Source organism: Crassostrea angulata, chromosome 1 (genome assembly GCF_025612915.1).
Source record: "Crassostrea angulata isolate pt1a10 chromosome 1, ASM2561291v2, whole genome shotgun sequence".
Classification (NCBI taxonomy): domain Eukaryota; kingdom Metazoa; phylum Mollusca; class Bivalvia; order Ostreida; family Ostreidae; genus Magallana; species Magallana angulata.
The window spans coordinates 44,004,850-44,120,884 of NC_069111.1; the positions used below are offsets into that span (position 1 = coordinate 44,004,850).

Consider the following 116,035-nt stretch of genomic DNA (forward strand, 5'->3'; position numbering starts at 1 on the left):
ATATGGCATTATTTCTGACATCATTAGAAATTTAACCCAAGGTCAGCTTACTTGTTAAGGACACTGGCAGAGGATTTCCGACGATGTATATCGTGTTTTCATCGATCTTTTACATGTACCAATGTCTGGAAGATCAAAGACAAATTAATAAGCTATATAATATCTTTTTCACATGCGAGTACATGTATCTAAAATAGGTAGGAGGGGGAGGGGTAGAGATAACTTTTTTTTGCCGTGCAGGGGAGGGGGTATTCAAGGCCTATTTTCGTCAAATTTATTATGACCTTCTTTAGATGTGCACATGTTAGTGAACTACAAAAATGTTTTAGCTGGTTAGTAATTCTGGAAGCCACTGCGGTTAAAAATCTCTATGTATTTTAATAAACGCTGACTTGAATCAGGAGCAAACAATATCTTTTTTGGTGCTGAAAATTGAAAAAATTTCAAGCGGGCATTTTATTTACAACAATTAATTGGTTAAAGCCAATGACAGGGAAAAAGGAACGTTAAATTTGTTATTTACAAATGAACATCACATGCATTTTTTCTGCAACACTGCATAATGTCTTTGTCGGGCCGATAGACCTACAGTAAAAGTTTGAAAAAAAATACAAAGTGACCTCGTTTGTTCCATGTTAGAAACTGAACCGATTTTTACCGAACAATGGCAACAATTCAACATAGTTTGAATGTTAAATTAACAAACACCGTGTATGTGCGATACAAATATGAAAAAGTGATTTTATTTTTGTTTTGAAATATCGGACAGTTTTTAATGATTTTAAGTGCAAAATTCATGATATTTTTTCTTCTAACAGTCTGATAGATTTGGTACTTTGTCTCTTAATGATATTGTACAAGCCATCAATAAAATATATTAAGTCATTTGAGATTGTTCAATCATCCTCCTTTGCACATTGAATACCTTTATCCTCTCTTGAATAATTCATATAATTTTATCTTTTACGGAATGAAAGTGAAAACCTTAAACGTCACTAAATTTTGTTTTACGGAAAAGGTCCCCAAGATAATATTTCAAGGCTCTTCGGTATCTCTTGTGGAAACGCTCCTTTAAAACACACCATGACATTTCCTGGTTAACAGATATTTGTAAATATCTATACCAAACTTTAAGAAGATTGTTTGTAGAATGAAATAAAAATCGAACCTGGAGATCGCTTTATAACGTTGTTGTGAAAGCAATGCCACTGAGAGCGGCTTCAAACTGTAATTGATCACAGAGAGGCTCATTTGATCTCTATATCAATTTAATAGTTTCTTTTGAATGGAAAATACATTTTATGAGTTCTTTTTGCAATGAGAGCTTGCACAAACAACAAACCAATGTTTCAACCGAAGTTCTATGAAGCTTGTACATGTTTATGGTCCCCTATGCAGGTAAAGTTCGGGTTATATAATTCTATGATTATATAAAATATTGCAATTTTATTCGAGTCAGAGGCATTTTCATTGTACCCATTTGGTGATCCGAACCAGGAACGCGTTCCTTGATCGATTGCATGTAATGTCTATTCGTTCGGGCTGTCTCAGCGTTGGAATAGATAAACATTAATTTCCCTTTTCTAGTCATATTTCCTTCAATTTATTACATATAAGTTTCTTTGTCATTACATGCACCTTGCTATTTACATGCATATTAATTCTAAGATAATGTGGTTAGATCATTTTTTAAAGTTAATTTGAGTGATTTATACATGTATACATTTATTTAGAGATTCGTGAAAATCCAAAGGTTTTTTCTTGAACTTTTCGTCATTTTTTTTCTAAAAAGCCTTTATCTACAGATATCGTATCGGTTTAGCGCTACATGTACGTCGGTGCGTCTATGTACACACAAATGGTCCTAAAGATTATGAAAATATTAATTTTACACGACTCGTTTTTATTACTAATCAGATTTGTCCTTCATAAACAAATTACCAAACTTTTTCTAGACCTATTGAATAAATTTCAAAATTGGAGGGAGGTGGCTACCAGTGGGGGAAATGTTTAACGAATGCAATACTCTAAGAATGCTTTTCAAAAGACATTCAAATGAAAGCGCGAAATTAACTTGCTGCAGATATGTAGCTCCAGGGGAAATTCGGGTTGACGGACTGTGGAGCCACAGTTCCATCCACACAAGAATCTGTTAATTTTTTGCGCGATTTTTGACTTATTTAACTAATTTGAGATATATTCTATAAATATTTTCCTAATAAAGAATTTCTTTGATATATTTTTAAACTTCTGATTCTCCGCTATAATTGCCTCAAACGTTTTACTAAACACCCTAACCGACCACGAAAAGTGTTAATTTCTTGTCAGGATCAAGAGTCGTCATTTTAACCTAAAAGATTTGAAAAATGTGAATGGACAGGTGAATAATGACTTGAAATTAAGCGTACGTTTTTCCCTTCTGCTACACAAACCACACCGTATTTATAGGGCGGGTGGGGTGTTTATAAGATATTCATGTTGGCAAGAAAAATATCTTAGGACATTTTTTTCAATTAAAACGTTTATAGAAAACATTTCCTAAATAAGCTTAACAAGCTTAAAACAGTGCGCAACTTTTTGTGCGCAATAAATACAAAATTTTAGATGAAGTTGTAGCGCCGTGGACCGCATTTTCCGTGGAGCTAAGTTTTGCAGCTAACAATTCACCAGATCAACAGTGTTTTAAAAGAATACATGTAGGGGCGATCTCTACTCTACCTGTCGTATCTATTATAGTCGTTTTTACGATATGATAAGCTCTTGATTTATTCCGGTTATTTCCGGTTACTTCATATTAAAAGAATTAACATTTATCAGGCATATTGATGAAGTCAGTATTGTATATTTTTCAGATTTGCTTATTTGCCGTCAACGAAGTACTTTTATCATTACATAAAAATACTTATCATTTTCACAACTGATAGTCAAATCAATTTGAACTTTTAAATTGTATTTATGAAATATTATCTAACTATTTAAACATGATAAATATTTTTTGGGTGTGGGGGATGAGGTGGGCTCTGTCAACATGTGCTCTTTTCTAAGTGAAGAATGCAGTTTTAAGTGTAACGATTAAAACGGTGAAATCCAAATAACACGAGGTCGTGAGTTTCCTACTTCTCCTTTATTTGTTTGTTGAAAACTCCGTTTTAAAATTGCAGGTTTTTGAGCAATGAATATGCGATTGACAATGGAGCCCTATTTTGATTTTTTTTAAAATTACGATGGGTATAACTATTAAACAGACGTACATTTGCCACAGCTACCGGCAAGTCTTTATCAATAACACGCAAGGCAAACATGACTAGTACTTAAATAAAAATCTCTCGTTTTGCATGTTCTTAGATTGTCTTATTGACCCCAAATTTTATTTATTTTAAACCATGTATCATAAATATTTTTCTTAGTATTAATATTCTGATAGCATATTCCCTTGATTTATGACGTAATGTTTTGTCATAATTTGTTGTCCAGGTGTGATGGACGGAGTGGGTTATTATGTCACATATTAATAACCTGTATATCTATTTAAAAATTTTATCTGTCATGCATAAAACCTAAAACCGTCATTTCTTTAAGAATAAGAACAGTTTATATCAAACGCTTTTGCCTAAGAAATTAAACTTAGCTAGAAGCAATCGGAATTTAAAAAGTTCAAAATACCTGTGTCTTTGATAATCCACAACCGTTCAACTGACGCGCTCATAAACGACAACCGTATGACACTGAGCCCCTCCTCTTTGAGCGCATGAAACTTCAAGGAAGGTATGTCGAGATAGGCCTTATCATTGGGGGTCACCCCCACACCCCCTTGTCAAAAACAAAATGTATCAATAGATACTAAATACAGTACCCAATGACTCTAAACTGTTTTAGCCAATATACAGTCAGGGTTTGCATTAATACAGCTGTAATTATGACATCAAAGTACTAAAGTACTGACGGGTGTTGATTTTATCGATTATCATTTATTTTAAAATCACGATATGTGATTTTGCATGGCAGGTAGTATCAATAATCGAAATATTTCTGAGAAATGGTATGAACCCAGGCAAGATTGAACTCATGTCTTGTTCATCCAAATGATCGGCTGTCTCCGTTTATCTCCGACAAGCAAGAGAGACTCTATGTTTCGTCGTATATTAACGGAGACAGCCGAGCGTCTGTAGGTTGAACGAGACTACATTGAACTCTAGCGGAGGAATACATACGACATCAAAAAATATATAAACTGTTTGTGCCATTTCAAATCTCACAAGGTTTAAAAAAGTTTTCCTGAAAAACAATGTTTCAGAATACCTTGCATCGAATTTATCGATTATTTTGAAGAACTAAGTGTTGTCAGCGGTATTGATTTGTGCTTAGGTCCAAACACTATTTCACTTTCGGTTTGCTCGAGTAAATGCATAGGATAGTTGATTAAAATCAACTCCCCCAAAAAAGTTTATGTAGATGAGAAAATGGTTGCTTTTTTAAATTTCAAAAACACATAGAGTATTTTTCCCTTTGAGCATAAATTCTGCACTTAGTCAAATGTATACAAGTATATGTACACATGTATACATGTGTCGTGTTTACATGTATATGTTTTCGAAATATTTTTTATAGGTTAGGGTTGAATAATTCGATACACAGACTAGAAACTATAAAACCAATTGATAAACATTATGCTTAAAAAAAAATTCTAGGTAAGATTTGTCGACTATTCAAATTATGAATAATTTAAATTTGACCAGTTTTTATCATCAGAAAGAACAATGATAAGATACTTTTATAATTACTTGAATTTTGTCATAAAAAATTTAGCTGATTAAGCTTAAGTTTTTTTTGTACTAAGGTAAGATAAAGAGAAAAAAAATACAAATGCCCAATAGAGGCCAGGTCTTGAAACGTTTTACTTTCGGAACAATTTCCTTGAAAATAAGGTTATCTTTCCAAATTTATTTACTTTCCTTAAGCCTATGTCTAAACACGTTGGCTTCCGTTTCGGTTTTTCAATTTCAGGAAATCTTAACTCGTAATCTAAAATTATATTATAGTTGTCACATTTTGCTATTCAAACTGTCGTCAAAATACTGTAACAGAACTTACATGTATATAATCAATTTTGTGATGGTTAAAAAATATATATATTGATGTTTTATATTTATATACAGTATACTGTCTGTACGGTTTAGGTTTTTGTGATAATGCAACGGTTGAATAGGACATTCATTCATTGTAAAAGTTAATAATTTCGATATTCACTTCAAAATTGAAATACATGTATATCTTATTACACATTTAAAATATTTTGATAGCGTACATATTTTCAGTATACATATTAACGTATATATGTAGATGTAGACCTCTAATACAGCGATTTAGATGACCTTAAGGCAGGTCTAATCCATTCATCCACCTTAAGGTGTCTTTCGTTGATCGTTGAGTTTAACTGAATGGCATAGTTGTATCCGATGTTATCTTTATCATTGATAGAAGGTTGATTCAAGTAAATATCACACGTGCAGCATGTACGTACATCTGTATGTATTATGCATGTCACTGACTATTACAGAGTAAACATGGGCACTCAGCTTTTTATCGTTGATCAAGTGTTTCATGTATTTTTTCTAGTTTTCAGCCTATCATTATGATGCTTGAATGTGAATGATAGTTTTTGAAGAGACGCGTTCAACATACATCAAAATTCGATCTACAAAGATGTATAAAACAAATACTTATCGTCTATAAATTCAATTATGTTCACACAATTAATTAACCAATCAATTGATGCATTTGGCGATATGTTACATCTAATTAACGTATTGTTTATTTTTGTTTCTTTACCTCGTCATAACTTTTTTTTTATTTTCGTCTTACGTTAATGATAAGGAACCAATTTTCTTATCCACAACTGCAGTTTATTGTGTAAACACAAGAGCAAATAATCGTAATGTTCCTGTCTTACGGGAAGAAATGTCCCGCGGTTTTCATTTCCCTCGCCGAAATTTCAAACATGATAAGAAATATCAATTTTTTTGTACATGGCTATCAACCTGATAATACACAGAGAATTTTTTAAAATTTATATTTTTGACTCATGGTATTTCAAGGTCGATGACCACCTGTTAAAGTCAAATGTTTTTACTGTGATTTAATCAGATGAAAAAAAATTAAATAAAAAAAATAATTTAATGATGAAACAGTTTGGCTGTGAATTGTACACTGTGGTTTGCAAGGCAAGTAAAATGAAATCATGACTGTATAGTTTAGTATTCATGAACAACATTGCAGCATTGGGATTTGCGATGTCTCTAAACTACGTGTTTCATCATTTTGAAACTTGTTCCTTCCTTTTTTTCGCTATTTTTAAGGTTTCTTACGTAATAGAAACAGCGGTGATGGCATGGGGCATTTTCGATTGAAACGATCACTGTTCATTGGACACAGATCTCATATAAGTAAAAATAGCTTAAAACAGCAAATAAACCACTCAAGTACCCCGCCTCCCCCCAAAAAAAGAAAAAAAAAAGAAGAAGACCCCTCCCCCCTATAATAACAAATCATTAGGAAACCACAGACGCTATGGTCAATGATGTAGCAAGTGTTCATATGGTTACATAATTATGTAACAATGTAGAACATTCGAGTCCTCATGCATTGTTTTATCACTCTCGATATTCAGTCCCTTTTATTACTAGTAATTTTATGTTTTATAAAGATTCACAACATGAGATATTACCACTGAACTCTAAATTGACCACGTTTTTAATTATTTTTTTTACCGCTGATGTAATCATAGGCGCTTTGGTTAAGGATAAAACAGCTGTTCATATAGTATTTAATCAGGGAAATTCGAGCCCAGTACCTTTTTTATAATGTTGATTTTATAAACCTTCTTTTTAAAATTTAATGTTTACATAATTTCTCGACATTAAGTATTACTTTTTTTAGAAAACTTTTTTGACCATGTTTCACAAGAAAAAAAAACCAACTGTCTTATTTTAGCATGAGAAAATCATACAGAAAAGATAAAAAGAATAATCTTGAATTCACGTATTAGATAATGTAAAATCTTGAACATTTCGTATCTGATATGTTCTCCCGTCAATGGCACAGATAAGATAAAACAATACCGTTACCCGTGACAAAACGTCAAGACATTCAAATGGTATTTTTTCTGTGCATGCTTAATATAATTGGCAATTTTTGTGATTGATATTAGTCTTTGGTGATAGCTTAGAAAGAAAACCACTTAACATGACCAAAAATGATCATTGTGAGCACAGCCAGAGCCGTTGGAATATTGGTGTCTGCACTGTTTGTACAAAAATTGTTCTCACTTTAAATTTGTTGTTTCCTTTTCTAAATATTAGGCAATCCGAAGAAAACTTTATTTTGATATATTTTTTCTATTTCATAAGTTTACATCATTGTCATCGGCAACTTAAGACAACGAAATTCAACCGTTTGTAATATTGAGCAAAAGTCAAGGTCTCGAGTTGCAACCTGAGGTCAAGGTTAATGCATAGTTTGTATTAATTTGAAAGTTAAGTAAAAATAAGATACCCCGACGGCAAGACAAATACACGTTCTTATCTCATAGGAATTACATTATTATGTACATGTACCTTATACACTAAGAAGTTTTGTTGAGTGTACATTATACTGGATTGAACACTTAAAAGTTTTGTCGAGTATATATATATATATATATATATATATATATATATATATATATATATATAAGCACAAACATTGCAATAACTCTCGAATTGACATGTACCTGCCCATAGTGAATGATATAGATATATATAAAGCACAGAGAAATTCACTAGTGAATTTCTCTGTGCTATATATATATATATATATATATATATATATATATATATATATATATATATATATATATATATATATATATATATATATATCTCCACTTATCATTACGTTTCAAATAAATCCTTCGTGGTGGTTATCTGTGACAGTGAAAATAAACTTTTAGTGTCAGAATAGTATAAACTAAGCAATTCGTTATGAGCATACCTTCAATAAATCAATTGAATGTATTACTGTGATGGGACATTTCTATGCAACAAATACCAGTTTTCTCTTCTTTTACTGCACAACAATGCAATTCAAAACAGCAAGGAACATACTTAGATCAGTGCTGTCTGAGTGTAGAAACAATCCTATTCTGGGTTGTCACTTTAACGTGATTGATTTTTTTTTTAACCTAGAGCTTTTTTTGTTGTTCGCCTATTCCGGAAACAAGATCTTTTAATTATTTCTCGAAGTACTTCTCTGTAGTACTACTTTGCCGATATCACAGCTTTGGAGAATTCCAACTCAGTATTCTGTAGCAAAAGGACCAAACTATATTTGATATGTAAAAAATCACAATGAACAAAGTTTAGTCCTTTGGAAAGCGTCATCTGCCACATTACAGTATATGCATAAATGCATTAAATTAAAGGTCTTAAGCGTGTAAACCCAACAACTTTAACATTTGCAAAAACAAATAATCATAAATAATTTAGCGAACAGTATGATACCACTGACGCAATCCTTATATTCAATTCGCGTGTTGTTGTTTTTGTTATTAAAATTTCCATTGCCTTTGTACAAATACCAGCTGATTTTCTTGAGCTTTATATTTAGGTTGGGTTCAAAGGAAACTCGCAGAAAAATGTTACATATGTGACCACTAATGATTACTGTAAAACAGAAGAATGTTAGAAAATAATCATGGTATAAATTATGTCATTCTATTGTACTTAAGATTTAATATGTTTTATACGAATGTGCATGATTAAGATATTATGTACATGTATAAGACAAGTAACTATCAACAACAATAAATCAGACATATTCTCAACAAAAACATGATAAAATGGTGCTGCAATTTACATATATCTTTAAAAAATATGAGCAAATTACAAAAAGAACTAAAAATATATTTTGCAATAAATTAAGACATTGAGAGAATGGAGGTCTTTAGCTCACTTGGGATGATCTTACCAGGAAAAAATGCATTGTCTCTTAAAAGTGGTCTTTTTATGACGCAAATTTGTTACCGTCAATTTATTTTAATTCACTTAACAACCAATTAAAACATCTACACATTGATTCAATTTCCAAAGGTTTGATAAATATGAAGAGTTGAAACAAATTGAAAAGAAGTTTTCAATTTCATGTTCATGGTATTTGACGTAAATCTTTTGGTATAAAATACATATGTAATGTTCAGCTGACGCTGCATGGCTGGTCATGTAACAATAATCCCGCAAATGATATTACAAGAGGATGACAATTTGTTCAAACATTTTTTTTTATTTATCTCGCTCTCATAATAAATTTTCTTAAAATACCTAAAGAAAAAAGGAGTTTGACAATTTTTTTTTTAAAATCTCCAATTAAAACACAACTTTTTGATAATGTACATCACTTGATTAAATTTTCTGCATTTTTATATAGTTTATGACATTTTCATGATATAATCTCTTGTTGTACACATCTTGTGTCATATTAAGATTACAAGCACGTTTTCTTGACATTTCGAGTATAGAAAGTACGAATTATATGTAGTTACAATGTATCTCATCTAACGTTTTTCATCTGACCTTCTTCAGAAAGATATGTATACGTCAGATTGCTTTATGAACCCGGATGAAACATCACGACCTATATTTTAAGTAGACGAGACCAGGTTATCTTCAGATAAGTACATGTATTTGCACCATATATGTACCTTTGATCGATTACGCCAGATTTTGCATTAAAAACGTCACGCCCTGATGTTTTCAGAAAATATTTTCACATACCATTCAACACTCCTGATTGATATGTACATACTTAAATATTTAAAACTTTTTATTCCTTTAGTAGATACATACAAGATAACTGAAATTCGTTTATGTCACAATTTTTTAAAAATCTTTTAACCCTGTATTTTCAAAAACAAAAACAAATAGTAAGCAGTTTTAAAGTGTAATCAACGAATATGTAATACTTTAAAATTATATTGAATTCAAAATTTTCACCAAATACAACTTAATAACGTATACAAAGTCTTGTACAATTTATGCATATTATTTATTTACGTAGGATACAGAATAGTACAATATACCATTCAAAATAAGAGAGGATACATCTCTAATATGAAACATATACGTGACCGTATGTGAAAAAATATGATAATATTAACATGATTGAATACACCATCTAAATATATAAATTGATACAATCTCTGTAATTTATTGCCTTAATAAAATATCTATTTCAATAGTTTGCGTCTTACCATTTGTAGCATTTACATTGACATTACATTTCTTCGTACCCACATTCCTTTGTTTAAAATTTTCCATTGATACTAGTACTCAATACTTTTAAATATGATGATATATATTAGATATTTTTTTTTCATTCATTTTATTACAAATGAAGTTCTTGCACAAATGTTTGTGAGTACAATCAGTAAAAATATTACACCTGAGATTGATACAACACAGAGAAAAATACGATGTAAGAATATATTTTGATCGTTGAGAGTCTGATTGAACAGTTCATATGTTGCTAATGGCAACATGAAGTCACCGAGCACAGTAAATACTTTCTCATCAATATCACTGCAAAAAAAAAAGATTGAAAGGATGCCTCTTATTATTTTTACCAATTATCAATATCAATCAGCAGTATATGAGTGAAAAAGCGATCTACATGTACATGTATTAATCCGTAATTATAAAAAAGATTTTAAAATGAATTTCTTTAAACCACCTTTTTCAAATTTCGAAATAGTGTTTTTACATGTTTCTTCTAATAACTGATTTAGAAGAGTTTCAGATGCCAAAAAATATTTTTGAGGTTATTAGTGATAGTAGAAAATAAAGCTTTGCATAAAAATAAAACAAACATCAATTTACCTTCTCATTTGGTGACTAACGTAATGCTTAATCAATGGAATTCCGTGAACCCCTGTCGTAAACTGCAAATACGAAATTAAACCATGCAAAACATTCATCTGAATATTTGTCGGGGACGGCGAAAATGAATATTTGCCCATTTTCATCATATATTAACAAAATTTCAATTGAATATCTTGAAGTCAAATCTGTCACTCAATAAATGATGAAAACTAGAAATTCTAAAAATGACAAGTCTGTTATCACTCGTGTTATTTTGAGCATCATACTGTTAAAAAAATGTAATTCTGAAGGATGCTTATTTAAGTAATAAAATTATGTATTAGTTAAAAAATATTTTTTATTGGTGAAATTAAAATTTTCATAAAGAGTATAAGAAATTCCCGCTGATTTTACGTTAAGTGGGCTTTACTATTTGATTTAATGAAGCTAGATGGTCAGCATGTTAACTTTCACATCTACCTGAATATACAAGCTTTTGTCGAAACAGACAATCATTAAGTAAAGAAACTACCCTTATGTATATTCTTTTAAGTTTGAATATTGTCTTACATCTTTATATAATACTATCTTTTAAATAATGTTTAAAGAGTCTAAAATGACCAGAACCATCCAGCGATCTTAAACATATATAATAGTAATCAAATTTTTTTTACAAGTTTCTCTTGTACCTTCAGCGTCATCGAACCTTTCCCTTCTTCTTTTTCCTTCCCGACCTTCCCCGTGATGGGGAGGGTATTGGACCCAATATCGACCCCAGCCCTCAATTCTTCTCGGCAATCCCGGGAAAAAATACATTCCTTGATCTAAATATGGCTCTCTGTCGGAGAGAAAGGATACAAATGAGGAATATATATATATATATATATATATATATATATATATATATATATATATATATATATATATATATATATATATATATAATCCAAAATGAGTGAAAGGTGATATCACACAGTTTAAATAATCAAAAAAAGAAAATGAACAGTTCCGACGTTTCTATTCACTAGCGCTTTATGGATTTACATCCTTCTTCAGGTGAGTGTACATAAGTTATGAAATTCATTAATCAATTTCATAACTTATGTACATTCACCTGAAGAAGGATGTAAATCCAGAAAGCGCCAGTGAATAGAAACTTCGGAATTGTTCGTTTTCTTTTTCGATTATATATATATATATATATTTGTTTGCTTACCTAAAATCATCATTAGAAGACAACGGTTTTTTTGAATGGCGCTTTCTTCTAACGCAGCAAATGATGATGATTCCAATAACAAATGCAAGGGCTAAGAGTGATATTCCGACGACAAGTCCAATAATTAGCTGAAAACTGTCCCCGCCTGAAATGCAAGTAACAAATTAATATCCGGATAAAAAGTTAAGTCTATAAACGTTTAAAATAATACAAATATAAATAGGTAAGAATATGAATGATTAATAAATATTTTTTAAAAGCAATTATTAATGATATGTATACAATGTTTATGTGTTCGACCCGTTCGAAATCGAGTAAAACATTAGTCAAAAGCAACATTTAATGAAACAAATGTGCATGTACATGTATTTACACTTTATAAAGACACAAATGGGAGACCTACTCGAATTTTTTGATCATTCTCGGTTTTTTTCCTAATTCATGATTGATTTTTTACCTTCTATGTTTAAGGCGCTTTTCTTTTTTGCAAAAAAAAAAAAATTAAATATGAGACTATACATACATCAAATAAACTTTCAATAAAAAAATTAAACCAGCAGGCGGGAATCTCAACTTTTTGAAGTTTCAAAACTAGCTGGTCTTGGCCCGTTATCAAATGAGGGGCAGGGGGACTTATGGATAATTAAACCAAAAACCAATGGCTTAAAACATACACTGTAATTATTTTCATCGCAGAATTAATGTATCTATAATTAGTTTTAAGTAAATATCTCTACCATTAAAAAATAAAAATAAAATTAATTGATTCTTAAGAATCTCAAGGATATAAAAGAGTTTTTTCTTCAGTTTATGAACTGCATATGCATGTATAGTGGAATGCCCTGTCATAGAATAAAAAGACCCATTGGTTATACCATTTGATTCACAAATTTGGTGAAAGGCCCCTGCTCAATACTATTATATGTATTTACCCAGTTTGTCTGCAACACTTAGATAATTTATGGTTTCGTTATTTACTGGCTGTATTGTTTCCCCTATTTTACACGATTTTTGAGGATCCTGGGGAAGATTGTTATAAATATATGTTCAGATTTTCTTTTAAATGTTTCATTACGAATTCATTTAAGATTAGTAGTATTTTTTAATATATATAAATGGTTTCTTTTTTAAATAATCGAGAACGGAGAGACGACGAACAAGGACCAGTTTAAAAATGAAAAAAAAAACCCGCTTGAATATTTTATGTTGCATTATGCAATAACGAGAAAATACTTACTCGAATCTTTTTTCCTTCTAAAAATAAAGAAAACAAAAGATGTTTCGGCATGACATGAACGTCGCTTCCACATTTAAGTTTGCAATATGACATGCACGTACCAAACCATTGTGTATTAAATTATAGACATTATATGTATTCAGATATAGACGAAGTATTATATTGGTTCTTTTATTTTGTTGAATGCTAGTATGTTGTGTTTGAATAAAAAACTATTGCATTAATATGTACAAATGCTAAATTTTAATTTATAAAAAAAGAATACTAATTACATGTATCTAACCCCTCAGTCTTACATAAAGTGTTCTTAACTTCGCGGAAATATACACATTATAAAAGTTCTAACTTTTATTTCTGAAATGTTCTTGGTTACAATTTCTAAAAGTAAAAATAGAAATGGTAACGTCTACGAGGTCATTAGTTCTAACTTTTATTTCTGAAATGTTCTTGGTTACAATTTCTAAAAGTAAAAATAGAAATGGTAGCGTATACGAGGTCATTAGTATGTATACGTCTCGTATGTGCAATATTATGCAATTATTATGAAAAATAGATCACTCAACGTATTGACGAAAAAACAAATAATATCGCTGCATGACACATTCAAAATTGATGACACTGAATGAACCGCTCATTTTATGACTGGTTAGGCAGATACCATCCATACGTTACAGTTATTAATACATTTTCTATTAACATACTGTGTAAAAAGAATGATATTTTGAATGAGAACAAACATACGTGCAGTAAGCTCTGCTACTGTATTCTATACACTTCTCGTTTTCCTCACACAAATTGCCGACTGCAAACACATCGCATTTGGAAGACGTATTTTTGATAGCTGTAAAACAAAATCAAACTATTTAGTTCATTTCAAATTGGTTTTGAAATTAATCTGAAATACTACTCATATTGGAACAATAGAAAAATTATTTAATTTGCAATCAAATTGGTATAATTGTGTATTGTTTATACACAATATTAAGACAACGGTATTTCAGTGTTTGATTATGACAACGAATTTTAATGGATAATACAATTGATTTACATGTATGCCTGGGTTTTGTATACTTCTGTGTTTTACACCACAATGTCTTACAATATGAATTTGCATGACGTTTTAATTTAGTTCTATTGATTTGCTTTAAACACATACTACTGAAATTATTCGTACTCTATTAAATTTTAGTACCTACTCATAAAACTCAAATTATAGGGGAAGGGGTAAGATTAAACCTTAAAACGAACGATAACTGGTTTACACGAAATTTATGAATCGCCGTCTATTGGAAAGTAAAGAAGAGAGACACACTTTTAATGTTGTTATGTGCTCTGACTGCGCGAGATAGAATTATGTTTTTTAACTTGCATATAATCTTTTAGTGCTTTCAGTATTGGTTAACCGTTTGCTCACCGTGCGTAAATCGTTCACAATATTGCGCTCTCCGCTTCTCTCCGTTTGCGCTCACCGTTCACAAAGCAGCGTTCAGCATTCGCTCAGTTTGCGTTCAATAAGCAATTAGCAATCGTTTATCACTCGTCACAATTTATTTCTTTATCTTTATTTTTTATAAGTGTCACTTAAAACTGCCTCGTTAGCAATTTATAGTTAAAATGATAATCGACGCTATTCTTCAAACGTTGTACAGTACACAAATTATTTAAGCTACCGAATATAGGAAGTTAAAACTTAACAGTTACTAGTATATTGCTATTAGTTAAATAAAAGAACACACCAAGTATAAATGATTAGATTTACATTTTTGTCTACGAAGACCAGCTAAAATTTTGCAAGAACTGAAAGTAAATGCTATATCTATTCGTTTTAATTTCGCAACAGCACTGCCGATCAACGAAAGATGAGCATCTTATATCACACGTAAAACAAAATTAAATTAAGTGGTTAGACACCGTTCACCCACTATTAATTCAGCATTCACTGACCGTTCACTCTCAACGTTAGCTCACCGTTCATGTGAGAAAGTATAGCGTTATAGAGAATGTAATTTGTCATAGCTACTTTATATGAATTTAGAGATGAACTTAATTCATAAGAGAGTAATTCGTAGGACAGTTTCAATTTCAGGCCGTTTATTATATATAAAACGTAAACTGTTAATGCCTGGTTAACATTCTAGTTAATCTTATTGCTAAAATTAACTGAATTTTAAATGTTTGTTCGCATACATTACCAATCAAACGATTACAAAGGTCAACGATTGAAAGCGTATTGGCGCCTTTATTTCTCTAAAAAAAATTCTAGTCTAAAAAAACTATTGTGACGTCAATTCTATTCAGTTTAGCAAAAAGAAATAAAAGAAAAGAAATACTTTTAACATAAACATGTACATATCATGTATTTAAGGTACTTCGATTTTCAATGCAAACCTCGTTCCTCTCCAGTAGCATCAATCACTGATACAGATGAAGGTGTTATCAATTCATTAGCATACAATATGTTGCCTTCTCCTTTAGATAAACTTATTATTGATGAAACAATATCTTGTTTTGCTTCTTCTTTCTTGTCGGTTATAACTTCGAATTCAACGATTGTACTTCCTTTCCTGAAAATAAAATGCATCTTTGATTATTGTTTTTGATCAATTTTGTTGGAATAATTATCAAACTTATTTCTGCTTTTGTTAATTAGACATATTCGTCAGGTATCTTATGACAGCACTGACTATACCAAAAACATACCTTATGACCAGAATAAGTACTTTCAGGAATCCAGCGATCCGGCTTTTGTAGAAATTAGTTAACTGTAAAAGAATAGAAATATATATAATTAGAGAAAGTTTTTTTTTTGTGAAACTCAAATCGAACAACAAAGCATTCATTATAATGAAATTATTATACAGATGTTTCCATGTTTTTCACGACATTAGCATAGTCATCAGCAAGTGGTATGTTCTTTGCGAAGGTCACAACAATTCCAAGTTTAGCCTCTGTAGTTTCTGATAACAAAAAAATGATAAAGATATCAACGTTACACGTGTAATAATCTTACACAAATTAAACAGATGATTTTTTTCCTTACACTGTGTCAAAAATACTCACTTGGTTTATATGCTGCTACTCTCTCTATTCAAAAAAGCAACATAATGTACATGTATTAATAAACTCATATCACACCAGATAAAATTATGCAAACACAGAAACAAATTAATTTCCTTTTTGTATGTATAGACAATTACATTTTATTTAATTTTAACACTATGACTCAAATCTTTCAATTAAAGTACGTAATCTAAATAAATTACCATCGATAAATCAATACGTCATCATAAATATCTTTTTAGCATCATTGAGCAGCAGGTTTTAAAGATGAAGTTAGGTATTAGTACTTGACTTAACACACTTAATTGTATAAAGTTCACGACACCACATCTTCAACGACCGTTTAGGCGGTAATTTTGGGCCATGAAGTATGTTCTCTTTTACCATAGATTACATTAACATCAATTACATGTATTTATATCTTGTTATATCAAGCCCCATAATATAAACAACTATGTTTACTGTAATAATGTTTTATCTTATATAGAATTAAAATAAAAATGAAGTACAAACCTGCGCAAAAATGACCGTCGCCACTATATCCCGGTTTGCAAGTGCATGTGAAATTTCCTACTTTATTAGTACAGTTGGCATTGATGTCACAATTATTTAAGTCAAGTGAACATTCGTCAGTATCTAAAGAAAAATATATCTGAATGAAAAATAATAAGACAAAAAAGTACCGGTATTCAAAACACATCTAGGTAAAATACAGATGTCTGAGTTAAATGAAAGCTATGTTTCTCAGACTGCATAAACTTAAGCCCATGCGCCTTATAAGTCATATGATACATGTTACAATTTAGAGTATGAAAATCATTCACAAATATAATGTATTCTTATTCTTAATTATTAATACGGCCCTCCCACCATCAATGATTAAAAACAAACTGTTAACTTCAAACATTAAATACAGATTGATAATTAGCATATTGAAAAGATTTCAAGAGGACTAATGACGGAACACAAAATGAAAACTATTGAATATTTGCTTTTACACCAGTGTCAGTTTCACAGAGAAACTTTCTTTTTTCAATTTTTGCTTAAGCCGTATGATCATTCTAACCAGGAAACCAATTTGTTTTTTGTATCACCAGTAGTAGATACGAACTTAATAAAAATACATATTGAAAATGAAACTTAATCCAAATATTTTAACATCTACACAATCCAAGATTTCAATTGAGAATACATGTAAATAAAATTTTATGCATACACTCACCGATACAAAACCCAGAACCATCCTTCTGGAATCCAACGTCACAATAACAAACATAAGATCCGTTTGTCTCTAAACATTTAGTGTTTGGACCACAGATGGTCGTGTTAGCACACTCTAGAACGTCTTCTGTACAATCAGCACCTTGCCATCCCTCTTTACAGTAACAAGTACCATTTTTCTTGTCACATGACTGTGTGTTGGTGAAATCACACGAACATTGACTTGAACAATTTTTTCCAAAGGTGTTTAAAGTACATTCTGAAAATTCAAAATAGAAATAAAATATATGTGATTAAGTGTAATTGTTAAATAGAACAAACATTTTTTGTTGAGTTGCATGTATTAACCTTTACAGCTTCCAGTTGGTGTTCGTTCGTATCCACCTTTACAATCACATCTAAAAGACCCTTCAAAATTAATGCATTCTTCATAGGTGATCTTACATGGACTTTCAGTGTTATTGCATTCATTAATGTCCGTATCACAAAATGTTCCTGTCCAACCAGATTTACACACACATCCACTTATATGGTCACACCTTTCAGAACCTGGGCCACATTTACATTGTTCTTTACAATTTTCTCCGTACAATCCATCAACACATTCTGTAACACAAAGTTATTTTATTTAATATATTTAGTCTAAAACATCCGGTATTAATTTGAGAGCAGATACTTTTCCTGTCGTGTGCATTAAAATCAATTGTTTCATGGAGCTAAAAATAAAAACAATACCCACTCACATTGAACATATACTTTAACGACAATGATTTCTACGTTTTTCTTGGTTTTTTTTTATTACACATGCCATTTACATTATATGTACTACTGTATTTGATCTTTGGGAGATGAAGAAAGAATACAGACACCTAAAATATTAATTCAAAAGAAAATGTAAATATAATTTCAATGTTTTCTTTTATAGTTGAAATAGGTTATGATGAAAACCTATCATTGCAGAATATAAGGCAACGATTTTATTTTATACTTAGAACTTTCATTATTTACAAATGAATTTTTTGTTTCTAAAAAATACTTAAACCAGATTTGCCATGATTTTACATGTTTAAGTATGTATTACTTTTCTGGTATCGAGTAGAACGATATCGATTAATTATTCACATTGTCAAAAGACATATACGATCGATGTATTACTTGTGCATGATTTTCGATCATTTTCCAAAACGTGTCCAGTGGAACAAGAACATTCAAACGATCCTTCTCTGTTTGTACAATTCTGTTGACATGTACTTGAATCTTCGCATTCATTAATATCTAGAAAGATAGAATGTTTCATTAGAAACACGATGTAAAAGATCTTGTACATATGTAAATAATGACGTAAAAACGGGGATATCCTCATATTTGGATCATATACACATCCATTTAAATATTTCGCTTTCTGAAAAATTTAAACTGGAATTTAATCATATAAATAAACATTCTAAATTGCAAATACATTAAATCATGATAGGACGCATGTGTAAACAAGTATACATTTGCAAACGCATGTTTTCACCATCATTTATTATCACTTACCTTCGCAAGAGCTATTATCGAAGTCAAGCCTAAACCCTGATTCACAAAAACAATATCCTATATTTAAATTGGATCTTTTTTCGAGCCGACATCCATAGCTGCAGTTTAATTCAGGGAACAGGGCACATACATTGACGACTAAAATTCCAAAAAAAGTTTATTGCTTAATTATTTTCCAACACAGGTTTCTTTAAAAAAAAACTATATTAACGTGTTAATCAACATATTTATGTAACATGATGTTGATTTGATACAGATACATACCCTTTTCACATGTTTTTCTGTCGATGTCATGTAAGGCATATCCAAATTCACATTCACAATTAAATCCCCCGACATTGTTAATGCAGATGTGTTGACAATCAGATGTACCGCTCAAACATTCATCTACATCTACAAAATGAGTAAATCTCAAAACAATTTCATGCTTTGATATTGACAAAAGAAAAAACGTTTACGCTATCCTATAGGCTTATATAAGGGAGCATATTTGCAAATATATAAATTATGAATGTTAACTAGTTGCATACCCTCACATTTGGAATCATTTTTTTGAAATCCTGACTTGCAATTACAAGTGTAGTTTCCATGAAGATTTTGACAATCAGTATCATCAGGACATTCGTTTAATGTTAAATCTGAACATTCATCGATATCTGCAAAAGCAAATTCAAGATGTCACATGAAATACATGTTGTAAATAGCATACTAATTATTAGCATTTTATGATATCACATTTAAAAGAAAAGTGTAAATTAAACCGAAAAAGAATGTTAAGGTCATAAGTTATAATGAAACGGTAATGAACAAACGAATGATATATATCACCTTCACAAATATCTCCATTCATTTTAAAACCGACTCTACACTTGCACAAGTAAGACCCTTCAAGGTTTTTGCAGACCTTTTCATTTCCACATATGGTTTCATTGTCACACTCATCGATATCGACAGAACAATTCGTCCCTGTCCAGCCTGGTTTACAGACACAGCCAGTCTTGGGGTCACAACGATCCATACCTTGTCCACATTTGCATATTTGACCGCAATTTTCACCGAAATTTGGTTCTTTACATTCTGTGTTAAAAAGAATAAAAATAAAAGTAACCATTTTGAAGAATCTGTACATAGCATTTTCATTTTATGAAAATGTAATGTTTATCATATGTCAGTAGTAGATATAATTTTTGTAGACCATGTTTTAACATGATTTTAGTTTTTTCGGCCAAAGAAACGGAACAGTTCGATTTTATGTAAATCTTTGGTTTTGATGAGGGACACTATTTTGGAGGGAAAAAAGTTTATGTAAAAGTGTCAAACAATATCTTTTGATAAATAAATATATAAGCTTATTTGATAAAGAATCTAATAAAAAAAAGGATATATATACATGTATATACCTGTACATGAAACTTTATCCTTATCTATTGTGTACCCAGGACGACAGTAACATTGGAATGAACCATTGGTGTTTGTGCATTCCTGTAGACATGGTGAAGGTTTGACAACACACTCATTTACATCTAAAATAGCAATGATATTCAATATCAACATTTTACCTCATAATATTGAATGAAAAAAATGTAAAAAAAAAAAAAAAAAAAAAAAGTACATTGTTTACGGTTAACGTTTGCATGTATTATACTGGTTGTTACCTATACAATTCTCTCCGTCTTCAGCTAGTTGATAACTAATTGGACAGAGACATTTTTGTTCAGTCGGATCACAAGTGTACTCACAAGTCTTGTTGAAGCTCTCACAAGGGTTTTCGTCTGAACAACATATGGTTTGAAAGATAGAATTGTATAAAACAAAAAAAAGTTTGAGCCAAACAGTATAGGATATACATTTACATATACTTTTAAGTTTAAAAATAAATATATCAGTTTTGAATTACTTTTCTCAATACAAACCTAATTTAGAACATGAAGTTTTATCACGTTTCAAGAAAAACCCTGGGAAGCACTGACACTCAAATGAACCAGGTGTATTATTGCAGAGCTGTTCGCACCCTGAAGTCAGTTCTAAGCACTCGTCGATATCTGTATCAAAATTGGTTGAAAAAATGTTTACAATAAGGTTAAAAGCATGGATTGCCGTCGACGTATTGGATAACAAATCCCAAAAATAGACCAGGAGAGTAGTAATTACCTTCACAAACAGTGTTGCTTTTTCTAAATCCTGGTAAACAATTGCACTTGTAACTTCCTTCAGTATTTTCACAAATCTCTGACTGAATGTTGCAAATGTTCGTCCCACTTGCTTGGCATTCATTAATATCTGCATGTTAAGAATAGTTTGAAAAAGTGGATGATCCTTTAATTAGGAAATAGTAACATATTAGGAATTCTATTTTTTTTTTTTTATATTTTTACCTTCGTAATCAGTCTTTTAATTGGAAATCATATTTAAATTCTTTATTACCTTCACATTTATTATTCATATCATTGTATCCTTTTGGACAACCAGAACAGTTATAACCCCAACCCAAACGATTTTCTTCTCCCGGTGTAAGGTCAGTACAATTTCTACGTAACGAACATGGTTCGTTAATGCAGGCATTCGTATCTAGTTCACAGTTCAAACCTATCAATTTGTAAATATAGCCAAACTTAATTGACAAAGCAAAATACTGACAACGGCAAATCTATTGAGTATTCAATTCCATGCTTTTTCTGGTCAGTTTCAAAACACGTTCTCATACCGGAATAGCCCTTTTCACATGAACACACTGCTAAACTGTAGCGGGCATTATCAGTGGGTATAACGTCGTCATAGTCGCAGCGTCCGTGACTTCCGCATCCACCACATAGAATAATGGTTACGTCCAGGGATGGTGATTCAGCTCCAATACTATCTATCACACTGATGCTAATACAAGTATATTACAAATAATTTAACATGATTCCTTGCAATGTATATATCATTTAATTATCATATATCTTATTTGAAGAAAGGCCTTATCCTACTTGTCGTACTACTATGAATTTAATAGACCCAAAATAAAGAAAAAAAGTAGCCAATCAGGGGTCAATTTCTATTGTTCAGATATACAGAATGTTTTTCTTCTGAATGAAATAAGAAACAAAAATACCACAAAAATTACAATTTCAAAACATATTATGTTCAATTCAATAAAGTTTTGTTTGACAGAACTAGATTTTATGATTTTTATCGCTTTTTGGTCTATTCAAGTTTTTCTATTTAATAATGAAAACATTACAAATAATATTTAAATTCTAAACTCCAAAATACAAGTAGTATCACTTATGAGGTTATGAGATTCTTGCGCTATTTTGCAAGAAACCTGACAGGTAACAGGAACTGTTTTTATTACCACAATTTTCATTTTGCTTTTTCTACTAATACAAGTACATTAAAGATGCATGGTCACGATTTTGGTCAATTTCTATTTTTCTGTTTTCATAATTAATAATGCTTTAGAAATGCGTTTCTAATGATCAAATAAATTTTGAGAGTCAGTTGAAGAGTTGTAAGCAAGATACAGGGCTCACAATTCTTTGTCATGTAAACAAGGCACGTGCCCTGTTTTTGATTACAAAGGTTCAATATACCAGTAAAAAAGCTTTTTCCAGCTAAATTGTCTATAATTTTATCTATTTTAAGCATAGATAAACAATTCCTACCGTTTTACACATTTGTTTTAGGTTTAAAATTGAAATTTTTGCTTCAACGTTCAAAATGTAAACAAACACTTTGTTTACATATCGAAGAATTTCATGTTCTATAACTCGCTTATAACTCAACAAATGACACTCAAATTTCTGTTGCCTTTTAAAAATGCCTTTCTGAAGAATAGTAATATTAAAATCGAAAATTATTTTCTGACCAAAATCGTGATCATGCCCCTTTAAATTATCTAAATTTTATCTAAACAGTGAATGCGAAGTTACCTCATCCTTGAGACATAAAGCAAAGAAAGTACACTAAAAATTACCTAATTTCTGATACATTTGTATTCTTTGGTGTCCACGTGGCTAAACCCGTGGTATTGTTTAATTTAAAACCATCTGGGTATTTGAGAATTCTATATTCAGGCTTTATCGTGCTGTCATCAGAAGCGTTGAACTGCATATACACAGTCTTATTCATTTCTACATTGATTGAAGTATTTCCTGCTATGGTAGGTGATTCGTTTTCTTAAAAAAAAATGAATAGTGTAAATCATATGTTTTTAGACCTTAAATAGAATTCACAACAAATTCTATAAGGATACTTTCACCAACTTAAAAACCTAACATGTTTGCGGTATTTAGTTGGTTGGCAAAATGCCGTGAAAAAAAAATTTACAGAAAAAAACCCCGATCTACAGTCCTTGACGGTCACCTGAGTACAATCTAGATTGACCTCTTAAGAGTCTCATTGTTTGTATTTTAAGATTCAATTGATGTGCATAGTGACAGTGCACTTTAGTTTATCTTATTGTGTATTAACTGAAGAAAACCCTACGCAAGAGTCCTGAACCCTAGGGGTATGAATTTCACAATATAGGTATAGGGGAGTCATGGATATAACAACCATGTATTCGGTTTATCCCCCGTTTGCTATGAACACATGATTCACAATTAAGAAGAAGGGTTCATAAATGTTCTTACCATGCAATTAGTTTTTTTTTTAAACTGTAGAAGGGACTGGAGTGGAATATTTTTTTTTTTTTAGATTTTTTTTAACACTTTCACTATTTGTCCTTCCCGCCTTGAGCCTATATGCCTTACCAAAGGGTCATACATTTTTTAATTTTTGGTAGAAGGCTTCAAATAACATCAGTGCGATTATCGTTATACATGTACTATTTGCTTAAATTAAAAAATTGTTTGGAGTCTAGATACCATGTTTGATACGAAAACAACTATAAAATTGACTATTCAGCCAGATTATTTTTATCACCAAGAAACATTGGTTTAATTAATCAATATTAAATAATTAAGATTAATATTATAGCATGTTGAAGTATTTGTTATGTCGTAATATGATGTAAACCTGACCAGCTTACCTACTATCCTCTTATCGGACTGTGCTGATGCTTCCGAAGTTCCTGATGATTCTGCAAGAGCTATGTCTCCAGTCGCCAGGTAATCGAAGATGCAGGCTTGTGACGGATTTGGACCGCATTTCATATTAGCGTCCTCAATTTGATTTTTATCCACTTCGTCTAAGAATATTGGCTCAAAGTCAAGATGAGTGTAATTGTGATACGTTAATCCCTTGTCATAGTGAAAAAGAGACTTTTCATTTACAAGCCCTGGAAAAATTGAAATGGATAATCTCAAACCAATTTAATGTTTATTGATGTGGAATAGAAGGAAGCAGAATTTAAATAACTATAACATTATAGCAAATCATATCCTCACATTTTTGACCGAAGTTGTTGTAGATATTTCTTTCTGTTCCAGTTGCATTATCATCCAAAATTGTCCCATTTGGAAGTACAAATTCATTTGCAGCATTCCCATCAAAATTCCCCATTAATCCTTTCGCATGACTTTTGTATTCATTGTCAACAACCACCTCAGATATAAGAAATCGCACTCCCAGGCTGACTTTAAGAAGAACAGCTTCAACAGAAACATACAATTTGAATGTCAACAGAAAAAAGAGAGAATTTTCATAGGTCTTCTGGTTATCTAATGCAAATGACTAGAGGGTTATCTTAGTGTTAGAGCATCAAGTTGTTGAAAATGCCTTATTTTTTGTCAATGATCAAATTAAAAATGTAACTTCATGTACACTTTTTATTTGCAAGACTTTATTCAGAAGCAAATTCAATACTAACTATATGCTTTTATGTTTTCTGAGAATGCACTTCATTGTGATATTTTTGTTATGTTCTTGTAAATTTTACATAGACATCTTTTAGAACAACAGAAAAGCCAATTGAGTATTTTATAATTACATGTAGATATCTAAAGCCTTGTTTTTTGTTTAAGATTTAATTCACAATGGTTATAGAGATCTATAATATAATTATACTCACATGTTTGCAAAAATGAAGCCGATAACGTTTGATTTTCCCATTGAACAGACATGTTTTGATTCAAGAAAACAAAAGAAGAATTTTCAAATTCTTTTGTCATGTCCTTTTCATTGACTCTTACAAGCATTCCTAAAATAAAAAGGAACAGGAAACATAACCATGCCGGCAGATTTGATGAAATTGGAATTCACTTGATTTTGAATCATGGAACATTACAAGCCCTGACTTTACTTTTTTTGTCCCGAGACATATCAATCTGCAGTTTTGATCCAGTTTGATCTTGGGCCACAAACGCACTGAATATGGTGGCATTTATAGTCGTGCCGTTAGCTGTTGTTGCCAGGTCTGTCCTTGCCTGGAAGTCAAACTGTATTGGTTTCTTTGATATGTTCAACATTGTGTACTCTCCGTACCCATTAAAGGTGTAGTTTAACCCATCAAGTGTCACAATATGTGGATCTCCAAAGTTCAAAGCTATTTAAAAAATATAGAAATCATTTCTAGATAAAGCATCAACAATAAGCATGTACCAATGCTAAATTATATGAATAGTTAAACAGCAATTCGGAAAAAGAGGATGATTTGTACTTTAAACAATATTTTTATTAACTCATGCTTCCGGGTTCAGAAGGTAGCGAAACCCAATTGCAAACTCCTTTATAAAAGCATTCTACCTTTATTGAAAAAATTAATATCTATTAAGCATGATCTCTCTATTGTAATATAATTGTTTGTTGCATAAAAATATGAAACAGTACCAAAATCTACACGGTTCAGTCTGAACCAGTTTATCGATTGGTCGAACATTTTTTAACCTCACGTCCAAGGTGTGCTCTGCGTCCTGAATACATGCACAACAGGTTTTTTTCTTTTAAAATTAATGAAAAATATATTCATACTAAAAATAACGAGTAAAGGAAATATTTCGTTTCAAAAGTATATTTTGATTAACCTAAATTTTTTATCCTATTATATGATTTATTACACAACAGTTTATTTTGAGTTATTAAAAAAAGTAAATACCGGGATTAAATGGAGACCTCAGATAACACCTGGGAATAGGGCGGACCGCATAAAACCACTTGCAGTGTTTCGTTTTTATGCAGCATGTTTCTCTTGGTTTAAGGTCTTCCATTAAATGTTTTCGTTGTTCGAAAAACGGATTATATTGCAAAAGAGTTCCAGCGGATGGTAAAGACCGTTCAAGAGCACCCAAATTGTTGATCGACCCATGCATTTTATAGCAACATTCCTTCAATATGAAAAAGAACATGTTTATATTCTTCATTAGATTAATTAAATTCATTCGAAAAATCTCTTACTCTTCAACTTGCAACTGACCGTATTTCTCCCAATTGTCCTGGAAGCGTAGCACAGTACTCTATTGATCCTGTCAAATCTGCTTATTGCATACCGGGGGTCAAATCTTAGAAGTATACTGGTACAGGGACATCTAATTTGACCTCGAACAAAGGACAATTGGTTGAATGTGTTTTGTTCCTTATTTCGGATGTACCAATCAAAACATTCCCTTTCGTCGTTATTTAATAAAACACCTGTGGTCAGTTTGTATATCCAAAACCCATTTACTCCTAACAAAAATAGAAATAAGAATCATTGAGACACCTACATGCACTGAAAAATAAAAATGTACCCATTATTTTTTTTAAGTTGAGTATGATCTTTAAAACAAATATGATATCATATATATCACATTTTTAATGTGATTGCTTTACAAGTAAAACATGTAAATGTTATACCTCTGTTTCCCGGAACTGCACTCATGTTGAATGCCGCCGTTGTATACGAAAAAGGGTTTTTCTCGAACACATTCCCATATTGGTAGCCAATAGTTATCTTTCTATTTTCAATTGCTAGTAAATCAACATCTATATAATTGAAGACAGTGAACGTACTTTGACCATCCGTAATCAGAAGACACTGGAAGGTTATGTTCTGAAAGCAAGATTAATTTGATTTAGTTTCCCTATCTACCTCTTCTTACATTAACAATAATGTTAACTAGAATTATAAATGTTAGCAATTAAAAAGGTTTTACAAAGTGCATATCTTTGATATAATGTTTTTATTAATTACGTGTTGATCTAATTGTAATTAATACCCTGAAAATTCTTACCTTCGACGTAATCCCTTCAAAGGTCATGTTATTCCAGGTGACTTTAAGAAGCCAAGATGCATTAAACTCGGTAAAGTCACCAAATTGACGGCGCACAATGGCATTTGCGTTTTCCAGAAAAGAATTGCTTTCTGTGCCATTTCCCCTTTAAAATATATAGTATATTAAAAGCTGATAGAAGATATGGTGAAATGAACGTTAATTAAGTTGTTTCACTAGAATTCAGTTGCATATTTTCACTCAAATTACTAGCAAAAATGATACAAAAATAAACGTCAGTGTGTGAAATACATTACTTTATCATTTCTCAATCTAAACGTTTTGTTTTTTAACCAACCTCTGATAAGTCTGGTAGTAAACGGTGCCATTACTGTTCGATGTCGACAGGTCTGTCCAAAATGGACAAATGATGCGCTTACCCTGTACCGTCTCCGTATTAATATCATATATTGTAGGACTGTTAAACCCTTCTCCGAGTCCAATAACACCATTTGAGCCAATCTTTGAATTAGGAAGATGTCAATAGAATAACACAACATTCAGAACTTATTTTATCAAAAATATGTCGTAATTGTTCACTTTCTATTGAATAGCACAATTTGAATACTACTGGTTTATGAATTGTGTGGATTCTATGTATGGAATAATTATGCCACTAGAAATTGTCTGGTCATTGATAATTTATGTTTGTTGCTATGTGTTCTACTATGAGTATTAGTATCTAAAAGCTCCATAATTTACATTTTATCAATAATGACTTTCATGAATAATTTCCATGTTGTTCATAATGTATTCACGTTCATGCATTATATGTTCCATGCGACCTTTTTATAAGTAGGGCTGCTGGCTTGGTTGCATGCTTTTGATAAGCAGATTTTTTACTTTTATGCAGCAGGCTATCACGTTTATTCCTGTTTGATAATTGACATTTATGTTGAAAAAATTACCTATTTCATTTTTTAAGGCGCACTTTGAAAACAAAGAAACTAACATGAACAAAGTTAAAACCTTCCTCTGAACCGTCCCCTGCGAAGACTGATGTAGGAGAGTAAAGCTTGGGACTTTCGACGTCATCTCCTCTGAGTATTTCGTCTAGGTTTCCAAAATCCAAATGCAAATAGCCTTCTGGATCACCTTTGGTATCAATCAGATATAGTTTTATCAACATTTAATCTCATGAATTATAAATTAAGTATTGTAAATTGATAAATAGGAATAAATTTAACCAACACTTATGCGTACAATATATACTCAACTTACTTTTATCAATTGTTATCGTCTCTATATGGGGATTACTTTCTGCAATTCCAATCAATGGACCGCTGAAGATACCGCCATAACTTACTGTTGTAATTGTTACGTTGTAAGAAGTTCCAGGCGTTAGTTTTTTATTCCAGTGAATCTCTGGAATATTACCGAGTGTCTGCTGCTGATGTCCATCAACTACTATTTTATAGTAATTGAGTGTTAAATTTCCATCCGGTGGATTCCACTTTAAAAACAAATGAGTCGCGGAAAAATTGCTCAACGCAAGATCAAGTCTTCCAGGAGGCAGTGGTTCTGTATATATGAAAAAAAAAAACAACTAATAACTAAATGACATAATTATACAGTTTTGATTGACCAATCCACTAGAAATTCGATGCATTTATTTAACATCCAAAGCGTAGACCTATGCTTCATCATATTCACATGTTTTTTTTAACAAGTTCTTATAATATCGGTATAATTCAATGCTTAATCCTCAGTCATGGCTCCTCGTGAACCACTGTGCACCCTCAGCATTACCTTATACAGTTTCAGATTGTTGGAAAAAGAAGACACTGACATACATTATGTATCTACATGTAAATGCATCACCGCACATGTAAAATTGACCTTCAGCACGATCCCTTTATTTTTTAGACTTAATTGTATATCAGCTTTTCGTGGTATTTTCATCAATAAGATTATTTTCAGAAAATGATTTTCATGTCTGCAAGAAATGTTTGGGATTTTTTTAAATTAAATTTTAGTCATGCGTACGCAGTTTAATCATTTCATGACGTTACATGTACTTTAAAAAAATGACTTCAGTCTTACATTTTGTTCTTCAAAATAAGGTGCAATATTGTGAACTCCGTTCATATAAAAGTATGATAGATACCGAAAAAAGAAAAACAGTTATAAAAACATAAAAAGTCTACAATACCTTTGATCAAAATATGATGATTTTTAAATAAGGCAATTTTTGATGGTTCGTGGCTCTAGCTCTTTTATATAATACATTTCTTTTGTTCATGTAATTTAAATAGAATACGAGAGCCATACAATGTAGTCATTCTTACCCATTATTATTGTACGAGATATACCGGGATCAACCAAAAATGTTTCATCTGGATCAGTGAGTGATACTTGCTGACGAATTAAAAATCTGTAGAGACGTCCTGGTTGCAAAGTACAGTTTGTACTATATTGCGTGACTGTCCCTACAGAGACCGTTTGTTCAAAAAACCACGAGTTACTGCCGTTCAAAATTTGCCTCTCTATGATGTAATCAGTGATGAGCTGGAAGTCGACTGTTGGATGATTCCATCTTAGAACTGCGTCACACGTGCTTTTGACAATGTCCAAGTTGTTAATTTGCAACAAGTACCCTGTAATTTTAACGTCATTTTTTCATTATTGATGAATGCAGAAATTAATTAATAAAATTTATCCAGGCGTTAAGAAATGAATTGCTGTGTTCAGTTTACATTGCATAAAAGGACTGAGATTTCAAAGAATCTAATTGCTTAAATAACCATTTTTATAAAGATAATGATATTAATTTTTTTTTCATTATATTACGTGATAGTTGCGTCAGAAAAAAATAATATTGCAAGGTTCTATACATAAGTCATAAAACTTACTGGGATAACATGCATGGTATTTGTGGTAATATGACGTATAGCAGAGGCATTTGTTTTGTCGACACGTCAATTGTTCTCCTGAGACGCATTCTTCACTCCGTGTACACGTCTCTAAAAACTTGCGGCCTATTGAAGCGAATACTAGATACTAGTCGTTAAGTAACTATAAACAGTGTGATAGGTGCGAAAAAACAAAATAGTTACCATTTATTCTGCTGGTGGTAAATAGTAAATTAAGATATGATTTTAATAAAACAATTATTGCAAAGCAAATCAGACATAGTGTTCGTACTCCCTTCCAAGTACAATCTTGTACTTCCGCTGGTCCACGATCCTTCGGAATTGGTTGCTATACAACGGTAGTTAGCCCTATGGTCATTGTCAAAATCCACCTTGTTGATGACCAACTTCGGAGCAACTAAATCCTCTGTACTTCCATTGTATCTGGTGTCATTGATATTGATATCTTGACCGTTTCTTTGCCATTTTGTTGAAGTCGTAGGGGGGAAATCGGAGAAGCTTTCAACCGATGCCACCATTTCAAAGTCTGATTGAACCGGTATGTTATATGATGAGCGAGGAAGGGTAACATAAGGAACCCCTGATATTTAAAAGTAAAACTGCTATATTTATATAACTAAGACCATTTAGGAATTATAAAAATAAGGAAATATGACAATGGTTGTAAAACAAATTACTTACGGAGCGTCTGGATTATAGAACTATAGGCAGGACTCCGTGTCCCATAATTGGTAACTGCCACTATTTGAACCGTATAGTACCTGCCTGGTTCAAGTTCTCTCCACGGGGATAATGAGGTCGAAGATGAAACGTATGAGTGCCCGGCTATTGTAACTCGATACTCATAATATACATTAGAGCTGTACTGAGATCTTGACCAGCTCAGACGAAGTGTCTGCGGATGAAAATTGCTTGCAGTTGGGTCAATAGGTCCTGGGGGTTGTGGATCTATTGTAAATAAATAAGTATGTCAAATATTATCAATAACACATTTCATCATTTTTTTTAAACTGCTATTATTGCAACTTTTTGAATTTGGAAAAATAATGAATACAAGGGACACATACGCAATTGATCATTAATTAAATTATTAACACAATAGATAGATAGATAGAAACATTAATGAATGTCTTACCAACAATTACATGTAAGGTGATGGGATCAGTTTTCACGCTAAACGTCTCCTCGGGGTCGCTTAGCAAAATATTGGATGTGATTTCGAGATAATAGTCAAAGCTTGGGATAAAAGAGGAGTAAAAGGTGTACATGTAACTAGTTTGTAAATGTACGGATGCACTATCATAATAGTTCGAGTCTTGGTGACCTCGTAGTGAAACGCTGTATGATTGCACAAGGTTCGGGTCCAGGTAAGGAGGAGTCCACCGCACTGTTATAAAGGAAGTCGTTATTTCGGAGGAATCGTACACAGCTCTTAAGTTGGACCCTGGAATAAAGGAATTCCATATTTGGTAAAAAAAAAAAAAAGAGGAAGTAACTGTTGTTGCTTAAAAAAATAATATCAGGGTATTTACATGCATGTACATTTATAATTGTAAAATTTCAATTCTTGCACGTAATATAATAATACATTTTTAAAGATATTATACGAGTATTGTTAAATAATTACATCAAAACGGCGACGTACAGCCATCAATAGTAGAATTTACTTACTAGGATAACAAACTCGATATCGATGGTAAGAGTTACTGTTGCATATGCAGCTATTGTGTACTGATGAACAAACCAAGTCTTTGCGTTGGTCACACTCCTTTGTAGCATTGCAAGAATCGTTAAACTGCAAAACTTGTCAAAAAGAGTACAACTATCAAAACAATTGCTTTAGGATGACATTTACTCAGAATGAAAAAAAATCCACTGATGATGATGAAAACCAACTTCTGTGTGTTATAGACCTTACATGGTAGTGTTATTCTTCACTTTCAAAAAAGTAAGTCAATGACCTACTTTTTGAGTCTATGGCCATTGAATTTTTTTTGAAAATTTAAGAAAAATCCATAAAAATTTTACACTATGATTGAGATTTTCTTAAGTGTGAAAATAATACAAATTGCTTAACTCTTCTTTGAAATCAGTTTTCAAATTACAACCCATTTTTGATTCAATATGACAAAAAACTGAATGATGATAATGCTAAAACATTTCTAGTATTAAACTAAGTGTATTGACTTTCTCTGCTGGCATAGAATTTAAATGAGTTCAATGATCAAAATTTTGAGATGTGGAGTCTTTTTATCATTTTTAAGCATTTTTAAAAATATTTTTGTAGTGTGTGCCATACGATTATCTAAACGAAAAAAAAAAGATAAAACCAACAGAAAATATGCAAAATTAATTGACTAACAAATAAAATCTTAACTTTAAATATTATTGTTCTACCAGAAATATTTCGGTGGAAAACAAAATCTCAAAAATTAAGTTCGAATTTCCTCTGTTTTGCTAAAAGTCAAACTTTGTCATAGCCTTATTCCATAATTTAGTAAAATATCGATTGTTTTGTCAATAATAATTCATTTCATAAATACTTTTTGTATTTAAAACAAATTTTACTCATGAAATTAAACTTTTTGAACAATCCGGATTTGAGAACTCAAACCCTGACGAAACAACGCCCTTAATATCAACATATCATAAATGTATTATATCTATATTTTCTATTGATATCATTATTTAAAGGACACACTAGTCATATATTAGATATTGTCCAATATAAGTGGTTTTACATTGTGGAGTCATATGTTATATCAATTTTCAAAATAGAAATAAAGTACAAGTTATTTTCTATAATTCAGTTTAGTGAGTAACAGCGTATCTTCTACTGTGACGAGAGATAGCTTAATATAAGTTGCCTTGCAAACGCTCAACGTTCGCAATTGAGTGCTATCTAACCGTTCACTCATTTTGTGTATATTTATCCTCATCGTTTAGCGCCCAGTGCCAGCTCACCGTTTATAAAACGTTTGATGTGTACATCTACACACGTTACATGTACGTGTACGAATAGTTACATGTAGATGTCAATTTTTTTCAACTTCTTTCCACCCCTCTTGTTGTTTAGAGTGGTACTTAAAACACCATGTTGGATAATAATGCCAGCGCAAAGATAAATTTTTTGGATCCGTCTAAGGTGCTTGTATCAACAAATTCAAAATGTCATTTAATAGACCATGGCTTGAAGAGTTTTAACCATTTTTGTTATATATGGGTCTCACCTGTTAGATGAGTTATTTACATTTGAAAAATAAATTCCTTCACAAAAATATTTCTTTCTACGTGAAAGAACTTTCTATTGGAATTCATATTGATAGAATTTGAACAAAACTTTTATAGGATTTTAAAATTCCATGGAAATCTTATTATCTTTATGAAAATTCTCTGTCTTAATTATATTCTTGAAGGAAATACTTTCAACCTGGAGGAAATATACTAATTCCTGTAGGAGTTTTACAAAATTCTTTACGATTTTCAATATTTTCTGGAAAAATATTATTTTAATTCGGATTTTAGGTTTTAAAGGTAAATATTTTACTTATCAGGTGAGAAATACTTAAAACAAAAGTGGTTACATATTTTCATATGCAATAGCTAGTCTATCAATCGGTATGAATGATTTTTTAAGAAAACGGATCCCGTTTCACTAAATGACGTACACACGGTATCACCTTACGCCTGGCATTAAATCGGACAAAAGTCAATTTTTGGGACTAAAGTCCCTTTCAATGAAATTCGGAAGTTGTCTAACAGTTATTTTTAGCTTAAATAAAGCTATGATATAAGAAATTAGTTTTCTATCGAATTTGATGTGCAGTTTTACAATTTGTGGTTCAGGTAAGCTAAACTATTTTAAACTTTAGGCCATACATTTAAAACTAATCAACACATGTTGAAATAGACTATGCATTATTCATACTTCCTCTCACGTCCAAAGAAACTGTATTCCCAAAGCACCACCCCCCGACAATTCGAACTTGAAGCTGGTAGCTGATCTCATCTTCAAATGTGACATTATTAATCACTAGCTCTGGAGAGGGAAGGTTTTTACTACCGGAGTACTTCGGCTGGTTAATGTCAATAGCTTCAGTTATACTGGACCGCAGCCTTAACCACCTAAATTCCAGAGCTGGGTCGTTGTTCGATTCTACAATAGCTCTAAATTGTGCGGAGGTGCCGAAATCTGTTGAGACAAAGCCTGGTGACAGGATAACCAAAGGGCATCCTTTTGGAAGATAAAAAACACATGAAACAAAAATTATCAAAGACGGTAATTAATGTAGCTCGACACATCCTTAAACAATTTATATATCATTTGATGGACCAATCAACTCCCTCCTTTTTATTTTGTTTTACAATTTAGAGACCAATTTAGCCTGTAAAGTATCTAAAACATTATAGTTGTACGTTTGTTCCTTAGAGAAAAAAGCAATTATTTGCTGTGATCAGTGTAAAAAACATATGTATAATTATTTAATGACACAAATCAGGTAATGTTAATTATATACAATGATTTATAGCTTTTGGTCTATGAATGAATCTTCCGAACAATGAAAATGGCTTTCATATCAAACAAATAACATGGGCCCATGATCGTTATTATTGACACAATTTGCTATTAAATACGTGGAAATTATATATATTATCAATAAAAAATCTGGCTTTGAGTTCTTTTTCCATAAACTCAAATAAGTGTACACCAGAACGACATTCAAAGTACTAGACTAAGTAAAAAACGTTAACGTTAATGGCGGAACCCTATTCAATGATAATTCATTGTATTGTGACTTAAATGTACTTAATTCATCAACACTTACTAGCACTGTCAGCGGTGACCATAAGTTCTGTTGTCGTTGTTGGCGAAGGATCGGTTGACAACTGCATTTCCTTTAGAAAATGGCTGATTTTAATTATCATTATTTATATTAAAGCGTGATCCACCAGAAGCAATACAGAAGGGCGCTTTAAAACAGATTTCTTTGACTTTTGCATTGTAAAGTAAATAAATCTAGTTTGGATACAGGTGTAACTTTGCACAAACGATGGATGATTTAAAAAGTTGTTTTTTTTATGAAAAATTATTTTTTTTAATTTTCCCAGAAACTGACAAAGCTAAAATCTATGTTATTCAGAGAAGCGGTTGTCCACGTATTAATATACAGTCATGAAGTCAGTACTTTGAATTTTGATGTAGTGTTTAGCCATATAAATAATTTTAATTTTAATTCAAGAAGCATTCAAGTAGCAAATAATAAACAAATTGTATGCTGTTCATAGATGTATTTTTTTTCCTTTTGTGGTTGACCTTTCGTGAGTTAATTCATGATCGATTGATACTTTTGCTTCAGTACATGTAAAGGCATTAACTCCGAGCATTTGCATTAAATTCATATTTTTAATCTTTTACTTTGTGGCCACATGCATGTAATCCTCAAAAAAAGTTTGTGAGTAAAGATACAGTTAGTCAAATTGAAAGTGTGTAAAAATGTAATTCTTGCAATTAGACTAAATGTATATATTCAGTTTAATTTACTATTGAGTAATCACATGCACTGTGAGCTACCAAACTGTATTTTTTCTGCAATGATGGCTACCTTCGTATCCCGTACGAAACAACAAAAACGTAGATTTCTGTTTATACTGAAATTCATTTTAGACCTTTAATTTAGAAAAAACTGCAAGACAAATTCTCCACAAAGGATATAAAAGTATTCATGGTAATTATATACTGTAGATTCCTTATTTTACGCGAGTACTTAATTCCGCGATTCAACGGTTTTCCATCAAATCGCGAGAACATAAAATCGCGAATGCCGAAAGAAGGTGTTGCAGTTCCTATGCTAATTTTCCCTAGAGGAGTTGCAGATAAAGTAGAAAAATCAAAGTTACAGAATTCGATGTAAATCTTTTTTTCCATGCAACGTTGTAAATAAAGCAGTGTAGAATTTTATTTCGAAAGTTTGTATTAACTTATTTAAGACCATGAAATAAATTTAAAAATGGTTACACAGACAAATGTGGCAGAATTCCCGCTATATAAAAGGGGAATCCTCGTCATTGTGAAAAAATGCCTCCTTGAAACAAAATTAATCTAATCTTAACGTTAAGAGTAAGACAATTTCTTGAAAACTGCTATTTCCGATTTTTGTTTCAAGGAGGCATATTTTTAATAAATCTGACTTTTGGAAAAAATCATTAATACCTTTGAAATCTAAAAACGACGTATAAAATTTCCCCCTATTATTTCATGCCTAGATTAGTCTAGTGGTATCGCAGATAGAATAGTCTTTAACCGTGACTTGTATTTTTGACTGGGTTCGAATCCCGAAAAAGTTGGAATTTTTTTTTAAATTTTAATTCTTTTAATCGCATGGAAAGGTAATGTTTTGACATAATTTAAGAATGTCTGAATAAAGTTATTTAAACTCTTGTAATGAAATAGTTTGCATGCCTGCTTATTTTTTTTTCAACATTACTGTGTGAAGTCTCCGTTATAAACTTGATTAACATTTTCTTCTGAACAAGAGATTTTAATACAATGTACTTAGTATGCATCAATGTAAACAGTTGATTTTTCACCCTTTTTATGAAATAAACGGGTAAGCTGATTTCAAAGATACATGTACAGGTTGTTAAAAGCAAACACAATCATTTTAGAAAGTTTGAATCGGTGACGAAGCGAAAATATGTACGGAAAAATTTGTACTTTTTTACTAGACTTAGCGTTTATTTAGATACTATAGAAACATAGGATGGTTATAATTACAACTCTGACGGTTTTGGAGAGCCAGAATAAGATTTATTCATGTATCTCAAGAATGATATTTTAAACACGCTGGACAGTAGATATCAAATTGAGATGTTAACATTCGAATACAGAAAACATGTATATGGTTATCTTTCTAACTGTATTTGGTGGCTGTCGTGTTCGATAGAAATGCGCGTAAAATGTTTGTTTATTTTGCCTCCGTACGGAACACACCCGCTATGTAAATATAGTCGTCTACGTAATGTTTCTATATTTAGATGTGACTCTCAAGCGATACGGATATTTAAAGGTCCTTTCCACGTTAGGGAATAGTCCCACTGTTTTGCAACACCTTCTTTTATCATAGTTTCATGTAGTTTACATATGTCTGAAAATTAAAAGCGATATTTGAAAATTCGCGTGACGTGCTTCTCGCGATTTTACGCGGATATTTATTCCTCGCGTTTAATTAGGAATTTACAGTACTACTTGCCAATGGAAGTTTTAGTTCAGACTTGCAAGTCTGCGGAGTTTGTCAGCTCTAAATGTAGCTAAAGTTTCGATCGATCAAAATATAATCTTTAAGAAGTCAACACCCTAAGTTCAAAGTCTTTGCATTGTGGTTATGATCGTACTAGAATGCAGACTAAAAGGGAATACTTTTCCAAACTAAATTTAACTTAGTCTATTAAATGTTCAAACAGGTAATGTATTTTTCTGCAATGTTAACAACATATACCTTAACATTAGCATTGACTCGTCTTAAAAACCAAAACATTTTGTTGTTTTGATAGGCTGTAGACAGTCACAAGAGAAGAGATACAAATACTTACTTCTAAAAACTCATTGTTTTCAATTGTTTTCACTGTTGTAGATTGTGCTATTGTTAACGAAATGAAATAGAGAAAAACAGCTACGATAGCAAGATTTATAGTCTTTAGATAAATGTCTCTCCAAACCATGGTGTCGATGATTAGAGATTGTTCTGTATCATTCAAACATCTTCTGAAACACAGAAAATTGAAGAAATCCAACAATAATTCAACATCAGCGATAAAACTGCTAACAAATCTTCATTGATAAATGTGCTTTTTTTGTCTATTTTTAAAGCATTGCAGTACTATATACTTTTATTCCATCATTATTAGCTAATTTAATTTTACTAGACAAAAGGTCTACAAAATTTGTTTACAAATGTTTATTAAAAATGCATTTAAAACAATCTAGTTCCTTGATAAGATTTTGATCATCAAAATATCTTTAATTTTTTTCAACAACTCCAATAAAACGTTTTTAAATTGTTGAAATACAACAGATTTGTATACACTTTAATATTGTTATCTATATAAGTTTACGATGCATACACATTAATAACACAACGAAACAATTGATAAACAGATTCAATTAGTTCGATATCATTATAATTACAGTCATATCCGTTGCACATTCAAACATAATTATATTTTGTTGTAAACGTAATTGCTACAGTATCGATATTCATATTCAGTTCTCTAGATTAGTACACAAAGCCTTTCTTTAGAGGAACTGGCTTGTATGGAAAAGTTTCAGACATTTTATGTAGCCATAATGCCATGTAGCCTAGACAAGAATCGGGTATATCATCGTTATCTATCACAAAGAAGGCATATGATACTGGACTTAAAAGTAAGAAGCAATGGATTTTATTGAAATATTTAAAGGAAAAAAATCCAAAAGAATGAGTTCACGTGCTCATATTTTCATTCATTCATTCATTCATTTTTAACCACAAAAAAACAACAACACATATTTATTAACTGTTTGTTTGAAACCATTGACTAAATGATTGGTTTAAGCTTTAATCGTAATCAAATCTTCAGTCACCATTGAGACCCGTTTTTCATTTCTTAAAGTTTGCTCATAAACAAATATGACTTTTTATGAAGTTTCCCATATAAACAATAAACTCTACTTGTATTTTTATATCTTGATACCATTGGGCACACAGGAGATGAAATTCTGCCCTTCAGTCAACTGAATGTTAACTTAAAGGTCTGGGGGAATGTGACTGCAAGGCATAGCTATGCCTTGCATTAACAATGACAGTTGCCTGTCAGTCACATTTCAGTTGTTTGAATAGCACAGTTTTGTTCTGTGGCGATATCTTTGGGTAAACATTTCCTTTCTAAGAAGTAAAAAGGAATAGGTAATGGTACCATATGCTTAATATGTTTATAATATAACACACCGTTGATCGAGAAACGCGATTTTTTATGGGCGGAGAAAAATTGTAACTTCTACAAGTAGTTTCTTAAAATTTAGGCAACATTGATTTAATCTAAAATAGAGATGAAATTGCCCAGTAGATAATTTTATTCTAAAATAAACCTGCCCAGTGCCCATATTAATCACAGAATTTGAAGTCCCAGTTACAGTGTATTTTTAACCTAAAACTTTAAAAAAAAAACATGTCTATTTTCATTGGTTCTAGGTGTTGTCTGGCTTGCAAATATGGTCTCGTAACACTCTTTTGAGATTATCTTACCAAAAAACCTTTAGCACATATCATTACCTCCATGCAACACTTGCGTGTCAAATATACTACAAGTGCATACCGCGTACTCATAAACGCGGAACCTGTGACATTAATTTGATACTATTTTACTTATTTTGTTCTTTTTTTTATTTAAACATGATCCGTGCAAACCCTTTGCCTTTTGGGATAGCTTTACATAAGTTTTTGTAACTTTGCTTTAAAAAAAAATGCAGCATTAAAAAAAAGATATCTTACCCTTCCTGTTTTTTAATGACATATCTCATTCCCTTTTAGATATTTTGTTATCATATTACATCACGCATGTTTGTAAATATCCTATCGGTTAACAATGATAATCTAAAATCTGTGGTAATAAGGGATACACATTTATGACCCAGACATAACAAAATGTAAGCCTTGCATTTGTATTTGCCTTCATTTGTTTTCCCTGGTTTCTTCTTCTTATTTTTTAAACTTTGGTTCAAATAATTTAATAGCTATCTTTGATATTTAAAGTTTTATCTTCTGCTTTTTAAGGAATAACAATTCTGATTGAAACATAATATTATGCTGAGATGAAACATTTTAATATCTCATATAAGTGGAATATATATTGTACCTCTAGAGTTTAAGGTGGAATCATCATAAGTTCCCATCTCTTATAATGTAGTTACGAAAATATTTATTAATCAGATTCATATATGGGTTTAATGTTGATATAACGGAAATCAAAATTACAGTACTTTTAATTAATTAATTCTAAAATGAAGTCAATGACCCGTCTTATGTCTAATACTCGTAGGTTTTGAAGACAACCATGCATATTTTATCTTTGATGATTATTTTGATAATTTGCATGAAAAATTGTTCAATTAGAAAAAATTATTGTTTACCCATTAATTGGCACTACAAAGAACGTACAGCTTTTTTTTGGATAAAGTTTAAAAATAGTTACTTTAAAACTTAACGATATTTTTGTATATGTAACAATAAAAAATATTCACTGATTTATCATATTTACTTTCATAAATGATTAATTCGTCCTTACCTTTGTATGGAATTGTGTTCGGCTAGTAATACTAATAGTGAAAAATAACATAGTAATAATCTGACAAGGAAGTCATTTTAAAAGTTCGTACTTGTATTCTATTGGCTGTTGGTATAACACTTTTAGCATTTGCATACCAGTTAACATTCTTTACGCTTACTAGTGACACAAAATAGACATGCGATGTTTTTAATTTATTTGGGTAGGGGCTCAAACTGTTGAGGAAAACTTAAAATATTTGGCTCAAAGTTTATGTTTTAAAATAACTGAATTCGTGTATTTCAAAATTTAGAAATTTTTTTAATACATATTTGATTCTGTATACATCTGTCATCACAATTTTAACGATATTCACTATGCCGTTCATGCAGAAACATGTACATTTTCCAGAGGAAAAGTTGTTTTATCCATCATATTTTTATGCGAACTAATTTGCTTAAATATGTACGAGATAAGCTCAAAGAGTTTACAATATAAAGTTTTTGCAGATAGTATCAAGATAGACATAATAAAATCACTATTTCAACAAAAGTATGCGCATGTATAGTTCTACATGAACATGTATGTATGTATGTTTCTTATCTTTCGCAACCCCACCTGAAAAAACTCATCAATACCTTTTAAAAGAAATAAAACGTAAAAAAAGAATAAATCATCATCCCTTGGCAATGCGTTCGTCGAAGAGACAAACCCCAGACGAGAAGAGACAAACCCCCGCGCCAAGATTAAGTCTACAAGGGGTGCACACAGCGGCGAGACTGCAGTGACACAATCTAGCGATGACGGCAAAATCCCGGTTGACATAAGCGACCCCCAACTGAGACAGTTAGCCGAGGCATACAATGGAAATTAGATAGAGGTCCACAAAATATCGCCATCGCATCAAGGTCCACGGAGCTTGACCATTAGTTACTTTCGACGAAAACCTAAGAAAGAAAATTTGGAATTCCCCTTTATCAGATTCATTCTTTTTCAAATTTTAAATTATAACGCAGGCCAAGTGCTCAGCTACAGATGTGAGTTATGCTATAATATACCCAAAAATTAAGATTCGAATATCAAATGGGCCACATGTCAAATTAACTATGTTAGGGTTAAATGTTTCAGATCCCGACTATGAATCCCGAATTCTGTCTCAAAAGTATGGCAACCTCGCAATGGCCGGTAAACCAAAGGCCAAATTTGTTAAGTAAACGATAACCAAACATAGACAGATTTATTTCTGTCATTTATCGACAGTGAAGCTAGTTCAGACATTGGATTTTGTGCAGTATTTCACCGTTGAGCTTACATTTTATAGCCATATGAATAGAGACATTCTAATATATCCAAACAGGTAAGTACCTAAATGTTTTCTTTGTTTATTCTTGCTGCTGAATTTCATGGATGCGTGGGTTTACAGTTTCAGTAGGAATCTAAATGTTTTATATTTTCTTTTTCGTCGAGGAAGTAAATTATTGGAGGTGGGCTACGCACGAATATTACGAAATAAAGCCACCACGAATTCTAATGTTTCCACAGTAACGAATTGTTTAGAGGGAGCACACATAGGGTATTAAAAATGTTAAAGCAGACTCTCTTTCCTGGTACCAATAACCAAGGTTCAAAGAATCGATGGGCCAACGAGCAGCAAACAGGGGTGCCCATTTGATTTTACAAAATGATCTCCAAGCACTGCTCAACTTAACTCTAGCCGACAATACTGAGAAATTGTACGCAAGTATTTTCATGTTCTATGCATTCAGAACTTTGTACAACCATCAGACTATATAGCCCTTCCAGAAATTCTTTTAGAACTCGCACAATTCATCGCCTACTTGACGATTCAGCAATATAGCTCTCGCACAGTCGAGTCACACCTAGCGGACATCTCATTTTAGTGTAAAATCTCAAATGTCCCAGATACAACTTAATCCTCCATAGTGAAGAATAAACATTGTTGGGTTATCGCGCTTCAAAGTACAGATAAATAATCTTTAACTCATGATTTTAAACATATCGCTGAAAAATCATACTCGCACAACCATCTGTTTGTACATCACATTATGAGGGTTCAATTTGACTTCATTGCAGGGAAGTGGGTCGTGCTATTCAGACAAGTGATGTTAGGTATAATGCATTTATCACATTTCGAATTTCATTCAATAATCGACCAGGAAGGGAAGGATAAATCATAAACTAGCTACCCACAAGTGACAGCATCATTTGTCCGATGTCGTAACTCAAGTCATTTTTGTCAGCCAGACCTCATGCATTGTCTCCGCACCTTTTTTGTCATTCTAGGGGCAAGCCAGTCATACGATATCAGGTTATGTCAATTTTCTTTATGCCTATCACAGATTTAGTCAACAATAGAGCAAGGGATACAAAACACGTTCATTTCGCAAATGGGCAGCCACCGTTGGCGTTTAATTTGTTGTGTTGTATATTAAATGGATTTTTTAAAGGTATAATTTTTTTTCTTTTGATTGACGTATAAAAGGAAACATTGTCTAGAAAACATCATCAAAGATTAATAATTTCGAATAAAAATTAATAATGTTATTTTTTTTAAATATAGACATCGGATCTATAACAAGTTTCCTGACTGTGTTACTTATTTTTTTTTTTATTTAAAACAATCGAAGAAAAGTAAAGGAGATATTGGAAAGTCAATACTAAATAAAATGTGACGTTTTCGATGGGTTACATCGAAGTAGTGTTGATGTGATTTAATATATTTACTATAATTGTCATAAATGATTAAAAGAAGTAAGATTGTAATTTGTTCTGTTTTGTTTTCTGTACTCAGAAAGTGTTGGGGTAATTCTAATTGACAATATGTGCCTGAGTTTGTTATATTTGGGCCTTTGAGCCCTTTAAAATTTCTCTTGACTGCAGTTAAACTCATATGAACTATAAAAAATGCAACTTACTAGATAAGTATACAGGTGTAAAACGTAATAAAAAATGAAACCAGGCTCATTTCGATAACAGGCTAAACAATCCCAAACTTTGATACTGAAATAGGATAAAAAAGCATAATGTAGAGAAACCTGAAACCTTAAATCTACCTGAATAACATATTATAAGATGAATGCAGTTCAGATGCATTAAAATATAGCTTGAGATCTTTCAAAGATAAAACAGAAAAAAGAAAACCAATACCATCAGATATACATTTACCCTTGTGCATACATTTGAATACATGAAAATTTTGGGCACTTTATTTTAAGGCAAATTGATAAAAACTATATTGCTTACATCAATCATAAATATATAATGAATCAACTTTCGTATAAAATTTATGTTTCTGAAAAAGGATAAACATCGAACGAAAATCATCTCATTTTTCAAATAATAAAGATCTTACATGGACTTTCGCAGATAATCCTTGGTTTATTCTATAAATGCGTTCAAAGAGAATATGAGTACTATGTAAAATGAATGTGCAAATGATAAACTACACAGGTACATGCTGAGCGTGGTCTCTGTGTGCTCAGCTCTTTCTGGTCGAATGCAATTTGCTGTTGGTTGAGAGTTTTCGTATGTATTACATCTATTTAATTCTTGATTGAACTCGATTCAACCCAAAAGTTATAAAAGTAAAAAAAGTTAAAATTAGTAGCGATTTATCATCATGAAAGGAGAATAACATAGGAAAACTCCTTTCACTCTATAAGTAATACAGAATTTTGTGTTGAACTCGATAAATGTCGCCGTTTTAAACATCACAAAAATAATTCTAATTTCAGCTAAAAAAAAAAAATAGCTACAAAAATTGATGAAAACAAGAAAATAATAATAATAATAATAAAAGTCAAATTTATTCAATTTCTGAAAAAATGATGGTAATCCTAAAATACAAACTTTCAGACAAATTACAATATTAAGTTGCTTTATTCAAAATTGTGAAATGAACACATACCAATGTTAACGTTTTTTTTCTCTCAATTGATTCAAACACTACAAAGTAGTAATTTATCAATCCACATAGCACGTGTGTTGCATGCTGGCACTGTATCAGTTATCGGCTATAATTTAACGTTTTCTTTTCGTGTTTCCTTATTTCTTGATATATTTGAATAAAACTTGACATATTTTAAATGGTGAACTCCTAATTTATCAGTCTGTTAGATTATATCATCATTTAGAACTCAAACATTTTGTTTTTATGCTATTAAGCACGCTGCGAATTTGCCGAGTTCTTACGATTTACTGTACCAGTTATCGGCTTCGTGATAATAACACAGTAAAATCCCTTTCCATGTTGATTTTATATTCTGCAAACTTTAAATTGAATAATGTCCCTTGCGGGGTCAGCCTATAGGTCGTAGGGGTTACTATACATAAACAAAATTCATAAAATTATCCGTTTATCATCATACGGTAATACATAAAAACGTATGCTGTTCAATACATAATTGTGCGTTCAAGGCGTTCAACTGCATCATGAATCTCTCAGAATTTAGTGAATTGCTTTTGTTTAGAAATTTTATATGTATTGATATTATATGTCAAATCAAAGAAGGGATATAATAACGTATCACAAAGTGTTCATATTCTATCTTTAACTTATTACGCCACTTTCCCCATAGCTGAAAGTGCAAAGATGTAAATCAGCGGTAAACAATGATCGTTAAAGCTCATGTTTAAAACATATTCAAGAAAGTTTTCAAGCAAACTTACTTTTTTTTATTCGAAACAGACGACTTAATTAAAAAATCTCGGATAGTCGCATGTTATAAACCCGAACCCTCAGGTTAGCCGATAACTGGTCTTAGCCGATAACTGGTACAGTACAAGTACAGGATGCAAATTAAAAGAATACAGATTGCATGGTTTTTTGTTTTGTTTTTGTTTTTTTTTTGTGTGTGTGTTTTTTTGTTTTTTTTTAATGCACAAGTACATGATCTTTATAAAACACTTATTAGTACTGATTGCATGTTATTCAAAAAAGTACAAAAGCATGTATTAATATTAGTCTCATCACGTACTGTTACAATATATACTTTATACTAAAATTAGTTTTTTTGATTGACTAGATCAAAAATGTACAAGCACAGGTTAATCGCGTTAAATGAGCAGAACTTGGAAAAAAGTGACGATTTGCTAATCCTGAACCCTATCTACCACTCCTTCCCTCAAACATATTTGTTCTTTAGGAGTTGATGGGTGAATACCATGAGAGAGAGAGAGAGAGAGAGAGAGAGAGAGAGAGAGAGAGAGAGAGAGAGAGAGAGAGACTTTCCTGAATTGGAACGTTCTCCCAGCCAACTACATCACCGTAATTTTTTTTTCATTTACGACCGCTTTTCGTCACGTTTCAAGACAAGACAAGTTGAGATCAAAACCCTTTTTTCATAGTTTTGAATATGCCACTGCAAATGGTATTTTAGATTAGGAAAAATGTGTGAAAAGATTGTTTTCATGTTTGTTCATGACTGTTTGTTTCACCATCTGTTTTAAATTCCGATGGATAAAAATTGTTCCATGTTATGAGCCATTTTCACCCACCTGCGAATTCAAAGCTAATGTGGTAACTTAAACAAATAGCCGCTCCGTTGTCTTAGCTATATTTATAATGTCTTATATATTCATGAGGTAAATTAAGTCCGCATACATTCTATCAAATACCTTCTTAATACATCGATGTACAGAAGGATCATTTGAAGAACTTCAGGCGTACGCTTTGTCGTATATACTAGAATCACAATAGGTTAAGGCCAGACTTACGTCATTGAAAACGAAATTATGCATGTGCGCATACAAATGATTAACAGACAGACAGACAGACAGATAGATAGATAGATAGATAGATAGATAGATAGATAGATAGATAGATAGATAGATAGATAGATAGATAGATAGATAGACTTATCATTTATATTTATTAAATCGTTGTGGTTGCAAGAGAGAGAGAGAGAGAGAGAGAGAGAGAGAGAGAGAGAGAGAGAGAGAGAGAGAAATTTTGTGGAAAAATTTTGTTTTGATAGGTTACAGGCACATTCTTAAGTTCAAAACATAGTATATAATCAAAGTACTGAAGTGCTGACGGGAGTTGATTTTATCGATTATCATTTATTTTAAAATTAACTTATCTTGCGTGGAAATTAGTTTCTAGTCTGTATTCCAATTACGCACTTATTTATAATATGAATTTTTCAGACAAGAATTTAGAGAAACCCCATATGAATTATGTTGTGTTATATTTAAAGAAAGATTTTAAACTATGTGTTAGTAATCGAAACAATTCTAAAAATTGTATGGATCCAAGCAATATTGATATTGATCTCCAGTCTCGTTCAACCAGACGCTCAGCTGTCTCCGTTAATCTCCGTCAAGCAATAGAGCCTCTCTGTTTGTCAGAGATTTACGGAGACAGCCGAGCGTTTGGTTGCACAAAACAATATTAAACTCTGGCGTAGGAATACATGAGACTACAAAAATATCTAAATTGTTCGTATTATAAAAAATCTGACTATTTTCAAAGTGTTTAAAAATAAGTTTCCTTGAAAAGCAATGCTACAGCATACATTACATCAATAATTTTTTCTATTATATTCAAGAACTAAGTCTTGTCAGTGGTGATGATTTGTGCTTAGGTCCAAACACTGTTTCACTTTCGGTTTGCCAGAGTAACTGCATAGAAGAGTTGATTAAAATCAACTCCCAAATCAAAGTACTGAGAGTACTGAAAGACGGGGTCTTGAAAGTTTGAATTTGTATACTCTGTCCCGAGTTTTTGCTTCCACCACTTTTTGCATGATATTTCAATAATAGTAAATACCTTTGTGCTCAAACTACGTTCATCCACTAATATGAAAAATGTCCAGATTTATTCAATTTTGTGATCCAAGGGAAAATCCACAAGTCGGACGGTATCCGTAATAAAAGTTTTATGAAAACCCCGAAAACTCTAAAACTGCTGAATTTACATTTGTATACCGATAAAAACACAGGCACCCGACGTTAGAAATATTTTTTTACAATAAGATTCCAAGAACTTTGACAATAAAAAAAATTGTCACGGTCGCCATTTTGATTTTTAAGACCGACTTATCTGACACGATTTTCTTCATTTGCGATTCATGCAAAATTAATACGTAAAAATAAATCCGTTTGCCACTTACTACTTTTTGTGTAAACTCGTGCATCAGCTACACGAATTATGAAACAACCGTTCCTTTCATTAAAATCATCCTCCGAAAATCAGTCACATAAATAACAGAGATTGTCAACTCCGCCATTAGCGTGTAAATGTTACGGACCAACCTTACTTTGAGAACTACAACTGCAACAGCAATCTTGTATAAGTAATTAAATTTGAACCTGAAAGTGAACATGAACATGAACCTGTAAATATTTTAAGCATGTTTTATTTATAAAATATTTACAAAAACTCTTTATTAAGTTTTTAAATTACTTTTTTAAAACTTATTGACTTTTCACAAAGTAATGGTAATGCATTACTTTACTCATGTAATGGTAATGTAATGCATTACTTCAAGAAATTTAGTAATGGTAATTTAATGCTATAATCCATGAAGTAATGGTAATGTAATGCATTATTTTACAATGTAATTCACCCAAGCCTGATTCTAACTAAGCCGGAAAACATGAACATTAACATTTAACTTGGTTCTTTAATCGATAAGATTGTATATATTATATGTGTATAAGTCTTTCAAAATGTATAATCTATTATAGATTTTGCTTACAATGCATTGTATAAAATTTAAATTCAGTTTTATCAAATAAAAAGCCAACGAACGAGAAGGCAAATTCAGACTTGTTTTTATTTTCTTTGTACAAAATTCCTTTAGAAACGAACAGCAGTCATACCGCAAGTAGACTGGTAGCCAATGAAACACCTATTTAATTTGTAAAACATCTGTGTACAACCCGTCCCGATTTTAACTTCGGCTTGCGCATGAAGTTTGGTTGTATTAAGGTGAAATATTGTCAGAATAAAATTCACAACTTTTCAAAAATGGCACATTGCGTTTGGGAACTTTAATTTCTATTCCACCATCAACCTCTTCTATTGATTAATGAGCTCGTACACCGACTGAATCGTCAACGGCGCTGTGCATTCAGTTACGTAACTCATTCCCCATTTAAACCCGAGCAAGAATATTTTGATCAATAAAACCATTTGTTTATTTTCTAAATAGAATTTTGTTTATACACAGAGGACTTCTACGCGTGCCTTCCTGTTTGAGACTTCGACTGACAGTAAACCAATAGACGGGGTCACGTGACCCCGTCTAAAAATTAATCATTTGTTTAGTTACAAAATCACACAACAGAACTTGCTGAAGTATTTGATTAGAAGAATATATGTCATTGATTAATTTTAGCAAATACGAATTTAATGATTCAACTGAACTGGGTTTTTTGGTGATCGATATTTATGGTGTTTCATGTACCATGCATTGGACATCCATGGAAATTTCCTTTTGATCATGCGTTAATTATGAACCAAGTATATAAAAAAACTTAACCATAGATTGAACAATATTAAGCAATCATCGTGCAGTAGATATTAAAAATAACAATATTTTCTTACTTCATGCAAAATATCCGGTGGTTCGAGAGAATATATTTATTTATTAGTCTGATTTTTAAAAGTGTGTCAATGTAATATATGGAGCAAAAATAGCCTGCAGGAATTGATTGAAAAAAAAAACCCCATTAAATTATATCTACTCGTAAATAATAAATATTTTTCTCTACAAAGTTTCTGGCACAAAATTTTTAACTGCGGAAGCGTACGAAATAAAATGTTAATCTGGCTGTTCCATGTATGTTTAATATCCTGACTGAGATCGTATATAATGGCTTTACAGCGACAATACACATTTAAATCACACACCAAAAACCAGTATGATAATGCGCGGTGTTTAATTTGTCTGCACTGCATTGGTGTGTCATAGGACCGACGACATCCAAAATTAAGCATTAAATGCTTAAATAAAAATATAAGCCGAATCTGTTTTAATAAAACAATAAAAAAAATCAAGGCCTTTTATTTGAATTCAAAAATAAAAGATTAATGAGAATAAACTATTTTTATTATAAAACATCTATCAGGATACATATGTACTAGATACCATACAAATATGATAATTTTATAATGATATACGTCGTATTGAAAACGTACAAGCATATACAAGATTACCAAAAACAGGCAATACATTGAACAATTAAGAAGCATCTCGTACAAATTGAAAAAAAATCTCTGGAATATTACGTATATACACAGATATAACGAATTCTCTGATATAGCGAAGTTTTTTTGAGTTTCCCGTAAAATACTGATTTTGAGTCCCGTAGCGGTGAATAATAACGAAATTTAAAACTTTTATAACGATTTTTTTTCCAGCTTAAAAAGAACGTGCATTACTATTCAACATAATTAAGCATTAAATGCTTAAATAAAAATATAAGCCGAATCTGTTTTAATAAAACAATAAAAAAAATCAAGGCCTTACATTTGAATTCAAAAATAAAAGATTGATGAGAATAAACTATTTTTATTATAAAACATCTATCAGGATACATATGTACTAGATACCATACAAATATGATAATTTTATAATGATATACGTCGTATTGAAAACGTACAAGCAACACATATACAAGATTACCAAAAACAGGCAATACATTGAACAATTAAGAAGCATCTCGTACAAATTGAAAAAAAAATCTCTGGAATATTACGTATATACACAGATATAACGAATTCTCGGATATAGCGAAGTTTTTTTGAGTTTCCCGTAAAATACTGATTTTAAGTCCCGTAGCGGTGAATAATAACGAAATTTAAAACTTTTATAACGAATTTTTTTCCAGCTTAAAAAGAACGTGCATTACTATTCAACATAATAGTTTGAATGAATTTATTTTGATATGTTTTTAATTCACAATCAAATATTTAAAGGCATTTAAAGTAATGTATTTTTAGTTTAAGCCTCAATTAGCAAAAATCAAAGCCTGGTCAGAGAAAACATGTATTTAGTGAATTCGCTATTGTTAATTATAACGAAGTCATTATACGGCTATAACGAGTTACGGTTATCATGAAGTTAATTCATTTGTCCTTAGGACTTCGCTATAACATATATGTATGTATGGATGGATGTATGTATATATATTAAATGCATTAACTGCATTATATAAAAAAACCTACTCACATGTTAATTTTTTTTAACATAAAATGTTATTTATATTAAACGGTGATACATTAAATGTTTTTAGTAGACATATTAAATTCATTTCTTTTTAAGCCTTGTCACGATGTACAATTATGCTTTTCTTTGAATATATATTCTCTTGTGCAATTTTTCTTTTATGATATGTTTTTAATGGTCATGATTAAATATACATGTATCAATGTTACAATTGAAATTGAAGGTTGGTGATTAAATACAGCAAATATCTTCATGCTGCTTTTTATAAAAGCAGCTTGAACATTTTCTTCTTTTCTTCATTATCACTGCAAAAAAAAAAATTAAATAAATAAAATAAGATAAAACAGTCATGGCCATATTTGATGTCTCTCCAGTTAACTGGGATTCATGAATGTATATATGCATATTATTTATATACTACTGTGTCCTATCTTAAAGAACATATTAAAACAATTTTTCCAAAAGAAAAAGGTATGCCATAAAAATAAAACATAGTTCAATTTTATTGAATTTAAACATAATATATATTTTAATTAAGAGTAACAAGAAATAGTTTGCTTAAATGCATAAATTAATATATAGTTATTCATTGATATACTTATACAAAATAATTATCAATTGTTTCAATTTATACTTGACTGAAATTAATAAAGAATTACCTCTTGGTTCAATGGTTTTGAGCTAATTTCCGGACGTTTGATTCTAAACTACAGAAAAAATTAAAACAACAAATATTATTGAATATTCAACATATTCACTTTGAAACAATTTACAATTAAATGATAACAAATAAGATAGCATACACATTTATGACTGATAAAATTTTAAATGACTTGAAAATGCAACTAATCAGAGTTGTCAAGTGAGTTTCATCTCTTGTTTTTGTACATTAAAGTAAGAACAATTGCATATGAGTGATGAAACAGAGTCGGAAATGGAAGAAATACATTCATATAAATACTAGCTAGATACTTGCATTCTTTACCTTTTTGTTTGGTTGTACCGCTTGATACATGAAATCCGATGAGATCCCTGCCTGTGCAGTATTGTCATAACCTGTTAACAATAATGAAAAGTATATTCACAGGCAACTAGGGCAGGACATTAATTTAATATCGAAGTGTCAAAATAACATGATTATGATTACTGTATATGTACATTCTTTAAAGATTATTGATCCTTTTATAACAGAATAAAACAGGCTAATAAAGCAACAACAACAAAAAAACCATAACAATAACAACCAAAAAAATTAAAAAATAACCCCAACCCCCTTTAAACATAAAAAAAAATTGATTAACTATAACGTATAAATGGAAATGATCAAATATCTGCCCTCCCCCTCCCCCATTTAAACATGTTTTTAAATAGTATCGCATCATAATCTAATTTTTATAAAACATCATACGTGTCTAGCACATTGATCTTGATATTAGTCACTATTGTCCAATACCTTTTCATCTATGACGGCACTAAAATAGGCTAATTCCCGCGATTTAAAAAAAATAACGAAAATTTTGTCATTTTCCTTCATATTTTGCGTTTGGAAGTATAGCGCACAGGTCTTCTCAAGTACGGTTTTTACACTTTTTTGTTTTACATATCATAGTTAAACATGATACTTGAGCAAGCATGCCCTAAATGTTTCTTAGATAAAGAAACAAATAATTAAAAAAACCCACCCATATTTTGCTCCAGAAGATTAATTTATCAAAATAAGACAATCTTCATGACGTCATTTCTACATTATGACTTCACTAGGGTAATGACTTATTAAATACTTATTTTCATTATGATCTCAATTATCTTCAAACTTATTTTTTAAAGATCTCTACAGAACTTTAATTTTTAGGGCGACAAATCCATAAAACCGCATGTAGTCCTTTACTTCGATTGTGTAGACAAAATGAATACTTCAACTACATTTAGTTGAAATGACTAATAAGATTGCAAAGGTTTTCAATTAATATGTCTATTATATTCTAATATGCTAATACTTAGTTTATTAATGTTTGTAAAGTTAATTTGTTTTTTTTTTCCAATTGTAAAGCAATATTCGAGAGGTTTTTCATGCTTTTAATTTGACCCCAGTTCGAGTGAAAAGCGTCATACTCACTATAGGATTCTCTTGTACTGTAAACGTCATCAAATCCATCCCTTCCGATTCCGTCTCTAAGTCCTGTCCAATAATGCAGAGAAAATGGAGATTCATATCTAGCCTGGCTGTTGTATTTTATGGGCACTCCAGAGGCAAATGTATTTCTGTATAAAGATAAATACACAAAAACTGATAAAGGTTTCTTAGAAACAGCTAAAATATAGGGCCGTCATCTTCTATCATTAAAACACACATTGTATATACCGTAATGATGAACAATTTTCCCGAAGAATATTTACTTATTTAATTGTTTTTGTATATCATTGATAAACTTACTTAGATTTACTATCAAAAGGCGGTATTGACATTTTCTTAAGATTTTGTCTTCTTCGAACGTAGCAGATAATGATGACCCCGATGAAACCAGCAAGGGTCAACAGCGACATTACGACCCCAAGTCCGATAATTAACTGAAAGTTGTTATCTAATAAAAAATTAAGAGCATTTCCGTCTGCCAGCATATCAAATAAATGCAATGAAAGGTACAAATCTAAACGTTCACATAAACGAACAAGTGGCCCATATGGCCACATCGCCCACATGAGCAACAATGACTTTATATGGGCGTTCAAAGGATAAGGATATTGTGCCATATGGCCCCTCGGTAGAATACCAAATATCCAAATTTTACATTTATTTTTGCATAAAATTAATTTTTGACATTGTCTAGTTTTTACCAAAATAAGATCCTATACAATAGATAAAACTAAACTTTTGGTAGAGGTACACTGTTAACTTCAAATTCCCTTTATTTTCGTTCCCTTCCGCCCACTTTATAAAGTGATCAAAATGTATGAGAACATAGGTACATTTTCTTCCTCAACTACTTACTAGTTATTGTATTTTTAAAAAATATCATAATTAAGGTCTTCCGTTTCCAACGGAAGACCTTATTGTTATTGCTTTGTTTCTTTTTCCCTTTTATTATTTTTTTTTTTTCTTACGCTTTTTTGTACAAGCGATTTTTTGAAAACGACTTGACCGATTTTCGTGAAAATTTCAGATCTTGTAGATATTGATATAAACCTTATATATAATTTTTTATTTTAATGACGTCATTTCCGTTCGGGAGATATTGACGTTTTAGTGATTTTTAGAGGGTCATTTTGTCCTGCTATCTCCTCCTAAACGAAAAAAGATATTGAATTTAAATTTTCAGGGATTGTAGACAAAAGATTGTAGATGTGTTTAAAGGCATTTGTGGTTGTCTGGCTTCTAAGGCGTCGAAGCTCGCCTGGACCCGAAAATCGAGTTTAAAAAAACGACGTAATTTTTAATGGTTTTCGTTCTTTATCTCCTTTCCTGAAAATATTTTACCATAACATATAGAGCAAATAAAATTTATATTTACAGGATCTTCCGTTTGATAACAAGAAAAAGGGGCTGGTCCCTTAAATAAGGGGCCAAAAGGGCTCTAAAGTCTTTCTCCCAAAGCACTTTACTGAGAAATATTTTGTAATATGTTTAAGAAGCAAAAATGTTCATCTTTATACTAATAAAACTATACATTATAAATTTTTTATTATGCGTTGCGTAATTAGGGGTTTTAGGGGCCAAAAATCCAAAACTTCAATCGAATATATCTCAAAAAGGACAAATATTTTGAAAAGCAATATAGAATAAAAGATGTTTAGAATGATGTTTTAAACAATATTCAATCATAAAATGTTCGTTATCTGGCCCCAATAAGGAGATTAGGGGTCGGCCCCTAAAATGTCCTTTCCCAGATAGCTCTTAAACGGCAAAGAATTTCTAAACACTTGTTGAACAAAATATGTTTAATATCAAAAGAACTTTCGTATGATGCCAAGAAAAAGGGGCTGGCCCTTCAATTTAGGGGCCAAAAGGGCTCTAAAGTCTTTCTTCCATAGCACTTTACTGAGAAATGTTTTGTAATATGTTTAAGAAGCAAAAATGGTCATCTTTTACTAATAAAACTATACATTATCAAAATTTTATTATGCGTTACGTAATTAGGGGTTTTAAGGGGCCAAAGGTCCACAATTTCGATCGAATATATCTCAAAAAGGACAAATATTTTAAAAAGCAATATAGAATAAAAGATGCTTAGAATGATGTTTTAAACAATATTCAAGCATAAAAGTTTCGTTATCTGGCCCCAATAAGGAGATTAGGGGTCAGCCCCTTAAATATCATATTCCAGATAGCTCAAAAACGGCAAAGAATTTCTAAACACTTGTTGTACAAAATATGTTTAATATCAAAAGAACTTTTGTATGATGCCAAGAAAAAGGGGCTGGCCCTTCAATTTAGGGGCCAAAAGGGCTCTAAAGTCTGTCTTCCATAGCACTTTACTGAGAAATATTTTGTCATATGTTTAAGAAGCAAAAATGTTCATCTTTTACTAATTAAACTATACATTATAAATTTTTTATTATGCGTTACGTAATTAGGGGTTTTAAGGGGCCAAAAGTCCAAAACTTCGATCGAATATATCTCAAAAAGGACAAATATTTTGAAAAGCAATATAGAATAAAAGATGTTTAGAATGATGTTTTAAACAATATTCAATCATAAAATGTTCGTTATCTGGCCCCAATAAGGAGATTCGGGGTCGGCCCCTAGAACGTCATATCCCAGATAGCTCAAAAACGGCAAAGAATTTCTAAACACTTGTTGAACAAAATATATTTAATATCAAAAGAACTTTCGTATGATGCCAAGAAAAGGGGCTGGCCCTTCAATTTAGGGACCAAAAGGGCTCTAAAGTCTTTCTTCCATAGCACTTTACTGAAAAATGTTTTGTTATATGTTTAGGAAGCAAAAATGTTCATCTCACATTTATTTAACAACATATTATAATTATTTTATCATGTGTTCCGTATTAAGGGGTTTTAATGGGTTTTAAGGGGCCAGAAGTACCAAACTTTGATATCATACCTCAAACAGAACAAATATTTTAAAAAACATTATTTGGAAAATCAATATAGAATAAAATGCTGAGAATGATGTTCCTAATTAAATTCAACCATCAATTTTTTTTGTTGCCCCAATAAGGAGATAAAGGGTCAAATATCAAAGTCAAGGTCATATTACCTTCAAAAAATCGCACGGAAGACCTCCTCGTTGCTCGCAACGAGATCGTGTCTAGTTATTACTGTATTTTATCTAAAAATGTCTATATTTGAAAGAAGAAAACTGTACCTCAATGCGTTCGATCCCTCAAATTGAAAACATTCAAAAATAAATTTCATTGGTCTCTCCCCATTACAAAATGACTCGCGTGACCTTTTATAACCTTACTCACTTGATTGAAAAATGTTGTCAGGTGATATGTTAAAGAGATATTATAATCAATGTATTGACTGTCATATCATTATATTTTACTAAGGCGCACCCATTGCATTCATTTTTATTCAAAAACAACAAATGGCTACAAACCAGGATGATTTTCCACTGAAATTTTTTCTCTGAAAAAAGCGATATTGCCTTAATTACTTAACAGAAATGTGCCAGAACCATGGACACTGTTTTAACCGTGTCGTTTTTTACTTGGGACTGAAAAACTATCAAAATTGATGTAATTGATGTAAAATTGATCTTATAAGGAGGGGGCCGCAGAAAAAAGTTATAGCAAAGTTACAACATATCATCCTTTTAATTTGTTTGTTCAAATATCTAACGTTTGACGAGACATTTCTATTGATCAACACAATTTCAGCGTCAACAGTAGAATTATAAGGAAGCTACAGAGCTCACAATTCTGCTATATATATTCTGCTTCTATATATATATAATAAAAAATAAGAGAAAGCCGATTCAAAACTCACTAAAAAATAACAGAAAGCCGATTCAAAACTTTACTCATTTTGGATTTTATATATATATATATATATATATATATATATATATATATATATATATATATATATATATTTCCGTCGGCGATATAAAACTCTGTTTGAACTGAATAGACTCGAGCAAATGCTGAGCATCTCAACAAAACACATTGCATTTTTCAACCATTACGCAAAAAGATCATACCGAATAACCAATATAATGATTTGTATTTATGTTGTTAATACTTCATTTTTTTTGCTTTTTTGCGCAAGTAAAGAGTCAACTGTTTGATTTACCGAAGTTTACCCAAGTTAATGTTTGATTTGATACCTAAAAAATACAAAATACAGGCAATAGTTCTCCGGGTCACATTGCAAATAACGAAAATGAAACGATAATCAAAAATGCTATAACACCAGCATCAAAAGTGAAAACTTTCAACGCATTGAAATAATTAACCTTAATTTACTTCACAAAATCGGCACCAATGTATCTTGAATGGTTCAAAGGTTCTCTTTGCACGCGAACTAATGCACAAGAAACAAATTCATCGTTGTCAGACCGACCCGTTTATCATACGTCCAACATGGCTGCTTTTACAAGAGAACCTCGTTTTTGACGAACCTAAAGTTATAAATTGATTGAAACACGCCTTTCCTTGATCATTATTTTCGTGATAACTCAGATTTGAAATAAAATTAGCCCTTAATTTTTGCAATTTATATCTTCCTGTCCATAAGGAGGATTTATGCTAAATTATGTTGAATTTGACGGAATAGTTTTTGAGAAAAAGATTTTTAAAAATGCACCCCCCCTTTTTTTTTTTTAACAATTCCGAGGATTTTTCCGCTTTAAATGCAAACAGACCTTTTATTCTGCAATTCATATTTGCCTTCCCATAAGGATGCTTTGAGCCAAATTTTGTTAGAATTGGCCAAGCGGTTTTAGAGAAGTTCAAAATGTAAAAAGTTTACAGACGATCGGATAGACGGACGGACGGAAGAACGGACAACGGACAAAATGTGATCAGAAAAGCATTTTATGACAAATCATTCTATGACAAGCGTATGTTTGCATAGAGTTTAGTCTGAAAACAAAATTATTTCAAAACTATTTACATGTTTATGTCAAGTTAACAGGACAGGCATGACAATAATACAATCACAAAAAATAAATTATATGCAAATATTCATTGTTAGATGTAGATAATTGCAATTTTGAATAAATTGTTGTATCTAAAAGAAACTACTTACTCGAATCCGTCATTTCTCTAAAAATAGAGCAAAAATTAAAAAAAAAATATTAACAATTATTCAAAGTACTCAATACAGGGTTATGCTTTATAAAATATTGTATGCTTGATTATTATCTAATTCACAATATTCAATTATTCAAACACATATGCTACAGAGAGAGAGAGAGAGAGAGAGAGAGAGAGAGAGAGAGAGAGAGAGAGAGAGAGAGAGAGAGAGATACATGTACGGTTTTACTTTTACTATGATAATAATTGTTATGAAAAACTAACTTGCGGCAATAAGCTTTACTGTTGTCTTCCTCACATTTCTCATGTTCTTTGCATGGATAACTAATTACATACACTTCGCATTTTGAAGAAGCATTGGTGATAACTGTAAGTAAATTTAGTTCAATATTTAAGTTTATCAAATACGTGTCTTAGTAAGAAAACCTGCTTAATATCTGAATCATATACCATTTGCAATACTCAAATAGTTAACTTAATTTTCGAACATATTCGTCGTATAAAGATTACTGCTATAAAACATGCCTAGTTGCTTTCCAGTGCCATCTTTTACTGATACAGATATAGTTGTAAGGTTCTCAGTATCATACTCAATGTTGGTTTTAGACAAAATAAACATGGACGCCACAAGATCTTGATTTGCCTTTTCGGTTTTTTTCGCGATAACTTCATGTTCAACAATTGTACTTCCTCTCCTGAATAAAGAATCAATTGCATTTACTTATTTGGATTGAACAACATTTTTTTATCATGTTTCTAAACAGTTTTAAACAGTTTTCAGGTGTTTTTTCCATATTTTTAAAAGACAAATTATTTTAGTGTCAAATTTCACCATATATAGTCTATAGAATTGTTGGAACGCTAAACTTTGCAGAAACAATCACTTAATAAAATACCTTATTGCAAGAATGAGTATTTTGATGAATCCAGCAATTCGGCCTTTGTAGAAAAAAGTGAGCTGCAATAAATAAATAAATAAATGATAAATATATATATATATATATATATATATATATATATATATATATATATATATATATATATATATATATATATATATATATATATATATACCGTTTTCAACATCAATAATGTGCACTTAACTTACAGATGATTCCATGTTTCGCACGACACGGCCATAGTTTATAAGTGATATGTTCTCTCCAAAAGTCGCAACTACCCTTAGTTTAATCTCAGTAGTTTCTGTAAAAATAAACAGAAATAAACAGTTTGGAAAAAAAACCCATATATGATTAAATCATTCTTTAAAAAAAATATGTGTGATGTGTCCTTATATAAGATTATACTCACGAGGAATATATGTGGTTACTTTTTCTAAAACAGAAGACAAAAAAAAACATACTAACGAAATCATGGTTATTAAACGATCTATCAAAAAGAAGAAAAAAACTATCTGTTTTCCAAAAACATGCAATCACAAGTGCTTTTATCTACCATTAGTAGGGCTTTCACTTCCTCCTGTGGTTGTTGGACTAGCTTCAGTACTTTGTGATGATTCAACCGTGCTTTGGACTGTTGTCTGGGTACTCTCATATGTACTCTCTGTAGCTGTTGTTATGGTCATGTCTATAAAACGAAATAAACAATAACAAACTTTTAACGTTGCTATACTTCATTTAATTTATAAGACAAAATCTCTTATATCCAGTAATATAAATAAAGTAAACGAAACTTTTAATATCTGTTTATTAAATTTCAGAATAATGTGTGCCTATAATTCATGATCAAAGTAATTTTGTTAAAAATTGGAAAAAATAAAATGGTCGTAAATGTGCCCCATTAAAACAAAAGACATTTTTTTCAACCGTTAGTAGTGCTTTCACTTCCTCCTGTGGTTGGTGGACTAGCTTCAGTACTCTGTGATGATTTGACAGAGCTTTGGACTGTTGTCTTGGTACTTTCATACGTATTCTCTGTCATTGTTGTTGTGGTCATGTCTATAAAACGAAACAAACAATAATGTTCCGACTTGCTTTATTGATATTACATGTATCACGAACTTTTAATATTTCTGTACATCATTTCCCTTAATTTGCCAAAATATTTATATCAAGTAATATATATAGTGATATAAATTGTAAATATTGATTTTAGTTTTGAAATTATGAACTTCTTAAGCTTTCTCTATAGGTAAAAGTCTTTTACAAAAAAGGCGTTGTTAAGGTCAAAATAGCGTTTAAAAATGGCCAACAGTCAGATTTCATAATTTAATTTCAAAGCTTTTTAGAGGAATAAAATGTGTGCGTATTATATTATACAAATATGTATCAGAGAAATGATATTGGAACACTTCAACAAATGCAAATAGAAGCTGTCCCACCCCTTACTAAATTGTTAATTTTCTTTGTTTTATCGTATTTAGGTGTATTTACTGAAAAATTCTTTGCTCGAGATTTTATTTATCCTTCTTGTTCCTCAACATTCCTGTTTTTATTACACTATATGGACCGATACAAAATACTTAAAAAGATATATAAAGAGAGGAATATTTTCTGCATTAATGTGTAGAAATGGGTATTTTAGGCTTTAAAGACATTAGTATCAGAAGCGTATGCCTCTCCTTTCCTTTAACGCATTTATTGCAAATAAATCTAACCACTATAATATCATCACATGTAATGGAAAAGCTCATAATTCAAAATATGCCCCAAATCAACATATCGTCCAGATTTATATATAATGATAAGTATGCGCAATTTGTTTTGGGCAACCCTAAGAATTTTACTCTTTTCAACATCATTAGGAACAATTTATATTTTGTACATGGAGTCAAGCTGTCTTTGTCTTCGTTCAGGATAAAACAACCTCTTGGAAAATTGTAAACATGTGTTTGGTCCAAACACTACTGAATTAAAAATCCAATGATATTCCCGAAAATTGACCAACATTGTCCGACATATGCTTTATAACTACTGTACTGTAAATCCACTGTACCTCTACTGTACAGACCCTCTGTACCCCACTTTACTCCATTGTACTACACTGTATGCCATTAAACAGAACTGTACCTACCCACTGACCACTATTTGAGACCAAAATCTGGATTTGCTTTGATTCTATACTATTGCTTACAAGAGAAAAATGGGCTTATATTTCTTAAAGTTCAATATTACATGCGCGGTCATATTTATTTTTTAGGGGAGGGGACAGGGAAAATCAATGTTTTAGTGAGGAGGGGTGGCTTATACCTATTTTGGATAATTGTACTGTGTCAGTTTAAGAAATTTGAAGTTTTTCTAGAACCAACCCCTCCCAAGATCCGCACATGTATTAAACGATGAGACACCAATACATGTAAGCATACAAAATATAGCAACTTTAATTACTTAAAACGTCCAAAAATAATTTTCTAATATTAAGGTTTAAGTGACTTTATATTTACTTTTTTTTTACAATGAGTTTAATTTAATGAAATGTCAATTCTAGTATTTATGTTGGGACAATTTTCTTAATAATGCAAAGAAGACATTCTCCAGCATAATGATTTTTTTTTTCAAAATAAAGCAGATAACTGATCAAGACTTCAAAATGTCTGTGAAGTTTTACTTCACAGAAAGCTCAGCGAAGTAGTTTCTGTGTATACTGTACATGCTTTCAGTAGATCAAAAAGTGTGAATGTAGCGTATTCAGCCTTGTGAATTGTCAGTCTGACACCTTGTTCAGGATATTATGTAATTTCCTGATAGGGATTTTTATAATCTCTAGTCTACTCAATCATAGTTGTTTTTTCTCTACCTTAAGTAGTGCTCTCACTTCCTCCTGTGGTTGCTGGACTAGCTTCAGTACTTTGTGATGATTCAACCGTGCTTTGGACTATTGTCTGTGTACTTTCATCTGCACTCTGTGTAACTGTTGTTTTGGTCATGTCTGTTGAAAGAAAAAAAAACATCGTTTTTACGTCCATTTATTTAGATCACTATTCATGACATGCTTCATTCTATCTATGTCTGGAGATTCAGCCAAAAATTTGTACATCTTATAATATGATTGTACGTAAAATGTAATTTTATTTTTTGGAAACATAATATAGTTTTTCAAAATAAACAAATTCCTAAAATAAGTAAATTATGCTTTAAATTTTTATACTATTAACAAAATTGACATTACATATTGACCTCACATAAAAATTCAGCTTCACACTCAATTGGCAAGATACATATTTGCACTAAATTAAAGCCGATCTTGTTTAATAAAAATGATAGAACGTTTATACCATTGCAGACTCCATTTGATGACCCATATCGACAGTTACAATGCCATCCGTTATCACGGTTTTGACAAATCTCTAGGGTAGAGTTGCAGTCATGTGTCCCTATATCACATTCATCGACATCTACGGCACAGTTTGTTCCATTCCATGTTGTCTTGCAAACACACTGGCCGGTGACGTCATTACAGTCTATTGTATTATCCTCAATACATGTGCACCGATTGGCGCAGTCAACACCATAATGTGTACTGTTACATGCTAAAAGTTATTCATCATCCGTAAGTATTTTGCATTATGTACTTCGAGGTTAAGACTGTTGGTATGTAGATGTTTTGTGTTACATAAGCTTAAGAGCAACGTGACTTTTGATTTCTTCGTGTAAGATATTATCATAGATACAGTGAAGATTCATTGGTTATTTATTTCTTAACACCATTATATTAGAAATAGATCTTTACAGTATTATATAAGCAACATATAAATTATTTTTTTATTGACATCTATGCATCATTAAATAACAATGTGCAAAACAACTTTTGCACATCCATCCTTTTGTTTTACTGTATGAAAGTAATTTTTCTTATAAAATTTTACCAAGGATGCAATACAAACCTGCGCAAAAATGACCGTCACCACTAAATCCAGTTTTACAAGAGCACGTGAAATTGCCTTCCGTATTAGCACAGACGGCATTCGAGTCACAATTATCAGTCTTGAGTGAACATTCGTCGATATCTGAAAAAAATGTATAAAAAAAAATAAGTAGAAAAATATCAGTCATAAAAAATATCTACAGTAAAACACGGATTGCCTGCGTACATACTGTTCCAAAAGCCACATAAACATGAGGCCCATGGGCCATTTAAGTCATTTGATTTCAATTCAAAATTGAACATCATTCGTAAGTATAAATGCCTTTTTTTCTTGATAATTAATCCCTTATTAGGGACCTAAGAATAAATCAATATGAATAATGAATATCAACGCATTTTCCTTTTCCATCAGTAGCATATACACAAAGAAAATGATTGATTTGTAAATTTTGGTTGTAGCCTTCTGATCATCCTAACCACGCAACAGGTCTGTCTTTTGTATGACCAGAAGTAGACACGGACATTTAAAAAAATACATATTCACAATATGACAAATAGAGCACACTGCTAACTTAACATCTGCTAGACATCTATGGATATGATATTTAAAATAAAATTATAAACAAAGGAAATTCTCAAAATATGTTCGCATGCACAACATTCAAGATTTGAATTGTAATATAGTGTTTGCTTGTGAATAAAATCGTGCATGCACCCACCGGAACAAGACCCAGTAGCATCCTTTTTATATCCAACGTCGCAATTACATACGTATGACTCGTTCCTCTCCGAGCATTTAGCGTTTGGACCACAGATGGTTGTGTTAGCACACCTGAGAACGGCTTCTGTACAATCAACACCGTGCCATCCCTCTTTGCAGTAACAAGTTCCATTTTTCGTGTCACATGACTGAGTGTTTGTGAAATCACACGAACACTGTTTTGAACAATTTCTACCAAAGGTGTTCAAAGCACATTCTAAAAGTTCAATATAAAAATAAAAAATATATTATTCGATTAAATAGAAATTGCTAAATATAACAAAAGATCTTTGCTGAGCTACATGAATTAACCTTTACAGCTGCTGTTTGGTCTTCGTTCGAAACCTTCTTTGCAAACACATTGAAAAAAACCTTCATAATTAATGCATTCTTCAAAGGTGTTGTTACATGGACTTTCAGTGTTATTGCATTCATTAATGTCTGTATCACAAAATTGTCCTGTCCAACCAGATTTACACACACATCCACTTATATGGTCACACCTTTCCGAGCCTTCGCCACATTTACATTGTTCTTTACAATTTTCTCCGTACAAACCATCGACACATTCTGGAACACAGAAACAAGAAATTTTGAGGATATGTTCATATTTCGGCTAAAACTTTTTGTATGAATTTGAGAACTTTTTGCGTATATTTAAATTAATCCTTTCACTGAGCAAAAAAAAAACACCCCCCCCCCCCCCCAAAAAAGAAGAAGAAAAGACCACTGCAGAAACAGTTTATAAAACGCAGTAACAGGGACTTTACAATTTATTTGCAACGCCACTTTGAATTATTCATCATCCACCAACGGAGTTTTTGCTGTTAAAATACTGAAAACGGATTCGTCATTCTTCTTTATCATAACAATTTAAACGGGTATTGCTTTACTCTGTGTCTACTTTCTGCTTCCATCACTTTTTGCTCAACATCTCGATCATTACTAAAACTCTTTCAATACACTGTCCAAAATTTAGTTTTCGTGGATTTTGCATAGTAAACAAATAAAAAGGACCCGTATGGTAACGTTGAAAAATTGTGCGAGCTGTTTTTAGTTTTTCCTAAAGGCGAACAGATGTAAACATTTTCCATCACAAAATCTCCGTAAAAATTGTTTTTTTGCTCATATAAATTTCTTCGAGGAAAATAAATGAAGTCTCAATGACAAAAACTTGAATTTTTTCCCCTTACATCGTTTTTAAATCTACTTCATTAAAAGGGATGTGTATTTTAGTTAAAATTCTCGAAACAGTGACGGAAACAGCAACCTGAATAAATTATAGTATCATTTTCGATTAATATGAAAACGATATCCATTAATTACTTACGATTAAGAATACATACATACATACTGTGGAATCATTAGATTTCGTGGTGGCTCAATTTTCGTGGAATTCGTGGGTACCTCTCATCCACGAATTAGCATCCTTCACGAATTTATAAATTAGGGTAATAAATCAAATTTCCTTTGTAGGTTTTAGAGAATACACGAAATTACGTCCCCACAAACCTGTAAAATTTAATAAATCCACGAAAATTGGCCCCCACGAAATTTGATGATTCTACAGTACATACATACATATATATATATATATATATATATATATATATATATATATATATATATATATATATATATATATATATATATATATATATATATATATATATATATATATATATACCTTTGCATGATTTCCCATCATTTGTCAATACGTATCCAATGGTACAAGAGCATCCAAACGAGCCTTTTGTGTTTGTACAATTCTGTTGACATGTGCTTGAATCTTCACATTCATTTATATCTATAAATATGCAATGTTTACTTCAATATAACACAACTGTAAAACAAGTTTATATAGATATATCAACAACGACGTAAGAACATAATTATTTTGTTCATTTAGACATGACAATACAAGTATTTAAGCGTTTCTTTAGTGTTTCATTTTAAGCATTTAATGCTTAATTTTGGATGTAATCGGACTTTTAACACACCAATCAAATATTTGTGTATCATCGTTTAAAAACCATTTTGTGTTCCCTCGACCGAAATGTCACACTTTCATTGGTTTTAACATAACACGTGACTGCCTCATATATCTCTATATTTGTTTAGTGAATAAAAAATGAAAATAACAAACTTTCAACCATCTCAAAACCCATAAAACGAAATACAAATTCAAAGCAGAGCAACACGGACCTCTAAAAAGATAGAAGTATGATCAGGGGCTCGTAACATAAAGCATGCTAAGTTTTTTTTTACTTAGGTAGGGCCATAAGAAGGACTTAAGAAGGCGGAATCTTAGGACCTACATAAGTCATACTTAAGTGTCTTATACCGTAACATAAAGCAAACTTAGAAATGTCTTTATTAGCTAAAGCATGATTAGGTTAGACAAGAAAAACGAATTGTTCATTTCTTTTACCGAATTCGAATGTATTGGTAATAAATTATTAGCATTCTTAGGCTGATATCATGTTTATTTATAGATATTAGTGCTTGGTATATTTTGATATTAGATGGGGTAGAAGTAAATGTACAGCCACAACAATTCAAAGTGGCATGATTGTAAACATATGTACCTAAAATTTTTAAAAAGATCAAAGCAATGGATCTCAGGCAAAGCATTCAGTCTATTGTTGTTACTTCTTTGTTTTGATGTATATTCACTAGTCGTTCTCAAAGGCTGCCTGTGGTGTACAGTGTAATATCGCGATGCCGTTAAAACTTGATAGAATAATATAGTGGATTTATTTTATCGTTTGCTCAACATCTTACTTCACCAATAAGACAATTTCCTTACTCTGAGTATAATTTCTTCATTGAATTGAGGTTTTCGTCATTTTCAAAAATCACTGAGGGTTTTTGTCTTCAAAAGTTCATTTCATAAGTTCTCATTGTTTGTGAGTTTACATAAATAGTCACAAGTACGTCTTGTAAATTGACCATTACGTGTTTACAACCTATTCAGCAGCCCACTTGCATACTATATTGAAAATATTTCAGCTTATTACGATCATTGCTAATGTTTATATCAATAAAACTAAAGCTCTGATATTGGTAAATATCAAGATAGTAATTTTGATAAATTATGTTATAAATACACTGTATTTACATGCTGAATTAAAATAATTGACAAATAAACTTCTAAATTTGTGTAAAACAAACTTAGGATAAACTTAAGCCACCTCTATGGGCGGCCTAGGTTTTGGGTAAATTGTCCTCGCTAAGCACTCTTCTAGTTACGGACTTAAGTCTAAGAATGTACTTAACGAGACCGAGTACAGAACGAGTACGCGCGCTTTCGCGCAGCGTTTCATTTGTATTGTGACGTCATCTTTTTGCTTGGTTGACGCCATGGCGTGATAGTTTCAACTGCAGATATTCGGAGAAATTTGTTGAAAATAGCTCGTTTGATGCGTAAAATTGATGTTATATTGCGGAATAAACATAAATATCTCGAAGTTTAAGCTAAATTTGGGCTCGGGTCGAAAACGTGAAGAGGGTTCAGCAAGCCTAACCCTCAGTCACGTTTTCACCCGTCTAATTATAGCTTAATTCATATATTTCAAGACAATAACCATGTATTTTATATTCATGACCCTTAATATGTGATGTTATATATTTATTTATTACTTAAATATGTCTGAATGTTTTAATAACACTATAAAGATCACCATATCCGCCTTTGGCAAATAAAAAATAGCCATTATTTGACAAATCTGGGAAATTGGGCATACAAAAATCAACTTTGATAAGACCCCTGGAACAAACCAGGAGGTAAAAGGTTTTTTTTATTTGACTTTTTTATGCCTTTTAGCAATAACTTTAATACGTAGAACAGAAAAAGAAATCCCTAGGGCAGAAGTTTAAAAAAAAATGTAAAAAATGTGCAAAATTTATACATTTAAAGCAAAATCCCATAGGGTCCTATGTTAAGAATTAACAAACTTTGAGATGACACCCTAAACAAACGGTGTGGTAAATGTCTTATTCTTTTATCTGAAAATAATAATTATATCGGTAGAAATTCATGTAGAAATTTTCATTCAAAAATCTAGGGCAGAACAAATTAGACCCGGCCTCGTTAAGTCCTACTTGAGCACTGTCCTAGTCCGTTAGGTGATAAATTAGTATGAAAAACGTCAGTCAGCATGCGACCCAGGAGACTTTAAACGAGACTCGAAATAGTCCTGTTTTATCAACTTGTCTGTCAGTAGCTTGCCTAGCATTACCCAGATAGCATGACTACGTTGGGCCAACGTTGGCCCTTAGTTGTTCATTACGTTGTACCAACGTTGGCAGACTACGTTGGGCCAACGTAATTTTGCTCATCGGCCCTACGTTCGTCCAACATGTTGGGCCTACGTTGGTCCAACATGTTGGACCAACGTAGGGCCGATGAGCAAAATTACATTGGCCCAACGTAGCCTGCCAACATTGGTCCAACTTAATGAACAACTGAGGGTCAACGTTGGCCCAACGTAAAGATTACGAGGAAAATTACATCGGCCCAACGTCCTCTGTCAACGTTGGTCCATCCTAGTAAACAGGTGAGGGCTAACGTAGTGACAACGATCAAACTTTCAATGGCTAAACGTAGCTTGTCGGCACTCATTCAATGTAATCCCAATTTAAATTCAACACTCTTGTTCAATTAATTCCTGTTTGCTGTTTGGCTATTAAGATGCAGGGGTTCAAATATTCTATGCAACGAAAACATTATATACAGATTTTATTTTTTCTTAGTAAAAATGTACAATACATTTAAACACCTTTTAGAATTAAAAAGAATCGCTAGCATATTTCTTTGTCTATGTAAATTCCTTAGTAACAATCGAACTGTTGGGTCTGATCACTGTCCGGGTCACTGGCTTCAGCATGTTCAGTGGCTTGGGTTACTTCGTTGCTTTTTTTCTTTCTTCCCTTTTTTCCCTTCACCTTCACGGTCTTTGAAAATTCCCTATCTCTACATCTGTTGCAGAGGCACACATGCAGTCTGTTTTTTTCTTACTGTGGCTGAAAATGTAATTTTAGTTGTTATTTTTATTGTGCAATATGAATTAACGTTATCTGTTATACTGTAAAGAAATGTATAATATGATTATGAATTAATGCTTCTATATTTTTTTAATTTAACATTGACAATTCAAACATTATATAATATAAAGAAACATTGCACAAGCATTCGATTTCTTGAAAGAAAACTATTACTTACATAAGATAATGTAATAAATCATCATGTACTTACTTTTTGTAGCATATATATCCCCAATCTTCTAATGTATAATTCGTAGAGTAGAAAAAGCACTATTTCCTATAGGTGTACACGCACAACGGTTGCAATATATTCGGTTGCAATATATTCGAAATAAAAAGTAGCAGTTTTGACCATCCTGGTTATATCAGATAACCGATCTCCAAGGAAACTGGCCAGTCCCATGCTGTGAGTAGCACTGACCTAGATACTTGGGCAGTAAAGGAGCTCCGTCTGCCTCTTAATTTCGACACTTTAAGATTCGTTATGCAATAGGCGCTCCAGCTACAGGTGTACATACAGCTCATCAGATTTATATGAACAATAAACATCCTTCAACAGAGCAACAATGGCCAACATCTATGACCCAACAGTTTTAAATAATTAAGCCCAATACAATTTACAATGCTCCACTAAATTTCTCAAAAAATAAAAAAAAGATTCATTGTCGGGTTTAAAATCTAACAACGAACCAACGTTGGGCCAAGGCTTGACAGTTTAAAACTTTTTATATTAATAACATATACACAGCAAAACTCGTTTATAACGAATTTCAAGGGACCATAGAAAAAACTTCGTTATAGCCGTAATTCTCTATACGTTTATAACGAATTCGTAAAAAATATTATAGCGAATTCGTTATAAAATAATTAAGGGTTTTTCCGGCTAACAGTTTTCTAAAAAAATGTCAATATAACCATTTCATTTCAATTTAAAAAAAACCCGTATACTATTTGAATTTGAGTATTTTATATATGTATCTTAAAATTGCATGTTTCTTCAATGAAATTTGAAATGAAAACAATTCGTTATAAAAATGATAAAATACGTTAAAATTTTGCCAGCGGGGGTCTAAAAATTACTTCGTTATAGCCGTATATTCGTTATAGCCGTGTTCGTTATATACATCAATTTTCTATAGGTTTATATAAGAAATTTGCCGGGACATGAATAATAATTCGTTATAGCCGTAAATTCGCTATATCCGTGTTCGTTATATTCGAGTTTTGCTGTATTAACTATTTTTCAACCCAAATTACTGAGATCTATATGCATACAATGTATCATGTTATGTATTCCAAAGTAAGAGAAATAGATTAAACTTAACTAGTTATACATACAAACTTTTTAATTAACATTTTCATGTGTTAAAACATAATTAAGACACTATAAATTCCTTATAATTGCAATCAAAATAAACAGAGCAAATCACATTATTTACTCACCTTTACCTTAAATTTTTGTGGTTGTGTTAATGTTATCTGTTTGTTTGTTTTAACTCTGTCATAATTCGTAGCATGTAAAAATAATGACCCAAAGTTGGCCCAACTGCGCATTACCAACAATTAAATGAGATCACATGTTTTATCTTCGTTGGCCCACCCATGGCCCAACAAATTCAATGTTACGCCAACAAACATTTAGTTAGAATTCATGGAATGTTAAGATGTTGGCCCAACGTCGGGCCAACTGCGCATCACCAACAAATATAGATCATATGTTTTACTGGTGTTGGCCCAACGTTGGCTCAGCATTGTTACACCAACAGACACTTAGTCGAAATTTGTGGCATGTTATTATGTTAGCCCAACGTTGGGCCAACTGTGCATTACCAACAAATATAGATCATATGTTTTATTTATGTTGGCCCAACGTTGGCTCAACCTTGTTACACCAACAAACACTTAGTCGAAATTCGTGGCATGTTATTATGTTGGCCCAACGTTGGGCCAACTGCGCATTACCAACAAATATAGATCATATGTTTTATTTATGTTGGCCCAACGTTGGCTCAACCTTGTTACACCAACAAACACTTAGTCGAAATTCATGGCATGGTAAGATGTTGGCCCAACGTTGGGCCAACTGTGCATTATCAACAAATAGAGATCACATGTTTTACTTATGTTGGCCCAACGTTGGCTCAACCTTGTTACACCAACAAACACTTAGTCGAAATTCATGGCATGGTAAGATGTTGGCCCAACGTTGGGCCAACTGTGCATTATCAACAAATAGAGATCACATGTTTTACTTATGTTGGCCCAACGTTGGCCCGACGTTGTCATGCCAACAAAGCAATCAATGTGCTATGAAAGATGTGTTATAATGTTGGCCCAACGTTGGGCTAACATTGTGTGCCCAACGCCAACCATTGACCAACGGTACAACCAATTACCAACGTTGGCCCAACGTAGTCATGCTATCTGGGTAGAATCTGTTCATACGAAGAGCATACCCTTATGTATCGAATTAACTGAAAGACAAAAACACCATCCGCAGCAGGTGTTGAAGGTATATTGCTACATAAGTAAGGAACATTGACTAAAGAAAAATTGAAGTCATTGCGCTTATCATAAAGTTTTGCTTTTAGCTTTCCATCAATCTTTATTCTGTGAGAATTATTTTTCTGCAATATGGCCGTCATTGGCCGACGCTTCGCCTACTTATTTCGAAACTTCATATTATTTAATACAGAAACCGCATGCTGCAAGTTCTTAAAATATTTGGAGTGGTGGATGGTTTGGAGGCCTAGTTTTTTTGGGTTTTACCTACAATTTATGTGGGCAGGCAGTTTTTTTTGGATGCTTGTTTTTACTGATGTGTCTACAGTAAGGGGTCTGTCATGTATTTTTTGTACATGTGTTACATTATATTTCTAGTCCTTCGGCCCCTATCTTGTGTTTTGTGTAGATATTTATTTTCCATATGTGTGTATAATAGGGGGCCATGGTTGCATTTAGCACCACGTTTTATTACTTTGTAACATGTTTTTGAATGCCCCCTATTTTGTATATATCTTTTCGTCATTTACTAAATAAATGACAATTTTCATTCTTACACATGTGTTCTGTTTTATGCCTGCTTAAGCAAAAAACAAGCTCAGTCTCCTTGGCTAGAACATAAAAGCTAAGGAACATAAATTAGTGACTATTGTAAATAATAACTTTTATGTGACGTGCTGTGTTTATTTCTTTGTTTATCTCACTTTACACTATTCCATACTTTATGTAATCTCCTGAAGTCTATGTTTACCCTAACCCTTAATTTGTACTTTGTGTTCAATTTGTCACTTGTCTCTTATTGATCTGTTTATTTTGAACAAGAAGCCACGCAATTGCTGTGCAGTGAAATTTGTACCCACCGTCCACCCCTTCTACCTCCTTAGATAGTATTTATATTTGTAATTTTGGCCTAGTTGTTTGGTTTCTACCCACCTTTTTTGTGGACAGGCAGTTTTTTTGGATGCTTGTTTTTACTGATGTGTCTACAGTAGGGGGTCTGTCATGTTTTTTTGTACATGTGTTACATAATAGTTCTAGTCCTTCAGCCCCCTATCTTGTGTTTTGTGTAGATATTTATTTTCCATATGTGTGTATAATAGGGGGCCATGGTTGCATTCAGCACCACATGTTTTATTACTATGTAACATGTTTTTGAATGCCCCCTTTTTTGTATATATCTTGGGTCTGGACGTAAGTTAGGCAACTTGTATGCATGGGTTTGCGTTGATCTCAATGTGACACTTGATAGTCCTCGGGAAAACAAAACACTTATTAGATTTGTTACTGACTTCGCCTTGCCATCTTTAAGATTGATCAACCCGATATATTTCTGTAGCCAGTTAGTAACAAACCTCATAAGTGATAAATAACATTGATTGAACAGCCATATTAACATGTTAGTTAAGTCGCTTCGGCGACAAAAAATATAGTGCAAGAAATTTTGTCGGCATAAATCTTTTTATTAACGAATATTTGATTAAACAATAATGTTTTCATTTTATCTTACAATAATAAATACTATTTAAAACTATTGATCACGTTCGTGTTTGTGACAAGGCTAAGTGCGTTTACAGGAAAATTAACTTCGCAAAAGATTTCCAATGCAAACGTAAAGATTATATATATATATATATGCAAGACAAAAATCTTGTTTTTGATGACGAACGGAATTTAGCGCCTTGGCAAGGGCTTGAAGTCAATACCTATGGAACCCTATCTCCTAGCAGTGAGAGGCCACCGCTCTAACCACTCCGCCATCTATGCAAGACAAAAATCTTGTTTTTGATGACGAACGGAATTTAACGCACTGGTCGCTCAATACACAGTCGTTTGAGATACAGGTGAAATACAGTTAAACGAACGGAACAATACACATTGCAAAGATATATACATATGATAAGCACAACCATTGCAATAACTCTTAAATTGACATATACCAGCCCATAGCGAACGATTAAGATATACATAAAGCACAGGGAAATTCACTATATTTGAGGTCCACCTCCGCCCCGGAATAATGTATATCCATGTGCACCAAAGCATGATTTGATTCGGACACGACCAAGACTAGTGTATATTCGCGCACAAACACATAAGATTATGCATGTTTTTTTTTATTATCATTTTAATTACCAACCTTCGCAAGAGCTATTATCGAAGTCAATCCTAAATCCAGATTCGCAAAAACAATATCCTTTACTAACATTGGACTTTTTTTCTAGCCGACATCCATAGCTGCAGTTCAATTCAGGGAACAGAGCACATATGTTGACGACTAGAATCATAAATTAAAAAGGTTTATTATTTGTTTTAAATCCACTGTTCCTACAGAAAACAGCACTTTCAACGTATTAATCAATATATTAATGTAACATGATGATTTGATAAAGACCGATACCCTTTTCACATGTTTTTCTGTCGATGTCATGTAATGCATATCCAAATTCACATTCACAGTTAAATCCCCCGACAGTGTTTATGCAAATGTGTTGACAATCAGATATACCGCTCAAGCATTCATCTACATCTACAACATAAGTAAAATTGGACAAGTGATTATTAATTTGATTTTGATAAAAATAAATAAGATTAATGCATACCAAGTTTGCCTTTTATTATGTTTACATTATATATACATTATGCTTAATGGGGGGCTTACAATCCTCTGCAAATGTGATATTTCAAACGGAATAGTCTTGAAAGATCGACTAATTTTAATATGTTTGCATGACAAGATATCGATGTAATTGTTTTGCAACTAAACTGCTTTAAGGATATAAGGATTAAATCTATTTGAACAAGAATAATAACATTATAACCGAACTTGCACGGTAAGTTTACTAAAAATATGTATAATGTATATACATGTATACATTAAACACAAGTACACCCAGCCTTTTATATATAAGTAAACAATATAAATAATAGTTAATGCTGCTTCGAGGAGTAATGCAATCTCTAATATTCATTCGATTAAAATGTATTATAAGTAACTTTTACTAAAATTAAAATCAATATAGTACCTTAAGGACGTTATTTACTCAGGGTTTGAGTTCTCAAATTCGGATTGTTATAAAGTTCATTGTCATGAGTCCAATTTGTTCTAAACACTAAAAGTATTCATGAAATGAATTTTTATTGACAAACCATTCGATATTTTTACTATTATAGAATTAGGCTCAAACAAAGTTGGACTTTTGGCAAAACAGAGGGAATTCGGAATTAACTTTTTAGATTTTGTTTTTCACTGAAATATTTTTTGTATTACTGTTATATTCAAAATTAAGATTTCATCTGTTAGTCAACATAGTTTTGAATATTTTCTCTGTTGGTTTGATCTCACTTTTTTGTTTAGATATTCGAATGGCACACGCTACAAAAATATTGAAATTGCTTAAAAATGATTAAAAACAGTATCTCAAAATTTTTATCATTGACCTCATACAACTTTTATGCCTGCAGAGTAAGGTTAATATACCTAGTTTAATGCTATAAATGTTTGAGTCTTATCTTCATTCAGTTTTTTGAAAAATTGAATCAAAAAAGGGTAGGCATTTCAAAAACCTGAAAGAGGAAATTCGGACTGGAATATTTATGAAGATTGTGAATGAAAACTTAATGCTTTTTGTCTGTCTAATGTCATTGCCATTCATTAACTGTATTTCATTTTTAAAAGAGTAAAGCAATTTGTATTATTTTCACAATTAAGAAAATTGTTATCATTTTTAGGGACTAATCTTAAATTTTCAAAAAATATTCGATGGCCATTATCTTAAAAAGTAGGTCATTGACCTACTTTTTTGAAAGTGAAAGATAGCACTACCATGAGATGTATTTAAAACACAACAGATGGAGTTCTATCACGTGCATTGTGTATTTCCTCACGAATAATTGGATACATTCTATATATTACATTTCTGTGTACTGAATTAATTAACAGTGTCAATCCGGTTCAATTTCGTTTCCACAACGCAGTTACATACTAAGAATATGAATGGCTTATTAGTTACCTACCCTCACAATCGGAAGCATTTTTTTGAAATCCTGACTTGCAATTACAAGTGTAGTTTCCATGGAGATTTTGACAATCAGTATCATCGGGACATTCGTTTAATGTTAAATCCGAACATTCATCAATATCTGTAAAAACATATTAAAAATGGTATTTGAAATACATTTTGTAATAAGTTTGATAACAAGCATTATATGGTATAATATGTGAAGAAAAATATTGTAATTTCAAAAGATAAAACGATTGTGTCACAACTATTTGAGCATACTGAGGTATGAAAATAATAATTTATACTTATAGATTAAGTACTATAAAAGGCCTTCACCAGAATAACTGCTAACACCTTCGGTATTTCAACACGTGTGAGATGATGTCCCTAACTATAATTGACTTTTGCTAAAAGTATTAATTAAAAAAATTATTTAAAAACCTATTTTCATTTTCGATAAACTAGCCCGAAAGTTAAAAAAATGAGAGCAAAGTGGTGTACACGTTTTTGCGGATCGAAGTCAGTGCGAGTTTGTTTAAACTTGCAATGCAAGAATATTAAATGATTACGTAAATATTGTATATATTTACCGGGAACTTATTTAGAGTATACATAGAAATTAAGATTTAAAAAATGCCGAATTAAAAAAATGGGCCAATGTGCGATTTTGGTTTTAATGAATAGAACATTCCAGAACGGAGTAACCCCGGAGACCTATTCACAAAAATTCGTACGTCTACAATTACACCTTGAACTTTCGACAAAAGTACGTTTACGTTAAGGGGCTATTCACAAAAGCTGTCGTAAGATAATGACGTTGGCGATGATCTATTACAGACTTTAGTGCGTCTTAAGCCTTGGTCACCGACAAAGGTCTTGTGGAGAAATGATGCCATGGTGTTTTTTCGCACTCTTACATTGGTGGAATTTTTTAGCGACTTTGAGCATAGCCATACGTGTATTACGGAGTTACTTCCTTGCCTTCAATATGCCTATTCTAATGTATAAGTGTTTACTATTATCGCAAGAAAAAAAAATCACAGGCGTCTGCCGTTGAAAAATATTTCTTTTTATAAGAAGACTTTTTGTTGTACCCAGTCTATCATTGTACAACGAATAATCTATTTATAAAAACAAATATTTTATGAACAGTGGCACTCGCCTTTATCACATACCCCGTATCATCACCTTTATTTCAGCCTTCATCACACCGTTTATTGCACATTTCCAGACCACCTTTGTACTATAAAAATTAGGATTACCTCGGACCTTATTCTCTTTTTCTTTTCTTTGCATATCTGAAGTCAAAACTATCGTGGAAAAATATTACTTTCTAAATTCAAATATATAATAAAAACAACAATATATGTCAAAATCTGTCTCACATTTCATATCATCAGCCATAGGCCCTCTGGCTGATATTAGAGTCTCGGGTTGATATGGGATGTGATACAGAATTTGCCATGTACATTGTATTATTTATCGCTACATTCTAAATATGCCGGATTTCTTTGGGGGTGTTTTTGTTTTTGTCTTATTTTTGTCTGCCATGAAGTATTTCGGCGATAGATGTAGTTACTAAGAATTATCACCCGCGTATCAATTAATAACTTTATCCTATTTTTTTTCCTAAACATAAAATTTGCAAGTTAACGAACTCTGATCCTCAGTAATGTTCGATAACTCTGAATTATCCGAATTCTCTTAAATCCGTACCATAAATATGCCTTTTATATAGACAAATATAAATAGTCTTACGCCAGGACTTTCGACGAACTGCTTGGCCTAGTAGACACAGAGACCTAGAAATGATGGGGTTCGAGCCTCCGTTGCACCGGTACAAACTTTATTTTCTAATTTGATCTCAACTTGTATACGTTGTATTCATTGTGGCAAAAATTGCAATAACTTTGTAAAATACATGAGTACCATCTACAAATTTCTTTATATTTCATTTCATTTATAAAGTTTAGAATGAATAACATTTTTAGGATGAAAAAATACTTTGAGATACTTTGAGATTGAGGATTGAAAAACCTATAAAGAATCTATAAATTCATTGTAGTTAACCTGATTGGACTTTCATGGGGTTAATTGTGACGTCACAATCACTGCATTTTCCCGTAATTTTCATGAAAATGAGCAGAAGACACCACAGTTCCTTACAGAAGTAGTTTTTTGAATAGAAAAATATGTCCGCAGCTATCGCCCCTGATGAAACTCACATGATAATTTTATCGTGTGACATCACATAAAATATATTAATTTCGTTTTGGGCGGCGGCTGCGGACACATTTTCCTCTTCCTCTTCAAAAAACTATGAAAAAATTGCCATGTTTCATCATTTTTGACCAAATCTTACAAATATGCCAAAATGTTAAAGTCTTAATTATTTTTTGAAACAAGATTAAAGTGTATGACTTGGTACTTTATATATACACACGTTCAAGATGGTATATGTGTGTTTTTATGAGATTTAAACAACTTTTAAATTTTAGGGCAAATATAATAATAAAGGAAACTGTACCTTCTTCTTGTTTTGACCCCCAGGAAAACCAGAGAATTCTTGAAAGCTTTTTAACATAACAACATGACACCCCCAATCAAAATAATGAACGGACTGATGGCCGGACAGACGGAACAGGGTAACAACAACATACCCGAACTTTCTTTAAAAAGCGCAGGTACATGTATAATAAACAAAAAAAAAATACGACAGCGAGGAAAGGGGAAATTGATCGCCAGTACATAAGTTAAAATCACGAAGTTGAAGAGAAAAGATTGTTAAATAACTTAAAATTGGAACACTCTCTTAAGTATGGATTTAAGAAAACTTGAAACCTTTTTCATTCGATAATTTTCTTTTAGCTATGAAGGAGGAGGGAGCTAGGAGCACGCGGCACATGGCGTGATTTGTTAAACTTAAATTGATTGACAGGCGTAGCACGTGGAGGCCTGAAATAAAATCCCGCTATTTTAAAACGACCGATTACAGAAACCTAGTTCAGGAAAAATAATTAAGTTCAGTGGTAAAACTTTAATTTACGTATAATAATTCACACACAATAGCTCTACAGCACTACATTAGAGTTTACACAATTTGAGGATCCTTGCATAGTAATCTCACAAACTGTAGCATTATAGTTCTCGAGAAAAACTTTTTAAAAACATTTTCAATATATCTTTCTATGTTAAACTTTGAACCCCTCTTGGGGCCACAGTATTAGTCCAGTGCTAAAGTTTTAATTATTTGGAATCTACATTATTTAAGGATGCTTGCCTAGTTATCTCACAAGCTGAAGCATTATAGTTCCCTAGAAAAAGATTTTTCAACATTTTCCCTCTATATTTCTATGCTAAACTTTGAACACCTCTTTTGGCCCCAGTATTAGATTGAGATCACGGCTTTTATAATTTCGAATCTACACTATTTGAGGGTGCTGACGTAGTTATCTGACAAATTGATGCATTGTAGTTCTCGAAAAGAAGATTTTTAAACATTTTACATATATACCGGTACTTCTACATTTAACTTTAAACCCATCTTGGGTCTCTTGTATTAGTCCAGGGGTCACTATTTTAAAACTGTCGAACCTTCATTATCCAAGGTTGTATGCATGATAGTAATCTCACAAATTGAAGCATTGTAGTTCTCGAGAAGAAGATTTTTTAACATGTTACCTTTATATTTCTTTAATAAATTTTGACCCCATCTTGGGGCCCCAGTATTGGTCCGGGGGTCACGATTTTACCAATTAGGAATCTACATAAGCGAAGGATGCATGCATAGAAATTCCACAAACTAAAACATTGTAGTTCTTGAGAAGAAAATTTTTAAACTTTTCCTTTATGTTTTTTAAAATGTTTAAATTTTGAACCCCTCTTAGTGCCCATCAATTGTCCGGGAGTTACAATTTTTTGAATCTACATTATTTAAGGATGTACATGTATGCATAGTAATATCCCAAACAGTTGCACTATAGTTCTTGAGAAGAAGATTTTAAAACATTTTCCTACATATGTTAAAATCTAAACCCCTACTGGGGCCCCACTTTTTGTTCGGGGGTCACGATTTTTACAATCTTCACTATGTATACAACCTTTTGTGTATGTATTGGCATTTTTGGTGAAGTGGTTCTTGAGAAGAAAATTTTTAAACATTTTTCATATGTAGTTCTATGTTAAACTTTGAACCCCGCCTGGGGCCCCAGTCTTGGTCCGAGGGTCACGATTTCTACAATTTAGAATCTTCATTATATATACAAAAACTTGTGTAAATATTGGCATTTCTGGTGCAGTGGTTCTTGAGAAGAACATTTTTTAAACATTTTCCATATGTTGTTCTATGTTAAACTTTGAACCCCGCCTGGGGCCCCAGTTTTGGTCCGAGGGTCACCATTTTTACAATTTAGAATCTTCACTATGTATACAAGCTTTTGTGTAAATATTGGCATTTCTGGTGCAGTGGTTCTTGAGAAGAACATTTTTTAAGCATTTTCCATATGTAGTTCTATGTTAAACTTTGAACCCCGCCTGGGGCCCCAGTCTTGGTCCGAGGGTCACGATTTCTACAATTTAGAATCTTCATTATACATACAAGCTTTTGTGTAAATATTGGCATTTCTGGTGCAGTGGTTCTTGAGAAGAAGATTTTTTAAACATTTTCCTAAGGTATTTCTATGTTAAACTTTGAACCCCGCCTGGGGCCCCAATCTTGGTCCGAGGGGCACGATTTTTACAATTTAAAATCTTCACCATATATACAAGCTTTTGTGTAAATATTGGCATTTCTGGTGCAGTGGTTCTTGAGAAGAAGATTTTAAAACATTTTCCTATGTATTTCTATGTTAAACTTTGAACCCCGCCTGGGGCCCCAGTTTTGGTCCGAGGGTCACGATTTTTACAATTTAGAATCTTCACTATGTATACAAGCTTTTGTGTAAATATTGGCATTTCTGGTGCAGTGGTTCTTGAGAAGATTTTTTAAACATTTTCCTAAGGTATTTCTATGTTAAACTTTGAACCCCGCCTGGGGCCCCAATCTTGGTCCGAGGGGCACGATTTTTACAATTTAAAATCTTCACCATATATACAAGCTTTTGTGTAAATATTGGCATTTCTGGTGCAGTGGTTCTTGAGAAGAAGATTTTAAAACATTTTCCTATGTATTTCTATGTTAAACTTTGAACCCCGCCTGGGGCCCCAGTTTTGATCCGAGGGTCACCATTTTTACAATTTAGAATCTTCACTATATATACAAAAACTTGTGTAAATATTGGCATTTCTGGTGCAGTGGTTCTTGAGAAGGACATTTTTTAAACATTTTCCATATGTTGTTCTATGTTAAACTTTGAACCCCGCCTGGGGCCCCAGTTTTGGTCCGAGGGTCACCATTTTTACAATTTAGAATCTTCACTATATATAAAAGCTTTTGTGTAAATATTGGCATTTCTGGTGCAGTGGTTCTTGAGAAGAAGATTTTTTAAACATTTTCCTATGTATTTCTATGTTAAACTTTGAACCCCGCCTGGGGCCCCAGTTTTGGTCCGAGGGTCACGATTTTTACAATTTAGAATCTTCACTATATATACAAGCTTTTGTGTAAATATTGGCATTTCTGGTGCCGTGGTTCTTGAGAAGAAGATTTTTAAAGACATGCACCCTAAACTTACTGTTTCGCAATTATCTCCCTTTTGAAAAGGGCTGTGCCCTTTATTTTAACAATTTATAACCCCCTTTTCATAAGGATGCTTTGTACCAAATTTGGTTAAATTTGGCCCAGTGGTTTTTGAGAAGAAGTTGAAAATGTGAAAAGTTTACAGACGGACGGACAGACAGACGGACGGACGGACGGACGGACGGACGGACGACGGACAACGGGTGATCAGAAAAGCTCACTTGAACCTTCGGTTCAGGTGAGCTAAAAAAGATTGCAATTATTCCAGTTCAATTAAAGTTTAGATTTTCAGTCCTGTCCGCTCCTCCAAATATCCAGCAATGCAGTTGCTTTTTTTTTTAAATTAAAATAGATTTAGAAAATTAATTGAGAATCATTCGGACACGGTATTAAAAAGATGAGCAAAAAGTATGATTCAAAATATTAAGCAGTGTATCACATTAATGTGTAAAGTGTTAATTCCCGCGCTTGCCCTGGATATCATCTAGAAATAATTATTAAAAAATATAGAATAATAAAAATATAAACTTACCTTCGCAAAAATCTCCATTCCTTTTAAAGCCGACTCTACAATTGCATTGGTAAGATCCTTCAAAGTTTTGGCAGACCTTTTCATTTTCACAAATGGTTTCATTTTCACACTCATTGATATCTACCATACAATTCAACCCAGTCCAGCCAGATTTACAGACACAGCCACTCACGGGATCACATCGGTCCATACCTTGTCCACAGGTACATATTTGGCTACAATTTTCACCGAAATTTTGTTCTTCACATTCTTTGGAAAAAAAATAATATGATTTTAAACAACTGTATATCAAATTTCCCTTGATGACAAAATAATGACAAACAGTATAACAAATGGATACATAGATCATGTTCCAACTGGAGGTTATTTGGCTAAATCGCATACCTAACGGAATAGTTGAAATTCATGTTAATCCCTGAACTTCGGGATAACGCACAGTTTTGAAGAAAACAAATCACAGAGAGCCAAACTATCCTTTCAGATCGACAGTCATCGAACAGCAAATAATTAGAAATGCTTATTTAAACTATCGATTTGGGGAAGCAAAACAAAATAGATTTCACCTTTATATAGTACGAGCGTTTGACGATGCGGTTAAAAAATTAGAGATAGATAGATAGATAGATAGATAGATAGATAGATAGATAGATAGATAGATAGATAGATAGATAGGCAACAAATTTCATCAATATTATTTGGAAATATAACATAATTATATATTATGTACCTGTACATGAAACTTTATCTTTATCTAACGTGTACCCAGGACGACAGTAACATTGGAATGAACCATTGGTGTTTGTGCATTCCTGCACACATGGTGAAGGTTTTGCAGCACACTCATTTACATCTAAAAGAGCAATTATATTCAATATTTACATTGTCATTCATAATATTGAATGAAAATGAAATGTAAAAAAAAATACGTTGTTTAGTTTGCGTGTATCATACTGATTGTTACCTGTACAACTCTGTCCGTCTTCAGCTAGTTGATAACCAATTGGACAGAGACATTTTTGTTCAGTCGGATCACAAGTGTACTCACAAGTCTTGTTGAAGCTCTCACAAGGGTTTTCGTCTGGTACAACATATTGATATAAAGATATAATAATATGAAATATAGATATTTTCAGCAAGGCAGTATACGATACATCTTTACTTTTAACTTTCTAATGTAATATTTTTTAGTTATTTTTCTCAATACAAACCTGATTTAGAGCAAGTAGTTTTATCACTTTTCAAGGAAAAACCTTGGAAACACTGACATACAAATGCCCCAGGTGTATTATTGCACAGTTGCTCGCATCCTGAAGTCTTTTCTAGGCACTCGTCGATATCTGTATCAAAATTGGTTGAAACTAACGTTAACGATGATGAAATATGCATGAAATTTTTGACATAGAACATAAAGAGGTATTCCACGTCACTTGTCAGCCATGCGTTGCTAATAAAATAAAGAAATCAATGAAGTTAGACTTTAGATTGAAAAAAAAATTGCTTACACTTTTTCATCAGTTTAAATTCTCTTATATATTCAGTATCGATATGAAAGAGACGTGTATTATTGTATCATTAATAAAAAAAAAAAACAACACATCTGGTTTTTTTTAGCTCACCTGAGCTGAAAGCTCAAGTGAGCTATTCTGATCACATTTTGTCCGTCGTCCGTCTGTCCGTCCGTCTGTCCGTCTGTCCGTCTGTAAACTTTTTACATTTTGAACTTCTTCTCTAAAACCGCTTATCCAATTTCAACCAAATTTGGCACAAAGCATCCTTATGGGAGGGCAAATATAAATTGCAGAAATAAAAGTTTGATCTGTATTCAAAGCGGAGAAAACCTTGAAACTGTAGAAAAAGGGGGGTGCATTTTTAAAAATCTTCTTCTCAAGAACTACCGAGGCAAATTCAACCTAGTTTAGCATAAATTATCCTTATGGGAAGGAAAATATAAAGTGCAAAAATTAAGTTGTAATTCTGTTTCAAATCAGAGTTATTACGAAAATAATAATAAAGGAAAGGCGTGTTTCAATCAGTTTAATAGCTTCGGGTTCGGCATCCGGTAAAATGATTCCATACTTCTAAAACGAGGTTCTTTGTTTAAAGCAGCCATGACATTATACGAAAAACGGTCGATCTGACTACGATGAATTTGCTTGTTGTGCAACAGTCCGCGTATGAAGGGAAATTTTGAAACATACATAATATATTGGTGCCGATTTTGTGAAGTAAATTGAGGCTAAATATTTCAATGCGTTGACAGTTTTCACACATGACGTTGGTGTTAGCTTGTTCTGATTTTCGTTTCGTTCTTATTATGCATTGCAACCTTGAAACTATCGTCTGTATTTCGTGATTTTACGTATCAAATCAAACAGAGACTTCGGTAAATCAAACAGTTAACTGTTTACCTGCGCAAATTAAACAAAATCGGATGTAGGGGTACTGAAATACAATTCATTCTATCGGTAATTCGGCATTATCTTTTGCGTAATGGTACATGCAGATTAATGCAATAGGTTTTGTTGAGATGCTCGGCATTTTCTCGAGTTTATTCAGTTTAAATAGAGTTTGATATCGCTGACGGAAATATGTAGGTATATACATGTATATATATATGATTCATTTCGAAAAAATAAATTGTGTTCTTTATTTGTTATACATGTAGTGCATGTTTCTTGTGTTTAATTGTTTACAATTTCTATTTACTAACCATATTTGAGTGTTAAGCTTCGAATTATAAGCAAGATACAGAGATTTGCTCACAATTCTATGTTTGTACACAGATCTTAAAAACTAAAGCTTAAAAAAGTAAAAAAATTGTCAATATTTATTAAGAAAATTTTCAAAGTCTGTTCTTCCAGAAACCAACTTTAACAACTTATTGTATTGTAAACTTAACCTTTTTAGCTCACCTGAGGGTGGGGCCACAATGGGGGGGTCGAAGTTTAACAAATGAATATATAGAGTAAATCTTTAAAAATCTTCTACTCAGAAACTAATCAGCCAGGAAAGCTGAAACTTGTGTGAAACCATCATCAGGTAATGTAGATACAAATTTGTGAAAATCATGATCCCCGGAGGTAGGGTGGGGCCACAATGAAGGATCGAAGTTTTACATAGGAATATATAGAAAAAATCTTTAAAAATCTTCTTCTCAGAAACTAATCGGCCAGGAAAGCTGACACTTGTGTGAAAGCATCCTCAGGTAGTGTAGATTCAAAGTTGTGAAAATCATGACCCCCGGGGTAGGGTGGGGCCACAAGGGGGGGTCGAAGTTTAACATAGGAATATATAGAGTAAATCTTTAAAAATCTTATTCTCAGAAACTAATCAGCCAGGAAAGCTGAAACTTGTGTGAAAGCATCCTCAGGTAGTGTAGATTCAAAGTTGTGAAAATCATGACCCCCGGGGGTAGGGTGGGGCCACAATGGGGGATCGAAGTTTAAAATAGGAATATATAGAGTAAATCTTTAAAAATCTTCTTCTCAGAAACTAATTAGCCAGGAAAGCTGACACTTTTGTGGATGCATCCTCAGGTAGTGTAAATTCAAAGTTGTGAAAATAATAACCCCTGGGGGTAGAATGGGGCCACAATGGGGGGTCGAAGTTTAACATATGATTATATAGAGTAAATCTTTAAAAATCTTCTTCTCAGAAATTAATTAGCCAGGAAAGCTGAAACTTGTGTGGAAGTATCCTCAGGTAGTGTAGATTCAAATTTGTGAAAATCATAACCCTGGGGGTAGGTTAGGGCCACAATGGGAGGTCAATGTTTTACATAGGAATAAACAGAGTAAATCTTTAAAAATCTTCTTCTCAGAAACTAATCAGCCAGGAAAGCTGAAACTTGTGTGAAAGCATCCTCAGGTAGTGTAGATTTTTTTTTTTTTTTTTTTTTTTTTTTTTAATACCATTTATTGATTCCTTATAAACAAGTACATAATAACATATCAGAAAATAGCATATGGTGAAAACAGAGTTACAATATATATCAGGTTTTAATAAACTAAAATTGTACACTGTATATGTATATGAGATAGTCAGAAAAAAAGGGGAAAAAAATCAATATATGTTGAAAAAACGTATACGATATATATCAAGATTTTATGGGGAAAAAAATGTTACATGTACACCGTACGTACATTTAAACATGTATGTGTTAATCAAAAAAAAGTGACAGAAAATAAATCCTTGCATTGATAATTTACATGTGATTTTTTTTATATTTTGGCCCACACATAACAAAGGGTTTCCCTACCATCAGTCAAAGTCTGTGTCCATGTTAGAAACCCTTGTATACAACAGAGGGACTGTCTCCCTCGGAGGGTGGGCGTATATAAATATATATATACATACATAATAGATATAAGCATAAGTACATATTCATAGCATAAATGAATATTCATAGTAAAAATGCAAAATTTTGAAAAAGTTTCTTTTCTTTCATTTGATGTAAAAAAGATAGAACAGAGCAATAAGATAAAGTATTCTCTTTAATATACATTCTTAACGATTGGCTTGTTTCTTCTAAGTTTTCGACTCTACAGAACATTTTATATTTGTAAATTCTGAATGCAATAAATGAGAGGAAGATATTATAAAGCTTTGTTGTTTCGTTATCATCAACAAAAAAGCCAACAATGACATTTTTCCAAACAATATTAAAATTTAAGCATTGGCTTGCCATATGCCAAACATGTTTTACATTTACACAATCAAAAATTAGATGCTGTGCATTTTCTATCTCGGTTCTACATATTTTGCATTTGTTATTTACCCCTTTATTCCACTTACTGATTAACAGATTATTACTTAGTAAATTGTTTAGAAGTTTATAATTAAATTCCGCAATACTTTTATCTTTGACATTTTTAATTTTGTTGAAATATATTGATTTCCAAATTTCATTATCTTGGATCTGGAAATCCCTACCAAGCTTTCCTTGTGAAATTGGACTTTGAAATTTGAGCTTTACAAGCTTCGAATAAAAACATTTAGTTTTGTATTCTTCGTCATTCTGTTGCATTTTGATATAGGGGATTTTAGAAAAATCATACATGAATTCAAATTTCTTAAACACTTCTTGTATTATTTTATACTCGCAGATCCAATTGCTTTTTTTGTTTAACCTATCAAATATATCTCTTGTACTTTTTAATTTACCATTTTCTTCAAAGATATCTTTAACATACAGTATTCCGCTTTTAATCCATTCATCAAAACATATCGTTTTACCTATAAAAGTAAATGAAGTATTCGACCAAATTGGTTGTAATAAAAACGATTCGGTATTTATTGATCTGTCATTATTTTGCTTAAAATCTTTACATAGATTAAAACAGGTAAAAACTTGCTTATAAAATTCTGGAAAGTTTTTTAGTATACCATAATTTTCAGTCGATATTTCTGTTGTGCTCATTAAATAGTTTATATTGATATTCAGCGGTTTACAGAGACTATCTATATATTTTTTTACAACATGATTAGTTGTAATTAGGCGGGCAATCCACGTTGCCTTTATAGCCTTTAATTTAGAGTCTATGTCGGTAATGCCTATACCGCCATCCATAATATCACCTATCATCGTATTTCGTTTGATTCTGTCTGTTTTATTCCATATGAAATTGTATATTACTCTATTTATATCAGGTAGTGTAGATTAATAGTTGTGAAAATCATGATCCCCAGGGGTAGGGTGGGGCCACAATGGGGGGTCAAAGTTTAACAAAGGAATATGTAGGGTAAATCTTTAAAAATCTTCTCAGAAACTAATCAGCCAGGTGTTTCTTTATAATTGTTAAGACTTTGGCCCCAGGACACTTCTTTGGCCTCCCGAGAAGGTTCAGAGTTTGATGTACGTTTATATCTAATATATAAACTATTGTTAAGGATCATTTAGAGAACTGCAATACTCAACATATGATATGACTATAAAATCGTCTTGTTAGAAAAGGGACTAATGATTATAAACATAAGAATATCCAGGGGAAAATGGATTTTATTTATACAGGATCTACATGTATTATTGTACATTGTCCAGATAGTTTGTATTATGACTCCATTAAGCTGATTTTATCATACCTATTGTTCCTCAGGTGAGCGATGTGGCCCATGGGCCTCTTGTATTTGTTGGTCATCGATCGCACAAAAATGGAACAATTTTGTGAAATATTTTACGTAACAAGTGTTATCATATACAAATATGTATAACAAATTACAAAAAAAGACCAGAAGAGAAGGAATACCTTGACATAAAGTGTTGTCTTTTCTAAAGCCAGGTAAACAAATACACTTGTAACTTCCTTCAGTATTTTCACAAGTCTCTGACAGAATACTGCAAATGTTCGTTCCATTTCCTTGACATTCATTTATATCTGCATGTTCAGAAAATTGGTACTTTAAAAAGTGCATGATACTTTAATTATGAAATTTTAAAGTAACATATTAAGGAATCTTATGTTTTTAAACTTCATGACTATTCCGTTCGTATAAATTCATATCTAAATTACCTTCACATTTATTATCTATATCATTGTATCCTTTTGGACAATCAGAACAGTTATAACCCCGACCCAAACGATTTTCTTCTTCTGGTGTAAGGTCAGTACAATTTCTAAGTAAAGGACACGGTTCGTTAATGCAGGCGTTCGTATCAAGTTCACAGTTCAAACCTATAAATTGGAATAAAGCCAAAGTTTATTAACGAAACAAATTGCTGACCTCGACGGAGCTATTTATTTAACAACCTATTTTAATGCCTTTTCTGACCAGCTTTAAAACACGTTCTCATACCTGAATAGCCCTTATCACAAACACACGCTGCCAAACTGTAGCGGGCATTTTCAGTGGGTATAACGTTGTCATAATCGCAGCGTCCATGACTTCCGCATCCACCACATAGAACAATTGTCACATCAAGAGATGGCGATTCAGCTCCAATACTATCTATCACACTGATGCTAATACAAGTATTATATACATAATTCAACTTGATTCCATGCAAGACATATATGATTTTAATTATCAAGGCGTCTTATTAAATATACTAGTTATACACTTAAAAAATAGAAGACGCCAAAAAAGGCATACAAAATTCAATGTAGCCAATCATAAGCCAGTTGCTATTGAATAAAAAATACCTAATGTTTCTCTTCTGGATAAAAAAATAGAAAAAAAAATAAAAATAAATAAAACTTCAAAAGATAGTAAGATTGACTTTTTTACAGTTTTAGTTGACAGGAATTAAGAACAACTGCATTCCTTTCTTTTCTAAATAATAATCTTATGATATTTCTGTACCTCGTATTTTCATTATTTTCCATTTAATAATGCAAAGGTTATTAAATATATTGATAATATTTTAATCTTAAAACATCATAATACGTACACGTATTTTGATAAGCAAGAAATTAACCCGACACGGAACAGAAACAGTTTTCTTTATCAAGATTTTCATTTTTTTCCTATACTTAAATCTCTTAAAGATTTATTCAATCGATTAAATATGAATTCACCTAACAAAAAAAAATGAACAGAAAGCTTTTTGATTTTGAAGAAAGAATATTTGAAAAAATACCTAATTTCTGATATATTGCTATTGTTTGGTGTCCACGTGGCTAAGCCCGTTGTTTGATTTAATTCAAAACCATCTGGGTATTTCAGAACTCTATATTCAGGCTTTATTGTGTTGTCATCAGATGCGTTGAATTGCATATACACAGTCTTGTTCACTTCCACATTGATTGAAGTATTCCCTGTTATGCTAGGCGATTCGTTTTCTTTAACAAAATTAAATTGTGTATACTATTTTTTTTTAAGTTAAATACTATTTACAAAAAATAATGCCATAAAAAGGATACTTTAAAAAAAATAAAAACAGAACACGAATTGATGCATTTTGCATTTGTTTGCCGGCAAAGTGATTTAAGATAGGTCTCCAGAGCTATTTACTAGCGTAATTGTTTAGCGAAAAAACAACCCCACTAGTATTACACTACCGATCAGACCCAACTTAACACTAGAGTAGAAGCCAACTTTGCTTTCGGGATTCATGTTTTGAAAATTTGCATTCACTCAGGGTTTTACTTTGGGTCCACTCGGGGTTTACTTTGGGTTTACTCGGGGTTTGCTTTTCGGGTCCACTTTACGCACTGAAGCGTGAAGCATATCAGTCTTCTATCTTACCATCCTACTGCCTGTCATTCCCACCCCTTGTATAGTTCAAATACACAAGTAGTGTCTGGTCACAGTGGTCAACTTCTGGTTTAATTTGGGTTTACTCAGGGTTAACCCTTGAGTAAACCCCGAGCAGACCCCAAAAGAAAACCCACGGTTAAGTCGGGGTCTAATTTCTTTTAGGTTGTGTCTGATCGGTATTCTATACATGTTAAGCTCAAACATTGTTTGTTTATTATGTCTTATGTTAATTATCGCTATTCAAGGAATCAAGTTGACATATTACATATATAATTATATCATTTGCTTAATACACGTTTGGTCTCTAGATCGAATTTTTGATGCGAGAAATACATATACTAACCACTCTAATAGAACTCATTGGACGATTTTTTTTATATACCAACAAAAATTGGTCTCAACAAAATAAAATAATCTTATAGCATTTTAAATGTATTAGTTATGAATTAATATAATGACACTAAACACACACTATGTAGACGTGACTAGCCTACCAACTATGATCTTATCGGACTGTGCTGACACTTCCTCCGTTCCTGATGACTCTGCAAGAGCTATGTCTCCAGTTGCCAGATAATCGAAGATGCAGGCTTGGGAAGGATTTGGACCACATTTTGTTTTAGCGTCCTCCAATTGATTTTTATCCACCTCGTCTAAGAATATTGGCTCAAAGTCAAGGTGAGTGTAATTGTGAAATGTTAATTCCTTGTCGTAGTGAAAAAGAGATTTTTCGTTTACAAGCCCTGAAAAAAACTCAAGAGGATAATTTCAAACAAATTCTTAGCTTAAACAATAATGACTGAATGTCTTCATTTATAATCATATGATGTAAAATAAAATTAATAAATCGAATTAGACATAAATATAGGCAAATCATATGGTTACATTTTTGACCAAAGTTATTGTAGATATTCCTCTCTGTTCTAGTTGCATTTATATCCAAAAAAGTGCCATTTGGAAGTACAAAATCATTCGTAGCGTCCCCATCGAAATTCCCCATCAATCCTTTCGCATGACCCCTGTATTCACTGTCAACCACCACCTCTGATACCAGAAATCGCACGCCCAGGCTGACTTTAAGAATGACAGCTTCAACAAAAACATGGAAGAATTTGAAAGTCAGCAAAAAAATGTCTGTCCATCTCTGTAAACATTTCACATTTTTTATTTCCTTTTAAGAACCACTGGGACAAATGTAAACAAACTTTAAACAAAGTATTCTTAGAGGAAAGGGATTTGTTATTGTTTAAAAAAGGACAAAACCCTTTTCCAGAACCACTGGGCCAAATTTAACCAAAATTTTAACAAAGTATTCTTATGGAAAGGGATTTTTTTATTGTTTAAAAAAGGACAAAAACCTTTTTTTTTTTTTTAAAGTTAATAGCAAAACAGTGAAAAGGTGTGTTTTAAAGATCTTCCTCTCAAGAACCACTGGACCAGAAATGCCAAAATTTACATTGAAGTTTGTATACATGTTGAATATTTCAAACTCTTAAAATCGTTTACCCCGGAATAATACTGGGGCCCCAAAAGGGGTTCAAAGTTAAAGATATAAAAATATTGGGAAAACGTTTAAAAATCCTCTTCTTAAGAACTACAATGCTACAGTTTGTGAGATATTACTACTCAAGAATCCTAAGATAGGGTAGATTCTAAATCGCTTGAATCACAACCCTGGACTAATACTGGAGTCCCAAAGAGGGTTCAAAGCTTAACATAGAAATACTAAGTGAAAATAAAGTGAAAAAATGTTTTAAAAAATGAAATATAATGATATAACGAACTGTTGTTCAGGTGCGCAATGTAGCCCATAGGCCTCTTGTTTGTATAAGCAATTTTTTTTCATTTACAATCATTATGGCTGTTGACATCAATAAGATGAATATAAACTCACATGTTTGCAAGAATGAAGCCGATAAAGTTTGATTTTCCCATCGAACAAACATGTTTTGGTTCGAAAAATCAAAAGAAGCATTTTCAAATTCTTTCGTCATGTCCATTTCATTGACTCTTACAAGCATCCCTACAAAAAAGCCAAAGAAACATGTACATGAAAGCAGATTTCATGAAATTTAAATTCTTTTGATCCTTTATCATGAATTATTACACGCTCTGACGTTACTTGTTTTGTCCCGCGACATATCAATCTGCAATTTTGATCCAGTCTGATCTTGGGCCACAAACGCACTGAATATGGTGGCATTTATATTGCTGCTGTTAGCTGTTGTTGCCAGGTCTGTTCTCGCCTGGAAGTCAAACTGTATTGTATTCTTTGATATGTTCAACATTGTGTATTCTCCGTAACCATTAAACGTGTAGTTTAATCCATCCAGTGTCACAATATGTGGATCTCCAAAATTCAGTGCTATTTTTAAAAAAATACGGGAAACATTTTAAGATAAAGCTTTGGATGCAGTTTCCTGTCTAATTTTCCGTTTTTTAATAAAGCTGATATTTTAAATTTGTATTTTTTTTCTCAATATATTGAATCATTCTGTTATGTTGTGTATATTGAAGAAATGGATATTCCTTTCACATTGTACATGGACATATATATATACATAACCTTCTGATTAACATTACTTATTTCTATTTTACATACACAATAGAGGAGCGATTGAGAGAAAGAGAGAGGAAGAGAAAGAGAGTGACAAAGAGAAAGTAAATTTATTTAAACAGTACTTTTTTGCGATTCGTACGTTTAGTCGAAAAAGAAGCGATCAATGCTGATGCAGGTTACGTATTTTCATGTGAATGTTCGCTACCTTCACGTTAATTTAGTGCTGATTACCACGAATGTATAAGATGTTTTTATTGAAAATTGAATTATAAGAATTGCTGAACTAAATATATTTTTATTTGTGTCTGTTCATCAATGAATTAATTTCAACGTCGAATTGCAAGATCCTTTTTTTAAAACGTTCATTTAGATATAATACAAATTTATCATTAATACTTCAAAAGCAACGAAATGCTTGACACGTTACGTAACGTAACAAACATCTAAAGTAGCAAAAAGACCTAGATTTAAAAGATGTACATGTAAGTAGATGTTTAATGAAAAATTATTCATTAACCTTTAAGCATCTATAAAATACATTTATACTAAAATTAATGTATTAAGGTACATGTATATTTTATTTGCAAACTTAATGTATCATAAATATGATTATTATACTATTTTATTCCATAAGATATTTTTATAATACGATGGTGTATTTTGAATTATAAAATAGAGCTAATACCGGGATTAAATGGGGACCTCAGATAACACCAGGGAATAGGGCGGACCTCATAAAACCACTTGCAGTGTTTGGTTTTTATGCAGCATGCTTCTCTTGGTTTGAAGTCGTCAGTGATGTATTTCCGTCGTTCGAAAAATGGATTATGCTGCAAAAGGGTTCCAGCGGATGGTAAAAATCGTTCCAGAGCGCCCAAATTATTAATCGACCCATGCATTCTATAGCAACATTCCTTAATTATGAAAAAAAATATCTTTTTCAGTAAGATAAATAAATGCAAATCCACAACCCGTTCTGCTAAAATATTCGAATATATACTTCAATGGTATACTCAATTTACTTAATAATTTTTTTTTTTTCTGATTAGCTCTTACTCTTCAACTTGCAACATACCGCATTTCTTCCAGTAATCATGGAAGCGTAGCAAAGTACATTGTTGGACCTGTCATATCTGCTAATTGCATATCGGGGGTCAAATCTGAGAAGTATGTTGTTACAGGGACATCTAATTAGACCTCGAACTGTGGACAACTGGCTGTATGCTTTTTGGTCCTTATTTCTGGTGTACCAATCAAAACATTCCTTTTCATCGTTGTTTAGAGGAACCCCTACCGTCATTTTGTATATCCAGAAACCTTTTAGTCCTAGCAAAAATAAATTGCCTCATTTAAACACCATGCCACTTTCTAATTATAATTAAGAGTGTAAATATCAAACAAATATATTCTATTGTGAAAATGATCTTTATAGAGAGATACATGGTGGTTACCATGACCCGTTTTAAATTCAATTTGATTGCTCATCAATAACATGTAAATATTATACCTCTATTTCCAGGAATTGTACTCATTTTGAAGGCTGCGTTTTTGTATGAAAAAGGGTTTTTCTCGAATACCGACCCATATTGGTAGCCAATAGTTATATTTTTATTTTCAATTGCTTGTAAATCAACATCTATATAATTGAAGACAGTGAAGGTACTTTGACCATCCGTAATCAGAAGGCACTGTAAAGTTACGTTCTGAAAAAAGAGATTATTTTTATTAGTTTTCCATTACTATATTTTTGTGACAATAATGTTTGATGAAAATATAAAATTCTACAACATGTGAACCTTTGGCACATTTTTTAACTTACTCGTAGATTTAATTATAAGACTTAAAAAACTCTGACCTTGGACAAATCACCGTAAAATTTTACGTTTTTCCAGGTGACTTTAACAAGCCAAGATGCCTTAAACTCCGAAAAGTCGCCAAATTGACGGTGTACAATGGTATTTGCTTTTTTTAAAAAAAGCTCGCTTTCTGCACCACTGCCCCTATAATATTTATATATGTATTTCATTAAAATAGAAAATCGATTGCAAAACCGGTGAAGATATTTTACCCATATTACCAGACATAAATAAAGAAACGTTAAGGCCAGTGTGTGGTATAAATCATGTTTATCATTAGTTTCTCACTCACAATGTTTTGTTTAAATCTAACCTTTGATATGTTTGGAAGTAAATATAGCTATCGTCGCCCGATGTAATAAGATCCGTCCAAAATGGACAAATAATGCGTTTGCCCTTAACCGTCTCCGTATTGATATCATATATTGTAAAACTGTTAAAATCTTGTTCTCCAAGTCCAATAACACCATTGGAGCCAATCTTCAATTAAAAAGATGACAATTACTTAATATATATTTTTTTCAATAAGTCGTACGTTTTTAATTCTTATTGAATAGCAAGAATTGAATGTTTTTGATTATCTATCTTACAGTTCCTTTTTTTGGAAGAGTGTCATAGCTAATAAAGTGTAGTAAATATTCTAATTAAAGCATCATTGAATCAGATAATTCCCTCTGTGTTTGGTTATTAGATAAAACGTTACGATGATCCCGAGTCACGTGACGGAAAGCGATTTTTTTAGAGGCTATAAAAGGCCGGCGCGCTATTGAACGGAGTTCAGTTGGCGGATTGCTGCAGAAGCGAAAGGAGCTCTACGGGTAAGAATTATAGGTCTCACTTGCTGGAACGTAGAGTTTCAGACAAATAAAGGTTTCAAGCACAGAGGGTTAAAAGGAAAATTTATTATATCATTCAATCATATTTGTGATCAAGGTGAAGTGATTTTCATTTAATTATAATAATCAAACTAAACGTAAAGTAACGTTAAGAAAAATCATTCGTGGCTAGAACCCACAAAACACATTGCAAAAGTATATCTTCACATGAAAAATACCACTAAGTGCAAGCCATGCGTAAACTCTGCATCATTATGCATAGTTTTTTAAGCAAATGAAACTAACTTGAACAAAGTTAAATCCCTCTTCAGAGCCCTCCCCTGCATAGATAGTTGTAGGAGATTTAAGAATATCACTTTTGACATCATCTCCTATGAGTTTTTCGTCCCCTTCACCAAAAGACAAATACGAATAACCTCCAGGAATACCTTTAATACCAAAGTAAAACATTTTTAATCTTAAACAAGTAAATAGTTAAGAAGTATTTTATTAATAATATATACATCAGTACATATAGCAAATACGGATTAATAACAGGCTAAGTGCCCATATTACAGGTATTTTTTCCATTAACTATCAAGGTTCAAGTATAACTTTGAGTTTTACAGAGATCTGTTAAATCTATCTATCTATATAATACGAAATGTAGAAGAGAGAAGTAAAAATGAAAAGAAGAATATTTAAACCACAATAAAATAAATTCAACGCTTTTGCGTATTATAACTTACTTGCATCAATTTCTATCAAATCTGTGTAAGGTTTACTTTCTGCTGTTTCATCCGGGTACCACCAACTATTGAAACCGCCATGACTTATTGTTGTAATTGTTACGTTATAAATAGTTCCAGGCGTTAGCGTTTTATGCCAATCGATTTCTGGGGTACTACCGAGAGTCTGCTGCTGATAACCATCAATTACTACTCTGTAGTGATTCAGTGTAGTATTTCCATCCGGTGGATTCCATTTTAGAAACAAATGATTCGCTGAAAAATTGCTCAACTCTCTATTAAGTATTCCAGGTGGCAGTGGTTCTGTATAAATCAAAAACATCATACATAAATAAAAGAGACAAAAAAAATAGTTCAGAATGGATAAGACTTTAACATCATTTCAATATTTCAATAATACTAGGGATTTGTGTGAGCATTGTTCTTTTAAAAAGAAATATTTATCTTCAATATGTAATTGTTCTTTAAAAACCACCCCATTTATTAAGGTTTGTATTTAAAAAGCATCCAATAAAAATACAGTCATACCCATGACAACGCGACGATATAATGAATAAACTTCAATTGTTTCATCTGGATCAGTAAGTGATACATTCTGACTAATTTCAAAATTGTAAAGACGTCCTGGTTGCAAAGTACAGCTTGTACTATATTGAGTGACGATCCCTACGGAGACTTTTTCGTCAAAGAACCACCAGAATCCGTTATTGTCAATCGAATATCTTGTAACAATGTAACTTGAGATGAGGTCTAAGTCCTCAGATGGATGACTCCATCTTAGAGTTGCTTCACATGTGTCTTTGTCAATATCCAATTTGTTTACTCGCAACCGATGTTCTGTATTTATAAAGTAAAACAAATTATTGATAAGTATAGAAAAAATGTCATCTATAATTGGAACAATAAATAATTGGTGTGTTTACATTTTGTTAGAAAAAAGGATAGGTATTTCGAAGAATGAAATGCACAAATAATCATTTTTTTGATGATATTGATATAGTTAAAAAATATCACATGATATAATCATGTTTTAGAGAAAAAACAAATATTCCAATGTCATGTAAATAAACTATGATTTATGATAATGTAGTCCTAAAAACATTTTTAAAAAACTTACGGGAGTAACATGTACGGTTTTTATGGTAATGCGACCGATTTTTACAAAGACATTTGTTTTGTCGACATGTAAGGTGTTTTTCTGATGAGCATTCTTCATACCGAGTACACGTCTCTAGAAAGTCGAGGTCTGTTGAAGCGAATGATATACATTTAGAAATTCTAAAATAGTGTGATTTTAATCAGTAGCCCAAAAATAACAAATCAATAGCCTATTACTATGCTGTAAAATTGTAATTTAACAGATTTGTTAAAACAATTCTAGCAATATCAATCAGACAGTGTACGTACTCCCTTCCAAGTACAATCTTGTACTGCCGCTGGTCCACGATCCTTCGGAATTGGTTGCTACACATCGGTACTGTGCTCTATGGTCATTGTCAAAATCCACCTTGTTGATGACCAACTTTGGGGCAACTAAGTCCTCCGTACTTCCATTGTATCGGGTGTCATTGATATTGATATACTGACCGTTTCTTTGCCACTTTGTGGACGTCGCAGGGGGGAAATCGGAGACGTTCAGAACTGATGCAACCATTTCAAAGTTTGATAGAAACCATATGGTATATGACGAGCGAGGAAGGGTTACTTTAGGAACACCTGGGATTAAAGGAAATACTGCTATATTTAAAGAAACCAACTGCAGACGTTTCGGAAGAAAACTGTAAAAAAAAAAAAAAAAGGTTATTTACGATCGTTATGGTATATCAAATCACTTACGCAGCGTCTCGATTTTTTCAGTGTATGCAGGACTCCGTTTACTATAACTGGTATAATACCAACATATTGCCTCTATTTGTACCGTATAATTTCTGCCTGGTTCTAATTCATACATCCCAGAAGAGTATGAATTTGTGGTCCAAAAAGTATACCGCGCGTTCCCATCATCATGTATTATAACTCGATACATATTTACATAAGAGCTGTTTTTAGATTTTTCCCACTTCAGATATAGCGTCTGCGGATGAAAGTTACTGGAATTTTTGTCAATCGGTCCGGGAGGCTGTGGCTCTATCGTAAATGAATAACTAATTATGATCAATATTTAAAGAAATCATATTTTAGAAAACTACTAATTTTAATGTATCTTTGGAGTTTTGTCAAAAACAAATTACGAAGAAATACATTTTCAAGCAAATAATTACTGAATACAGATATGTGAATACAAAACAGTAATACAAGGCTTACCAACTACTAAATTGATAGCGTTAATTTTCACAATAAATGTTTCCTCTGGGTCGTTTAGCATCACATTCGAAGATACTTCAAAAACGTACAAAAAGCTTGGGGTAAAAGAAGATACAAATGTGTAATTTGTTTGTAATTCTGCAGATGCATTGTGGTCGTACGAGTTATATATTTCTCGGAGTGAAACATTGTATGATTGCACAAGGTCCGCATCCTGATCTGGATGATTCCACCACACTTTTATACTAGAAGTTGTTATTTCTGAGGAATTGTACACAGCTCTTAAATTTGACCCTGAAATGAAGATAATATCATTTATACGCTGATGAATGCAATGTTTGGTACTTAAGCAAAATAAGGAGTAACTGTTGTTCATTCAAAAACTTAATTGCATGACTTTGTGGTAATTTTTATACTTTTTTGATTCGAAAAAAATATCTTATCATACCAATGGGTTTGAGATAAAGATAATTCTTATGTTTGTAACGCGGTGTGTGATTGGCTAAGCATATAATAAATAGTTTTACTATTCTTTACAAAGAAACTCCCATTCGGTTTAGAAAGCTAAGATGTTAGCATCCATTAAATACTCGTAGAATTTAAGTAGTTATTGGTTACATTGTATCAGTAGTGATATGTACTAGATATTATACTGTATACATGGATAATTAATATTCGCCCCGTTTCATATTCGCCCCTTTTGCCCTTGTTGTCAGCTAGCGAATGTTTAACACAGTTGTGTCTGAGTGAATTTAAGATTGGATGAAACCTTTAGCAAGTGTAAAAGGGCAAACTGCATACAGTATATAAATATTGATAAAAATCGCGCTACCATAGATCGTAGAATTAAAGTTTTACTTACTTAGATAACAAGTTCGATTTCGGTGGTAATAGTCACTGTTGCACATGCACCTTTTGTATACTGACGAACAAACCAGATTGCTGCGTTGGTCACATTCCTTTGTAGCATTGCACGAATCGTTAAACTGCAAAACTAGTCAAACAGAATGCAACAATTGAATATCAACATAACATGTATGTTATATAACTATACTTTTTTTCGAATATCATTAAATGAAGGTTACACTAATACATGTAATATCAAATTATGTCTAGATAAATTTTTTTGTGTGGATAAGTAGATTATACATGTGTATTATCATTATGTAACTAATGTACTTTTTTTGAATCATGATACATTTTTGTGCGTAACTCCTTTTCTCCTCCTGTGATGAAAGATATGTTGTCATTAAAACGGTACGCTCTATCAGTTGTGCTTATGCAATGTGTGATCTTGAGAATAAGGTTTTGTCAAGATTTCTGAGGATTAGTCTAGCCCCCCCCCCCTTACAATTTGCTTCCGACGCCACTGCACATGTTCATCATTCTCTGGTTTGCGCTACGAGTGCACTCACCGTTTATGTAGTGTTATGTGTTCTACACAATCATACAATTTAGCTTTGACCTGTCGTTTTCTGTTCTACTTCTTCAGTTGTTTAAAGGGATATGGTCACAATTTGATACAAAAGTTAGCATTTTCTCTTACTTGTGTAAAAAAAAGAAAGATATAATGCTTCATAGATTAATCATAACGATTAATAATCAATACGCTTCTGTTTGTTTAAGTTGGCAGTGAAAGGTTGTATCTCCGTTAGAGTTAGAGTAGGAGTTCCCTATTGTAAAACAAAAAGCGGGACAAGAGGCGAAGGCGATAGCTCGAGCCGAGCCCCGTCCTTTATTTCTCCTACAATAGGGGTGGATTATTCTGAATTACTTGTGACATGACAGTTCAGTGAATATGTATTTTTAAATTTTGAAGATTTTAAAACTGAGCGATTTCGACAACGAATCAGATGTTGAAGCGATAGCTTATTTTAATAATAATAAAGTCAGAGGTTATTTTGAGGAGAAAATTAATGACGAATCCATTAAAAAAAAATTCTCGAAACTTGTAAATATAGTTAGATCATAAAGTACATTTCAGGGATAATCATAATCAGTAATCGTGATCAACTGTAATCGATTACAGGTTGCTCAGTAATCAGTAATCATCTGTTTTTCTGATTACAAGTAATCTTAATTTAATATATTACTCTAAAAAAGGTCCAGTAATCATGATTGATTTTGATTACTTCTATGATTACAATGGTAAAATTAAAATACTTAAAATTATACGTGTAATTCATTAGAGGTATTAGATGAATAATAATTTAAGTGACATATGTTTTAGCAGCTTAGATAATACACGTGTGTTCTAAGGCAGCTATGGTACCGTTAAAACAAGTGATGTATGAAAGTGCGATGCCAATTGAACTTCATGTTGTGTTAATTGTAGTAAAAACATTAACCAATTTGCTGACTAAAAAGTTCAACACATGTCAGTCAATTAGATATAAACCGTAAAAAATCCATATCTAATGTCAATGGACAAACATACACATACTTCACCAATATGTTAATGAGGATAAAGTGTAATGAAAAAGCTTGTAAAAAATATAACTTGACATCAATATCAATACTCCTGTCAAAAATTCATTGATTTGTTTCTTTTCTAATCATTAAACAGTTAAAGTAAAAAACAAAATAATTTTTTTGAATTTGTAAATATAAAATGTCGCAAGAATTAATAATGAAATGTTTAAAAATGGACATATCACGTCGACCCTTTGATCGTCCCTCTGTTTGTGCAATTTTGTCAGGGCAATATCTCTATACATTTTCTATATATCTTTTAACTATTAATAAAAATGTTGTCTATTAATTGTTGTCTAGTTACAGTTAATAAGATTTTGTCTCTTAATTGTTGTCTAGTTACACTTACAGTTAACAGCAATGCGCATTCTACATAAATGTACAGGTGTTATGTAAATTGTGTGACAGTTATATCGATACCAACCTCGAAAAACATCATTTATACGAAAAAATGTACTACCTGAATGATTGCATGATTGAAGAGGCACTCTTTTTTTTAAACTGACGAATAATTTGCACACACAAACAAATTAAGTAATGGTGTTTCACTGTTTCAAAGACATACAACAGTATGAGTATGTATCACAAGAATATGAAATTAAAAGTATACACGTAGGAGTTTTAACTACATAAAACTTTTCTAAAATGCCGAGACATTTTTACAATAAATGTATTTTCTGTTTTCTAAGGCATACTTTTTAAAATAGTTTTTTTTTCAAATCACATTGCTAGAGATCATGAAAAGAACCAGATATTGTTCGGAGGCCGTGAAGGAATGGACTCCGTAATGATTGTACATCCTCGATGTAAAATAAAATTATCTCAAGTTCTTAATCTGCCACGATGTTCTTCAATAAGGTCGTTTGAATCTGAAAAAGAGCCGTCCAAACACTTCCACAGTGATGACCTGCCTGGTGACAGCAAACCCCATGCGAAGATATTAAAATGAGACCGTAAAACGAGACCCTCTTAAGGCTACATCAGTCTTTTTACGGTGATTTTCAGGAAATCAGCAAATTATATCAAATTACTCTTATGTATAGTGAAAAATAAGTAGAGGTAACATGTAGTGTCACCCTTTTGCTCATTTGCATACTTATATAAGATAAGTATTGATCTTATTCTCTCTCTCTCTCTCTCTCTCTCTCTCTCTCTATATATATATATATATATATGTATATATATACGCCTTATAATTACATTTACAAAACAATTAAAACATTTTGATATAGACAATACAATATTCATACTTCCTCTCACTTCCAACGAAACGGTATTTCCAAAGCACCATCCCCCAACGATGCGAACTTGGAGTTGATAGTTGGCCTCATCTTCAAATGTGACATTATTTATCAGGAGCTCTGGAGATGGAAGGTTTTTACTACCTAAGAACTTCTGGTGGTTAATGTCGATAGTTTCGGTTATACTTGACCGCTGCCTTAACCACTTAGATTCCAGTACTGGGTCGAAATTTGATTCTACAATAGCTATGAATTGTGCGGATGTTCCAAAATCTGTTGATACGAACCCTGGTGAGATGATAACAACTGGGCATCCTATTAAAAGATAAAAAACATTAAACAAAAACTTTCCAATAGAGTAAATAATTTGGCTTGACACACCCATACACAGTTTGTTTAACACTTGATTGGTCAAGCAACTTTCACCTTCTTAGTTTTTTTTTTACAATTCAGAAACTAATATAAGCTCTTAATTATCGCATTTTTTTTTAATGTTTGTACTTTCAGAATTTTTTTTTAAATTAGGAAGTGTTAGATCTATTACTAGCATTGATCCTATTCTATGAACAAAATATATTTATGCAATCTTCCCAACTATAATTATTATAACGAATTCATTTTCAAACAAAAGATATATATAGGGCTACATGTTGTTAGAATTAGCCATCATTTATTATCATGTAAGCAATGGCAGTCTTTATATAAAGACCTAGAACCGAAACTTTAATAAATAATAGACATTTGTTTGAAGATATGTTTAACGATGACATTTCGTCAACTGTCATGTCGTAAATTTTGAATTCACCGGGTGGCGGTAAATACAAAATCTACAACATGACAACTAGTTTGTCATGTTGTATATTTGGTCACATTTGAAAAATCACCTTGCAACCACTATTGAAATAAAACCACTATTGAAATGAATTATTTCAATAGTGGTTGGGGACGTATTTCATTAGAAAAATCACTTTGCAACCACTATTGAAATACAACTTCTATTAAAGTAATGATTTCAATAGAAGCTGGGGGTCTATATCATTATAAGAACTGCTTTACCGACATCAATAAAGTTCAACTACTATCATTTATTTTTTTAATCGTATATGGAAATGAATTTTTTTTATAAATATTACTATGTAATCACTATTGTAACACATTTGGAAAGAAAGAAGTTGTATATGATATTTGCAAACAATTTGAAATGCAAGAAATCTAACGAATAATATCAAATTCACAATCATGTTACAATTTTCACTGCTGTGCAGAAATAAATAACCAACTTTCGCAAATAAACATGCATATACATTTGGATTTATCTAACAAACAATTTCAAATACACAATTAAGGTACTAAAGACTTGCATATTTTACGGTAATAATAATCAAGGCTATGGAATTAATGTACTTATTTTAGGAGTTTCACTGTTGTGCAGAAATAACCAATTCTTGTAGATTCACATATAGAATTGTTTTCATATTTTTTCTTTACCTTTCTCTTTCTATAGGTATATCATGTTTTAAGTAAATTATTTGTACTAGAAGACAACGTTGTAAATTGCCAGAACTTGTATTCAAAACCCCTGCATATTAAAAAATAATTTAAAGCTTATATCATTATAGATATATGTTATAATGAATATCACTATTGAGGTAAATAACTGCAATAGTGGTTCGGGATGTAGTTCATTATGATCAATATTAAATGAAATAAATTATTTCAAGTGTGGTTGGGTATGCGGTTCATTATAACCACTATTGAAATAAATTATTTCAGTAGTGGCTAGGTATGCATTTCATTACAACCACTATTGAAATAATTTATTTCAATAGTAGTTAAGGATGTGGTTCATTACAACCATTATTGAGATAAAATATTTCAACAATGGTAGGGATATAGATGTTTAATGTATAAAACTGTTCATGTACACCGTTATTGTTAGACCAAACAAGATAAAATATAAAATTCCTTAAAAAATTAACTATAGTTACTAGTTTAACTGTAACTTGAATGTACTTAAAATTTCGAAACTTACTAGCACTGTCAGCTGTGATCATTAGTTCTGTTGTCGTGGTTGGCGGTGAAACAGTTGACAACAGTGTTTCCTTTGAATAAAGATTAATTTATTTTAATTGTTGATGTGGATGAAAATTAAAGCAATAGAAGGGCGCTTTAAAACATATCAAGTCAATTAGTTTCATTGTGTAGTAAATAAATATAGCTTGGACACAAAGATAATTTTTGACAAACAATAGGTGTTGATTACATGTACCTCTTTTCAAAATGAAAACCGATTGTTACTTTCCCAGAAATTGACAAGACTGATTTGTAAAGCGCCCTGCCGCCGTATTAATTTACATGTAGTCAAGCCTTTAAAGGGGCATGGTCACGATTTTGGTCAAATTTTACTTTTATGTTTTGATTATTTACAATGCTTTAGTAATGCATTTCTAATGATCAAATTAAATTTGAGATTCATTCATAGAGTTATAAGCAAGATATAAGGTTCACAATTCTTTGTCATGTAAACAAGGCTCGTGCCCGGTTTTTGTTTACATAGGTTCCATATACCAGTAAAAAATCTTTTTCCAGCTTTTTTGTCTATGTTTTTATTTATTTTAAGCATAGATACACAATTCCTAACGTTTAACACATTTGGTTTAAAACTGAACTTTTTACTTTAGCTTCTAAATGTAAACAAACGCTTTGTTTACAGAGCGAAAAATTTCAATCTCTTTAACTCGCTTATAACTCAACACATGAGACTCAAACGTCGGCTGCCTATTAAAATTGCCTTTCTGAAGCATTGTTAATATCAAAATTGGAAAAATGATTTTTGACAAAAATTGTGCCCATGCCCCTTTAACTTGTAATGCTTTGTTTAAATACGTAAATGTCAATTTTAATTCAAGTAGCAATAATAAGCAATTTTTACATTGTTTATAGACGTCCTGTTTTACTTTAGTTGTTGACCATTCGTGGATTATAGCGAGCGCAGCTCGCCGGCGCGCAGCGCCGGCGCGAAGCGAGCTCTACCGGCAACGCGTGTGTGAATAGAAAATTCGGACTATTTGCACATTCATTCAACGGATTTTTTTGGCGTCAGTAAATCGGACCAGTAATGCCTTGTTTTAATCGTCCCAGTAGTTCCCTGTAATAATGGTTTCCCATTTCACAATCTCACGAGAACAAGATAAAAGACTATGTACATGTATGAATTGTAAATAACACAACGCCAATTTCTATTACTTTTAAGACTAACGGAGTTATCGTCCTTTCGAGTGACGTCACAATGGATTTCTTACACATTGATCCGACAGAATTTTTCGGCGTCAGTAAATTTCGATCCACAATGCAATTCCTCAATGTCGGCCGATCTCATAGTCTCGTTCAACCAGACGCTCGGCTGTGTCTGTAAATCTCCGACGAGCAGAGAGGACAAGCTCTCCTTGTTCCATATCCTTTTTATCTCTGCTCGTCGGAGATTTACGGAGACAGCCGAGCGTCTGGTTGAACGAGACTACCGATCTCACTATAGACTGGATACCATCTCGCGAGAATCAAAGTAAAACTTTTGAGAAATAGATAAATTGTGTAATTTCCAGAACATCATGCTTTTTAAGTAAACAAAACAGTATTTTTCGCGTAGTTTTTTCTAGTGTGTTTTCAAAGAGACACACAACACTTGACCGACGTGAACTTTGACGTCACAATAAGGGGAAACTACTCTAAGTAGTTATTGTAAATCTGCTGAAATATAAATACCAAAATCTTCTCGAAATCTTGCAGAGCTAACGAATCGGGACATTTCTTCAGAGACAGGAAACAACTGTAACTCGCTCTCATTTGGATGAATCCTCACATTTATTTTATTCTCTATATTTACGGTAATTTCCAGGAACGTTTTTTGAATTGGGCGTGGCAACATCATTCAAGAAATCTTCACAAGCAAAAAGAAACATAAAATTCTCAAAATCAGGAAAATTCTAATCGGGGTGAGGAATGGGGAGTGCGTGGTATGCCTTTAACTCTTTAGCTGCTAAAAGGTGTCTTTATTTTCACTACTATTTACGGTATTACATGCTCCCGGGCGATCCATTTTCCTAAATATGTAATCAACAATTTTTTTTATACGTAAATTTGAATTAAGTTAAGGTTTTTAAATTGATTTCACAGCGATGTGTGGAAAGTCTTTTGTCTGTACGATATACGATATGACGTCATAATTAACTAATTATTTTCGATCGGTCAAAAATAGTGCACAAAAAGACAACAACTTAAAATCAAAGATCATAGTAATAGAATCTACACTCGAATGTTGTACTTCTTCCAAATTAACTATTGTATGATCAAGCTGGTTATGTAATTTTTTGCAATACTAACGACCTTCAAATTCGCACGAATCATCAAAACAAGCATTTTATTGTTTAGATAGGGTGTAGTCAATCATACGAAAAGATATGCAAGTACTTACATTTTCAAAGCCATTGTTAACAATTGTTCCCACTGTTGTAAACTGGGCAAATGTTAAAGATGTGTATGAAACAAACACAGCTACGAGAATTAGATTGACAGTCTTTAGAAAGAATCCAATCCAAACCATGATGTTAATGATATGAATGCACAAGACCTCTGTATCACTCGAACATCTTCTGAAACACAATAAACAACTGAAGTATTGAAGAAAACTCACAATATTTTAATACCAACCTTAAAACTGATAACAAATTGACAAAGACTAATCGGCTTATATTGTCATTTTTTTAAAATTATTTTTTCATATTAAGCGTTGCAGTAGATGTTTTACCTATCATTTGAAGCGACATTAATACGAGTTAAAAGATGTACAAAATATGCTTACAAATCAAAATAAATCATTCATTTTTAATAGGATCACAGGTGATCTCGTTCCTTTAATAAACCCATCAAAATCTCTTTGGTGCCAAAAACAACGATTAAAACTTTCGAAGATAATTCGGATTGTTGAATTAATTCAATGTGCATACATTTCATTTTAATATCAGTGACATTTATAAAAGTTAAACGATATATACAAGATATGAGTCCTGGACACAATTTTAGCTCAGAATTTTCAAAATTCATTTTTCCATTTTTAAGGTCTAGAATGGTTAAAATGGGTATTTCAATGCTTCGTCACAATTTGAAAATCAAATATCCAGTAACAAACACGTTAATAAAGAGTTTGAAACAATTTGTTTTGTAAACAAAGCTGGTGTATTATTAGTTTACATATGTGTTATCTGAGTATAAGTTTCAATCAAATTGCGATTTCTTTTGTTGATCATTTAAACTGCAGAAAAATACATAACCCGCGATAGCGGCTGTCGTGACAGATGTAAATATATTATTAATGAACACATTGAGTCAGTTTATCTCATTTGTCTAGAGTCATTACAAAGAAATGGTGATATCCTTACTTTACATTATTTGTAAACAAATTCAAGACTCGAACTTTATTTACATAAAAATGAATTATAACCTCTGTATCTCGCTTATATTTTTACTTTTATCATTCAAATTTTGGTAATGAAAAACATAGAAGTAAACCATTTAAACATAAACAATAAAAAATAAAATTTTGATCTCAAATCGTTTCTAAATTCCCTTAAAAGAATTTGAACAACAAGCAATTTTCTCAGAAATAGAGGGATAAATGCTCAGGGGATAAAATTACTGAATAATGAATATGTGTTATTCAGACTTAAATTTCTTAGAATTTGGAATTCCAATTTTTTAAACCCTATATTTAAGACTAAGGGAAACATGTCTTGATTTTCATGGGTGTTGTCTCGCTGACGCCTGTTTTTCTTGGAATTATGTTACCAAATATCATGTAAAACATATCATAACCGCTATGTCATGCCTGCGTGTAAAATATCCTGTTCTGTAGGCGTCGTCTTGTGATAATAAAAACGATTAAAAAAAAATAATCTGTTAAATGACCTATTCCATTTCGTTTTTAAGGGTTGATATCAGAATACATTACCCGGATTTGTAAACATCCTATTCCAGATAACAATGTCAATCTCATATAACAGCATGTCAGAAAGAAGATATGCTTCACGGAATGCTTTGGGCTCTGCTATTTATCAGTACACCCCCCCCCAAAAAAAAATATATGAACTTCAATGCATTCAAAGCTTAAATAAATCAGTTAAAATTATGCATGTCTAATAAAGGAGAATATTTTGAAGGTAACCTTTCAAAGAAATAACCAAACAATATCTGAACGCCTCTTGTATTGAAGAAAACTCACAATAATTTTTAATTAATAAAACAACAATTAAAACTTTCGAAGATGATTGGGATTGTTGAAATGAAATCAATGTGCATTTTATTAAAAAAAATCATTGACATTTGTATAAGATAAACGATATATACAAGATGTGAATCCATCAAATTAAAACAACTGATGAACAAACTCGCTAGATAGATTCTCTATGATCACGTCCTTTTTACATACGAAGACCATAATTAATATTCTTTTTGTTTATTATGCCAGCGTAAAGAAACTTAGACACAATTTGAGCTAAAAAATTTCATTTTTTTTTAAGTTTAAGGTCTAGAATGATTAAAATTTGTATTTGTAATGCTTCGTCAAAATTTGAACGTCATACATCAAGTAACAAACACAATAAAGAGTTTAAAACCATTTGTTTTGTAAACAAGTCTCGTGTCTATTTACATGTGTTATCTTGGTATAAGTTTCAATGACAATTTCTTTTGTTGATCATATTATATATTAACACATTAAAGCAGTGTATCTGGTTTGCCTGGAGTCATTTCAAAGAAATGGTAATATAATACTTAATGTACTTACATGACTCGAGAGTTTTTTTACTCAAATATAAATTATTACCTCTGTATCTCGCTTGTAACTTGACTTCTAACATTCAAATTTAGGTCAATCCTTGAAAATGTAGAATTAAACGATTTTATACACGAACGATTAAAAATAAAATGTTGATCTCAAATTGTGTCGAAGTTTCTTTGAAAGAATTTAAACAACAAGTAGTTTTCTCAGAAATAGAGGGGGAAGTGTTCGATGAATATAATTACATGTACCCTATAATAAATATGCGTTACTCAGACTTGAACTTCTTTGAATATGGAATCCCGATTATTGAAACCCTATATTAGAAATTGAGGGAAAAAGTCTTGATTTTCATAGGTGTTTTCTTGCTTACAACTGTTGTACATGGAATAATATTTGTAATTATTATGACACATATTATAACCGCTATGGCATCCATGCGAGTAAATTATCCTGTTCTGCAGGTGTCGTCATGCGATAAAAATAAGGTAGAAATAAAGAATATCTATTAAATGACACATTTCCTTTTTAAGGATTGCGATCAAAATACATTACCCTTATTTGTAAACATCCTATTTCAAATAGCAATAACAATCTAATATAACAGCTGTTGCAATGAAGGATCTACGGGTCAGACTTTTTAAAAGTGATACTTTGCATTAAAGAAAAATATACAGCAAATATAGATACAATTTCGTTGCAATCGTTCATGTGTTTTTGAAAGTTTTTTTTAATTTTTAATACTTTTTAGATATATCTGCTTTTAATTTTATCTTTTGTTTTTTTTGTGTCGGTAAATCGTTTGTTTTCAAAAAACTTTTTTTTTTTTAAACTAAAAAATACAAAACGAGTGTGCACGCTGGAAACATATTCAAGAGAAATGTTTTCCTAAGCATTATTTTTTGGAAGTTAAACGTTAATGCTACATGTATCGTGAACGATCTAACGGGTTTAGCCATGGAATAAAGGCTGGATTTTCGACGTCATGCATTGCGCCGCTTGGCAAAACCGACTGATACATATTATTCTGTTTCTCAAAGAAAATATAAAGTATGCATTTGAATCTTGGGAGTTTTGTTCGACAGAGGGCCCCTACCCCTAAACCTGAACAAAATGAAGTCGTTTTTCGAAAATTACAAATATGAGATGTATTTATTTGTACATATAACAATAAAACAAAATATTAAGTACCCTTGTGTATACGTAGTTATGTTTTATATTAACAATTATTTCATAAGATAAACTGGCTTACTAAAGAATTTAATTCATTCTTACCTTTTCTCTGGAATTATGTTCGTAATGGATATGAATATTGTGATAATGTAACAAGGAAGTCTAAATTTAGTTTTAAAAGTCGTACTTGTTTTCCATTGGCTGTTGGTACAATGTATTATAATATTATCAGATTCTTGTTGGCGTGCTTTTCAACTAAAGGTGATCCCTATTCTATAGAAATTTTTAGGGATGATTGTCAAAATATTTTGAATGTACCATTTGGCATCCGATTTTGTTTGACGCTTAAAGCGCCGAAGCTCGGCAGAGATCAAAACATGAGATGTAAAAAGCGCCGTGATATTTTGTAGTAATGTTTCCTTTCATAATCTTTTTACTCTGAAGTATTTTTTACAACATGTAGAACAAAAAAAAGTTATACAGACAATTTCTTTCATTTGCTGTCAAGAAAAAAGGGCTGGCCTTAAAATGAAGGGTCCAGAAGGTTCTTAAGTCTTCCATTAATAGCTCTTTCTTTAAAAATATTTTGTCATACATTAAAGAAGGAAAAATGTTCATATTAAAGTTATACGCCTAGACATTTAAAAATTATCTCATATGTTACGTATATACGTAATTCGGAATTTAAAGGGCCTAGATTTTGAAATACCCGGTCTATCTTATCTCTAAATAGAGAAATATTTTAAAGAGCAATATTGAAGACAAAATGCTCAGAACCATGTTCGTAATATTATTCTTCCTTTCAATTTGCAATACACTGCCACAATAAGTACATTAAGGGCTAGACCCTTGCACGTTCTTCCCCATGTATTTAAAGAACTGGTAATGGAAAGAAATTCTAGATACCTGTAAAACAAAAAAAAATCAAATTTAAAATGAGTAATCAATTCACATCCAATTGCAAAGAAAGGGATTGACCCAATAAACTAGGGGCCTAACGGGTTTTTAACTTTATTTTTACATATAGAGCTTGTCCTTATATGTAAATCTTGATTTTATCAAAATTTATTAAGTAATCGTTTTCCGATTATGCTTAAACACTGGTGACAATCTTAGAAAAAGCCCTAATGTTGAACTTTATCTTTGAAAATTGACGGGCGGGCCTTAAATTCATCATGTTATTTCTCAATGGAGATCGTGCTAACCGCTCCACTCTTGTAACACTTTTTACAGTGTTTAGAATAATTCCGCTCTTTTTAATTTCAATTGACGTTTTAGTTTTGCCCCAAGAAAATAATTCTTACTTGCAAGTTATAATATGGAACGAAATGAAACTTTGAAGTATTGTTTCTTACACCCTTCTCCAACTGTCAGTCAACAATAAATTTAAAAGGATACTCTCCTACAAAAAATAGCAAGCCCAGATGGCGGTCCATGCTCTGATGACCGTTCGAAATTTATAAATTCTGATTGTATATTCATATGTTTCAGGGTATTCTTTTTCCAATCAAAAATTTTTGTCTGGTTGTACATGTAATTAATGAAATTTTGACAACTGAAATAATTTCCATTTTCATTTAGAATTAATTTACATTTTCTTTCTATTTCGCTTTTTCCAGAGTATCGCTAAATATTTTGATTGACATTTTCTACATGCATTAAAGCGTTCTATGTGTCAAATCATTCATGCAATCGCTAACACGGAGATCGTGGATATGAATACATCGTAACGAAGTTCGCTTTTAGCATACCAAATTAGCGCTCACGCAGCGTATCTATATTACACACAGTAGCATATGTTTCAGCTCTTTATGTGCATTAATGATGTTCTCTTAACCAAACCATTTTACGAGACCAATGTCTATTTATTCGCACACGTTTCGTGTAAACACAGCAGGTGGTATATGTCAATGATGAAATACTGACAACGCATTCTTTTTCTTAATGATCACTCTGCAACAAAGGAAATGCGCTTAATACTTACTATACTTTCCTTTTTTCTATCAAATATTATATTAGACATCGTTAATCTCAATGTTTAAGAAATTTGACCGGGTCTATAGTACGATAATATCCCATCCCACCTATAGTTTATTTTAGAAGCAAGCTTAAAAGAATATTTGGGATATCAAAGAAATAATACCCCGTGGCGTATTTGTTCCGACATTCGAAACCACATCCAAAGGTTACGGGATCGATTCCCACCGTTGGCAGATTTTTTTCAAACAGTAATTAAGTAAATGCGCTATTTTAATCATTTCATTTATAAAAAGTGTACCAATTTGTATATTTATTGCTAAATACCTTTTTTTCTCTTTATTGTTTTGTTCTTTTCCCCTGTTATTATTTTTAATCGACTAAATTTGTGCAAGCGTATTCTCAAAACCGGCTTGGTTGACTTCAAAAACATTTTCATATCTGATTGATATTGATATAAACCTTATTGTTTTGATATATGTAAGTTTTAAAGGGAAATATCGTCCCGGGACGAATATCAAATCTAGGTAAAAAAAAATTGAAGGATATAGGAAAGGTTCAATAGTTGAGATCTATTCCAAGTTTTTTTCCCGAAATTTTCCATTTTGATTACATTTTCTTAATATATACAAATTACATTTAAAATTATATTGTTCATTACTATAGGACTCTATGACAATAACAAAATAATTGATTGACAGTTTTAAAAATAATTGATAGACAGTTTTAAAAATTTTGCAAACATTTTTTCGACTTTACAAATCTATATTCTTTCAAATTAAGATATAAATTTCAAAAGTAAGTACGGAGTAACTGCTTATACGTTTGGTATTTCAACCTTGTGATATGATGTCCGTAAGCTATAATTTAATTTATCTATTTTTTAATCTAATTTAATCTAATTTTAGATAAGCTTGAATTTTACTCAAAAGTCCTTAAATAATAACTTTTGCATAAAAGATTTTTTTAATACCCTATGGAAGCAATTATCTTAATCGTAACGCTATTTACCTTTGCATGACAATTGTTTATTCCTTTGTTATGTAATTATTAAGAATCTTATTATTAAGAATCTTAAGGGGGTACAGGACGATGCAAATGAATGTAAAATTATTTGTAAATTAATTTTTGTTTTTTAACACACAATACATGTATTTAGATGTCCTCTACAACATGACTACTTTCCTACCTTACAAGGGAGATGTTTTGATCAGAATTGTCCCCCTTTTCTGGTATTTTGAATTTTTTTGACAGTTTCAATTTTCTGCAGTAATTAAAATTTTTATTTGCAAAATGTATTCATTTATTTTAAGAACGGAAACAAATTTTAAATTATTTACATAATTAGCTTTTTTTTTTTACATAGCATTATTAGGGTAAAATCAACACTTTGAATTTGGAGTTTTTATTCTAAATTTGAACAAAATGCGATGGCCGCTTAACAGTTTGACATTTACATTTCTATAATTGAAAAATTAATGTAAAATGTCCCCCAACTCATGTTGTGACAATGACTACTTTAGAGCCGTCAAGTATACGGAGAGAAAATATATCAAATTCTGTTGGACGTCATAATGGGTAAATAACATCATAGCATCATAAAATCATATTTCAATGATAGTTACGTGATCAGTGTCCTGTATTGCATGAGGGGCTAGAAGTCCGAAATTTTGATCAAAAATACCTGAAATTGGAGAAAAATTCTGAAAAACAGCTTAGAACTTTAAATACTCAGAACAATGCGTTTGACAATATTCAACCATATTTCTTTTGTTACCAAATCTCTAAAAGGAGTTAAAAGGTTGGTCCCTTAATTTTTCCCCCCCAAATATATCGATAACGGTAACAAAGTTTTAACAATTGTTGAACAAAAGGTGATTGAAATGACAAGAGCTTTCTTTTGACATCAAGAACAGGGAATATTCCTTCATATTAAGTCAGACAGGGTTTTAATTCTTTTTATAATAGCTTTCAACTGTGAAAATTTTGCGAAAAAATTTGTGAAAATAAGGGATAAAACCAATTAGGTACATGAAAACGTTATTTACCTTAACATGACAGTTCTTTACTCCTTTGTTACGTATTTAAAGATTTTGATAAGATAGAAGTAAGAAACTTTGATCTCCGATATCTCAAATTGGAAAAACAAAAGGTGATTGAAATGACAAGAGCTTTCTTTTGACATCAAGAACAGGGAATATTCCTTCATATTAAGTCAGACAGGGTTTTAATTCTTTTTATAATAGCTTTCAACTGTGAAAATTTTGCGAAAAAATTTGTGAAAATAAGGGATAAAACCAATTAGGTACATGAAAACGTTATTTACCTTAACATGACAGTTCTTTACTCCTTTGTTACGTATTTAAAGATTTTGATAAGATAGAAGTAAGAAACTTTGATCTCCGATATCTCAAATTGGAAAAAATTCAAAAGCAATATTTAACAAAAGGTCTCAAAATAACTTTTTTGATTATCTGTTCCTTAAAAAAGTTATAGGGTCAGTCCTTAAAATGATATTTTCCATATACTAGTATCTCAATATCCAGATATCTCAAGAACGGCAGCGTCACAAATTTTGATCATGATTTATATCTCATGTAAGATAACTAAATTTAAAAGCGATTGAAAAGCATTTACATCCCATCCTATTTTCAGAGATGTTTCGTTGGTGGAGATCAAACTTAAGGCAAGGGCATTTCACCTTCCAAAAATTGGACGGAAGATCTCCTCGTTGCTTGCCACGAGATCGTGGCTAGTTATCTTTTACTTTTGTTCTTTTGATTTGTTTTTCTTCTTTTCTTCTTTGTTTCTTATGTATGTATAAACTAAGGTCTCCTGCAAAACACCCAGTTCTGTACCTTTCCTACCGTATATCCGGTAATTTTTGCGATAATCTAATTTTCGCTTTTTTCGTGACCCCTTTTAAATTGCAAATATTGGTATATGCAGAAATTATATCACGATTCGTTTTCTATAAGAACTATTTTATATCGCAAAAAATGACGGCCGCAAACTAATATTGATACATATTTCCCCAATTTTCGCATATTTTGTTACACGCGAACCCAATCCCCCCCCCCGGATATACGGTATGTTTTTAAGTTGCAATCGTTTACTCTGATCAGCTGTAAAGCTTATAGAAATAAAGGATGGGTGAGATAAAAAAAATCTCAAGACTAAATTCTTTATATTCTTATTTCAGGAACTAAATAAACAATTTTCATGAACTGAAACCAGAAATTTTATACCATACACGTTATCTTGACGTGATTTGTTTTCAAGATTAAAAACCCCAAAATAAAGAATTTTTGGAAATTTAAATGTGAATCAAGGTCTTCGTAGAAAAAATAACTAGGTGAGGTATTGTCATCTAGTGCTGTTGTATAAGTTTTAACCTCTTAATGTAAAATGATCCTCTCTTAGCGGTGAAAGAATTATATTGGCAACACTACTGTTTCCTATTTAAAGAAGTGAGAGGTAATTTATTCCCTGATTTTTCAACACATGTTCATTCCATATCCTGCATATCCACAAAATTAATATATACATTGGGCAGTACGGAACAATTCATAAGCATTGGAGTTTTAAGACATAGGCATTATAACTATACATATATAAGGCATGTGGCCTACTTCATCTGACTACTTTTTCTACATCGCTACTATATTGTCATCAAAATAAGCCACTGCATCGAACAGTAATATGTTTACCTCTAATATATGTCCAATTGATCTGCAAAAGAACAACTTCCTGTCTTGAAAACTGTAGGAGAAATTATCCGTTCAATAAAGGTACCCTTTTGGCAGCCCGCCCGTCTCGTTCAACATTTCAATAACCGGATATTTCCATTGAAAAACCCGTTTAAAAAATGTATAGCTATGCCAATTATACAATTTTTATATCGTCAGTCGAAGGAACATGCTATTAACCCTCGTTTTAATCATCAATTATGATAATAAACGTTATTCTAATTAGTTTATATTGATGATATTTAATGCACTTAAACAGTTCATTATATCTCTTTGGTTGTAGTTTACAACAGAATATTAGAGAATATTACAAACATATACACAATTTACACTTTACATGCGAGTAGAGGGGAAAAAAACCAATTATAATACATGATTCCGTACCAAAAAAATATATATGAAGTATAAATGTACATATTTTTATGAAGATACTGAGTATGTATATTATTATTAATTCCAGGAGGTTTAGCCTTCTCGTTAACAAAACTAATAAATTTACATTAACTTGCTTAATAAGCTCACATTGTTTGAGGATAAAAAGCCCGTTAAATTTGCCTGTATTTTGTCTATAAAAATAATATATTGGTGTATAATTTTCTCTTTCGTTTTTTAACAAGGTGCAACACAAAACATAGTGAAATGCATCTCAAATGTCTCTTTACATAAATTTTTCTATGTCATTTCATTTACCAGTTTCAATAGGCAATCTATGGTTTGAAGTTCGAAATATATCTAAAACTTGTTTCATATAATTACTTAAATTACAACTAACATACGGTTGGCATCTAAAGTTTAAATTAGAAAAGAACATATATATAACACCTTTTGAAGAATTGTTGCGGATTGAT

The 116,035-nt window shown here is 31.8% G+C and overlaps 3 protein-coding genes across 7 annotated transcripts; all 3 read right to left on the reverse strand.

Annotated features, from left to right (window-relative positions):
• Positions 1–9,288: 9,288 nt before the first annotated feature.
• LOC128187309 (mucin-like protein) lies at positions 9,289–29,736 on the reverse strand. The gene is made up of 37 exons (XM_052857743.1): positions 29,622–29,736; positions 28,555–28,854; positions 28,286–28,428; positions 27,632–27,795; positions 27,295–27,439; positions 26,918–27,113; positions 26,499–26,749; positions 26,181–26,409; positions 25,389–25,631; positions 25,158–25,286; positions 24,535–24,738; positions 24,177–24,425; positions 23,121–23,322; positions 21,867–22,033; positions 21,587–21,748; positions 21,314–21,442; positions 21,076–21,204; positions 20,818–20,934; positions 20,563–20,685; positions 19,991–20,239; positions 19,693–19,818; positions 19,427–19,555; positions 19,163–19,300; positions 18,779–18,898; positions 17,972–18,229; positions 17,625–17,882; positions 16,916–17,038; positions 16,403–16,426; positions 16,202–16,299; positions 16,043–16,104; positions 15,731–15,906; positions 14,084–14,183; positions 13,343–13,359; positions 12,106–12,250; positions 11,579–11,727; positions 10,908–10,969; positions 9,289–10,610 (listed from the first exon to the last, which is right to left on the reverse strand). Exons 1-36 carry the CDS (start codon positions 29,623–29,625, stop codon positions 10,935–10,937), a joined length of 5,493 nt encoding a protein of 1,830 aa, XP_052713703.1. The 5' UTR covers positions 29,626–29,736; the 3' UTR covers positions 9,289–10,610; positions 10,908–10,934.
• A 541-nt stretch (positions 29,737–30,277) lies between these two features.
• LOC128192581 (uncharacterized) lies at positions 30,278–37,942 on the reverse strand. Its single transcript, XM_052865375.1, has 7 exons — positions 37,797–37,942; positions 35,033–35,102; positions 34,135–34,440; positions 31,342–31,650; positions 30,888–31,154; positions 30,492–30,786; positions 30,278–30,311 (listed from the first exon to the last, which is right to left on the reverse strand). The coding sequence occupies exons 1-7, from the start codon at positions 37,923–37,925 to the stop codon at positions 30,278–30,280; spliced, it is 1,410 nt and encodes a 469-aa protein (XP_052721335.1). The 5' UTR covers positions 37,926–37,942.
• Positions 37,943–50,028: 12,086 nt separating this feature from the next.
• LOC128186578 (uncharacterized) lies at positions 50,029–109,644 on the reverse strand. 5 transcript variants are annotated; one of them, XM_052856737.1, is made up of 47 exons: positions 109,564–109,644; positions 105,928–106,105; positions 103,489–103,558; positions 101,466–101,771; positions 98,606–98,737; positions 97,744–98,037; positions 97,276–97,566; positions 96,847–97,155; positions 96,557–96,685; positions 95,968–96,276; positions 95,440–95,742; positions 94,997–95,139; positions 94,189–94,355; positions 93,875–94,019; positions 93,527–93,722; positions 93,095–93,345; positions 92,705–92,933; positions 91,582–91,824; positions 91,354–91,482; positions 90,345–90,548; positions 89,954–90,202; positions 88,840–89,041; positions 88,056–88,222; positions 87,773–87,934; positions 87,509–87,637; positions 82,472–82,600; positions 82,225–82,341; positions 81,991–82,113; positions 81,264–81,512; positions 75,068–75,193; positions 73,452–73,580; positions 73,191–73,328; positions 65,193–65,312; positions 63,818–64,075; positions 63,465–63,722; positions 62,765–62,887; positions 59,233–59,256; positions 59,030–59,124; positions 58,818–58,879; positions 58,447–58,616; positions 58,186–58,288; positions 57,914–57,930; positions 53,136–53,283; positions 52,818–52,963; positions 51,687–51,757; positions 51,361–51,408; positions 50,029–51,006 (listed from the first exon to the last, which is right to left on the reverse strand). In XM_052856737.1, the coding sequence occupies exons 2-47, from the start codon at positions 106,054–106,056 to the stop codon at positions 51,004–51,006; spliced, it is 7,545 nt and encodes a 2,514-aa protein (XP_052712697.1). In that variant the 5' UTR covers positions 106,057–106,105; positions 109,564–109,644; the 3' UTR covers positions 50,029–51,003. The 5 variants fall into 5 exon arrangements, with proteins under 5 accessions (XP_052712697.1, XP_052712396.1, XP_052712543.1 ...); XM_052856436.1 differs by lacking the exons at positions 50,029–51,006; positions 51,361–51,408; positions 51,687–51,757; ... (6 more) ...; positions 59,030–59,124; positions 59,233–59,256 and adding exons at positions 59,750–59,879; positions 61,678–61,809; positions 62,156–62,410; XM_052856583.1 differs by lacking the exons at positions 50,029–51,006; positions 51,361–51,408; positions 51,687–51,757; ... (6 more) ...; positions 59,030–59,124; positions 59,233–59,256 and adding exons at positions 59,750–59,879; positions 61,678–61,809; positions 62,156–62,410 and having other exon boundaries at positions 105,928–106,102; positions 109,564–109,586.
• Positions 109,645–116,035: the final 6,391 nt, after the last annotated feature.

Bases quoted from the DNA above. Each gene is read 5' to 3' on its own strand.
- LOC128187309 (XM_052857743.1), bottom strand. The intron at 20,686-20,817 runs GTAACAACCAGT...TTGCTATTTTAG, and splicing joins AGACGGAGAGAATTGTATAG to ATGTAAATGAGTGTGTTGTC. The intron at 14,184-15,730 runs GTTTGCATTGAA...TTTGTTTTACAG, and splicing joins TGCTACTGGAGAGGAACGAG to CTATCAAAAATACGTCTTCC.
- LOC128192581 (XM_052865375.1), bottom strand. From the start codon at position 37,925: ATGGTTTGGAGAGACATTTATCTAAAGACTATAAATCTTGCTATCGTA. The intron at 34,441-35,032 runs GTAAGTGTTGAT...ATCTTCCAAAAG, and splicing joins GGTCACCGCTGACAGTGCTA to GATGCCCTTTGGTTATCCTG. The intron at 30,312-30,491 runs GTACTTGGAAGG...TCGCTTCAATAG, and splicing joins ACCAGCGGAAGTACAAGATT to GCCGCAAGTTTTTAGAGACG.
- LOC128186578 (XM_052856737.1), bottom strand. From the start codon at position 106,056: ATGGTTTGGATTGGATTCTTTCTAAAGACTGTCAATCTAATTCTCGTA. The intron at 73,329-73,451 runs GTATCGGTCTTT...TTATGATTCTAG, and splicing joins CAGAAAAACATGTGAAAAGG to TCGTCAACATATGTGCTCTG. The intron at 62,888-63,464 runs GTGGGTGCATGC...CATTTTTTTCAG, and splicing joins TGCTACTGGGTCTTGTTCCG to ATATCGACGAATGTTCACTC.